The 143,313-nt window shown below is 45.4% G+C and overlaps 3 protein-coding genes and 1 long non-coding RNA gene across 5 annotated transcripts; 1 reads left to right on the forward strand and 3 right to left on the reverse strand.

Annotated features, from left to right (window-relative positions):
* Positions 1-11,936: 11,936 nt before the first annotated feature.
* On the reverse strand, positions 11,937-16,741 carry LOC144332182 (uncharacterized). Its single transcript, XR_013399989.1, has 3 exons — positions 16,543-16,741; positions 14,036-14,530; positions 11,937-13,685 (listed from the first exon to the last, which is right to left on the reverse strand). It is a non-coding gene; the product is annotated as an uncharacterized LOC144332182 (long non-coding RNA).
* Positions 16,225-26,887, forward strand: ALX3 (ALX homeobox 3). Its single transcript, XM_001099295.5, has 4 exons — positions 16,225-16,606; positions 22,000-22,316; positions 25,286-25,414; positions 25,807-26,887. The coding sequence occupies exons 1-4, from the start codon at positions 16,330-16,332 to the stop codon at positions 26,113-26,115; spliced, it is 1,032 nt and encodes a 343-aa protein (XP_001099295.2). The 5' UTR covers positions 16,225-16,329; the 3' UTR covers positions 26,116-26,887.
* A 5,330-nt stretch (positions 26,888-32,217) lies between these two features.
* Positions 32,218-53,020, reverse strand: STRIP1 (striatin interacting protein 1). The gene is made up of 21 exons (XM_001099082.5): positions 52,827-53,020; positions 49,390-49,459; positions 48,464-48,538; positions 47,913-48,047; positions 47,704-47,824; positions 46,493-46,561; positions 45,233-45,339; positions 45,014-45,141; positions 43,602-43,784; positions 43,016-43,233; positions 41,949-42,014; positions 41,776-41,839; positions 39,803-39,874; positions 39,247-39,321; positions 38,994-39,091; positions 37,604-37,730; positions 37,286-37,386; positions 36,445-36,511; positions 35,795-35,899; positions 34,968-35,172; positions 32,218-33,202 (listed from the first exon to the last, which is right to left on the reverse strand). Exons 1-21 carry the CDS (start codon positions 53,004-53,006, stop codon positions 32,955-32,957), a joined length of 2,514 nt encoding a protein of 837 aa, XP_001099082.4. The 5' UTR covers positions 53,007-53,020; the 3' UTR covers positions 32,218-32,954.
* An 11,230-nt stretch (positions 53,021-64,250) lies between these two features.
* AHCYL1 (adenosylhomocysteinase like 1) lies at positions 64,251-105,305 on the reverse strand. 2 transcript variants are annotated; one of them, XM_015146895.3, is made up of 17 exons: positions 84,992-85,493; positions 79,267-79,378; positions 77,044-77,187; positions 75,936-76,036; positions 75,397-75,499; positions 73,474-73,568; positions 72,801-72,907; positions 71,863-71,979; positions 71,582-71,645; positions 70,729-70,817; positions 70,294-70,364; positions 69,843-69,937; positions 69,660-69,758; positions 69,189-69,257; positions 68,682-68,760; positions 67,436-67,556; positions 64,251-66,309 (listed from the first exon to the last, which is right to left on the reverse strand). In XM_015146895.3, the coding sequence occupies exons 2-17, from the start codon at positions 79,355-79,357 to the stop codon at positions 66,303-66,305; spliced, it is 1,452 nt and encodes a 483-aa protein (XP_015002381.1). In that variant the 5' UTR covers positions 79,358-79,378; positions 84,992-85,493; the 3' UTR covers positions 64,251-66,302.
* Positions 105,306-143,313: the final 38,008 nt, after the last annotated feature.

Here is a 143,313-nt window from a genome sequence, read left to right on the forward strand (position 1 = left end):
CTCTCTCTCCTGCATCCTTCACATTCACTCAGGTTTCTGCCTAAGTTCCTGACATACATGTCTCATTTCCCCAGTGGTGTGGATGCTGCACAGCTCCAGGGTGGGAGATGTTTGACTGACTTAGGCATCCATCTCAGTGCCTTCCCACAGTAACGTTCCATAAATGTTTGAGGAAGAAAGAAAGGTCTTCTGATGCTCCTTAGGACGCTGTGTCTCCAGGAGAGCAGCTGGAACCAATTTGACCTACTATGACATTAGCATGAAGTAGTTTATATACAGCAAACTGTCACCAAGCAGAGAGAATGGAAGGGGATCCAGGAAAAGGAAGAGTTGGTGAAAAGAGACATCTAGGGCCCCAGTGGTACCACAGCTGCATGCACAGGATGGGTCTCTGGCCCTGTGAAAGAGTCAAAGTGTGGCTGAGAAAGAGCTGGCAGTAGGGGTGGCGGGAGAGACAAACGCTAGAGGAGGGTCTCATCCTGCAGTACTTGAGCTTGCCGCCCACGCCTGCTTCCCGTGCCTGGCAGGCTGGGACAGAAGGAACTGGTTCCCTTTTTCTCCCCCAGAACATCTGGGGCTGCATCAAACATAACGATCTGGTAGAGAAAATTGTTATAGAAATATGTAACTGTGAGACGTTATCAAAGGCGTTTTTAAAGTCCCCTTCCAACCCCCAGCCGGGTGGAGGGGACTGGAAATTGGAAAACTGGGAGACAATTACAGGACCATCAAAGTGGCCGAAATTCAATACAATCTTCAGGTTTAAGTATGGCTAGCAGACCCCTGCCCCAGCCCAGAAGGCTGCAAACTCACTGTTTAAAAACCAAATCAACAGCATCATCAGATCCAGGTCTGGAGCAAACAAACGGCGCCCACAAAGGCTTCCCCGGATTTTCCTCGCACTGGGGAAACCTGAGAAGCAAGGCCCTGGGGAGGTGCCTGGTCTTGGGGAGGCTCCCAGCTTCCAAGGCTTCTATCCTTTCCTCCCTCCCCGTAGTCTGGGCTGGGGTTCTTTATCTCTTCATCTGTCTTGATGCATTTCTTCTCCCACATCTTTTTGTACCTTCTCTTTCTCCATTTGTCTCTTCTCCTGTCCTCTTTTTCTAACAGTATTCCATCTTTCTGTCCTTTTTCTGTGTACTGTTTCCCTCTCAGAATCTTATTTTGTGAATTTCCATCCTTTTTGTGTATTTTAGCATTGTATCTGTCTTTATATTTTGTATTCTTTCTCTGTCAGCAATAACCGTTTTTCCTTGGCCTCTTTTCTGCCCTTTTTCTGCTTGTGAATTTCCTGCAATTTCAGACTGTGGAAGTGGTGAAGCTCCTCTTCAGCTGATTTATTTACCAATAGGAGTCCTGGGTATTTTTCCCAGGTGTCCACCCATCTAGGGACCCTTCTCCCAAGGTCCATCACCAAGAACTGTCCATTGCCTCGTTATAACTGTGCCAGCACATGCAGGCACGGAAAATAGACATAGCTCTGCAGGCATGGAAATTTGTCAGGAAGGGTGGAATTCTACAGGACATAAAACTGATAACACGCAGAAAAAGTCCACAATTTACAATTCTTTTTTTATGTGGGATGAAAGAGAATATAATTTTGCTACTAAAAAAATTCTCCACGTTAATCCTCAAGATGTGAGGTTTTATCTCCACTCACATTTCTTATGGCCATAACCTTGAAGGCTCTGTTAGACTGCAGGTTTACAATTTAGAGAGCCCACTCGCACATCTCACTGGAAACCCAGAGGAGTTTCATTCCGTCCTGCAAAAGTTGTCGGTGATCACGCGAGGTTAGAAGAAATCTCCATTTCGAGTCATTCGCCTTGAAGAATCATTTTGAGAAAAGAAAGGGAACCACCACGTATGTTTCATCAGAATGGACTCGAGAAAACGAAAGCACACGCAGGCCCCGCGCCGCACGAGCCCTAGGAGGGCGCGGGAACCCGACGGAATGCGGAACGTCGCTGCTCTTGCAGCTCCCTACGGCTGGCGGCTGCGACCATCGTGGGCCGGGAGTTGTGCCGGCGGGTTCCGGGGGGCCCCCACGGCATCCGTCGTCTTGTCCTGCCGCCCATCGGACAGTCTGTCTGTCTTTCGTGGCCCCGCGCGCCCGCGCTCCCGGCTCGTGCGTTTCTTTTGCTTGCTGCCTCCGGCTCGGCTCCCGGCAGGCCTGGTCGCGCGACGGGCACCCAGCGGTTTGCTATCAATTATCCAGGCCCCAAGTTCAAGGGCACTGCGTGCATTTCCCTTGCGTGCGCCCGGGTCCAACTCAGGCCGCAGACTGCGGTGCTCCAGCCTTTGGACCCGGCTGGAGAGAAGAGCGCGGTGAGCGGCCGCGAGCTGGACTCCTGGGGCTCCACGAGCCCCGAGGCCCCCCAGCGATCCGGGAAGAAACCAAACGCCTGTTCCCTTTGATCTGGTTTTATAGAGACTTGAGGTTGACATTAAACTTCGCATGCTTACCAGCTATTTTGATCTTTTATTCGCATTTTGGGAAGGAGTCACCAGCGCGGCGAACAATCCCTGCGGGCTGGCAAGGGTGCGCAGAGGGACTCGGGCATGGGGATCAGCGCCCGGCCACGCGAGGGTGCGGGGGCGACGCAGGACGCACCCCCTTCCCCATATCCACACTCAAGTCCCGCTCTCCCCACATACCTCTTTCTGCTTCCCCTACACGGGCCCCAGACCTCTCCGCAAAGAGTGCGCGGGAGGCCGGTGCAAGGTCGCGGCGTGACGGGGAGACTAGGGAGCCCGGAGGCACAGGGTGCGAAGCGGAGAGGAGCTGGCAGCCGCCGCCGCCACAGCCGCCGCTTCTGGGCCTCCCCTCCGCAGTCCCCGCACCCACGCCGAGACTCAATTACTTTCAGGTGTGGACCACTTAATAAAATAAATCTTCCGGGGCAGGAGGCAAGTTTTTAGGGGCCAAACTCAAAGCAGCCGGTTTCTAATGAATAAAGAGGGGCTTCCCTAAAAATAGACGGTTTTGGCGGAGGGGAACCTAGGTTGGGGAACGGGGAGTGTCTCTTCCTGAGGTGATACTGTCACTGGCTGGGTGGGGAGGCCCGGAGAGACTTTCTTTCTGTCGCTTTCCGACTCTCCTTGTCTCTGTCTCCAGCCATCTCTGTTCTGGAGTACATCAGAATGGAATCAACCGTTTTTGCATCGAATCACCATTAAACCAGCCAGATCCTCTCCAAGCGGAGACCCAGTGAAACTGTAAAGCTCTGTCTTTCCCTCACCTCTTTCTCTTTGTTTCTCCTTCTCCTCCATCATCCATTGCCCAACATTCTCTTCATCTGAGGTTTCCAAACCCGGCTTTGCAGTACTCCAGGGAGCCTCTAATTTTCTCTGGGGCTTTGGGAAATGCTCAAAATGAAATAAACTTTAATTGACTTTAATTATTTAACTGCAAGTTATAGACCCCTGATTGGGCAGGGGAAGTAGAGAGGATGTTGGTGAATCAAACAAACTATCCCAGGGTGTCACAGCTCCCTGGAGGTGAGGAATGCTGGCTTCAGCATTTCGGGGCTCAGGAAAAGAAAACCAAGTTCCCAGGAGAGTGGGGATCTAATTTATTAAGATTTGGAGTCAAGGAAGGCTCTCACTGACAAGAGGGACTGGCGACTCTGTCCTACCCTGGGCTTTCTCCCACACCCCCTTGCTAACCATCTCCATTCCAGTTTTTGGAGGATGAAGGGAGTGGGTTTCTTCCTTCCCACCACATATAAAAATCCTTCAGTAAGGTCCAGTTACACTGGACAAAGCAAACTGCTTCCTTCTCCGTTTGCTAGAAAATTCAGACCACGACACAACTTTTGTATGAATTTCTCAGGAATCAGAACTGATGTAAACACAGTCTATTATGGTTCTGCTCTTTTTTAGAAGAGTTACTCACCCCAAAGTCTCAGAGGGCTCCTCATGCCTCCTCACACAGCCAGGTCTAGGAAGCTGGTGGAGGGCAACTCACTCTGATGCAGCATCTGACAAGGGCCCACAAGTTTCCTGTGCAGAAAACAAATCTGCCCCATTAAAGTGTTAATCTGTTGGGGAAAAGACTGATGCAATATTGGAAACATGCTGGGCCCACTGTGAGAGCCGGAAGAAGAGGCAGATCTTCCCAGGAAGGCAGCAAAGGCCAGTGGGCGAAACTATTCCTGCCACATCCACCCTCACTTGGCCTGATAAATTAAGGGAGGGATTATTGACCAAAACATCTGCACAGAGCAAGACTATGGTGCTACTGATGTCATTACAGGGAGAGCATCTGGGGACAGATAGGAGAAGATGGTACCACTGTCTTGGGGAGCAGCCAGGGAAGCATGACTTGTCCACCTGAGCTTGAGGCCAGACTGGAAAGGGACCGTGTAGCTACCAAGTCCACTAAAGAGCCTGAACTTTAATGGAAAATAATTCCACAGTTTGGGTCCCAGCGACACTACTGATCTAAGTAGCTGATTAACAAATGGAAAATATATAAACCACACAACAATTGCCTCTAAGAAAAAATGTATTAAAATCCCCCCAAGTTATTTGCAAAATAAATAGCTGAGACCATATGGGTGAAGGGGAAAGCGGCTGTATCCTAACTAGCTGTGTGCTCTTGGCAAAAGTTCCCTTCTAGGCCTCTGTTCCCTCATTTCTAAGTGAAGATGGCAAACTAGATCAGCGGCTCTCAAACTTTAGAGTACATTAAGATCACCTGGAAGCAACTTGTGACAACAAGGATTGTTGGGCCCCACCCCAGGGGTTCCTGATTTAGTAGCTCTGGGGTAGGGCCCAACAATTCGCTTTTTTTTTTTTTTGAGAAGGAGTCTCGCTCTGTCACCCAGGCTGGTGTGCAGTGGCAAGATTTCTGCTCACTGCAACCTCCACCTCCTAGGTTCAAGCGATTCTCCTGCCTCAGCTTCCTGAGTAGCTGGGATTACAGGTGCCTGCCACCATGCCTGGCTCATTTTTATACCTTTAGTAGAGACGGGGTTTCAACATGTTGCCCAGGCTGGTCTATGAACTCCTGACCCCAAGTGATCCACCCACCTTGGCCTTCCAAAGTGCTGAGGTTACAGGTGTGAGCCACCTCACCTGGCCACAATTTGCCTTCCTAACAAGTTCCTAGCTGTTGCTTCTGCTGCTGGCCTGAGGCCTATACTTTGAGAACCTTTGGACTCGATGATGTTTAAGCTCCCATCCAGAACTAACATTTTGTTCTATCCCATGCTCCTCTATTTCCCCTACACCCCCTGGAGTGTTTAGAGCCAAATATGAGAGGACCGATGTTTTTACACCCAAGCTTGTGCCCCCTGTCATCAATGCAGAATAAATCTTTCAGCTGCCCCACAGAGACTGGTCACCCTGCCCACTGAGGGATTCTTGACCTCTCAGGGCAGATATTCCAATTTGACCTCCTCCTTCAGCTGGCTGACTACAGCGCCCAAATCCTCCAACAGTGGCTAATGCTGGTTTTCTTTTATGCTAAGCGTAGCTGGGCCTAATCCTAGCTAAATCCCAGGCAGGCCTGGTGTGTAAAGGGCTGCCTTCAGAAGGGTTGGCAACAGCCCAGGGTACATCTCCGGGCCCCTCAACATGGCCTAGTATCTGCCAAACACTTGCCCCAACACACACAAACACACATGTGCACACACACATGTTCGCATACACACACATGCACACAAACTTCCCCACATACAGAGCACTCAGTTGTCAAGAAAACTAGTTTTACTTTGATGTACCTCTTGCCGCACATTTGTTTCAGCTCCTCTCCTGCAGCCACAGTTTTATTTATCTTCTTGGCATGGGTTCTTAGGATACTTCCATTCAGACAACAGCAAAACCACTCAGCTCCACTGTTTTATGAAGTTTATCAAACAGCAAAATATCCAGCATCTTTGTCCAACGAATCTGGTGTGAATGTGCCCACAGAGCTGCTTTTCCCCAGACGTCCCAGGGACTGTGTGTGGTTACAAATAACCTCCCCTGTGAGGACCCTGCACGATCCAGAGCTTGCCTGCTTCTTACTGCAAGGGGCCCCCAAAGCAGATGTAGGGCTTCAAGTCATCTCCCAAATAGGGAGACACAGACACAGATACTCCACGCATGTACATGCTCTGTTTGCACCCCACTAACAGAGCCCCCCTCTCCCACAGCAGGCTCGCCTCCGTCTACACCTCCACTCAACTGGCCTGGCATAGGGCTGTCCCAAAGACAGGAGCCACTTCTAAAATCATCAATGGGCAAAGCCAGTGGCTCACACCTGGGTGGCGGATCACTGGAGGTCAGGAGTTCAAGACCAGCCTGGGCAACATAGTGAAACCCTGTCTCTACTAAAAATACAAAAATTAGGCCGGGCGTGGTGGCTCAAGCCTGTAATCCCAGCACTTTGGGAGGCCGAGACGGGTGGATCACGAGGTCAGGAGATCGAGACCATCCTGGTGAACATGGTGAAACCCTGTTTCTACTAAAAAAAATACAAAAAACTAGCCAGGGCGAGGTGGCGGTCACCTGTAGTCCAAGCTACTCGGGAGGCTGAGGCAGGAGAATGGCGTGAACCCGGGAGGCGGAGCTTGCAGTGAGCTGAGATCGCGCCACTGCGCTCCAGCCTGGGCGACAGAGCGAGACTCCGTCTCAAAAAAAAAAAAAAAAATACAAAAATTAGCCAGGTGTGGTGGCACACATCTGTAATCCCAGCTACTTGGGAGGCTGAGGCATGAGAATTGCTTGAACCTGGGAGGCAGAGGTTGCAGTGAGCTGAGATTGTACCACTGCACTCCGGCCTGGGTAACAGAGCAAGACTCTGTTTTGAAATAGAATAGAATAGAATAGAATAGAATAGAATAGAATAGAATAGAATAGAATAGAATAGAATAATTATCACTGCTTCAATCCTAAAGTTTGGGACCTACGTGGAGAGAGCCACCGCCCCACCCCGTTAAAGCGTCCACGTGTTTCATAGCTTCCACAGGAAGAGTCAAGCAGCCACAGGCCTGGTCTTTCCCTTACTCCTCATCTCCCTTTTCTTCGTGCCAACATCCTGCTTGCTTCCCAGCAATCATCCCAATCCCAGGGGTGGGCTCTCTCTCTCTAACCCCATTTGGGGCCTCTCAGCCTAGGCTGGGGGTGGCTCATGCTCTCTGAGGGACAGGAGAGCCAGCAGCCTGGCCCACTCTCATTTAGTACTTAGTATGCCCAGTGCTGTCCCAATCACAGGATTCCTGAGCCTGGAAAGTCTACTCTGAGCCCTCTACCCTCTGCTCCTTTAAAGAGATCCCCAAAGTCCAGAGAGTAGCCTGGGGCTTTGTAGATGCCCTGAGTTTTCAGTTCACAATACTGGATGAAGAACTTCTTCCTGCATAGAAATCTGGCTGAGAGGTTCATGATGTCCGCTGGAGACATGCTATCCCTTCCACTGATGCCAGTGTGGGGCCTCTGTGGCCCCTATTCTCTGGGCTGCTGGTCACCCACACACATGCCCCCATCCCACCCGGATCTGGCAATAAGTCTGGTCATTACTTCCCTCTAATACCTCTTCCCTCCAGGCATCCCTCTCCATTCTCTTGACCACATATCTGTGCAGGCCTTTGTCACCACACATCTGAACCAATCCCTTACCTGCTGAGTGTTTCCCCTTCTCTGCCACACCTTGGGCAAGTTACTTACCCTCTCTGTGCCTCAGTTTTCTCATCTGTAAAATGGAGAAAATGGTACCTCCCTCCTAAGGAGTTTAAAATTAAATAAAATAATGTACTTAAAGGGCCTGGCCCCTGGTAAGTGTTCAACAAATATAAATTATCATTTACTGTCATTATTCTGGTCAAGCTACCAAAATTATCTTCCCAAAGCACAGCTCTCATTCTCCTGCTACATAACAACAGCAGCAGTAATAACACTCACACTTATCGAACACTTACTACAGGTCAGGCCCTGCCCCATGTGCTTTTCAACACTCTTCAATGGCTCCTCCTTGCCCAAAAGAAAGTTGGCTGCATTTTCTGCACCTGCCACATTTTCGTCTCACCCTGTCTGTCTGTCTCTGCTGCTGTCATCTCTGCTACTCCTTCACAGAACCCCCAGCTAGAGGCACCAAGCTCCCTGTGCTGACGCCCCAGGCCACTTCCCAGGGTCAGCACCGGCCTGCCTCTCCATCTGTCCCCACTGTCCTGGCCCTTGGCGTTTTCTCAGGCTGCAGCTCGCAGACCTCTGAGGATTCTTTGCGAGGGGGAATGGCCCTTTCCCTTGGTCCCAAAGGTCATACAGCTGGGACTCCAGCGATTGGTACTAACATGCTCATGACCACACAATGGTTTCCTTCTCTACCTGAAAGTGACCTGGGAGTACTCTAGCCCCTTCCTGCTCACATTTGCCCCTCAGCAAGGGCAGGCCGTCTCATGCTTATTAAATGTCTTGTATTTCTGGGTAATTGTTCATAGGTCCAAATCTTGCTTCCCCAGGAGAAAAAAAAATGTAGTAAGAAGGATCCACCTAGGCTGTGGAATGGAGGCACCTTTTTAGCCCCTTCATTCTGCTGAGCACAGTCTCTGCCCCACTGAATGCTCAGATCTCCTGAATGGCAGGAGGAAAGGAAGGCACAGTCCTTGTCCATCTGAGATGGCTCAAGGCAGCATGGGACTCTGGCAAAGGTGCAAGTCTACTAGGCCACCTGCCTGAGGTCCCTCCTGGTTCAGTCATTTAGGAGGAGTATGACACTTTGGACAGTTTGCTTAATTTCCTGAGTTCTGTATCCTCATCTGTAAAATTGAAATAATAATAGCTACCTCCTAACATAATTATATGAAATTTTAAAATGAGAGTGACCAGTTCAGACCTAACTTATGGTGGGCTCTCAACAACATCTCCCTTCCCTGTCATTCAGTTCAAGGTCTAAGGCCAGGGTTCCCTTTGGTGAGCTAACAGCAGAGCAAATACGGAATCCTAATGCACTTCTCATAGCTCTCCTCTGAAAAGCACAGAGAAAAGGTAAGTAGGTTTTCCTTCCTCTTCCCAGATGAACTGAAAGACCTGAAGCACCCCTGAGGTCAGCTCTCAGTACTGAGGGAGCCCTCCAGGAGTTTGCCTGCTATGACAGCCGAACAGCCACAGCATAGAGAAAGCCAGGACACACCTTGGTCCAATTCCAGGGTCTCCCCAGTCTTTCTCAGGATAGGCAACATGACTGTCATTGCCCAGTAATTATTTGTGACAGTTGTGAACCTTTGACTCCTCTTAACCCATCAAGATAGCTACTCCTGACCCAATAATTAGCATTAGAACCTTGCCTTTGAAGTCAGGCCACTTGGATTTGAATCCCAGCAGCACTTATCCGTGGTGGGATACGGGGGAGTTTCTGAACCAGTAGTCGGCCTCCAGGATGACCTTCAAGGGGCCTCACCTTGTATAATCCTCTCTCTCGTGCTAAAGTAGAGCCAGCCAGTGTGACCAGCAGACTACGGCAGCAGTACTGGTGAGTGAGTCAAGGCCAGGCCATAAACAGCACTGCAGCTTCCACTTTGCTCTCTTGGGCCATTTGCTGTGGGGCAAGCCAGCTACCAGGTGGTGGGGACACTCAGTCAGCCCTGGGGAGAGACTCACGTGGAGAAGGATGGAGGCCTCCAGTCAACAGCCTACACCAACTTGCCAACCATGTGAGCAAGCCACCTTGGAAACAGGTCCTCCAAGCCCAGTCAAGCCTGCAGAATCCTGTAGCCCAGCCAAGATTTAACTTGCCGTCCTAAGAGACCTCAAGCCAGAACCACTCAGCCAAGCTGCTCCTGAATCTCTGACCCACAGTCACTGCCTATTGTTGTTTTAATCACTGTGTTTTGGGTGATTTGTTATGCAGCATTAGACAACTAACACGCAGTCCAATCTCAGTTTCTTCATCTGTAAAATGAGAATATGAACACCAACTTTATAACACTGTAAAGATTAGATGAGATGGTGTTTTCCTGGCACATGGTAAGTGTTCTGTAAATAGTAGATTTTATCATTATTACCTACCCTCTACCTCTCCTTCCCTGGAGACTCCAGAGGAGTCTGGAAGCTGGGCAGAGGCCCTTCTACCCTCTTATCTTGTTTTTCTTTCAGTTCCTTGTAAAGTTCAGGCCCAATCTCCCTCCTCTCTCTTCCTCCAGTGTAGGAGCAGACCCTGGGCTGGGGTAGATGCTTCTGTATGACATGATGAGGAGCTCCTTCCAGAACTCTGAAGTGGGTTTCACTCACATTTTTCAGGGTGTTCAGTGGTGTGTGTTTGCATTTCCTTTGAAAGGCTCCAAATGTGATAATTACATACTTATTAGCTCTGTAAAATAACAAATCTGGAATCTGCACTCTGGAACCAATGGATTTCCTGGTGAAATGAGTTCAAGGGGTGCCCTAGCCAGCATTCCCTGTAAGAGTCAAAATATGGCTACAAAAGGCCTCACAGACTGCACCGCCCTGCCCACGTCACTCATCTCTGCCCTATCCATTCAATTCTCCACCTTGTGACTCCCAGCAAACAAACGTGCTTTCTGTTGTTCTTCCTGGAGGTGTTCTTGTTTTTGTATTTTCTTAATGTATCCTGCTGGTGTGGGTCCTGGGTCCCCCCTTTAGAGTAGGGGTGCTTCCCTGGGCCTGGGGCTTCCTCCGTATCTCCCACTAGTGAGTCGGTACTTCAAGCTGTGCTTGGCAGACACTGCAGACCCAATGTCTATAGTGCCATTCTCCCCACCCCGGAGTTTAGTCTCTAGATTCTTGTGGACTTTGTCTCTCTTTTCCCACCCCAACCTCTCTTCTTTCTCCAGGCTCCAGGAATATTCAACAAATTGAGTTCCCTGAGCTTGGCTTCCTCGCTTTCACTCTTGGGCCATTGTCTCTGGAATGCCCTCTCTCTCTGCCCCTTAGTACTCCTCCACCCAGGCACCCCCCACTCAACTTTCCAGATTCCCAGATTCAAACTTAAAGCATTCCATGACCAGCTGCCTCCAGCCCAAAGCTGGGACAGCTGCCCTTCTCCTAGCTCCCAGGCCCCCTGTGCTCTCCCACCCTCAGCACAGTCACACTCCATGGCGTAAATGCCTGTTGCTTTGTGTCTTTCTTCTGTTATCTGGAAAAGCCCTGGGAGTAAGTGGTGCTCTCTCAGGATCTGTTCTCACTGTGCGACCCCACTATCTGGCACATGGCAGGCAGTCAATAAATGCTTGGTGAATAAAGGAATGCACAAAAATTAATCAAACTGTTAAAATTGCCAAAAAGTCTAACCTAAAACAGAAGGGTCTGTTTTATATCAAGAAATAGTTCATCAAAAACTCCTCTACAAAACTGGGCGTGCTGGCTCATACCTGTTAACCCAGCACTTTGGAAGGCTGAGGCAGGTGGATCACCTGAGGTCAGGAGTTCGTGACCAGCCTGGACAACATGGTGAAACCCTGTCTTTACTAAAAATACAAAATTAGCAGGGTGTGGTAACACATGCCTGTAATCCCAGCTACTCAGGAGGCTGAGGCAGGATAACTGCTTAAATCCAGGAGGCAGAGGTTACAGTGACCCAAGGTTGTGCCACTGCACTCCAGCCCGGGCAACAGAGCGAGACTCCATCTCAAAAAAAAAAAAAAAAAACTCTTTTACAAAATGACTTCTCTATGGTCCATGCCAGCACTCGCCACAGAATCTATTCACCTTCACACAAAGGCAACAGGTCAAACTCAGGTCTACCACAGAAGAGACACAGCTCCACCTCTCTGGCCCCTCCCTCCATTACAACCCAATCTCAGTGAGCTGGGCAGAGAGAATGAGCAGAAAACCATAGGTTCAGTGGTGAATTCAGGCTCAAGAAACATGTGTATCATTCCTATCACATTCATTCCCACAAAGCTGGAGTACAGAACCATTTCTTCCCATTTTCGCATAAGAACCTGTAGCACAGAGAGGTTAAGTGTCTTTCCCAATGAATCAGATCACATCAATGAAAGAGAAAAAACTTCCCAGAAATTTTACTCCAAAGCAGACTTCAGCCTGGGTTGTTAGAATCACAGCCAAGGAGTCTGGGTGTCTACAACACAAAGTTTTTTTCTTTTCTTTTCCTTTCCGTCCCCTCCCCTCCCTTCCCCTCCCCTCCTCTCACTTCCCCTCCCCTCCCCTCTTCTCTCCTCCCGTCCTCTGTCCTCTCTTCTCTCCTCTCTTCTCCTCCTCTCCTCTCCGCTCTCGCTCTCCCTCTTGCTCTCTCACTCTCTCTCATCATGGGTGAGCAGGAAGCACCAGACCCACAGGTTTATTTACCATTCCTCAGCCTGACCTTCCAGGAAGAATGTCACTAATGAGAAACAATCTTCTTGGGTTCCCAAACCCAGAATTTTTATATGAATCAATTTAGGATTTCAGTATCTAAACAGGACAAACATAATACCAACTGTCTTTCCTTTGAAGGAAAAAAAAAGCAACTGAGTTTTCCCTGTCGGAAAGAAGTTTTGTATATGTCAAGCAAATCTCAGATCTGAGGTTACCTCTTTCTCATCGTGCGGATCCCTTCTGGAAATCCACTGGGGGGGAAAGGAGCGCATTGTCCTTCCTGTGGTGCAGGCTGAGGGAAGTAGAGAATGAAAGGGAATGTGGTGCCGTGGCTGATGTTTCTCTAAATGAAGAATTGACCTTACAGTTGAGGCCCAGAGCCAGAAACTCTTCTCACAAGACCAGATTCTACTCTAATTCACATCCAAATGATGATTTTCTTCAATGTGGATGAGACACTTCCATTCCAGCAAAGTGTAAGCACTGTGAAGGCAGGGATCACATGTCGTGTGTACCACTGTATCCTGGTACCAGCAAATGGGGATCACATGGTAGGCTCTCCTATTAAATGAATGAATTAAACATTCAGCCAGTGTAAAACAGCTAGTAAGTATCATTTCCATTTAAAAGATAGCTCTTCTCAGCAGATGGAGAGGGGTTTTGTTCAGTTTTTTCATTATAGGGCCTGGAATTATCTGGATCTTGCCATCCACTCATCTCTTACTCCACGGACAATTTTTCAGTAACAAATGCTGTTATAATTCAATTGGTTATTGAACAGCATGAATGGTGAACTCACAAATTATCTTGAAATTCTGCCCCACACCTGGCTGTGTTGGTCATAAACCTCTCAAGTGTTAAGCACTCTGTTTCACTTGGTCTCAGCTTAGCAGAAACCACCCTCCACCTACTGTACCAGCGGCCGAAGCTAGGCATGTGAGTCTCGACAGATGTCATCTGCTGATCGTGAAAGCAGCAGTGCAGTGTCCTCAGGCCACTCTGGCCTCAGCCTTCCTTTCCGGAAGGAGTCCCAGCTTTCTCCTTGGGAAAATGAGGGTGCACAGTGGAAGATTTCAGCTTCGTTAACTAAAGAAGGACTGAGGAGTCATGCGGAGTGGGGGACCGTGGATCTGAGTATAAATTCTGGTTCTGGCACAAACTGGCACAAAAGAGCCAAGAAACCCCATTTGTGCCTGAACAAATGGCTCCCTCCTGGCCTCAGGCTCTTTCTCTAGAAAACAGGGTGCCTATTTCATTGAGCTGTGAGGATTAAATAAAGCAATCTTAGACAGGCATGGTGGCACATGCCTGTAATCCCAGCTATTTGGAAGGCTGAGGCAGGAGAATCGCTTGAACCTGGGAGGCGGAAGTTGCAGTGAGCTGCGATCATGGCCACTGTGCTCCAGCCTGGGCAACTGAGACTCCATCTAAAAAAATAAAATAAAATAAAAATTAATAAAACAATGTATGTAGAATACATGAGCTAGCACCTAGCACACTGTAGATATATGTGTTAGCTGTTGTTTTTACCTATAATATGAGGGCCTTTGTGGCACTCCATGATCTCCCAGCCTCCCTAAGAAGGAAAATTTATTAACTCTGAGATTGCTGTTTTTGAGTTGCTATGCACCTGCTCCATCAAACTCTTTCCAGACCACACAGAGATAGATAAAAGTTTGCATAAATGGCTTAAAAGACAGTGGAAAAGTCTCCTCCTAGTGTGCTGATTTGTGTGGTTCTGGAAGAAAACTCTCCCAGGAGGGGCAACTCCACTTACCCACAAAACTCCCATGTAGTCTAGGGTTTTCTCTCTCTTCAGTTTAATTGGTAACACCATCCCAGCATGGAAATTGGCTCTGTTCAGAGAGTGGGAGCATGTCAAGAGAAACTTCTGGGCTTGAAAGTGGATGCAGGTCCTTGCATCTCTCTGCTCAGCTCCAGCCTTAGGCCCATTCAGTCTGAAGTCAGAAGCCTTCTACCTAATCAGTGATGGAATCCACTGGAGATGGTAATCATCCACCATCTGTTAAATTAATATAGTGCATCAAAACACGAATGTGTTGCAAATATCCTACTTCCATGTGTGGCCCACCTTTATGATGAGAAAACTGAGGCTCAGCAAGGTTGTCATGGGAGGCAAAGACTCAGCCTTTGATTCAGGCTGCCTTGTTTAAATTGTTGGTGACATTTTCCTGGGTGATATTTGCATCCTCCACAGTAAACTGCTTGATAACTCTGTTGAATAGAATAGGTATCCTGAATTGACTTCCTCCTAGAAAGTCAACAATATCCAATTTCACAGGTACAGGCAAGAGAGAGAGAGAGAGAGAAAAAAAAAAAAAAAGATATCCAATCAACAACTATTGAAAAACCTTATTAATGGGCAAAGGTGATCGATTGAAATTGGTTGCCCAGAGCTGGATCCACTAGATCCTGGAGAAAGGATCCCTCTGGTGAGGCCAGAAGGGAAGCTTAATTTCAAGTCAAACCTCCCTCTTGACTAGAAATACCAGCCCCAGGTGCTCCCATCTCTCTGGCCAGTCTGCATTCCGTGATTAGGGGCCCTAATGGCCATAATGCCTCCAATGTGGTGTTGAAACCAATAAGGCTTCAGAGAAGTTATGGTATGTTTAATAACGGCTTAATGACTCCTTGTGAGATGCAAGGCTTCTGGTTCCTGTTTGGTCTTGATTTACAGCCCAACTCTGGCTGAGGAGCCAAGAAACCCCTTCTAAGCCCCCAGCGGAAGAGGGAGGTGTTCACACCAGGACTCTTGGATTCCTTTAAAAATTGAGAATTCAAATGAAATACAAATGATGTTGACTCTCCACCTCTCTTGCTAGTCTCGGGGGCATTGAAAATAAAAACAGTTTAACCCAGCCCTACAGGCTCCTCAATCCATGGGAAGCGAGCAGGGTCCTCGGCTCCTTGGGTGTTTCTCCCCAGATCTTAGGTAGGGTGGTGGTTATTTCTCTTTTCCAAAATTCTAAGCTACTGCTCTAATCCTGTTTCCTTTTGGCTGGGGAGGCTCAACTCTTAGAAGATGCAGTTCTACTCTCACCCCTTCTGAATCGTCAGGCCTGAGGGAGCACAGCCCTGAGGCCTGCAGACAGTCTCTCCAGTGGATCCCCAGACACTTGGGTCATCTGCCCATTGAAAGGCATTCACTCCAAGCTGCTGCCAGAGGAAACACCAGCCCTTCTGCTCATCCTCCACCTGTTCCAAAGGCTGCCCCCGCAGGACACTGGTCAGTCCTGAGCTGCCGGTGGGAGTCTCCTGTCTGCTCTGGCCCTGCCTCTACTTCTGAAACACACCTCAAATACATAGAAAGACCCAGAGTTGTTTGGGCCCGACCTCCACAGTCAGATGAGGACACTCATGATTGGCTCAAGGACCCATAGCTAATGAACGATAGTGTCCAGGCCCAAGCTCCCCAGCACCCCATTCCCAGCTTAGATCTGCTCCCACACAACACTCCCAATAGCTCCTTTCACTGTGAGAAACAAGAGATCTCTAAGGGAGGTGTTTTTTTGCTGAGGCAACATTTTGTCCAGCTCCCAGTGGAGACCTAGGTAAAATTGCAGCCTAAGGCCTGCCTGCCTGCCTGCCCAGGCCCTCATCCCAGGCTGATGTCCGGAGTCCAGGCCTAAAAGTGTTTGGGGGGGATGCCCACACGGCCTCACCCCTCTAGGGGCAAGAGCCTCTAGGCTGGATATCAGGACCACGGGTGTGCTCTGAGCAAAAGACTCACCTGGATGGGTAGACAAAGGGATTCCGCCCTAGAGAGGAGGCTGCTTCATCCTCTCCAGAGCTGCCTGGGACTGGGCTCTGGGTGAATGGGGGGAGGGGGTTCCCGGGCTCCGAGGGGTTAACCCGCACCGGGCCACACGTGACGTGGATGGTTCCAGCATTAAGTCAGAGGCGCGGCCCCCTCGCCTGCCCCCCGCCCCCCGCGGCGCGCGCCGCTCCCGGGGGCTCCGCGCCCCCGCGCCCAGGTCCCTCCCCCTTGGCGGGCGCTCACAGGCCGCGCGGGCAACGCGAGCCCCGGAGGCCTGTGTACCCTGAGCCGGCATGGACCCCGAGCACTGCGCGCCTTTCCGCGTGGGGCCTGCACCCGGCCCCTATGTGGCCTCGGGGGACGAGCCTCTGGGCCCGCAGGGAACCCCAGCCGCTGCGCCTCACCTGCACCCCGCGCCGCCCCGCGGCCCGCTGCTGACCCGCTTTCCGGCCTGCGGGACCCTGGAGCCCTACCTCCCAGAGCCGGCCAAGCCGCCCGCCAAGTACCTGCAGGACCTTGGGCTCGGCCCGGCGCTCAACGGCGGCCACTTCTACGAGGGCTCCGCGGAAGGTAACGCGCGGCGAGGGGCGTAGCGCGCAGCCCGACCCTCTCTCCTTCTTCCTTACCCGGGCCCACCCGGGCCTTCCTGCTTATCTCTCCCGCTCGCCTATTTCTCAACTTTTTGCCTCTCTCGCCTTTCGCCACGGCTCCCACGGAAGCCGAGTTGGCGCTGGCCCGGGTCAGGCAAAGGCCAGGGCGGGGCGGGAGGCTGAACCACCGTTCCTCGGCGGCGGGAATGGGAGGCGGGAGGTCGAGGGAAGGTGCAGTGGCGACGGCCCGGGGTCCAGTCGGGGCCGGAAAGCAGCCGGACCTGGGAAGGAGAGAGCATGCTTTGCCGAAGTTGGACTGGAACTGCCACCTACCCCGAAGCCCAGACCGGGCCGAGGGCTGTGGAGCCACACTGAGACCTGACGAAGAAGCGCGGCTTTTGTGTCGGGCGCCCTTTGAGGGCCCTGAGGCTGGGCCTCGACCTAGAGTGGCCAAATCGGGGTAGGCTGGGGACTGAGGCCTGGCCTTGGCCCACCTCTCCTCCCCGGGCCTATTCTTCACAGGAAGGGTGCTGCCTGTGCGCTAGACTGGCACAGTTTGGCCGCGACTGGTTGTGCAATGCCAGGGCTGTCCTCAAGACGGAATAACTATTCTTATTTCTCATACTAAGCTGGCCTCCCTGCCGTTATGCACGATGATAGCCGCCCTTCTGGCAGTCTTGGCTTCCCTGCACTGGATCATCACCGCTGGGCAGTCAGGAGCAGCTCTGGGCAACCTAACCCCCAGGCGCCGCGGGCTCCCGGGCCGGTGCCCTGTGCTAAGGCCGGCCGAACTGCGCCGGCACCCGAGAATGCGCCTGAAGGCAGGGGCCTGGCAGGCTGATGGGCAGCTCTGCCACCGTCCGCCGCACCCTGTGACCTGTAAGGCGTCTCGACGCCCAAACCGCACCTACCTTATCTGCGCTGCCATATCCCGCAGCCTAGGCCCAGAGCTGGATCCTCCAAGATCCGCCTCAACCCCCTGCCGCCGCCCGGCTGGCGCCTCGCGGGCCTCCACGGAGTGGCCGGGCATCTCCAGCTTTCGCCCAGCCGGGGCGGTGGGAATGTGTCGGGGAGGGCGGGGAGGTGTGTGGGGGTCAACGGAGGAAATGAAGGAGTCCGCGGAGTTTCGTGTCTGTGCCCTTTGAAAGAGGCTCTCCTGATAAAAACCACAGTTGGGACTTAATGAGAAGCAGTTGGCCTGGCTCCTCTGATCCCAGCCAGACTGCAGCGGCCGCGCAGCGCGGTGAGCACCGCCAGGAACAGGTACCCGGCCTGGCTCAGCGCTCCGTGTCGGGCAGGAGCCACCCCCACCGGGTCCGCGTCCCTGTTAGGCGCCCCGCACCCGGCACCGACCGCTCGGGCTCCCGTACCACACCGGTGCCGCGCGAACTGCAGAGAGCGCTGGTGGGGAACGAGCGGCCGGGAGGAACCCAGCACCCTGGGATCCGACGGCAAGGGTGTCCTTGACAACGAAATACCGAGAAAGAAAACCAAAGAAAGCGAACAACAACCAAGAAAAGGGGAAGAGAAATTGAACAAAACAACGGAGAGCGCGGCGGGAACGAGAGGGTAAATGGCAGTGGGCGAGCTGGGATGAACTGAAATGAATAAATGAGGAACGAACGAAGAAAAAAAGCAGGAGCAAGATCGAACGAAACGGATAACTAGAGAAGGGTAAAAGGACAAAGAGGGAGGGAGCAGACCAAACAAAAAGGAGCATGTTTAAAGCGTGGAATATATCAAAATGAGAACAAGGGGGATAAGAAAATTAACGATTTCAGTTGAGCGGAGGACAGGCCAGACGAAAGGTAGGTAGGCAGGCAGGTGCGAGCAGAGCCTGGTAGAGATCCTGGCGGCCGCTCGCCTGTGGCGCTCCGGCCGGTGTTGGACGGGTGGCCAGCGTCCCTGCGGCAGAGCGGACCTCCGCGCAGCGCGGCGCGGTGGAGCCTGGCTGCTTGGGGACAATCAGCCCCCAGGGCCGCGCAGCCTACTCTGTGGGAAGTGGCGGGCGAAGAGGGAACCCGCCTTATTTCTCCGTTTTTAAAATAACCGGCTCGGAGTGTTTCCAGTCCATACGAGTGAGCGTGCAGCTGCGTCCCATCTGCGGCGCGATCTTTCACGAGGCTGGGCGGTTGCGCGCCCCAGAGCCTGGCGCACCTCGCCCCTCTCCCGCCCGCCGCCCGCCGCCCGCGCAGCCCCAGGCCTCCCTTTGCTGAGAACGCCCAGCCCTGCTCTGAACCCAGGCTGCGTACTGGCGCTGCCAGCTACTCTTGCGCCCTCCGCGCTTGGCTAGTCTGTCCCGGAGTTTGGCTCTGACGTCGAAACACGCCCTCGGCAAGCGACTCCTACTAGAGTTTTGCCCGCTGCCGCTGAGGCCCTCAGCCGGATGACCCGGCCGACCGCCGTCGTCGAGGAGGGAGTCCCAAGTTCTTAGACCCGGGCTGAGGCTTCTGGGCCAAGGCTGAGAACCCCCAAGAAGGGAACCGAGGCCTCACCGGGGTCCTGCCCCCGGCTTTTATGTCCACGCTGGCTTTGAGTCTTCGGCGGGAGCTGCAGGAGCCTGGGCCTCAGTGAGCTCTGCAGGTCGCGTAGCGACCCCACAGTGGCCGGAGGAAACAGTGCGGCGTGGAACAAGGCTGCGGCGAAATGTGAAAGCTGAGGCTGGTCCCGCTGCCTCAATGGATGCCTTCCGTGGGGACAGTGGAGCACTCAGGCCTGCTGCGGCCCTGCTTCCTGGCTGCACAGTGGCTTAGAAGCAGCTGCTGGTAGGGGCTCTGGCACTCCTCCGGGTGAGGGGTGCTCAGGGTGCGGCAGGCCTGAGAGCTGGGTCAGGGACAGAAAGCTCCTTTACTACGTTAAAATGCTCCTGGCTTTCACGCCCAACAGCTGCTGCTGTGGTCCTGCGGCAGGCAGGAGACGCCCCAGCGCTCAGTCTCAGGCTGTCTCCAACATGTAGTACCCCACCTTAACCACCCAGTGTCTGGATCAGGTGCAGTGACTCCTCTGCACAGCCCATACACACCTCATATGTGCCCCATCCTCAGCAGAGCAGCCCTCTCTCCTTTACAAGCTTAGGTTCAAGCTGCTGGCTGCTATTCCTGGCCTGTCTTTCCTGGCTTCCGCCTTCCATTTATCCCAGTTCTATCCCTTTCCTCTTCTGGGCCTTGCTCCTCAGGAGGCTGCTCTGTATTCTCTGAGGAGTGTTCCTCTCTTCCAAAGTGGGGGGATGCCACCCTCCCTCTTTTGTCCTCCAGGTAGATGAAGGAGATTTCAGGGCAATGACAATGAGGGAGAGAGCAGTTCTGTGGTCCCCTGAGAGGGCTGTAGACTGGGAAGGCGTGGGAGTTGGGTAAAGGTCAGCAGGCTTGGCCTCTTCCTTGGGGAAGCTGTTCTGAGAAGTCCTACTGCACTTTCATCCCTTGTCCCTGGCAGCTTGGTGGCTCAAGGTCAGGAACACAAGTCCCAGGGCCCCAGATCTGGTCACTTCCTCTGGGCAGGTCCTATTGAGACCCAAGAGGCAGAAGAGCAAGCCCCAGGGCTTTGGAGGGCCTCTGCTGGGATGTCAGTACTCTTGAACCCCAGCCTTGACCCTCAGCCCTGAGCTACCCTCACCCCTTTTCTGCCTGGAGTCCAGCACAGCCTCCCTACGAACCCAAGACACCAAGACTCTTCCTTCTCAGGCTGAACATTTCCATGGCCTGCTGTGTGTTTGTGTGTGGTGGTGGTGGCGGCGGGGATGGGGGGCAGATTTCCCATTCCAGTGTCCCTAGTCTTCCTGATCATTTTCAAATATTTTGTTCAACTTCTGTGAGTCTTCCTTCCTAAGCTTCTATCAAATGGAACTGCCCCTAAACCGGAAATGTGCTGGCCGAAGAATGGAAGTCAGGGGACTGGAACACCTGAGTTGTGAAGGATGGGCTACCTGTGTACAGGCTGGGCATGGTCTAAGGCTAGGTAGCCCTGCCTGACTCTCCCAGTCCTCCAGGACCTCCAGGACACACACTGGAGCTTATTTCATGGCCTGGGTAGTCCTGGAAAGTAACTGACCACCTTCCAGCTGAGGGGCACCCTGCCTGATTTGTCCTTCGCAGTGCAGACAGGGACTCATCAGACCCAGATCCTGAGAGGCCCATTCCTCCAGTCCCATCCTCCCCCAACCACAGCTGTGATCCCAACACCAAGTCCTGGGAAGAAACTGCCTCTTGTGCCAGCTAGCTGGGTCTCCTCAGGGCCAGGCCTCCACTGGAGATGGGCCCAGAGCCAGGCAAGAGGCTGTGTGAGTCAGTGGGGCGTCTTTGTGGCGTCTCAGCTGCCATCCCAGTGGACTGTTGAGGAGGGATTTCATGGGGACGCTGCTAGGGGTCCTCGCCAGAGGGAGAGGGCGTGGGCAATCAGGGTGACCTATTTTTCACCATGCTTCGTCGGTCGATCTGCCGTGGTGAGGCTCCGCCAAGTTTCTGGAGTGAGGGTTAGCACGTCAGAGTGGGGCTGCTGGAAACTGTTCCAGTCTGCAATCAAGTCCTTCCCTGCCTATTAAACACAGGCAATGCGGGAGCAGTCAGAAACTCCTGAGGAAGGAGGGGGTGGGCAATGATGGGAATGATGGGGACAGGGGGCTGTGCCCTGTTGTGACACTGGTCCCCAACTCTCCTTCTTTGAGCACAGCCTATCTCAGCTCTGCTTCTCTATAGATGGAGCTTAAGTCCTTGCCCAGACACCACAATTTTAGGAGGAATGGAGAGAGGCAATCCCTCTGGAAACTTCTTTGTCCCATCATGCCCTTCTTACACCAGAGCTGGGGAATTTGATATTAACCTGAGACCGGGGGTTCAGAGAATAAAGTTCAGCCAGACCAGCCAAAGGTGGTCTGAGCACCCACGTCCACTGCCTGCCTGGCTCTGGGAGCAGTGGTGTGGGCATAAGGGCCTGGGAACCAAGGCCTGCAGAGTTAGGAACAAGGAAGCACTTTCTGGCAGGAGTGGGAGATGTCAACCATCCCATCCTCACCCTGCCCTCTGCCCCCATGCTTGGCCTTCCCAGGGTGGTGGTCCTGCTGCGGCGCCAGTCCTCTCCCGTCCCTATGGAACGCACTACCACAGAGCACTTCCCCGAAATGAACCCCACTCTGGCCCCAGCAGATCCGCCCAGACCACAGAGCACATAGTTCCCCAGGGCCCCCTCCCCAGCTGGAGGCTCAGCAGGCAGGCCTCTAAATGCCAGGCTCCCATGGAGGGTGGCCGCCTGGGAGGACGGGAAGGGAAAGGAAGGGGGAGGCGGAGACTGAGGCGTCAATGTTCTTCCCCCTCCCTCCATTCCAACCCACAAAAGCCCCTGGTTCAGTTGCCATCCTCCTTTCTGTGTTCTCCATTGCAGCTGAGGAGAAGGCCTCCAAAGCTGCCAGCTTCCCCCAGCTGCCCTTGGACTGCCGAGGGGGCCCCAGAGACGGGCCCTCTAACTTGCAAGGCTCCCCAGGCCCCTGCCTGGCCAGCCTGCGTCTTCCTCTTTCCCCGGGACTCTCTGACTCCATGGAGTTGGCCAAGAACAAGAGCAAGAAGCGCCGTAACCGCACGACCTTCAGCACGTTCCAGCTGGAGGAGCTGGAGAAGGTCTTCCAGAAAACCCACTATCCTGATGTGTACGCCCGGGAGCAGCTGGCTCTGCGCACAGACCTGACCGAGGCCCGGGTACAGGTGAGGGCGCTGCGGGGATGGGGCTTTCTGGCTGCCTCTACCACACAGTGACCAGACCCTGGAAGGGCTGGGAGAGGTGGGCACTGGTGCCTCCCAGAGCTACCTTTCCCAGGGGCCTGCCTCAGCCTTCCCCTCCTGGCTCACCCTCACGTCCAGCTCTGCTGCAGCCACAGGCTCTTCTGGCCCAAACTGAGGCTTCTGCTTGGGTGTAAGGGCGATGGCCTCTGGGAGCCATCACCTGTGTGGGAGTCCTAACTCTGCCACTTACTGGAGGTGATTTGGGGTATGTTAATGAATCTCTCAGTCTGTTTCCCAGTTCAGGAAAAGGGAATGATGGGACTGGCTGCGTAGGGACTACCTTGAGGATCACAGGGATGGCCACATTTTGGAAGCGGTGAAGTGCTGAATACACATCAGGGCTGCTCCTGAGGTGGCTGCCTAGAATGGGAGGTCTCAGCCTCCTGTCGGGAGGTCTCAGGGTCAGTGATTCTCAAAGTCATCAGGAGCCACCGACTTTGGGTCCCTGCCAGCGCTCAGACCCTGGCTGGGAAAGGCTGACTGGGAGCCCTTCCCCACCCTAACAAACTCCCCCATGGAGACTAGGCGCCAGGGCTTCCCAGAGGGGCTGTGGCCAGTTTTACATGAGGGGAGCCCAGCCTGTGGGTGGGTAAATGCTGAGAAGGGAGGAAGGCAAGGGAAGCCCACATCCAAGCATGTTGGAAGTGTCAAAGCACATGAAGGTGGCAGGCAGGCTGGGGATGGGGAAGGAGTTTCAATAAAAGTCTGGCCCAAGAGGAAGATGGCCATTCACTGGCTTGCATTGAACCGGCTCAGTCATAGCAGGCTTCCCGATGCCAAGCAGGAGGCACTGGGAGGGGTGGGTTGGAGTTCTGGGGAAAGGTGAGGAGGTGACCTCTTAGGCAGAGGAGTCTCTCTCCCACCATGGAGGAGACTTAGCAGGAACGAAGCTCATGCTATCTTACCCTGCATGGGGCCCTTCCAGATACTCTGTGAAGGCACTAGGGCAGGAGACAGTCCTGGCAGGATATGGGGACTGGCAGGCCAGTCTATAAAGAGGCCAGGTGCTGTCATCTAACAGAGAAGGCCCTACAGCTGCATCCAACAAGATGAGAGAGACTTGGGCTATTTCCCCTTCTCTGCTGAGTCCTCCTGCCTCCCTGCTCCTCCCAGGTGGCAGCCAAAACAGACTTCCAAGACTGTCCCCCAAGACCCCCAGGGGCTGAGTCATCAGGGCAAAAGGCCCAGCATTCAAGGCAACCCCACATGATATAAGCCATGGGAATGGACCATGGAGTTACCTCAGCGGGCCTCCAGGGTGTGGTCTAACCAGCTCTTCCTGAAGCAAGTGTTTGTGGGAGGTGGAGAGCACTTCCTCTGCTCCTCTCCTAGGCCTTTTCAACCTGAGAGGGTGCAGGAGTAGCCACAAGGCCCTCAGCCCTAGTCTAGAAGCTCCCTGAAGGACGGAGACCCTAGAGTAGGAATGTTTTCTCTGGCAGGAGCATGAAACCCACCCATACACCCTGCCCCATGGAAAGGAAGAATGAGACTACACACCAGACAATGCAGAGGGCAGGTCCAGAGCCCAGGGGAGAATGGGTGGTGACAGAAAAGTGAGTCCCAATAGCCAGATTCACTGGCTCCAGGCTCCCTCATCCTCCCACAGGGAAGGGAGAGCAGAGAAAGGAAATCCAGGCAGCTGGGCAGGTGGGGGTGGCCTTTTGCTGCCCTTGCTGCAGGCCTGCTCTGTTATCTTGGCAACCTGGGAGCTAGGAGGATGGGGTATGCACAGCCCCTTCACTGTTGGTGCCTTACCTGCCTGCATGAGTAGGAATGACCACAGGGGCAGGGAGCCTGAGAGGCTGGGGTGGGATTTCTCATCCCAGCTGGGGTAGACGGATTACTGACACACACACACAGAGCTTCTGTTGTGACTCCCAGCTAGATATCCCTGGAAAGCAGGGGTTGTTTTTGTTTGGCTGGTTTTATTTTGACATTGTTAAATTTAGCTTAGAGGCTGACACATGAATGTTGATTAAATGATAGAAATACAAAACATATATACCAATACACTTAAATGTAACAGTCACAGCACATATACCAAACAACAAATTCATCACAGATATGTACACAGATGTGCACAACACACAGATGTGCCACCCTTATCTGCCAAGGGCTCACAAATAAATGGGAGAAACAGATTCCAAAACAGATCATGGTAATGGAATGGGGTGAGTACAAAGAAAGGTCCAGGGTATTTTGGAAGTCCTGTGGAGGATGCCCAGCATGGATGTATATGTTGAGGGGATGAGTAGTCCAGGAAGAGAAAACCTAAGCAAAAGATGGAAGGAGCAAGATAGCAGTGTGTTTTGGAAGAGCTGGGTGGGAGCTTGGGAGGCAACGGGAAAGAATCTAATGTGTTTGCCTGGGAGGACATGAGGCTGTGCAGAGAGGCAGGGGCCTTATTAAGAAGCTATGCTCTGGACCAAGGTCTCCGGGGAATCACTGAGGGTTTAAACAGGACCATGACCTGAACAGAAATGTCTAAGATTCCTTGGATGCTATGAGGTGGGTAGCTTGGAAAAGGAGATGAGGCAGGGAGACTAGAAACCCAAAACATGTGCACAGTATACCCAGGAAGTACCTAGGGCCCCTGAGGCCCACAGACGCCCCCACAACACCCTTACTAGACACCAGGCTGGAGGACCAGAGTGACTCGACCTAGAGAGTGGTAGCTGGAGGCCCATGGGGCCAATTAACCCGCTTTGGGTTTGGGCCTCTCCCAGGCTTCCTCCCAGGCTTCCCTGGCCTGGATAACAGTGTGGATTAACAGTTGAGATCCTCCATCCTGGAGCCTGCTCCCCATCCCACAAGAGGACACAACCATCAACTATCCCTAGCAGGCTCCTCTCCTCAAGGCTGCCCTATCACCCCCACCAACCTGCCCCCAGGTCTGGTTCCAGAACCGCAGAGCCAAGTGGCGGAAGCGCGAGCGTTATGGGAAGATGCAGGAGGGGCGGAACCCCTTCACCGCTGCCTGTGACATCTCTGTGCTGCCCCGCACTGACAGCCACCCTCAGGTAAGACCCCAGCCCTACCTGAGCCAGGGCCTGGCAGGGTCACCAAAAAGAATATGAGCTCTGGCCTGAAGAGACCTGGAGAGCGTCAGGGTTCTGTATGACGGTGGGTATACCACTTCACTCTTCCTCTGCAAACCGGGGCTCTTGCCTGTCTCCTGAATGACGCATGCGGAACACAAAGGAATCACAGAAGAAAATTTCATTTTGAGAACAGTGGCAGGAGCCTCCTGAGATGCCACTGCCAGTATTGGGGGTGGGAGGGGGTAGATCTGAGCCAAGTGGAGGTTTCCTGGAAAGTTTCTGGGGCCCCAAGGACAAAGAGAAAGCCCCCGGGTAAGGAAGTGAGCTCCTGAGGCTGCCGGCTCATGGGCCTTCTTTCCCTCTCTTTTCAGCTGCAGAACTCCCTGTGGGCCAGTCCAGGATCCGGGAGCCCTGGGGGCCCCTGCCTTGTGTCTCCAGAGGGCATCCCCTCCCCATGCATGTCTCCATATTCCCACCCCCATGGGAGTGTGACTGGCTTCGTGGGGGTGCCAGCCTCCTCTGTGGCTCACCCTGGCATCTACTCCATCCACGGCTTTCCCCCCACCCTGGGGGGCCACAGCTTTGAGCCCTCCTCAGAGGGTGACTATAAGTCTCCAAGCCTCGTCTCACTCAGGGTAAAGCCCAAGGAGCCACCTGGCCTTCTGAACTGGACCACGTGATCGGTAGCATGGACCTGCAGAATGAGCTGCCCACCTCCTTTTCCATTCCCAGCCGCTCCCAGCCCACCCCTGCCTGGACACCAGGGAGGAAGGACCTCTGCCTCCAAGCCCCAGATGGTTCTGGAGGCCTGTGGGAACAGCTGGCACTGTCAGCCCCGAGCAGGGAACACGTTACAGGGTCTTTTCTCTTAGAATAAGGTGGGGCTGCCTTGGAGAAGGGGCTTCAAAGCAGCCAGGACTCTTCCTACCACAAACTGAGTCCCCTCACCTGAACTCTGGGCTGCAGGCAGGGAGACACTGCCCTGCTGACTCCAGACTTTGTCCAAGTCTGTTGTCATCTCTCCAGCTAAGACAGCTTACTTGGCTTATCGTTCAGGGAACCCAGGAAAATGGGAGGAGAACGCAGAGTGGACTAGGGGAGCTCTTCATGATGAGATGGAAACCAAAATGGAGTCTCCCATGATTGGGTAGAGTCAGCCCTGCTTCCCCTCCCCACCAGCAGGGGGCGCGCTGGCATCTGACACTAAGGAGGGCGTGAACGCCAAAGTCAGCATAGACTAAGGCACACTGGCTCCTCAGCTCCAGCCACCTTCACTCCTGCCCTGTGCCTGCACTCCCAGCATGCCATGCAGTCATCTTCCCCTCCAAGGGGGCAGAAATTCCACCAGAAATCATCACATATTTGGAATCTCTTCCATGGGACCAGCCCAGAGCTATGCCATGGAAATGATACTGGATGTTGGTCAGAATAAAATAGATTTCCACAGACTGAGATCCTGATCCCCATTTTTGTAAAGACACGTTTTAAAAAAAGAAAGAAAAGGGAAAGAGAGAGAGAAAAAAAAAATGCTGCCCAGCATTCTAATAAAGGTGGTGGTGTTTTTTATACCAGGTGACTGTCTATCCCCAGGGCTGGACACTGGTTGCTTTGGGGCTGGTCTATGTCCAGGATGCAGGCTGGGCCAGGACCTCTGAGGGGCCAGCAAGGAAGGGGAAGGTGGTCCTGCAGCAGAGGCCTCAAGGCCGATGCATGCCAGGCCGGGCCCTGTCACCTGCCTAGGGTCTCTGTGGCTTTGGCTGTGCTGGGAGGCAGGGAGAAAAGCTCAGTTCTAGGACTGGGTGCATGTGGCAGGGAAAACTGAGGGTGGGAAGGGTAGCAAAAAAGCTGAAATAACTTTGTGGCTAAACTGACAACAGACGGGAGGTAGAATGGAAGAAAGGGGTGCCCACTGAGGTTCTGTGCTCCCCATGGGCTGGGACCCCAGGGTGGTGGGAGTGGGGTGGCTTCCTTCCAGATGCCCCAGGAACATGTCTGAGCTGTGGCGCAGAGACAAAAGCCAGAACTCTTTCTTGTAGTTTCAGAGTATTACCCATTCTATCCTTCATCCCCACTTTCTGCCTTATCTCTGAAGCCTGGAAGGCAGGAAAAAGGTCTGGCCCTCCCACCCTCCCAGTAAACACAACCACATTGCTCAGAATTCAGCCTCTGCCAGCAGCCCAGCCACCCCCACCCCACGCCTCATCTTTCAGGCACAGAGAAACCCAAGCCCACAAAGACACATCAGGGCTGAGCTGATTCCAGAGGAGGGGGTGAGTCCCCCACCAGATCAGATTTCCCAGCCAAGACAGTCGCGTGTATCCCCAGAGGAGTCTGTCTTCCCTCCCTTCCTTCCCCTTCCCTCTATACAAGGGTCTGACTTTTGGTGATTTCTTTCCTCTCGGTCCTGACGCGGGCTCTGAGGTCCACAGGTGTGAGCCCTGTATCCGGAGGGGATCCAGCAGAAAGAGGAGAGTCAGGGTAGGAAGGAGTGACATCCCTGGCTGCCGCTGATGGACAGAATCTCTTTCACCTGGCCAGGCAGTAATGAAATTGGGGCTCAAGCCCACCATTCTGACTTCAGGGCTCACACCGCTGTATGAGAAGTTTCTTCATCCAAGGAGTGATCAGCAAAGTTTTGGACCTTCTTCCCCACAAAGTCAGATGTAGAAAGAGTAGTTTGTTCTACAAACATTTTGAGTACCAACTCAGCCTGGCAATGTGCTGGGTGCCAGAGAGAGCGATGGTTGTGGAAAAATATCATTTTTTCCCTCAAGAGGGCTTAGAAAGATGAAAGGAGGGAAGAGGAAAGGATCTGTGATAAACCCAGACAAAGAAACCAAAAGTGGGAGACAGGAGAAAAAATAAAGGTGAGCCAGAGGTCAATGAAGCAAGAAGAGTGGGAGAAGCTGGCAGAGGCTGGCAGAGGCCAGGAGGGGACCCATGGTGGGATGGGGGGCTCCTAGGGGAGGGTACAGGGAGGCCAGAGACTGGCTACTGGCTCTCATCCAGGGGCATCTGCCCACAGCTCATATTTTTCTGTCCAGTGACAGCTAAATGAAGAGAAAGCTAACTTTACAACCGCCCACTTCACACATAATGAATATGAATGGGCATCCCGGAGCCTGTTCCGTGGGATTGTCTGTAAGGTGACAGGTCCTCCTACTGACTGGGCCATCCCAGCCAGCCTGTCCCCTGGCTGGGGCATGCAGCCCTTCCACCTGCTTCTCATTAGCTGTGTCCCTCCTCCTCCCACACACCCCTAAGACACAGCCCCCATCTCCAGATACCCCTGTCCCCAGCCTCACTCCAGAGGTAACCTCAGACCTCCGCCCAGGCCAGTGGTTCCTCAAGGCCAAGCCTGTGCTCTGGCCACTCTTTCTGGGAAGGGAAAGGGGAAATGGCCCCTCCTGAAATCCCAGCTCCTTTTGCTGAGGCTCTTGTCTCCCCCAGAGAAGATGCCAGAGCCCTAAATCTTGGTCCTGGCAGGAACATGGACACCAGGTCAGGACTAGAGGGCCACAGCCAGGGGGCCCATCAGTCCAGTCTGCCCACCTCAGTCAGCAGCTGGAAATGCTTCTCCTACGAGGCATTCAATCCTCCTTCCGCACCTCTCCCATTTACACTTCAACCTGAATTACAATCCCAAAGTGCAGACCCTCTGCAGCTCCAGACAGGAAGAGTCTAGCATGGCCAGGAACTGGGAAGACCCTAACATTTCCTTTATCCAGCAGAGGAAAGACATACCTTGCCCCTGCCCCAGTCTCCTCCTCAGGCTCATCCCAGCCATTTTCACCTGGAAGGTGGTAAGCATCAAGCGTTAGCTGTCAGAGCCCTCGATACTGATGCTGGAGCCCCCTTCCTTCCCACTCAGCGACTGCCAGCTCCCCCAGCAATCTCTCCTCCAATAGTAAGAGGCTGGGACCAGTGGGACCTGAGGTAAGCCCTTCAGACGTCTGTTACCTATCATGCTATTGCTTTTACTTGCTCTTATGACTGTGTCTCCATCAACTGTGAGCTCGAGAGAAGTGAGAGAGTGTGGTATCCTAGTCACCTGGATATCCAGGGCATCAACCACAGGGCCTGGCCCCAACAGGCCTTCAAGGTGTGATGGCAGGTTGCTGGACGAGAAGCTGACTCTTCTGAGACACCTCTGGATTCAGAGCAGCAAGCTAGGTCCAGGAGCTTTAAGGAGGCCTAAGACATGGTTCTGGTCCTTGAAGGGGATTTCTGTCTTCTACGGACACAGGAAATGGGTGCAAATTCATAGAACATTAGAGTTGGAGGGGCCATTGCCAAGACTAAGAACTGCTACCATTTATTGTCATCCCTTGTCAGCCAGACCTGTAGGTTCATTTCCATGATCTTACTCAGTCCACGCAATAGGGCTATTATTAAACCAATTTTTACAGATGAGCCAACTGAGACTTGGAACGTGACTAGCTCAAGGTCCCTCAGTGAATAAATGTCAGAGCCCGAACTGAAAGTCAGGGCTGTCTCACTTCCAAAGGGTGCTCCTGAGGCTGACTGTGCTAAGTGCCGAATGAATGTAACAGCTATTCTCCTCTGAGAAGTCAGCTCATCCAGGACAGACAAGAAGCCAGCTTTCTGGGAAATGAGCCTAACAGGTCTGGATAGGGCAGCCAACACAAGAGTCCTCTGGGACCCAGAAGAGAAAGAAATTTAGGCTCAGGCTGAAAAGAAAAAAGACAGCAGCAACAGCCAAGTTACCCTGAGGAGGGCATATTCAAGGAACACCAGAGGCTAGCCCAAGGCTAAGCTTGGGTGGTCCAGTTAGGACCTAAAGCAATGGACATTTACCATGAATCTTTCATGCCAGGGATGATGCTAGAGCAAATAGAAGTATTGGCTGTGGTAAATAAATGAGCAAATGAATGCACTGGTGGTAAGTACTGGTGGTAAGTGCTGGGGTATGACAATGACTAATAGCAAAGGGTGTGAGGAAGTGAAAAAAATGCATGTGCTGACAGAGGCCTGGATTTGAATCCTGGCTCTTGCCTTTATATGACTTTGGGCAAGTTCTTTATCCTTTCTGTGCCACAGTTTTCTCCTGTGCAAAATAGGGATTAAAATGGCATGTATCTTTCAAGATATTACAAGGAATATATAAGATATTATACATCAAGTGGTTAGAATGCTGGCTGGCACATAGTAAGTACTCAGTATTTACTGGCTTTGTAGAAAATAAGGCTTTGAGAAGCATCTAATATTGTGCCTGGTACCTACTTGGCAACCCATAAGTGGTAACTCTTATGATTAATAAGGGACAGTTCCTATCCTTACAGTGATACTGCCTCAGGGTAGTCTGTCTCTCAGTGGATTGAAGAGTGGACCCTGAGTCTGCTTAGCAATAAACAATATTTTATGTAATTCAATCATTTACAAAGGGTCTTCATGTACTCTGCCTACTTCATGACCCAGATGAGATTTAAAAAGCCACAAAAACTGGGTGGCTCCAAAAGACATTTCTGTACAAAGTCCTGAGTTCAAATGGCCAACCTGCCACTAACATGCTCTGTGACTGTGAGAAGCCCCTTCCTCTCTCTGGGCTGGCTCCTGGGCCTACAGCTGAAGGGATTCACCTGCCCAGGCTTCACGGCCCTTGCAGTTTTGATAGTCCTGCATTCTGTTTTGCAGGTCAGAGGAGAGACAGGCCTTGACCATGCAGGTTCAGTGACTCAGGCTTCATGGGACAGTACCAATGTGAAAAATCCATCTCTCCCTAATTGAAATCTCAAGATACATATTTCCTACCAGTCCTGGCAAGAAATAGCAGAAAATCCATCATCCACACATAAACTGTCAATTCCCTTGTCCTGTACAAGTTACTTTGGGGCAAAGGGCCCATCAGTCACAGATGGGACTTCCCATCTCACAGACTGTGTGACCACCAGGAGTACACTGCTGCCTTCCACCCCTGCTGTCCCTAACCATGCTGGCACATCAAAAGGCCTGTCTGAGGCTCAGCAGGTCCCAGGTCAGGCAGGCACTGAACACAAGACCCAACGAAGGGGAGATTCTCCCCAGAACATGTTTCCTTTACAAGTCAAGACCCTTCAAGACTTAAGAACCTATAAAACAACTGCGTACAGGTAAAATAAGAGCTTCCAGGAATTCTAAAAAGGGAACACTCCTTTTACCAGCATCAAAACGGTAATATCTTCTCAGGCAGACGCAACCAGGGGTCTGGAGGCCAGAGTGTAGGCGCCAGGTGTCCACTGACACCCACTTCAAAGATTTTCCTTGCTTTTTTCTCAGCCACAGGGGGCTCCTAGCTCCTGGCAACATTGTTTCCCACCATGAACCTGACTCCTGATAGTCTGCTTCCTACGCTCTGAGTACTGAAGTTTCCGCTCAGTCCCAACCACCTGCCCCAGGGAGGACCTAGAGCAGCTGACCCCCTTGCTTTGACCTAGCCCCTCCCTCTCTAGCACTGACACTGGTTTGGCTGAGGCCAGCTCAGTGATGTGATCCAGAGAAACCTGGGGCTCCTACTGAAATTACAGCAAACCCAGGGGTGCAGGACAATGTCTCAGTAAAGTAACCTTGATAGTGCCCTGGAGTTGGGTGAGAGTAATCCCAGATTACTGTGGGGTTAATTTACACTGGATAAATGCCAACTCCCTCTTCTCTTCCCCCAGGATGGGAAAGGCAGGCAGCTTGGCAAGACAAGCAGTGACCAGCAATGCTAGCAGAAAAAAACACTTTCTAGACCTGGAGGAGACATGTAGAGGCCATATTTCCCGTAGACAAGCCAACGGGAATGATTTTTGCTTATTTTTAATGTAAACAGAATACACAAACACATTAAAAACCCCAACATGACACAGGAGAATACACACAGAATTATATATAGGTATTTACAGGCCCTCCAAAGCCAAAAGGAAAAATGGCCCCTCTGGTTAAGGGAAGCTTCTCTTCCTACCTTGTCCCTGTCCAAAATCAAAGTGTGGAGGCAGCTGCAGGAGCCTCTGCAATTACTTCTGCATATAACATAGCAGGAGGCTGGAATAACAACAGAAACCCCCCACCCCCACCCCAGAGCACAACCAAGACACCGTTGTATTTTTTTTTGGCCCTGGCCCTAATCCTAAACTCTCCTCCTTTGCAAGCTGACAAAGCAAGGATTTGTGTGTCTCAGGAGGCATCAGCATGACCCCTGAAATTTAGATGTGCTGTGGAGGGGTTCCCATCCCATTCCAGCTTTCCCAGCCTTGGGCTGATTGTGAAATGAGCCAAAACCAACCATGTCCAAGAGAGGAGGGTGAGAGAAATAAAGGAAGAATGGATCCCAGGCAGAGATGACTGCTTCTGAGCTGGACCCTGGGAACCAATAGGAGGTAAAGCTGGGCTCATCCAAACCCAGGACAGACTGCAGAAGACACAGTGGGGCTGTGCTGCCACCTGGTGGGGAATGGGAGCGCTGCAGCCATGAACTAGGACAGTCCTGCAGGTACCTTGAGATCCTCCTTTCTCTGTTTCAGTCCCCTAACCAACAGCCTTACTGCAGCAGCTCTTCCCAGGAAATGGGCTTGGAGAAGACCTCCCTTTCTAACCAGAGGTCATAGTTCATCTGAAAGTCCTCAGGGAGGTCCACCCGTTGGCCCAGGACACTCTGCAGGCAGTTGTCCACTGGCAGGAAGTCGGGGTTGCTGTGGGCCCGGTCATAGCGCCGGGCGTTGAAGCGTTCAATGTTGGCACGGAGGGCACACTCCTCTGCCTGGAAGTCCCAAGGCCGGGCATCAAGATCTGAGACAAAGCAGGAAGAACACAGTTAGGAGCCACGCCCTGTAGCAGCTCCCCATGGACTCACTGCAGCTCAGGGGCCTGGCCAGGAATATTGAGTGTCAACTAGGAGCAGGATACCTCCGAGCTCTAGGAATTCCTTCCTAGATCCAAAGGAGAGTCAAGTACAAGCAGAAAAGACAGAAGTACCGACAAAGAGGCTTATACTGTAGAGATTATGTAGACCCAGAGAGGGAGAGCCATGTGTACAACACATTTCTCTCAAAGTGGCAACCTCCCTAGCTCTCTGGGGTCAGAGGGAGGAACCTGGAAATCCTCTCATTTGCTCATTCTCTCTCAACTCCCTGACCAGGTACCGTGTGCCACCGTGGGCCTGCACACATTCACAAGGCACTGAGAGTACAGACACAGTCATTTAGCCATGGTGGTATACTCCAGAAACGCAACAATGTGGCAACACACCCACACAGAGCAGCCCAGGCAGGCAGGGGAGACCCTGCGGGTGGAGGAAGAGCGTCTGCAGAGGCCTAGCAGTGGTAACCACACAGCTATGTTAGGGCACTAAGCACTCCTTGTGCCTGGAGCTCTGGGTATGATGGAGGCTGGACTGACAGCAGGTAACGAGGTTGAAAAGGAAGCTGGGTCAGATTACAGAGGAGGATAATGAAAAAGGACGAGGGAGCCTCATGCTTGAGTCTGAATCTAATTCTAAGGGAAACAGGAAGCTAATGAAGGATTTTACTCAGGGAGGTAACAGCACAGAAGCTGCATGTTGAAAAGATTCACTAGGGTGCCGGGCGCAGTGGCTCATGCCTGTAATCCCAACACTTTGGGAGGCCAAGGCAGGTGGATCCCTTGAACCCAGGAGTTCAAGAACCACCTGAGAAGGATAGGCACAGTGGCTCACGCCTGTGATCCCAGCACTTTGGGAGGCCGAGGCGGGTGGATCACTTGAGGCCAGGAACTCGAGACCAGCCTGGCTAACATGGTGAAACCCCATCTCTACAAAAAATACAAAAATTAGCTGGACATGGTGGAGTCCAGCTGTAGTCCCAGCTAGTTGGGAGGCTGAGGGGGGAGAATTGCTTAAACTTGGGGGGCGGAGGTTGCAGTGAGCTGAGACCGTGCCAGTGCAAACCAGCCTGGGTGACAGAATCTCTGTCTCAAAAAAAAAAAAAGAAACAAAAAAACACCCTAGGAAACATGGTGAAACCCTGTCTCTACAAAAAAGATACAATTAGGTGGGCACAGTGGAATGTGCCTGTGGTCCAGCTACTCGGGAGACTAAGGAGGCAGATGTTATGGTGAGCCAAGACCACACTCCAGCCTGGGCCAACACAGCCCCATCTTTGAAACAGGCCCCATCTTTGAAAAAAATTAAAGTAAAAAAGGATCACTAGGGAAATCTAAGACACTGATGGAGGGGAAGGAACTAGAGGCAGGGAAGCCAGTCAAGAGCTGTAAAAGTTTGGGTGGCCAAAATGGGGATGAAAAGAGGGGACATAGTGTTATGACAATTTCTAGAAAAGGAATGACTTGGAGGTACAGGGAGAGATGGGGATGATCGCAGATGCCAAGCCTGGGTAGCTTCTCAAAGTCCTTCCTAGAGTGCCCATCCTGATGCTACAAAAGCAGAAGCTGGGCTCCTTTCTGTTCCTTGGTGGGAAGCTCAGGGCAGAGAAGCACCTGAGCACCACGGGCAGGGAGTGGAAGATGTCACCTTGCCCGACACACTCCCACCCAAATGTGACTGAGTGCAGAGCCTCACCGTTGCCGTATGCCCAGTCGTCATTGAGCCGATGCCGCACCTTCTGGTAGATGGCAGACATGGTCTTCATGTTGCTCTTTCGCCACTGCCGCCCCAAGTATTTGGTCTGTACCTTGAGCAGCTTCAGCACGTAGAGCTGCATCATGGCTTGTTTCACCTTTAGGGCCCGCTTCAAGATGGGGGCTGACTTGAACACCACCAGCATCTGGGAAGGCAAACAAGCAAGCAGCCCAAGCTGAAGACAGAAATAAATGCATACAGCCCTGGTCACGCTGCTGCTTAACCCTTTGGAAGTTAAGGTGACAAACCTTCCCAGTTTCCCTTGGACTGAAGCGTTTCCTAATACATTGGACTTCAAATGCTAAAACCAGTAGAGTTCCAGGCAAACCAGGATGGTTGGTCACCCTAAGGGTCACTTTGGAATCTGAAGAAAGCTATGGATTCTTTCCAGAAACATTCCTGTGTACATGTACACATAAGTTACCAGAGGATTCAAGGACCTCCCCACCCCAAAGGCATCCACAGACCCAGAGTTAAGGAAGATTCTCAGAACCCTGGTTATGTAACCAATCAAGATTAAGATGACATGGAAAAAGCTCTTCTATAAGTGTAGATTTGTTTTAGTGCATGACTGGGCCTCTTCCAGCTTCCAGTTCAACTCATCAAACTCATCAAGGAACTGGGAACTGGCCCATAAAATGCAAGGATATGGCTACAGCAAAGTTAAGTGAGAAGGCACAGTGAGCCCCACCCTAGGGACTCCCTGCTCCCAGCACTCTTCTTTGAGCTCCAAGTTCCAAGCCTGCTGAATGCACTGACTCACTTACCATTGTCCTTGAATGCTTCCACTTTGTCAGCTTGTTCAAGATCCGAAGCAGATTGATACAAGAAAAGAGGTTCCTCCAGCAAAACTGGTTACTGTCACCTGCTTCCTGCAGGGTAAACCCAGGAACAATCAGCCCTCACGGCTACAGTGTGTGCAGCAGTTTCCAAAAGTCCCTCACACATGATCTTAGAAGAGCCGGGTCTTCAGGCCTCTACCAGGAACCCCCTGCTCTCAGAGCAGCCCCAGGACTCCGTCCCAGAAACTGGCAGGGACTAGGGGAAGAGGGAGGCTCCCCAGACTTTTCCTGAAGGAAACATGAACCGTGATACTGGGAGCTGCAGCCTTGGGCTGCCCTAGGGCTCCTATTGCTGAGTCCAGTGTTGAGGGAGAGAAGCCCTCTACGAGGTGAGCTCTGGATCAGCAGCCCCTGAAGATCACACTCCCTGACAAATCCCTAAATCCAAATCTCTCTGCTCTGCAAGAGCCCTCCTCCTGGCCCTTTTGTACACTTACAGTGCTCTAAAAGCCGGGCACTCCACAGTGACTTCGCCTGTGGGAGACACCTCTATTCCTGTGGTGTTGGGGTAGGCAGGCTCTCTACTCACTAACCCGGGTGCCAAAGGGACAGCCGAGGAGAGCCCAGCCACTCACCAGACTCTCCGCAGTCAGCTCTGGCAGCTCATGCACCACGCAGTGAGGGTAATCCAGGACAGAAATGCTGCAGAGGGGAGAGGATCCAGGTGCCCACCATGAGCAAAGGCCCAGGGCCTAGTGGAGCAGCCATGCCTGAGCCAGTTCCCAGCCTTCCTCCCTCACTTGTTGGAGCAGAAGTAGGAATCTACCTGGTCTGTCCCACCCGTTTCCCCAGCTATAAGACGAGGAAATATCTGCTACAAGGGAACTTGTAAGGCACTCCTGTAGCCAGAGGCCAGCCGGTTGATCTTGTAAGGGGCAGAGACCCTCACAGCTTCCCCCATAGCCATCAGTGCGGGGCTGGGGAGGAGACTGCTCAGGGCAACTAATTGATGCCAAGCCTTTCTGGAGACAGGGTCTGGCCAGCGCCCTGTGGTATATCACACTGACGAGCAAGTAATGTCAACTATAGCTGGCACCAGGCCAACAGCAGGGGCTAAGAGTCAGCAGACAGGGCATTACAGGGCACATGGCCGAGCCCCTTAGAGAGAGCAAGCAGCCCATGGTCTCCTCAAAAAAAAAAAGTACAAAAGGGACAGGGAAGAAAGTACTAGATCCCGGGATGAAAACCCTCCTGCCCAGGTACAGGCCAAGGCACCTGGGGCGCGACTAGCTCGACTCAGATTTGACACACTGGGCTCTCCACAGGCAGGGGCCATGTCTCATTTATCTTTGTGTCCTGATGCCTTGCAGAGCGCTGGCTCGTAGATGCTGGAAAAATGGAGGCAGTGGGAAATACCAGCTGGGAACTCTGCTGTCTGACCATACCCGCCCCTTCACGGTCCCTGGCCCTCGTCACCTGTTCTTGGCGGTGATGTAGGACATGATGTTTTGATTGAAGAACTTTAGGATCAAAGGAATGCAGTTGGCAAACACCAGGTGCTGGGCCATGTATTCAAACTGAAGCCAACAGGGGAAGAAAAAAAAAAGGCGTGGCCCTTGGGACCTTGCCTTCTTTCCTCCAGGGATGAAAGGCCTTGGCTGGAGGGCCATGTCTTAGAACATTCATGCAGAGTTCAAGCGGGTCAAAGGCCAAGGCCCCCGTTCTTGTGGGCTGGAGGAGCAGTAGTGCCTGAGGCCCCAGACCACAGGACAGGAGGGAAAGCCCTGCGGGTACCTGGTAGACATGGTTCAACTTAAAGTGCTTGAGCAGCAGCAGCAGGACAGCAGAAATGGCCTTAACAATGACCTCTTTGTGGCGGTTTACGTCCACCCCCAGCTTCATGCTCTGCAACACTGTGGTGCTGGAAACATAATTGCCTGGGTAAGCCACCAGCATGTGCAGTACCTCCTTTCTAGGTGCCCACAGAAAAGATGGACTCCTGAGCCTCCCTGGGCAAAGACTCCCACCTCCCCACTCACCCCATGGACATCTCAGAAGTCAGCCCAGGGCTCCCCCATCCACCTCCCAAGCAATGTAGCCTGGCACAATTTATTCCTTCCCCATGATGCCCTCAAATACATTCTTAGTCTGCTTCTCTGCCTTTCCTCTAAAAATGAACTTCTTCTCCTTTCCAAGATCTCCCCTAAGCTCCCCTAAGCTGCCGTATTAACCTGAGTTCTCCAAAATGTGTTCTGTGGAATACCAGGATATTGGCAAATTTCATGTCATGGAAAAAAGGGTTTTGGAGTCAGATAAATTTAGGAAGCACTGAGTTACATCAGTTTCTTAATTCAGGACTTCTCACTGTACATCTTTATAAAAGGAATTCCTCCTTATAAGAGAAATCCATGAATCAAATATATAGTATGACTCTAGAACCTTTTTTTCAAGGATCATCACATGATGGCCTAGTGTTCTGTGATTCTCCCTCTGGTATTAGCCAATTCCTGCCTCCTCCTTCACCTGGCCATCACTGCCATACTTCAGGGCCACAGCCACCCAGGAGCTGGACTCAGGGCTGGCGGCCCAGGCAGGCAGGAGATCAGGTCAAGGTCCAGGTCCTTCTCAAAGTAGAACATGATCTCAATCTGTACTCTCACATGAAAAACGAGTACAGGGCCCAGCGCAGAAGAGCTCTGAAGAATCTCACTCTATCACCCTGAGCCATTTGCCAGCATTCTGCGCGTCCGCTTACTGGCGAAAAGGGACGTCTCTATACCTGGCACAGGTTCAGCTATTGCTGGCAAGCTGTCTACAAGCTAACCCTCCTTATCCTGGTGTCCCGATCACAGCTGGAGAGGGCGGCTTTGGAGAGGGCGGCTTCGGGGCAATGTCCAGGGTGGCCCCATTCATTTTACAGAGGAGGAAATTACTTTCCCCAATTCACTCAGGAGTTCGCTCAGTGGCAGAGTCTACACTAGAATCCAGGCCAACAGGACCAAGCCATCTCCCTAACCAGTGAAACTCTTTAATCTAGTAGTTTCCTTTTTTTTTGAGTCAAAAATACCTACATTTAACCTGTAGAGAAGCTGGGCCAATAACAACCAACCTGACAAGAGGAAAACGTTTGCCCTTCTCCATCTATCTTCTGCCCCACCTGCTCCATTCACAGAACGATACTCACGGCATCTCTTCAGGCAAGACATCCGCTAGGATGTTGATTGAGTCTGTTTTAGCTTTTGAGGTGGGTGCTGCAGCCAACAGGATCTTCAGGAGGGCAATCTGGGAAGAGTAGACCATTCAGACACAGGTCTGAGAGCCCAGGGCCAAAATTAAGCTCTGAGCAGTCCTTCTGTTGGTCCACAGGTGGCAGGAGGAGGGCAGGGCCCACTCTAAGGCCACTGTAGTGGGAGGGTCCCACTGTAAGCGCCACTCACCATATACTGAGGCAGGCTGGGGAGCAAGCCTTGGTAGAGGGTTTCTGCAGGGACTTGCTCAACTTCTTCTTCTCCCTTTTAACATAATGGGTACAAGCATAAAACCCCAGCCCAGAATACAATCTCCTGAGCCAGCTTGCTAGCTGGCTGGAGGAAAACCTGTAGACGGTGATGTACATAATGATGTTAATGATAACAGCAAACCCTGAACACAATGTGCCAAGCATTTTACTTGTAATAACTCAGTTCATTCTTATTATAATAACCCTATAAAGGTATTATTATTCCTATTTCACACACAAGGAAATAAAGCGTAGAGACACCCAGTAACTGGCTTAAGTTGTCATCCACAAAGTGGTAGATCCAGGCATAAGAGGCAGGTTCCTGACTCAGTCTGTATTCTTAACCCTGCACTAGACCTGTGTCACCCTCTGCACTGGGAGGTGGACTGGGAGTTCTTTGAGGGCAGGGCCTGGGGCAACCTTGTGGTCTAATCCCAGCACAATGCCTGGGAAGAGCTGGGGATCCTGGTGGCTGAAGAGGACCTCCAACTTACCCCTGAGAGAGGGGAGCGGAGGTACTCCTCCTCCATCTGCGCCTGGACCTCTGCAATCGACGTGTACTTGTGCTGGAGGGAGAGATGGGAAAAGAAGGGCTGGGGAGAACATTCTCTGGCCAAACTCCCTGCACTCTAGCAAAAGCCCCACACATTTGTCTTCAAACAGTCTTCTGAAAGAGGATAAGTCACCACAAAAATCCCTAACTAAAATCCCAAACCCAAACATTTTTCTTTTTCTTTTCTTTTTTTTTTTTTTTTTTTTGAGATAGAGTCTTCCTCTATTGCCCAGACTGGACTGCAGTGGCATGATCTTGGCTCACTGTAACCTCCGCCTCCCAGGTTCAAGCAATTCTCCTGCCCCAGCCTCCCAAATAGCTGGGACTACAGGCGTGCACCACCATGCCCGGCTAATTTTTGTATTTTTAGTAGAGATGGGGTTTTGCCATGTTGATGAGGCTGGTCTTGAACTCCTGACCTTAGGTGATCCACCCACCTTGGCCTCTCAAAGTGCTGGGATTGTAGGCATGAGCCACCATGCCTGGCCCCAAAATATTTTTCTAAATGGGCCCCTTCCTCTTGCAACTAGAGTAGGAAGCCCACAGTAGATTAAAAAAAAAGTAAATTAAAGGAGGGAAACAGGCTTTCAGATAGCTACAGTGACAGGAGGAAAAACTGAAAGCAAAATCAAATACTCAAAATGCCTAGCCTGCAGAGAGACCACTTAGTACTACCAATTCCAAAAATATATTTCAAAACATATCAACAGTTTCACTCCAGACAGCTGTTAGGGGAGATGCCTCTTCCCCACTCTTTTTTTTTTTTTTTTTTGAGACGGAGTCTTGCTCTGTTGCCCAGGCTGAAGTGCAGTGGCTAGATCTCGGCTCACTGCAAGCTCTGCCTCCCGGGTTTATGCCATTCTCCTGCCTCAGCCTCCCATGTAGCTGGGACTACAGGTGCCTTCCACCTTGCCCGGCTAGTTTTTTTGTATTTTTTAGGAGAGACGGGGTTTCACCGTGTTAGCCAGGATGGTCTCGATCTCCTGACCTCGTGATCTGCCGTCTCGGCCTCCCAAAGTGCTGGGATTACAGGCTTGAGGCACCACGCTCGACCTTCTTCCCCACTCTTAATGTTCTCTCCTATGTGGAGGAACAGAGGTTTGCCAAACACCCCTCATCTCTCTCTGCCCCATCCAGACACTCACTGCTCCCTTCTCTGATCAGAGAGTATGGGAGGGGACACAGGGCAGCCTTGGCTCCACCCTTCTCTTTTCCCTTTAGAACCTGTCTGCCTGCTGAGAGTCTGTGCTCTCTTCTCCTGCCCGCACTGCCTGGGACTGGTAGGTATCTCTGCCTAATTCTGAAACAATGTATTAGGACACTACTGCTGCGTTCTTAAGCCTCATTCTCCACAGCTCTATGAGCTATAAAGTTGGCATTACAATCTCCATCTGCCTACTCCTCTATTTCAACTGCCTGAGAACGTGGGCAAGGAAAAGGAGGGTTATTTATTGAGCTCTGTAGAATTCCAACAACTGTCAAGTAATATAATCCTTTTTTTTTTTTTTTTTTTAAAGAATCCAGGTCTCACTCTGTGGCCCAGGCTAGAGTGCAGGAGCATGATCATAGCTCACTGTAGCCTTGATCTCCTGTGCTCAAACAGTCCTCCTGCATCAGCCTCTTCAGTAGCTGGGACTACAGGCGTATGCCTTGGTGCCCAGTGGTCAGGTAATACAATCTTTAAAGACTTTCCAGTCAGTCCCAAACAAAAGCTCAGCTAAAACAAGTAAAACTTATAATAAAACAAGCAAAACTTATGAAAGACTGTTTGCAAGGTTATTCCAAAGTCCACCCTGGCCTCTATCCCAGGTTCTTGCAGGCAGACAACAGTCTTAAAAGGCTTCTCCCTACAGGCTGGTTTCACTTTACTCACTTCGGACCAAACAAGCCAAATGCTCACCCAAAGCCACTCACCTGTTTCAGAGTCTTGATGCTTTCGTGGATTGGCCTGGGCAGCCCCACCACTGTGTTCGTGTCACTGGAGAATAAAGAAGGCCCTGTGTTGAGCCTCGACATTAATTCACCTGGGATCCCAAACACCAAAGGCTGGGAGAGCTAACAGCAAAATGAACTTGGCTTCTACTCACCTGCCTAGTGTGTAACCTATAAATTTGCTGCGGCTGGACTCGAGGAACATCTCAATATCTTTCTCTCTGCCACATCCCCCCAAAAAAGAGAGAGAAAAAGGTTTTTAGCAAATGCTATTTCAAAGTGTTACAGTTAACAAAAACATAGAGCATCCAGAAACTGTGAAGCCAGGAGAAGAAAAAGTCTCCCACAACTGTTTTTCTCTTTCAAAAAAGGGAAAAAATAGAAATTTTCAGAGTATTTTAATGTTTCTTATAATTTTGCTGGATCAATAACCTGGAAATATATTACATGTTAACTAGTTTATTCATAAAATTAAAGAGATACATTAAACTTAAAAACATACTTTATTCACATAGTATGAACAAGTTTGTCAACAGACTTTCTTAAATACTAAAACTTTGTTAAACAATTAAAGCTACAGGCTACTGATTTTTCATGTAGGTCACATTTTCCTATCCCAAACAATCAGCATACCTTGCATTTTCTGATGATCTGTTTTGCATTCCCTTCACAGATCACTGAAAACTGAGGCTTTACCTGGATCAAGAAAGTGACTTCTATATCCTCTCACATGTTCATCTATTTCTTAAGTTGCTGCCTATCAAACAGACACCATTTATATATCTCCAGGTACCTTCCCATCCATCGATGTACCCACATATATCTCAAACATTTTCATTATGGCTCTAAAGAAACTCTTCCTTAATCTATCATTTTTCCCTTAAAAATCATATACAGCCCCGGGAGGGGTGGGGACATGTTTGCTTAAATGCTTTTGTTTTTATTTGTTTCCTATCCCCCTTCACTAGCACGTCTAACCAAGAGCTAACTCCAATTACTGACTCAGTAGCCACATGGGGGCCATGTTGTGTGAGACCAGCAAGGCTAGCCTCCCTGAGACCCTCAGGACAGCACCAGGCGCTTTAAGAGAGCCTCATCCCAGAGCCACGGTCAGCCTGCCCTGCAGAGGACCACACACGGTGACGCAGGCCAGGCGGCAGGCCTGAGGGTGTGAGGGCTCTGGCCTCAGGAGCTATGAGTGCTCTGGAGGTCTGAGACTCACCTGACCTTGGGAGCCCAGGGGAGCCCTTTGGGGCAGGTCAGCCTGTCAGTCTGTGGGTGCTGTAGTGGGGGAGGCATCACTTCATCTCGTTCCAGGGGGAACGTCTCCCCCTCCAGACTGTTGTCATCATCATTCTCCTCTTCCTCTTCTCGAGAGTCATCAGCCTTGTAGGGATCCCGCTCGTTGAAGGCATCTAGGTTGTCCTGCTTTATCAGAGCCTGAAACCAGGGAAGCGAGATGAGACAAGAGCCAATTGAGGATGCAGACTAGGGAAGTGCGGCTGGAGGAGACACAGCGCACAGGGGTGTCAGGTAGAGGCAGGAACAGTGGAAAAACCAGAGGGGGAGTCAAGACGGGGGCCAAACCATCAAGTACTTCTTGCTCCAGTCCCTCAAAAGCACCACGTGCTGAGCACCCACCATAAACTGGACCAGAGCTGGGGACAAAGTGTCCTTGCCGTGGAGGCATGATTCTGACTGGTTGATCAGAGATCATTTCCAGCAGCCCTGCTCCTCCAAGGACTGTGCTGCTGCAAGCATACACCTTGAGGGCCCTCAGGAGTCACAGGGACCTCTGTCACCCTCACCTTGTGCTCTCGGCGGCCCCGTTTCTGCTGCTGCTCAATCAAGTCTGAAGCAGATGCTGGTGGAGAGGCTGCCCTCATGTTGCGAATCACTTTGATGCTGTCCTCAGGAAGTGGGGGGAGGCCCAGGATGCTGCGCTTCTCAGCCTTCATGCTCTGCAGCTCCTCAAAGCCGCCCAGCGTGCACTGCATTACAGACAGGGAAGCAGAGCCAGAGTCAACGTGTCCACAGGGCTGGTCCCTGACCATTGTGTTGGGCTCAGAAGCACCCATCACATCATGACCCACGTCTTTATAGAGACCCAGGCAACCCCTGAACAACGGACTGAAGCCACTCCCGAGGAGAATTCTGCGACATCCGCAAGGGAAAGGAGAAAAAGGAACAAGGAAAGAGTAGAGATGCAGGCTGACTGACCCTAGTGCAGATACACTAACTCTGCACCTATGACATACTCTTCATTTAAAAAGCAAAGAGCCTAACCCTGCAAGTCCCTAGAAAAGTTGGTGAGACTCATGTTTCACGAGTTGTACATGCGAGTCTTTCCAAGTCAAACTGGAAATACAGTTGGTTGCTCAAATTTAAAAGAAAAAAAAAGCTTCATCTAAACATCTCCCAAGAAACAGAAACCCCAGCACCATGCAGCAATTTTAGATTGCTTAGTTTTGCTGTTTCTGAGCAGTTCAGCTTTCCTCTCTGGCCTTAGCAAGGCTTTGGGAAGAACAGGATGTGTGGCCAAGATAAAAATGCGTCAATGACTCAAGAAATCCTACACTTACTGAGCCCTAGCTCCAGAGCTGACCCATTCTGAAAGGAAGGATGAGCCCCAGTGTAACAGAGGCCCAACCCACCTCCACTGCCTCCCCCATGCCACTCCTCCTGGGAAGGCCTCCTGGTATGGCCTGGCTGCTAACAATGCTCCAAAGCCCAGTGTGCTGGACGGCCCACGCTGGCACCCAGTCCCTCCCTACCTAGACACAGAGTCGGGTTGACACCATACCCTGAAGAAAATGGAGGCTGGCTCAGGGCTCACGCTTGCCCCTTCAAGTGACATCCTACCAGGGCCCCAATTACACCAGCTTTAACTTTGCCTTAAATCCCTTTACAAACTCCAGGTCCAGAGCCGCTTGCTGAGAGGCAGCTTGTCTGGGGGAGAGCTGTTCTATGACAGAAAACATCTTCCAGGAGTCAGGGAGCCAACAGTCTGTTCTGACTCAAGGCCTATGTCCTCATTGGCTACAAAGGGACAATAGTGGCACTTACTTTGTCATCTCCTTTTAGCACTTTTTAAATAATTTTTTTTTTTACCAAAGCAGTTTTATAGTCACATAATTCAATATTCAAAAGGATATTCAAGGAACAGTCTCCTTACTGCCCATCCCCTAGCACCTGAGTTCTCCTCCAAGTAGGTGCTCACCAATACTGTCTTCCAGAGCAGCAAGAGAACTTTCTTCATGGGGAAGTGAGGGGCGTGACCACTGCAAAATTTGGTCACCATCCCAAACAGCATGATGGCAAACGGCTCACTGTTGTACAGCGGGGAGCCTGGAGGTGACACAAAGGTATCAGGACCCTCCCAAAGCCTTCCGCCTCAGCTTCCAGGCAGGGCCTCTAGAGAGGATCCCCAGGGTCCTACCCAGTTCGGCTCTGAAGGTCTGCCGCATGGTCCTCCACTCAGCCTTGTCACCCTCACACTCCTGGTGAACGGTCTCCACTATCAGGTACATGATGTTGAGCAGGACCCTGAGGACAAGAGCCAGCTCACAATGAAGTAGGGCGGTGGGGGGGTCGAAGGAGCACCCTAGTGTCTAACAAAGTGCTTACACAAAGCAGGGGCTTAATATTAATAAATGGTGGCCGGGCGCGGTGGCTCAAGCCTGTAGTCCCAGCACTTTGGGAGGCCGAGACGGGCGGATCACGAGGTCAGGAGATCGAGACCATCCTGGCTAACACGGTGAAACCCCGTCTCTACTAAGAAATACAAAAATCTAGCCGGGCGAGGTGGCACGCGCCTGTAGTCCCAGCTACTCGGGAGGCTGAGGCCGGAGAATGGGGTGAACCCGGGAGGCGGAGCTTGCAGTGAGCTGAGATCCGGCCACTGCACTCCAGCCTGGGCTACAGAGCGAGACTCCGTCTCAAAAAAAAAAAAAAAAAAAAAAAAAAATATTAATAAATGGTAGCTGAATAAATGAATATGAACAAGAATGGCCAAAAGCATTTACCGCCCTAAGCTTCCTGAAAAGAAAAGCACCAGAGATGGTAGTGAGCTATAGGGTCAAAGCAGAACGGGGTCACAGCGAGAACAAAAACAGGGTTTTTGATGAGGAAGTGGAAAGCAGGAGCTGAGAGGTGACACCCAGGGATCCTAACACCTAGGAGGGAACACTACAACCACCTAGTCTAAAAACTTCCAAATTCATAAAAAGAGCCAGATTTCAACCTTCAAAAACTGAAGGGTGATCTTGGTGTTCAGCAGTTGCTGTGAGCTCCTGGGCAGCTATGAAACATTAGGAAGCTGTCGGGTCTAACCCAGTGAAGATGAGGATCAAGCTGTGTACACAAGGTGGCGGGAGCCCTGGGAACATTATCAAGTGTTTCACCCAAATACAAAACACCCACAACTGGGTCCTGAGTAACAGTGTGAGTAGGAGGCCCACACTTAGCTGTGGCTCTAAGTCACCTGACCCTGGATTGCCTTTGGGAGTCTCAACCCAGAGCCCCACCTAGGATGAGCCCTCAGCAGTTCCTACTAAGCATTCACAGTGGGCCCATCAAACGTGCAGATGACGTGTACAGAAGCACACACAGCAAGGACACCCACAGCCAGCCTCCCACACCCTGCTCTGATCTCATCTCTGACTAACGCTCGGAAGCCCAGGCTTGCTGCTCGCCTCACCTGAGGTCTGTGCTGTCAGCCAGGGAGATGGCGGGCTTCCTCACAGCACTGCTGCAGGCGGCACTGTTGCTGCAGGAGATTTTGAGAGTCAGCATCTTCCTCCAAGAAGGAAGATAAGTGATGTCCCTGACAAGTACTGACCAATGGGGACACAAAATCCTGTGATACATGCTTGGACTGCACAAGAAGCCACAGGATACGATGGCTAAGAACCCAGGCCATGGCTGGGCACGGTGGCTCACGCCTGTAATCCCAACACCATTTGGGAAGCCGAGGCGGGTGGATCACCTGAGGTCAAGAGTTTGAGACCAGCCTGGCCAACATGGCGAAACCCCATCTCTACTAAAAATACAAAAATTAGCCGGGTGTGGTGGCGGGCACCTGTAATCCCAGCTACTCAGGAGGCCGAGGCCGGAGAATTGCTTGAATTGCTTGAAGCCAGGAGGTGGAGGTTGCAGTGAGCCAAGTTCGCGCCATTGCACTCCAGCCTGGGCAACAGAACAAGACTCTCAGAAAAAACCCCAAAAAACAAAAAACAAAAGACAAACAAGCAAAAAAAACCCAGTCGTGCACTGGACTGCCACAGTTTGAATCCTGGCTCTAACTGTGCCTTAGTTTCCTCATCTGTAAAATGGGGATGATAGCAGTACCTATATCCTTAACATGAATTAGCACCTGTAATATCCTGAGAACAATGCCCGGGACACATAGGCACTCAGTGAGTGGTCTTAGCTATTATCATTGATGGCGTTATCCTTAGATGAGCAGCAGCTGACCTGTCCACTGGACAAAGGTGACACAGGCAAGGCCAGGCACTGGTTGAGCCCATGTGTCAGTCTTGTGCCTGGCCTCCTGCCAAGCGGGGAACTGCAGGGCGAACACAGCAGAGTCTACAGGTTCAAAAGAGAGCTCAAAGTGAGGAGTCTCCTTCTGAGGAGCAGCCCCGCAAAGCCGGGGTAGGGCCTATCCTGTCTGGTGTAAAAATTCTGGCATCAGGGAGCTGCAGGGACCTGTCATTAGTCTCCATTAATCTTCAAGGTGTAAGTGACCAACTCCATTATTCAACCCAGGTGGTCAGAATACAGCCTGGGACCAGACTTTCTGCCCCATGTGGCCCATTTAACCCTCTCAAAGCCAGTTAGTTCTGCAAGCTGTGTCCCCCTTCCCACCCCAGCCTCCCCTTCCCTACTCAGCCTCTCAAAAATGCTCACTCTATTTCCATGTTCAGAAGCTCCACCAGAGCATTGAACGTGCCCACCTCCAGGAGGAGAAAGATGTTGTAGCGCATCCAGGACTGCACCTCTGCCTCCGAGCTGCACTCCCCAAACGTGCCTGCAACACAGGGTTCAGTTCACTGAGCCCCTCCCTGCATCTGAGTGGGCAGAGGTGCTAGGGAATCCTGGGGAGGTCCACTCAATACCTTGAGCAACATAGAGAATTGCTCGAGCCACCTTAAGTCTCTTCTCCCTGGCAGTGACTTCCAAGCCATCCAGGAGCCTCATGGCATGGGTCCGGTGCTGGTTGGTGTCCAGCTCAGTCCACTTCTTGTCTGTCACTGCAGGGCAAGAAACCAGTTACACCTGAGCCTAGAAAAATATTCACAATGGCATGGACCCATGTTAACTCACCAATTTCAGGACTGCCATAGGACCAGAAAGACAAGTTACCCCCTATGTAAGTGGTAAGATCATACTGCTGCCCTATGAATTTGATTTCCAAACTGAAACGCTGGTATTTTGGGCGCAATTTTAATCACATGAATTTTTTTTTCTCCCCCAATCTGCACATTCTGAAAAGCCCCCAAGGATGTGCCACAAGCCCACTCTACATGTATCTGGCTTTGAACCATCAGGGTTCAGCAGGCTTCTCAGGCCGTTCAAGGATGACTCAGGTCATTCAGATGCCTAAAAGAAACCTGCAGCTCTCATCATGCAGGGCAAAGGAAGCAAGAAGTGGGGGAAATCATCTCACCATGGATCCGGAAGTCCTCCTCAAAGCATTTTCGATTCATCAGGAATTCTGGCCCTTCCGTGTAGCTGTAAAGCTCTGTTGGAACAAAGTCTCATCACCATTGGTTCCATGTCTGCATTGCACACCAAGTCTCACATGTGCAGAGAAGGCAAGGCATTTGCTTCCACTCTCAACTCTGGCCCTGAGTCATAGTGACTCCTGGAATAAGCTCTCTAATTATGAAGGGGATCTTAGTTCTCTAATGTGCACAATAGAGAGAACCAGAGTGCCAGAATGCCATCTGGACACTTCCTGTCCGATGTGCATCCATCCCACCATGCCATGCCAGGGCTGACGGCCACCTGGGATGCGCCTCTCAAGTGGCTGCTACCTCTTGAGCAGGACATGTATTACAGAGGCTGGAGAAGCAGCTTACACCGACCTCGCATTACATGAGAGTGGCAGTGGCAGCAGCAGATGGGCACAGATGCAGGCATCCCTCATGACCCATTGCTGGAGGAGAGACCACTATCAGGGTCACAGTGGATAGCCAAGGAACATCACTGTCTCACAATGGGACTGGGCTCTAGTCAGCTTCATAAAAGTAAAGGACAACACAAAGTTATAAGATACACAAGGCTTGAATCAAATAACTAACGTGTCATATATATACATATATACATACACATATACATATACACACATACATATATACACACATATACATATATACACACATATATGCATATATACACATATATACGTATACATATATGCACTATATTTACATATATACACATATACACATATATATACACATACATATATCTATCTGATAGAACTAACTAGGGAAAGCAATGAAGCCCTAAATGATATTCATTCTTAATTTTCTTAAAGACCAATAAGGAAAAAACTACCCCCAAATAACACAAAGGTCCCTGCCTTACCCGAGAGCTCTGCAGCCCACTTGTCTGTGTCAGCATACTCAAACTCCAGGTCTGGTGACTCCGAATAGCCCTGCTGACAAGAGGAGAGAGCTTTAGGAAAAAGGATCATGCTGTTTGTCAAAGAAACACATGCTTCGAGATGCTGTTGTTACAGGACACCAGTGCCTCCACTTTTCTGATGTTTTTTCACATTTTGTTTCCTAAAACCTCTCAGAGTATCCTATACCTCTCCTTCAGAGCACTTATCATAACTTATCATTATAGGATGTGTTTAGTGTCTGCCTTTCCACAAGACTGCAAGTTCCCTGAGAACAAGAACATCATCCATTTAGCTTACCAATGATTTCACAAGGTCCAGCATAGTATTTGGCATGAATAAGTGAATGAATGAATGGTTTATACTCACATATTTGTTAAATGAACAAATACAAGGTTTCTATGTATTTTGTGCAGTAAATGACCATTCCATGTGATGCTAAGATTCCAGAAGTCTTAACTTCTTTCTGGCTAGTGAGCTGTCAACAGCTCAGGACAAAAATGAGTATTGAAACCCTCAGCTTTCCCCGCCTTTGTCTCAAATTTCAGTGAGAACTGACAAAGAAGGCCACCGCCAAACAGATCAACTTCCCTCCCACATATAAGAGAGAATGTGACAAAGACAGTCTTTTTCCTGTTGGAAATAGGTGATTACTGAGAACACACCATCTTGGAAGGCTTGTACTGGGAAGAGAGAAGTGAGAAACAAATAGGTAAAGTCCTTAGGTTTAATTACAATCTACCTGGGAAGACAAAGACCAGCCACAAAATGACATACCCACAAATGGCCAGACGAGGTGGCTCACGCCTGTAATTCTAGCACTTTGGGAGGCTGAGGTGGGCGGGTCATTTGAGGTCAGGAGTTTGAAACCAGCCTGGCCAACATGGTAAAACCCCATCTCTAATAAAAACATAAAAATTAGCCAGGCATGGTGGGTCGTGCCTGTAGTCCCAGCTACTGGGGAGGCTAAGGCAGGAGAATCGCTTGAGCCCCATAGGTAGAGGTTGCAGTGAGCCAAGATCACGCCACTACACTCCAGCTTGGGAGACAGAGGGAGATTCTGTCTCAAAACAAAACAAAGCAAAACAAAAAACATACCCACAAACAAGAACTCCACATTGTGTTCAGAGACAACACAGTGTACACTTTGACAAGTTATTGAGCTTCAGTTTCTTCACTCATTGAATGGCAATGATGAAAATCTACTCTGAAGATTTTTAAGGACTAATCAAAATTATGTAGTACACAGTGAGCTCTCATCAAATGTCAGCCTCCCTCTCCTCCAGGCATTCACTGATCAGGCTCCCAAACTACCGATTTCGGCTATGACTAAAGAAAGATCACGGCATCAGCCTCTCTTTTTTTTTTTTTTTTTTTTTGAGACGGAGTCTCGCTCTGTCGCCCAGGCTGGAGTGCAGTGGCCGGATCTCAGCTCACTGCAAGCTGCGCCTCCCGGGTTTAGGCCATTCTCCTGCCTTAGCCTCCTGAGTAGCTGGGACTACAGGTGCCCGCCACCACGCCCGGCTAGTTTTTTGTATTTTTTTAGTAGAGACGGGGTTTCACTGTGTTAGCCAGGATGGTCTCGATCTCCTGACCTCGTGATCCGCCCGTCTCGGCCCCCCAAAGTGCTGGGATTACAGGCTTGAGCCACCGCGCCCGGCAGCCTCTCTAAAGAAATGGATTTAGACAGGTCTCTGCTTAAATGTGTCTATTTGACTGGTCTTTCATGTAATCAGTCTATGTGGAAATTTTTTTTTTTTTGAGACGGGGAGAGTTTCAGTCTTGTCACCTAGGCTAGAGTGCAATGGTGCAATCTCGGCTCACTGCAAACCTCCGCCTCCTAAGTTCAAGCAATTCTCCTGTCTCAGGCTCCTGCCACCACGCCTGGGTAATTTTTGTACTTTTAGTAGAGATGGGGTTTCACCACATTGGCCAGGCTGGTCTGGAACTCCTGACCTCAGGTGATCCGCCCGCCTCGGCCTCCCCAAGTGCTGGGATTACAGGCCTGAGCCACTGGACCCGTCCGCTATGTGGAAATTAAAGGGTAAAAAGAGAAATTAAAAATTCGTCAAAGGGTATTTATTTGACCATTCATAGCTACTCAGACAAATTTTAAACCATTTTTCAAAATAACTCCTCTCATGATGAAGGTAGGTTCACCCCCCTCCACTTTTGTAAACTTCCACACTTGAAAAACTGAGTAGTTACCACTGATGTCCATCATCCCACCATGCAAGGGCTCCTAAAAGGTCAGTGTCATTGTTTTTTCAAAGAATTCACTCCAAGCTCAAATTACGTCTACTTCGGGCTTGCCAACTGTTGACATGTTTTCTCAGGGGTTTAGGCTTGCTAACAAAAAATAAAAGCTTCTGAGGAACTGATTTCACAGGTCTAAAGATAGTATCATCGCTCTTCGGTATGAATTGGTACATTATGGTTGGACAATGAGGAATTCCCTCTCATTAACTTGGCTGATCAGGTTGGCTGCTGATCAATCTAGGAGATGGCATAGTAAGTGCTCTGGGAACCTGCTGATTAAGAAGCCCTAAAACGCCGTGACATGAGTATCTTCATTCATGAATTCTGCAAAGGGAGGTAGTGGGAGGAATTCTTTAACTTGGGGTGAGGTTACTAGTCAGCTACAGACTATGCCATCTCCAGAACGGCAGGAACGGCTCACTGGCGAGACGAATGAATGCTGGGTCCTAACGAATGCTTAAAATGTCTATTTCTCATCTTTAACAGTTCAGTAGCAGGCGCACTGGGCACAACACCCACCACAGGCACTGTCAACCCCACGGCCTGATCTGGCTCAGGTCAGAACAGGGCATGTTTCCTCCTCCTACTCTCGGAACCTACGGCAGCGCAATACTCTCAGTGATAATTAGCTCGGTCCGGCTCTAACTGCCTTCTAGATCCTCGCCGGTACCTTTCCTGCCCACAAGCGCCTTCCTCTGTACGCGGCAGGACCCAGGAGCTGGCGCCCGCGTGCCAGGGGCAGAGGCCCGAGATGATTAGGTTGGGGACGCGGCCGCCCAGCGCCCTGGAGTGCACCCAGACCCCCGACTCCTCGGCCCCGAGCTGGCGCGAAGGCGGCTTCCCCAGGGGCTGGGGCCTCGAGGCCACGCCCACAGCCGGGGCCCAAGGGAGCAAACCAGCAGTTGCCGGCTCCCGGAAGGTCTCCCGGGCGGCGGAGCTCTAGCAAGGACCCCAGCTTCATGCCCTCGACCCCAGGAGCTGCGAGCCTCGCTTCCTGCTCCTTTCGCTGTATACTGACAGTTCTCGGCCGGGCTCTACCGAGCCCTCTGGGAAGCCCAACCTGGTCCCGACAGTGGCTTCGGGCCCGGGACCCCCGACGCCGCCCGCCCGGGTGCGAGCCTCGCCCCCCGAAGCTCCTGACCTCCGAGTCTTTGCGCTGGTTGCGGTTGAACTCCCGGGCTTTGCCCCCAGGAAGGAGGCCCGCGCCGGCCCGCGGTGCCCCGGGTGGTGGCTGTGCGGTTGCCGGCGGCGGAGGTGGCGGAGGCTGGGGCTGCTTGTTGTTCACGATCAGCGGGCCCGGACCGCCGGCTGCCGGCTCCATCTTGGCTGCTCCACACCCCCAGGTTGACTCGGGGACAACCGCCGTGATGCAAGTCTCGCGTGATTTTCTCGAGAAAATTTCCCTGGCCGCCATATTAAGTGTGGCGGCCAGTGTCAGAAGCCATCTTGGCTGACCAACACCTCGCGATATTCTGTCTGCAGCCCTTCCGTTGTTGATCTTTTTAGTTTTCCTCCTAACTTTCAGTTTCAGTTTAGAAGTAATTTTATCTGTGAGGCTTCCCTGAGCTTCTTCGGTTTAGTTACCCCTCCTTCCTCTAAATTGCTTTGCACTTATCACTGATAGCCTTGTTCAAGGCTTAGGCGGAATTTTGTAATGAACAAAATGGATAGGATGCTAGTTCACAGAGTTGCAGTTGTGACAAGTGCTAATCATTCAACAAACATTTGATAAATGTCTCCTGTGCACCAAGCAGTGGGATAAAATGAGGAACAAGTGTCTGCAGTCATGGTACATAACAGTGCTTGGTGAGTCAGACAAACAATAGACAAATGCAGAGAAATAAATGCTGAAAAGTGTTAAAGGAAAATTTGTTCACGGCACTAATTAAAGATGGTAAGGCAGACTTTGTGTAAGAGAGCCCATGGTGATAGTTACAGGGACCACTACAACCAGACCTTGCAGTGAAGAAGAGGAATTAGACTCAACTCTGACTCCAACAAGAAACAGTGGAGATTTATAACCAAAGAGCAGGATGAGGGTCAGTGGATGGAAAACTGTCATGCCCGACCGTGTGAAGAGACCACCAAACAGGCTTTGTCTGAGCAACATGGCTGTTTATTTCACCTGGGTGCAGGCGGGCTGAGTCTGAAAAGAGAGTCATCGAAGGGAGATAAGGGTGGGGCCGTTTTACAGGATTTGGGTAGGTAAAGGAAAATTGCAGTCAAAGGGGGGTTCTCTGGCGGGCAGGAGTGGGAGTCAAAAGGTGCTCAGTGGGGGAGCTTTTTGAGCCAGGATGAGCCAGGCACAAGATAATGTCATCGCTCAAGGCAAGGACCGGCCATTTTCACTTCTTTTGGGGTGGAATGTCATCAGTTAAGGCGGGGCAGGGCCTTTTTCACGTTTTTTGTGATTCTTCAGTTACTTCAGGCCATCTGGGCGTATATGTGCAAGTCACAGGGGATGCGATGGCTTGGCTTGGGCTCAGAGGCCTGACAAAAACTACTAAGAGAAACATCAAGGATAAGAAGTTTCTTGCTAAACTGACCTAACAGGATTATTGCTGAAAGCAGGACAGGGTGCTAAGATGTTGAGGGTGGTCAGATACCGAGTGCTATGGTTTGACTGTGTCCCCCAAATTCCATACGTTGGAAACTCAATCCTAAAGTTCATATATTGATAGTATTTGGAGGTGGAGCCTTGACGGGGTAACTAGGATTAGATAAAATCATCAGGGTAGGGCCCCTGTGATGGGACTGGTGGCTTTGTAAGAAGAAGACGAGTGATCTGAGCTGGCACACATGCTCTTGCTCTCTCATCGTGAGAGGCTGTCTACCATGCAGTTTAAGAAAGCCCTCACCAGAAGCAACCCCTCGACTTTAGGCTCCCCAGACTCCAGAACTGCAAAAAATAACTTTCCTTCCTTTATAAATTACCCTCTTTGGTATTGTTATAGCAACAAAAAATGGACTAGGACGCCAAGAGTGGAGAGTTCTTGCACAAACTGGATTCAACAAGGACAGAAAGGGAAGCCCAAAGGGTTAGGCCTAGTCAGGCAGAGGACTAACAGGAGCCTGACTAGAGTTTTGGCCAAAGAAGAGAATCTTTGTTAGAAGAAACAAAAATTAAGAGGTTAAAAGGTGGCAGTGGGGCGGGGGACGGGTTGGTGGAAGCGGAGAATGTGGCTATAATACAAGCATGCTGCCCAGGGAAGGCCTGAGGGTGTGATTTTAGAAGAGTTCTGAAAGAAGTGAGGAGAAGCCCTGCAAAGTTCCAGGAAGGGCACACAGACAGAGGAAACGGCTAAATGCAAAAGCCCTGATGTTAAGAGTGTCTGGAATTGAGTGAGCCAAGGGAGGGATAGTAGTTGATGAGAGCCATATAATGATAATGCAGGGACCAGAAGAATGCAGGGCCTTGAAGGTAGTGGGAAGGAGTTTGAATTTTATTCTAAGTGAAATGGAAAACCATTCGAGGGTGTTAACCACGGAGATGTTATGGTGTGATGTTTACAAGTTCAATCTGGCTGCTTTTGGAGAAGGGATTGGAGAGTTGCAAGAGTGGATAAGGCAAGACAAGTTAGGGGACCATGTAGATGGAGATGATGGTACTTGCACCAGAGTGGAGCGTTGGGTTGATATTTCTATTTTGTGTAGGTAGGGGGACAGGATTTGCTGGAATCTGATCAGCTGGGTGGGGGGAATAAACAATGACCCCCTAGATCTAGGTTTGGGCAACTGAGTGGATGGCTGTATCACTTTAATAAATAAGTAAGCCCAAGAGTAAGAAAAACAGGTTTAGAGGAAAGATCAAGACTTCAGTTTTGGACACATCAAGTTCGAGATACTCATCAGACATCTTAGAAGTGTTGTGTGATAATAGCTCTTACCATTATCTGTTGTTATACTGTGAAATCCTTAAAGGCATTTTATCTATCTTTGTCTCTCCAGCTTTACATATTGCCTGCTCTACACCCCAGGCTCAAGTCCAGAAAGTCCCTGTGATACAACTCTCCAGGGATTTCCCCTGAGGTCCAACCTAGTAGGTGCTTAAAAAGTCTCTGTTGTAAATTAATAAATAATCCAAAACTACCACACTGCTATTTCCTCCTATCTATCTTCCTGTGCCTATCATAAGCTGTGTCACCTGGGGAAAAACATGTTTCAGCTAAATTTAGAACAGGGAAGGTTTTGGTTCAATAATTCCACTTCTAGTAATAGATTCTAAGGAAATAATCAGATTTAAATAAAGATAGGTGTACAATAATATTCCAGGCAATGGTGTTTTCAATAGTGTAAAGCTGCGATTAACCTAATTTGAGAAATAGCCAATAAGAAAATGGTTAACTTTGAGAGGCCAGGCACATGGCTCACGCCTGTAAGCTCAGCACTTTGAGAAGTTGAAGTGGGAGGATCGTTTGAGCCCAGGAATTTGAGACCAGCCTGGGCAACAGAGCGAGACCCTATCTGTACCCTACCCCCCGCCAAAAAAAAAAATCAAATTTAAAAATTTTTGAAAAAGAAATGGCTAACTAATGGAATGGGGCATGCATAAGACAGAGTATACAGATCTGGAAGGAAAAAGAATCCCAAATGTGAAGGAGCAGAAGCACAGCTGGAGAGCTCACTACTCCAACTTGCTAGGAAACTTTGAGAGAAGCACAACCCAGTAGAGAGTAGAAGTTGTAAAGTGTCTTCATGCATTTCTCTTTTTTCCTTCCCCATCTGTAAAATGAGAATAATCCCACTTGCCTTTTTGTCGGAGGTGTGTGAACCAGGGCAACTCCATCTTGAATAGGGGCTGGGTAAAACGAGGCTGAGAGCTACTGGGCTGCATTCCCAGGAGATTAGGGCATTCTTAGTCACAGGATGAGATAGAGGTCAGCACAAGATACACGTCATAAAGATCCTGCTGATAAAACAGTTTGCAGTAAAGAAGCCGGCCCAAACCCACCAAAATCAACATGGCGATGAGAGTGACAGCTAGTCCTCCTCGCTTTTACACTCCCACCAGCACCATGACAGTTTACAAATGCCATGGCAACACCAGGAAGTTATCCCAGATGGTCTACAAAGGGGAGGCATGAATAACCCACCCCTTGTTTAGCATATAATCAAGAAATAAGCATAAAAATGGGCAACCAGCAGCCCTCGGGGCTGCTCTGCCTATGGAGCAGCCATTCTTTTATACTTTGACTTTCATAATAAACTTGCTTTCACATTACGCTATGGACTCCCTGAATTCTTTCTTGTGAGAGATCTAAGAGCCCTCTCTTGGGGTCTGGATTGAGACTCTTTCCTGTAACATTTTGAGCCATGGTGGCAGGCGCCTGAAATCCCAGCTACTCAGGAGGCTGAGGCAGGAAAATAGCTTGAACCTGGGAGGCAGAGGCTGCAGTGAGCCGAGACTGCACCACTGCACTCCAACCTGGGTGACAGAGGAAGACTGTGCCTCCAAAAAAAAAAAAGAAAAGAAAAAAGAAAACTATAAAGCATTATTTGTTTTTGTTTGTTTGTTTTAATAAAGGAGAATTATTACCAAGAGGTGATAACCAAGGTGAGAAGCCCTTCCTTCACCACGAGCAGTCATTGTTCAAGAGACTGGAGGAAGAAATTTCATATTTGAGCCATTCTAGTATTGCAGGAGCTGCAGGAATATAGTGGCTGCTCCAGGTGGGCTCTGTAGAAGGAAATTGGCATGTATTCTGTGCCTACAGCGTGTCAGGTACTCGGTAACATGTTTCACATTCATTGATACCTAAGTATATGCTGGGAGGCAGAGTGAGCCTGTTTCTAGCAATTTCCATCCTAGCCCTGGACAATACATTGCTAGTCACTGAAATGCTCAATATTAAAGTAATCTATATAGCATATAAAACATTTATGGGTCTGGTCTTACCCTCTAGTTACTGTGTCACATGGAGTTCTCTCCATTAATGGCTATCAGAAGAGGATAATATTAATAATGTTTTGGTTAATTAATAAGGCAAATAACTAATAGTTAATTCTGTCTTCCAAAGGGACCAGCCAGCTTCACTCTGTCTCAGGTCAGATTAATTTATAACATCTCAGCTTTCTTACATACAACATGAATTAGTCAAAAGACTACGTCAAGGCTGGTCATGGTAGCTTATGCCTGTAATCATAGCACTTTGGTAGGCCAAAGTGGAAAGATCACTTGAGATCATGAGTTTAAGACCAGCCTGGGCAACATAGCGAGACCTGATCTCTACAAAAAAATTATAAAATTAGAGGCATTGTGGTGTGCCTGTCATCCCAGCTGCTCAGGAGTCTGAGGTGAGAGAATCGCTTGAGACCAGGAGTTCTGGGCTGCAATGAGGTATGATCCTGCCATTGCACTCCAGCCTGGGAGAAAGAGCAAGACCCTGTCTCTAAACTGAAAACTAAAAAAAAGATTAAGTCAAAGTATTATGTAATATACTGTGTCTTTATCTATTTCCTAAACACCTGGGAAATTCTCAATTTCAAAATATAGGGGTTTCAGAGAAAGAATTTCAGACCTGTATTTTATTATCCTTTCTTGGCAGGAGACCCTGACAACCAGATCACATGAGCAACGCGCCATCTGGTGGTTGCAGTGGAGAACCACGCCACAAGACAGCAGGGAAGAAAGGCCTGGATCCAAGACAAGTACCCTCAGGGCCACAACCCAGAACAATTCCTTCTGGAGGACATTATAAAATGTCTTCAAAGTCCGGGCGGGGTGGCTTACGCCTGAAATCTCAGCACTTTGGGAGATCGAGGCGGGCGATCACGAGGTCAGGAGATCGAGACCATCCTGGCTAACACAGTGAAACCCTGTCTCTACTAAAAATACAAAAAAAAAAAAAAAAAAAAAAATTGCCAGGGGTAGTGGTGCGTGCCTGTGGTCCCAGCTACTCCGGGGGCTGAGGCAGGTGAATCGCTTGAACCTGGGAGGCGGAGGTTGCAGTGAGTCGAGATTGCACCACTGCACTCCAGCTTGGGCAACAGAGTGAGACTTCTCAAAAAATAAATAAACAAATAAATGAAATAAAATGTCTTCAAGGGCTGCCTGTGTGGACAGATGAGATGTTACTTCAGCTTAATAAGTTACTATTCAATGTATTAACGTAACAAAAACATGACTTAAGCTTTTTGAAGTTCAGCTTATAGGCCAGGCGCGGTGGCTCGCACCTGTAATCCCAGCACTTTGGGAAGTCAAGGTGGGTAGATCACTTGAGGTCAGGAGTTCAAGATCATCCTGGCCGAGATGGTGAAACCCCATCTTTACGTAAAATACAAAATCTTACGCGGGAGTGGTGGTACACGCCTGTAGTTCCAGCTACTCAGGAGGCTGAGATGGGAGCATCGCTTGAACCTAAGAAGCAGAGGTTGCAGTGAGCCGAGATCATGCCACTGCACTCCAGCCTGGACAACAGAGTGAGACTCCGTCTCAAAAGAAAAAAAAGTAAAAAAAAGTTCAGCTTATAAATCTTATTGTAAAAACCTAGCAAATATTAATGACTTCTAAGGGATTTTGAATATCCCACTTAAAAACTTAAATTCCTTTAAACCTTTTCAAATATGTTTATACATTTAATATATTAAGTTGCCTTTTGTCAATGGGCACAAAATACAAACAAAATAAAAGCAAACAAAATACTATTCTTTCTTTTCCTTCTTTCCTTCTTTCTTTCCTTCCTTTTTTTTTTTTTTTTTCAATTTGAGACAGTTTTCGCTCTTGTCGCCCATGCTGGAGTGCAGTGGCACAATCTTGGCTCACTGCGACCTCCGCCTCCCGGGTTCAAGCGATTTTCCTGACTCAGCCTCCCAAGTAGCTGGGATTACAGGCGCATGCCACCACACTCAACTAATTTTTTGTGTTTTTAGTAGAATCGGGGTTTCACCATGTTAGCCAGGCTGATCTCGAACTCCTGACCTCAGGTGATCCACCCACCTCGGCCTCCCAAAGTGCTGGGGTTACAGGCGTGAGCCACACGCCTGGCCAAAATACTATTCTTAAAAGTTCTGATACTGTGTACTTGTATGTTTCCAATACATAGTATAAATTTCCAATACTGTATGTAAAATTGGTTGCAACTTAAAATTGCAAGTTTAAATTGATTACTCAAGTACATATTTCTAAATTGCAATAACAATTACCTTCCCAAGCACTATCTGAGTTGCTTTATCAGTTTGTAACATTTCCTAATCCTAAAGTGAATCCTGGCCAGGATGCAGGTGAATTTAGCATCTGCAACCTAGACTGGAAAACTCTTTGTTCGATATCCTTTTCTTTCATGTTTATTCTCTGTTTCTGCTCTCACACAGAGATCCCTCTTCTTACCTAACAGATTGCAAATCAAATGCTTTCTGTTACATCTTTACCTTTATACCTAACACAACTTTTATACCTGGGATCAGAAAACTTTCTGTAAAGGGCCAGATAGTAAGCATTTTGGGTTTTGTAAGACATTTGTTTGCACCTATTCAGCTTTACCACTGTGGCACGAAAGTAGCCATAGACATTTCATAAATGAATGAGTGTGGCTATGTATTAAAGTTCCATTTATGGACACTAAAATTTGAATCTTATATAATTTTCAAATGTCACAAAATATTAGTGATTTTTTTCAACTGTGTAAAAATGTAAAAACCATTCTTAGCTTGTGAACTACACAAACACAAGCAGTAGGCCAGTTTGGCTGCTGGGAGAGCTATAGTTTTGCCAACCATTGCCCTAACCCAGTGTTTCATACCCATTAGCAGAGAAGTACAGCTGTTAATTCTTCTTTTACATTCTTTCAAAATTTACAAATTTCTCTAGAAATGTCCTGAATTCAGAAGTTATTTGGTGGGGAAGACTTTGTTCAGTATCCATAACCCAGGAACACTCTGGAGTAGTTTCTTGCAACCCCACTCGTCACTCGTCACTTTTTTTTTTTTTTTTTTGAGACAGGGTCTCACTCTTCTACCCAGGCTGGAGTGCAGCGGCGTGATCAGGGTTACACTGCAGCCTTGACTTCCTGGGCTCAAGCAATCTTCCCACCTCAGCCCTCAAAGTTGTTGGGACTACAAGTGTGCACCACCACATCCAGGTAATTTTTTAAATGAGTCTCACTAATGTTGCGTAGGCTGGTCTCCGACTCCTGAGCTCAAGCAATCCTCCCACCCTGGCCTCGCAACGTGCTGGGATTACAGGAGAAAGCCACTCCGGTTTCTTGTCGAACCCTCTGGTCTGTGTATTACTTTAGTGGTGACATATTGTCAGTGAAATATTTTTTTTGTATAGGCATGTAAAATGCTGTTTTTCTGTTGATTTTATTTTCCTTTACTAATCCAAAAGCCTTCACCTTTATTTTTGGTCTAAGATGTCCCTAAATAGAGCACAATTGATTTTTAAAGTTTTCTCGATCAAGCTGGTCGGATTTTGTGATCTTCAAATTCTCATTGAACAAAATTTTAACTTTGAAATAAACAAACAAAAAAGTAGCAAGTATATTACAAATAATTTTTTCCAGACCCATCCGAAAGTGAATTGTTGACTTGATAACCCATCACTTCTAATACTTTAGTGTTGATTTCCTACAAACAAGCATTCTGTATAACCACAGATCAGCCATTAACATTTGGAAATTAACAGATATTACTATTGCCTCATCCTCCAAGCTCTTTCAAGTTTTACCAGTTGTTCCTATAAAGTCCTTTATATCTTTATATAGCAAAATGAACAAGTTCAGGATAGCATTTGGTTGTTGTATTAGTCTCCTGAAGTTCTTTAGTCATTCGTTGACTTTGATACCTTAGAAGAGCCAGTCCTTTTGTAAAATGTCCTTCAATATGGATTTTTCATATAAGGGATGCTGTATTCTTCTCAATGCAACCTATCAAGTGGCAAAGATCTAGATTTGTCCCATTACTGAGGTTCATTTCTTTCCATTGATTAAGGTGGTCTGCCAGACTTCACTACTGTGAAGCTACTCTTTTCCCCATTATTGTATTTAAGAAATACTTTACGGAAGGCTGCTTTGAAAGTATATATGGGCTGGGCACGGTGGCTCACACCTGTAATCCCAGCACTTTGGGAGGCCGAGGCGGGTGGATCACATGAGGTCAGGAGTTGAAGACCAGCCTGGCCAACATGGTGAAACCCCATCTCTACTAAAAATACAAAAATTAGCCGGGTGTGGTGGTGGGAGTCTGTAATCCCAGCTACTCGGGAGGCTGAGGCACAAGAATCACTTGAATCCGGAAGGCAGAGATTGCAGTGAGCCAAGATCACGCCATTGCATTTCACCCTGGGCAACAAGAGTGAGCCTCCATCTCAAAAATAAATAGAATAAAAGAAAATATGTACATATACCATTCCTCATTAAATTTCTATTTACTTATTCAGTCATTCATTTCTATTAGCAGAGAGTCATAGTTTTCTATTTTGTTACAATGCGTTACAAGTCATTACTATTCTGATGCTCAGATTGTCTCAGATTTACCCCATGTAAATCCCTTAAAGCTGGCTTATGTATTCTTTTTTAAGCCCTTCCTTGCTTTCTGGCTTATCTTGTACGTTTTTTGCTCTGCCATGAAATCAGTCATTTCTCCAGTGAGTCCTGGCTCCTTTCAGTGGAGAATGTAGTGCCTAGACAGATTTCAAAGGATGCCTTGGAGAGTTTTGAGTTCCAGGCACAGAACTGCCACAGGGGCAGGGCTACTGCGGAGTTCCCACTAGGGCAATGCCTAGTGGAGCTATGGAAGCAAGGTGACCTCAAGAACCCAGAACAAACTCCAGCCTGGGAGAGCTGCAGACATGAGACTCCAACCTGAGAGTTGTCACATGGGCTGCACCAAGCAAAGCTTTTGGAGCCCAAACCCCACCCCAGTGTGTCCAGAGGTAGGGCATGGAGTCAGATTATTCTGAAGCTGTAAGATTTAACATGTGACCTGTTGGATTTTAGATTCGACTGGAATCTGTTACTCCTTTTTTCTTTCCTATTTCTCCCTTTTGGAATAAGAATGTTCCCTATGCCTACCCCACCATTGTATTTTGGAAGTACCTAACTCATTTGATTTTACAGGTTCACAGAGGATGAACTGTATCTTTTTTTTTAAGATGGAGTTTTGCTCTGTTGCCCAGGCTGGAGTGCAGCGGTACTATCTCAGCTCACTCACTGCAAACTCTGACTCCCAGTTTCAAGTGATGCTCCTGTCTCAGCCCCTGAGTAGCTAGGAGTATGGGCACCCACCACCAGGCCCGGCTAATTTTTGTATTTTTAGTAGAGACAGGGTTTGGCCATGTTGGCCAGGCTGGTCTTGAACTCCTGACCTCAGGTGATCCACCCGCTTCAGCCTCCCCAAGTGCTGGGATTACAGGTGTGAGCCACCATGTCTGGCCTTGGATGAATTATATCTTGAGTCTCACCTGTATCTGATTTGAATGAGACTCTAGACTTCTGAGTTGGTGCTGGAATGTGTTAAGACTTTAAAGGGTATTGAGATGGATTGAATGTATTTTGCATATAAGGAGGACATGAATTTGGGAGGCCAGGGATGGAATGCTGTGATCTGAATGTGTCCCTCAAAATTCATCTGTTGAAGCTTAATTGCCAATGTGATAGTATCAAGACGTAGGGCCTTTAGGAGCTTTGTCCTCATGAATGGGTTGAATGACCTTAAAAAAGGACTGGAGGGAAATAGGTAGGTCCTTTTTGCCCTTCTACTTTCTGCTATATTAGGATGCATAAGAGGCACCATCTTGGAAGCAGGGAGCAGCCCTCTTCAGACACCAAATCTGCCAACGACTTGACCTTGGACTTCCCAGCCTCCAAAACTGTGAGAATATCAATTTCTGTTCTTTATAAATTACTTAGTCTCAGGATTTGGCTGGAGCAGCAGAAACTGACTAAGACAAATACTTTGTTATATCAGAAGACACTAGCCAGTAATCCCAGTACTTTGGGAGGCAGAGGCAGGAGGATCACTTGAGCCCAGGAGTTTGAGATCAGCCTGGACTTCATGATGAAACTCCATCCTTACCAAAAATACAAAAAAATTAGCTGAGACTGTGGTCCCAGCTACTTGGGAGGTTGAGGTGGGAGGATCACTTGAGCCCGGGAGGCAGAAGTTGCAGTGAGCTGAGATCAAGCCACTGTACTCCAAGCTGGGTGACAGAGTGAGACCTTGTCTCAAAAAAAAAAAAAAACAAAAACAAAAAAAAACAAAAACCCAGACACTGAGACCACTTCAGAAATGGATACAGGTGTAGGAGGAGGCTGAAGCTTACGTAACTTTGGGGGCATTCTTTAGAAATTAGGTCTTAGAAGGAACTATGCAAATGAGGAGCCCTGAGGCTGAAGCAGCAAGTCTGCTTCCTGAAGGAAGTTAGGAGTAAAAGTACCCAGGCCCGGTGCTTGGCACAGAGCAGGCATAGAAAACTTCAGATATTACTGAAGAATCCTGTATCCAGCCTCTACATATTAGGCCCTCAACACATCTCTATTAAATGCTGCTGACCTATAACTTGTCACACCCTAGAAAACAGGTTCTGATGAAGTTTTGCTGTTCAACAAAGAATGACACAGACTGCCAATAAGGTCTTATCATTTTAATCGATTTTAATGATTATTGCTCATCTGCAAGGATTAATATTGCATTCATTAAAAATCATTCAATACAAAATGAACTTGTTCCTCCCAAGTTGCTCTCCACATGCTCCCTCTGATGCCAGACTTTTTTTTTTTTTTACAGTGTCCTTTGTTACATGGCTTGACAGAGACACAGCCCTTACCTATTATTCCTATGGACACAGTAATAGATATGGGATCGGGGGCAGGCCAGAGGGCAGGTGAATGTGGGTCCCTTCCCTCCAGCAGGGCTGATGTGATGGACACACTGTTGGCCAGGTTACCTCCCCTAACAGATGTGGTGTTCTGATTGGCTGGTTAAGTGCCTGAGGAAAATGGGCCTTAACTGTTAACATCTACAGAGAAGCAAGCATGGTCACACTGGCAAGGGGTGAGAAGGGACTGGGTGGGAGAAAATGGGAGAGAAAAGGGAAAAAAGTTTTGGCAAGACAATTGTCCCCTGCTAAGAAGCTGCAGGGTGAAAGCTTTCCTTTCTTCTATTTTTGTTTTTAATGTCTGTCTCTCTGATCAGTGGAAAAGTGAATATTTCTAGTATCTAGCACTAATGTATGACCCAACTTTGAAGGATCACAAGCTAGAACAAGTTGAGGATTTAAAATCCTGGATAATTATAAACTTAAAGCTCATGAGCATAAAGCTCATTTGACCATGCAGAAATGCTGGGAAGCAGGGTGCATGGCATGGGAATATATCTCCCTGATCTTTGAGAGAGCCTCTCTGGAGATTCTTTCAGAGCATGAGCCAGGATGTACTGACTACTTTCTTCCCACATCAACTGCCCTTTAAGATTTCAGTTCATAAACTTTTTGTGGTATGTAGCAATCAAAAGTCGCATTACTTCTGTAAAACTAACATTATATAGGGTGTATAATCCCAGACAAATTATATGCAGCTAGGTATTTCTTGCCCTGGCCCAATTTATCATTTCTCCTCCTGCCCACACCTACCTCCCTTTAAATATTTTAGGTTGCAGAAGCACAGCTGACCAGAAATTTGCTCTTAAAGATAAATCCTAAAGATAGAACTCAGTGCTTTATACTGAGCAATGGCTCAAGAAATTTGCCTTCAGCACAAGCTGTATGGGACAGAGCTGATAGAATTTGCTGTTATGGCTCCAGTTCACTGATGCTATAAACTATAGGCTAGAAACAGAGGGACTTAAAAGGGCTTGAGACTAGCACTTCTCTAGACTCAGCACCCTTAGCTCCAAAGGTTCGAAAGAGAAATTGGTAACAACTAACCACTCAAGTAGTTCCTCAGCATTAACACTAAAAATTCTCCTTAATTTTTCTGTGTTTTTTTTTTTTGGACAACAGAAATAAATCCTAGAGGACAAAATTAAACTCAATAGAGTCTAGTTAAAAACTAGAAAAATGAGAAAGTCTGGTGGGAGTAGAGGAAGGGCTGTACTATAAATCCAAGTGGGCCTCCTGGTCTTAACAAGCAACGCTCATTATACACATCTCTGAACCAGACATACCACCTTCACACAGGAAACAGGGCTTGGAACTTCTAAGGGAAATTAACATGCACCACCTACACCTAACCTACCTGCCGGGTAGGTACCATCCCTGCTTCTCTGAAGAAGTGAAAGAGCACTGATTTCAGCAGCTAAGAAATGGGCTCTTTTAAGGCGATTTAGACATTGCAGATTGTTCCACAGAGAAGGTACCTTAGCATTTCCTGTTAATAAGGTACCTAATTAAGACTAAAGTCCCCAGAAATGGTAAAGAAAGAATCACCTTTCTGGGATGGGAGAGTAAAATCCTTCTTTAGTGACTAGGGTGAGGAACCCTGAACTTCTATTTCATCTAAAGAGCCATGAAGCAAGTTCCTGTGTGGTCTGCAGAACTTGGATAATGAGATGAAAAAACAAGAATGAAATTATAGGAAAGAAATCAAGAGGAAAGGAATAAGAAGAAAATAAAAGTTATCTTAAAAAATATTTCTTTTAGAGTGTGTGGGTCATGTGGACTGGTCCTTGGTAATATGGTCCATTAGTATCTGTAAAGAGAGAGAGATTGGTTAACACTTATGTCTTCCATATGAGAGTTCCAAGAGAACAATCAGAAACAGAGCACCTTCTCCAGGGCCCCTCCCCAGCCTGGGTGGGATCCCTGCAGTCATTCTCCAGGGCACCATTCTCCCTTGTTCTTCCACAGGGTCTCTAGCAATGCCATTTCTGGTGTTACCACCTGTTCCCAGGAATGAGTCAGTGTTTTTCTTTTTCTTTTTTTTTTTTTTTGAGACGGAGTCTCGCTTTGTCGCCCAGGCTGGAGTGCAGTGGCCGGATCTCAGCTCACTGCAAGTTCCGCCTCCCGGGTTTACACCATTCTCCTGCCTCAGCCTCCTCTGTAGCTGGGACTACAGGCGCCCGCCACCTCGCCCGGCTAGTTTTTTGTATTTTTTAGTAGAGACGGGGTTTCACCGTGTTAGCCAGGATGGTCTTGATCTCCTGACCTCGTGATCCGCCCGTCTCGGCCTCCCAAAGTGCTGGGATTACAGGCTTGAGCCACCGCGCCCGGCCGAGTCAGTGTTTTTCAACCCTGACTAAACATTACAATAATCTGGGGAGGTTTTACAAAATAATGTTTTGTAAATTTGGTCCCATCGCAGACCAAATATATCAGAATCTCTTGGGGTGAGGCCCAGGCTCCAAAATTTCAAAAAAAACCCCAAACTCCCTTACATCTACGACAATTTCTCTATCTACCTTGTTAACTGGTTTTTTTTTGTTTTGTTTTGTTTTTTAAGACAGAGTCTCACTCCATCACCCAGGCTGGAGTGCAGTGGTGTGATCCTGGCTCACTGCAACCTCTGCCTCCCGGGTTCAAGTGATTCTTGTGCCTCAGCTACCTGAGTAACTGGGATTACAGGTGCCTGCCACCATGCCCGGCTAAGAGATAGGGCTTCACCATGTTGGCCAGGGTGGTCTTGAACTCCTGACCTCGTGATCCACCCGCCTAGACCTCTCAAAGTGCTGGGATTACAGGTGTGAGCCACCGTGCCTGGCCTGGAACAGATTTCTTGTACTCTGGTACAACATTTGATCTTTATGTCAGAAACAGGCTAGCCTGCTTGGTTTAATACTGGGAAAAAGAGCTTTTCACTTGCTTCTCCCCAGGTTTACCTGTAATAATTAGGTTTGAATGGCCCATTTTTGTTGAGTCCCAGATATTTTGCTTGGTCATCTGTCAGCTCTGTAAGGTGGGCATCAAATGATGGCAGGTGCAAGCTGGCAACGTATTCATCTAGGAAGAGCAAAGTGGCAGGAGAGCACACTCCTTTTCAAAATGTCTCTCAGGTTATAATTTCCCATTTTCATTTGAAGCTTTTTTAAGAAAGCAGACAAGGGATGGAATAACTCTAAAAGAATCCACAACTTGAAATATTTGCTTAATAAAAAAAAACCTCAAGGCTGCCTTTCTGGGCAGGGTGCTTCTCTCAGCACATCTCAAGTGAGTTCAGAAAAGCCACTTACCAGGGTAACAAAAGGGAGTGGGCTTTTACCTCTCTATCCTTCTGTGACAAAGCAGGGGCCTTCCCTGCAGTGGCCAACATGTCACATGCTACTCCTACCTTCCTGCAGCAACCTCCTTAACTAGATTAAATTATAGTCAAATTAGCAATCAAAGTGGACACCAGTAAGCTAGGAAGAGCCTGTGTCAATAACACTTATTTAGGATAAGATCCATGGATCTTAGGATCAAATCTTAGGATCATGAATTTCCAAGGTAGTTGGCACAAAATTATTACTTTTCCATAGATAAGCTTCCCTTTTATAATTATACACTTAAAAAAAAAAAAAAAGTCTGAAGTAAGCTATTGGAGGAGAGGACAGCAAGAAGTATTTTAGCGTTAAGAAGTAAGGGATTTGGCCTAGCCAAGGAGATATGGGAGATGGGTACCACCATGCAGAAAGGTAAAGGACTACAGATGATGTATTATGTCACTTTAACACAGCATGGGTTGCTTACAAGAGATTGGATAGTTTGCATATCCTCACAGATAATGGACAATAAAACCTGTGTTTCTTTCATTTTGGTCCAAGGCTGTATGTACTCAGCTGCACTAGGAAGTTTACTGAACTTAATAAGGCTACTTAGAGTAAGAACATCTACCCTAAACCATTGTGTTAAGCACTGTTACTCATTAGCTGGGATTCTCACACAATTCTACAATGTATGTAGTATTATTCTCATTTTACCAATCAAGAAACTGAGGATCATGGAGATTAGAACTTGTCCTGAGGTCAAACAACCAGTAAGCACAAGAACAGGAATTGGAACTCTGACTCTAAATCCAATGCCTTTCATGGCAGTCATTTTACCAAACTATGCAGCTGTCTGCATAGGATTCCACTGTTTTTCACTCACCCATTTTCTTAGGAAGCAAGTATACATCCTGCTTGTATCGTCCCTCAGGTGCATTATAGAGTTCTATCAGTGCCAAAGCCTAAGGTGGGAAAAGAAGACCAGAAAACATAAAAATAATTGTTAGACAGGTACATAAAAATAAAACCAGGTTTAATAGCATTTGGGTAAGTACTACAGTGATCTACCATAGTGACAGCACCTAAGACTTTGCCTATACTAAAGGGCAGCACACATCCTAAGAGGATTTGTTGTTTTTGTTTAGTTCCTGACAAAAGAACAACTCAAATAAAACTAAGCTGGAACATTATATTCTCAACTAAACAGCCAATTCAACAAATACTGACTAGTGACTCTTTTCTGTACTTGAGAATACCTAAGTCTCAACAATTTATTACATAAAAAAAGAATAGGATGATGAGAACATAGTACAGTACACCCTCACTGGAACTGATCTACGCCCAGTTCCACAAATTGCGGTGCAATGTAAGCAGGCATTTTGCCACATACCTGTGTTGTGGCTGTGATGGACAGAACAAAGGTGGGAACTGTGGAGCAGCTCAAATTGAGTAGACGACCCTGGAAAGGTAAGAGAGAGCCCTGGGATGAGCTCTGTCTCAGATTCCAATGGCATACAAGTCAAGCCAAAGCGGAAGAAGACTTTACACCCCTCTAGACTCAGCTGGAAGAGGAAGAATTACAGTTCCAGATCAGGACTCTAGGCTTTTTCCTATTTTCTGCAAATCCATCTGAGTCTGAAAGGTTAAAGAATCAGCTGTGGTTAGGAAATAGTGTTACTTAGTAATGAGATTTTTTTTAAGTGGTTTTATTTTGGGGACCAGATAATTTGTGAAATATCTCTCTCTCCAAAGATAAAATTCAGGGAAACACAGGCCCAATATTTGTTCCCCCCCGCCACCCCCACCATGGATCTAACTACTCTGCTTGTGCTGCTCTGCCAGAGTCCTTTTCTGTGTGTACCTCTGCCAGGAGGACAACTCGTTTGCCATCTGGCCAGATGACATGGTCCACCTGAGAACGTACTCGCTCCCACGTCAGCTCTGGAGTGCGGAGGCTGGTCTGAAAGGAAGAAAGCACAGTTGACTATCGTTATTAATGAAAGGTAGTAGAGAAATGCCTAGCAACAAATGAGAGGAGCCTTACCACATCGATTTCCGTATTGGAATGGCCCATATTGCATACGATACAACTGTTTTTCATGCGATCCAAGTGCTCCCGTGTCACTACATTCTTATTTCCTAAAAGTAAAGATGAGTGGCTAAGGAAAGAGATGCTGGACAACAAAGGTACTGGTTGGCTTTCTGGTAGAACATAGGAGACAGGAGGCTTGCTGGCATTAAAGGACATGTACACATTCTGAGAGAAGACATGCATAACCACTCCTTAGGCTACCTGGTCTTCAGATCAAGCAGTATAAAAAGTCACCAGGGAAAGAAGTTTTTTACTCTGGAAAACATGTTAAGGTTCTGACAGCTTATTCTAGTTCTGAGATCTTTATACTGAACAGAGGTCTCACCTCCTTTGTATGAAAGTCACTAAGACTACTTTCAAGATTTAGCCTCTGAATAAACACCCCTCTATGCAAGTTATTTACCTGTGCAAGTTATTACGACATCAACTTGCCGGATGACTTCATTTAGCTTTACCACCCTGAACCCATCCATGCTAGAAGAAAAGAAAGGAACATTATGAGTAAAGCAAGAAGGCAGTGGGAGGGAAGATGGTCATGAAATGAGACAAGATCCCCTTCTAAAGTTGGATCCAGTGCCACCTCACAGGAATGGTGAGTGATAAGCTGTGCTAAACTATATACACTGGCCTCTTCAGAGTCCCTAAGACTCCATCCAGGAAGGAAAACTGCCAAGAGGCTCTAAGAGAGCCCTAGGGTTAGAATGAGAAGAACAGAGCAGTCCTAGCCTTCTCTTCCCCTAGGTGATTTCTGCAAAAATGATTAATATACTCAATTATGAACTCTCAGTAACATAAAGTACCTAGGGTGAATCTAATAGTATTATCAGTCTGTTCTTACCAAGCCTGCAGAGCACAGATGGGGTCGATTTCGGTAATGTAGACAATTGCTCCAAGAGCTTTGAGAGCAGCACAGCAGCCCTTGCCTACCTGCAGAAGAAAAGAACGGTCAAGTCATTAGGTTCATTACATCATGGATATTTCGGATAGGTAGGTTATTTGTGAGACAGGAATTAACCTTCATGAAACAGCCCGTCATCTGATGAGCAACTGCACAGATGCTCCAATCCCAAGCAGAACAGAAACAGATCCAGATTACGTGGTGAACCTCAGTTAGAGAGGTAATTTAGCAGACATGTCATAGGAAGGACTGGGCTTTGCACAGCAGTTTTCATTAGGTAAACAAGACTAAGCAAAAGCAACTTACTCTAAGCAACCTCTAATTTCTTATTCTCTTACTTGACAAGAATCTACTCAAGGATAGCTTCGTAGCTCAGGAACTTCTGTGGGTCATTGCTGAAGACAACAAAATCTGTGACCTATTCCAGTTTGGAGATATTCAACTGTATGCCATTTCAGATTCCACCCTTAATTCTACTGCAAGTCACTTGTGGGGGCTAAAATGCTACACATTCATTTGAATTAAGTCTCATTAAAGGTTATTGTTATAATTGGGGAAAATGATACTGGTATCTATACCACAAAACAAAATGGTAAAATCTGAAAACTCAATTCATTTTGTATGTTTCTGTTCATAAATCTGAATAAAAGACTTTTGCTATTGTTTGAGATACATTATCTAAAAAAATTTAAACCTTGTATCAGTGACTCTAGATTGACAGCATAAGCCTCCTTCACCAACTATTTCTAGTAAGTACACAAAAAGAAAGAGACACTGAGACCCAGCTATTTACCTCACCATAGCCACACACCACCACTTGTTTCCCACCAAACATCACATCTGTGGTCCTCTTCAGGCTGTGGAAACAGACAAGGACTCAACTCAAATGTTAACAGCTCAAACTCAGTTCCTCTTCACAGTTAAAAGTGTGGGCCAATGCCCTTGAGAATATCAATTGGAAGCTGGCAGAGCTCAGTATGAAATGGTCCCTCTAATAAACTTTTAAAGCCAAAGGAAGACCAGGGGACAAGACCAGAGCCCCTAGAAATTTGAATATATATACATTCAACCTACCCATCCAAAATGGATTCTCGGCAGCAGTACAAGTTATCAAACTTCTGTTTGGTAACAGAATCATTGACGTTCATGGCCGGAACACAGAGCTTCCCAGCTTTGGAGAGCTGATATAGCCTAAAGGGAGAAGAGGTCACAAAAACAAACAAAAACCAAGTTAGCTGGCACAACATAATATGTGGCAAAATCTGCCTAATTCTCTTCAAGTTCCATGCTGCCCTTCCCAGTCTCATTTATTGCCCAAGGATATTAGAAAACATGATTATTTCCTTGTCATCCCTCCACACTTCTTTTCATTTTCTTCTCCCTTTACCCCTTTTTTGGAAGAAAAAAAAAGCCTTTCAATTGAAGAAATGTACTTCTCTTCCCTTTATAGGGCATGTTATTTCCTTTGATCAGCAGTTTTCAATAGAAATCCATGCCTACTTCTGATAAACAAAGACTATCAATGATTCTGATATGGTTCCATGTGTGTGTGTGTGTGAGAGAGAGTAAGCATGTGCAATGTGCCCCCAAGAAACACTCTTTCAGATATCTTTTCAGTATTCCGACAAGCCAAGAATATTTTGCCCAGTTTTACTTTTTGTAGTGTTAACATGTAGTTTTACAATAGGATTGTTTTTCATATTTCAAATATAAAATGATAATACAATATTGAATACAGTTTTTCAAGATACACTTATTCCCTACCCGCCCCTCAACACTAGTTGAGAATCACTCAGTGGAGTAAATGGGAGAGAAAAATGTATGAACTAGAACCTGAAATAACTTCCTTCTAGGATCAACTTGATTTTTCAAAAGTAAAAACTCAGAAGTTTTATCTAATGAAGATATTCCCATTTAGTTATAAGTCTGAAACACAGTCCTAAAGCCTAAGAGAGACCAGAAGAGTTTGCTGAGGCAAGGACACAAGGGGCAGCTACTCCAGAATCTGTTACCTGTGAACACCAGTCACGCTCTCTTCCACAATGCCTCGGATCTTCTTAAACACGTTTGGATACTTCTTATAAACCCAGTGGGTTAAGTCTCCCCCATCATCCAGGATCTATAGAACAGCCAGAAGACTTCTATGGGCATTCAGGCTGCTAGGGCTGGGGGGAACTTTGAACCCACTTTCTGTACTAGTAAGAGAGCCCTGTATGTTTTGGAAGAGCACTCCTCAGAGCTCCTTAGAGCAGGCTTAGATAGTGGAAATACAGTCAAATTTGTTGGTGTAAAATGGTTAAAAGGATTCCTAGGTTTGTTTTAGGCTACAGTGATGAGTATTAAGCTAATCACAGACTCATTTTTAGTCTAGAGTCTTGAAATATATAGGCCCTTTGAATATAAAAGGAGAACTGGGGCAGAAGGAAAGAAAGCAGAATCCTACTCCAAAGAAGCACCACTATTTCGTTCTGGTGTGTCTGAGCCATGTGTTCAGCTAGTCTTACCCTTCCCCCACCTTTCCATTCAGTACTCAGACCCATTCTGAATAGGTATCAAGCTAAACACTTTAGCAACAAAGTCAGTGCATAAGACCAAACATCCAAAACATATTTAGGGAACCATGCTTTGAGGGAAAAAAAGGAAATAAATCTATTGTCAAAGTGTAGGATGTATATGCATTATTACCATGTTGGCCTGCCACCCATCCATGTTCACACAGCGGTCAATACACCACCAGAAGTCATCTTCTGACTCGCCCTTCCAAGCGAACACTGCAACTCCTGTAGAGACAGAAATGAATCAGCTGCCCGCCTCCTTTGAGGAATGTCCTGTACCAAATCACTCTCTGAGATCCATGTGAAGAGAAAAAGGCAAAAGAAACAATTTCAGAAAGGAAAATATTTAGAGCCAAAAGTCAAAGAATCACTTTTGCTTCAGAAATTAATTATGTTAAGAATTAAGGAATTTTTGTTTTAAAAGTATTTTGGAACCTTAAAGTGTTCCTTTCTTTGGGCTAATTTTATACTGAGAAGGAGATAAAATGAAGTGGGAATTAATATAAAGCTGTTAACTGGAGCATTATTGATATTAGTAAACATCTTGAAACAATCTAAATGTTCACCATTAGGAAAATAGTGAAGTAAAATCACATAGCCATATGAATGAGTATTACAAATGATGCTGTCAAACTTTTCAGTGACATGGAAAACTACATCTGAAAATATTATATTTAGGTTATAAAACTGTATACATATTAGAATTTATTTCATCCATGTAAAGTAGAAAAAAGGAAAAGGAAAAAAATTCATCAAATACTCTATGTAGTGGGATTGTAGGTTTTTTGGGAACTTCCTAAATTTTTTGCAGTAAACACTTATCAGAAAAGAATAAACAAAAAACCCCAAAAGTATTATAAAGTTACTTTCTGAGGTTCTTAGAAAGATGAGAGGTCTGGCTGGGTGCAGTCTCACGCCTGTAATCCCAGCACTTTGGGAGGCCAAGGCAGGCAGATCAAACATCCAGGCTGGTCAGGAGTTCGAGACTAGCCTGGCCAACATGGTGAAACCCCATCTCTACTACAAATACAAAAATTAGCTGGGTGTGGTGGCGTGCATCTGCAATCCCAGCTACTCAGGAGGCTGAGGCACGATAATCACTTGAATCCAGGAGGCAGGGGTTGCAGTTAGCCGAGACTGCACCATTGCACTCCAGCCTGGGCAACAGAGTAAGGCTCCATCTTGATAAAGAGAAAGAGAAAGAGAAAGAAAGAGAAAGAGAAAGAGAAGAGAAGGGAAGAGAGAAAGATGAGAGGTCCTCAAAGAAACTTCATGGTGATTTTCTTCTGAACATTTGAATAATAAAAATTATTATTATTATTGTTATTAATTTTTGAGATGGAGTTTCACTCTGTCGCCCAGGCTGCAGTGCAGTGGCATGATCTCGGATCACTGCAGTCTCTGCCTCCCGGGTTCAAGTGATTCTCCTACCTCAGCCTCCGGAGTAGCTGAAATTACAGGCGCACACCACCACTCCCGGCTAACTTTTGTATTTTTAGTAGAGGTGGGGTTTTACCATGTTGGCCAGGCTGGTCTTGAACTCCTGGCCTCAAGTGATCTGCCCGCCTCGGCCTCCCAAAGTGCTGGGATTATAGGCATGGGCCACCAGGCCTGGCCTGAATAATAAAAAATTATTTTGTTTAATTAAACTCATGAATAGCTCATATATTTTCAATGCCATACTGAATACCAAATTATTTAATGCACTATCAATATAAAAGGCACTTCCTACTTGTGCTCTCTCACAAAACTGATAGCACGTATATAGTTTAACATTCTTCCTCGTTCAACTAACACCAGAACTGTGCATGTCCCCATGCCATTAGATTATTTTCAAAGGTCATTTTTAATGACTACATAATATTCCATCATGGATATACATCTTAATTTTATTATCCACATTCTTCCTGTTGAGGTTTTCACCATCCCCAATTTTACAGCCTCTAGACATATATGACATTGTAATGACAATTTTGATACATAAAAGTTATATGTTTGGATAACTATTTTGGGGCAAATTTGGTAAAAAAAAAAAAAAAAATACTGAACTTACCAGCTTCAGCCAGTGCTGCAGCTACTTCATTCTGAGTTGAGTAGATGTTACAAGCAGACCAGCGGCACTGAGCCCCCAGAGCACAGAGTGTCTCAATCAACACCTGTGTAGAGGTATAGGAAGACAGGGTGAGGAAGAGAAGGGCCACCCAGGAATGGAGAGCAAGCCTCAGCAAGATAACAATACCTATCAACTCTGCACCAACAGGCGCTACACTGGGAAGTTAGAAAGGGGTGTACTCCAGCGAGGTGGTGCACTGGTGTTTAACTTTACATAAAACGTAGGTTTCTAAAAGTCTTAATAACATTTTATAACAATCATATGTTTGCAAATCTAGACTTTCCTAGGTCAAGTTTGCTGAAAGTGGGTTTACACATACAAAAAACCCCCAGAAAACCCCACTATTGTGTAGCAGGGAGATCCTACTAATAGTTAGCATTTGGAGGTTGGTGAGTTAGGAAGGAAAAGTGAAACAAAAAAAAACATTGATTTCTTTCTTCCCCTTATCAGAAGTCCCTCTTTTCTTCCAACAAACTCACCGCTGTCTGGGCTGTGATGTGTGTACAGCCCACTATTTTAGCACCAGCCAAGGGCTTCTCCCCCTGAGCACGTTTCCTGAGTGAAATCAGAGCAGACATGTCTGTGAAAGAACAGAGGATTTGAGCTAGGTCTGCACTAGCAGTATCATCAGTTCCTGCCCCAGGGCTGGTCTGGATCTGTTGAGATACGGTGAGATGAGACAGAAAAACTTTAAGCCTATTTTCATGATGACTGGCAGCTTCAACAGCACAGTAATAGTGGAGAGCGGTCATGCAACCACTTGGAGTTTCTCTCTTCCTCTACTGCTTCAGCTTTATACACAGAGGACTGAACAGAGAATGAAGTAAATCCTTAAAACTGATCAAAATGAAGGGTAAATCTCATCATTCATTTGGGAAGAGAGGAAAGTAGTTAAGGCACTGGCTAACAGATCCCTATATATAAAATCATCAGACCAGAAAGACTGTACCCTCAGCTGAAATCACTAACTTCTGTTTTTCTATGCTGTCTTACCGTATCCTGTCAGTCTGTTTGGTTTCTCTATTCTCTTTCAGTAAAGAACATGCCTTCAATGTGTAAACAACACAAGAGTAAAGAGGACCTTACTGGGAGTGGTTGGGGTAGGGAAACCAAGATTCAACTGTTTGTCAGTCACTTTTACTCTGCTCCAGCAGAGGGTGCTCAGGACCAAACAAGACGCTAGGTCACCACATCCTTAGCTTAAAACCCTTCCTCATCAGCTGTCTCTGGGCAATCTGGGTCTCTGGCATTGGCAGCTATAGTAAGATCCCATATAACCAACTACCAAGTAGTGATCTAGGACTTGCCAATTCTGCCATGTAGATCTTTGAATACGGTGGTGGGGTGGGGCGGGGAGGAAAACAGAAACTACTCTGTGTGTCATCACCACATGCTGAGAACAGAAGGAAGAGAGAACAAGAATCCTGAGACTCAAGTTCCATAGAGAGAGAAGTGTGTATCCGGAAGTCCATAATACTTTCTTCCCAGTATACTTTCAAGTCAGCTTTCAAGTCTTAAGTTGTTTGTGGATTCTGATGGCCAACAAGAGGGTCGTTTCTCGTCCCCTAAACCACTCCCTTTCTTTACCTTGCTCTGCAATCTCAATCTCCCGGCGTCCAAATTCGGCCTGCTTGATGTTCTTCACACAGAAATTGCTGCTGCCCTTGGAGTTGGTTTGCTGCTTCTCTCGGGGAGAAACCTCATCATCAGAGCTATCTGTGTAAGATGCAGCTAGAGCCAGGAAAGAAAAAAACAAGGATAGAAAAACCTCAGTGGCCCCAACTCTACAGAGTGCAGTCCCCAAGGGACTTTCATTTAAGTCAAGGGAACACTCTTAATTGGAGTTACCTTTTATAACCCTCTCACTTCTGCTCCTCTAGGCTCTAATTGGTGGTATGAATGAAAATGTTGTGGATGCTTCCGTGTTGCAGCTCTTTCACCCACCCTAACAATATTATGCCATTAGTGCCTGTGATAAGGGACTACTGATTCTAAACCTGTACCAGCTATAGTAATCCCAGATAATAGAGGTACCTGGTCCCATCTGGATTGGAACTAGACCTGGCAAAAACAGAAGAACAATTTAGGGCAGATAAGGAACGGTATTTCTGTAGATTACTGGTTCTCAAATTCAAGCATCTGTCAGGATCACATGGAAGGTTTGTTAAAACATATATTGCTAGACCCCATGGCCAGTTTCCCATTTGGCAGGTATGGGGTGGCACCTAAGAAGTAGTATTTCTAACAAGTTACCAGGTGTTGCTGATGCTGCTAGTCAGAGGACCATGCTTTAAGAACCATGGATATAGACAAAAGTGATTAGATAGTCTTACAAGGGATTTTACACTAAGTTGTGCTCAAGGAATAGAGAAAGAAATAAATGGCACAAAAGGCAAGCAGCTCTGGTTCTATTGATAGCCCTGGGAAAGTCTGTCAAAATGACCAACTTAAAAAGCGGTTTCACATAAAAGCCAAAAATACCACTTATCCGACAGATATGCATGAGGATATACAACAATCATTCCTTACCTCTCAAATCACTTTTTTCCTCTCTGAATTGAGTATTTTCCTCATCACAGTTTCTAGTATATCTGGACTCTCTCATGGACTGACTTCTATGTACAGGTCCTCCTCCGGTCCAGCTAACACAAATACTACTAAAGCTTATCTTCCCCACGATGACAATTTAACCATATCACTAAGCTTTTTAAAAGGCTCTAATACATTTCTGTAACATGGCCATCAAGATCTTTGAAGACTTTTTAAAAGCCTTCTTCAGTCGTTTTATCGTTCTTCCTCTCTTCCTCTCATAACTCAATTTTTCACAATTAATTTTTCTTCTTTCTTGGCTACAATTAGCCTGCTTGTCACACACCACTTTTTATCTGTCACTCCAAGATGACATATAATGGCTTTTCATTTATGTTAATCCTTAATGTAAGTAATACAATGTAAAAGGTATTCTGGCAAAGGACAATGAATGGTTTTTGGTACAAATATCTCTGCTGACATTAATAGCAATCTGTAACCTCTTAATCGTTTAACAATGAGTCTTCACTTAAACAACAACAAAGTTGTATTGGATGCCCCGTTAGATGTCCCTAATGTTTTCTCCTACATTCAGCTGCCAAGATTCTATATTCTTTTCCATGCTAATTTTCTAATACATACTCTGTAGTTGGGAAGGACACAATACGAAACAGAAAAAGACTTTATTTATAGAGAGTTAAGACAGGAGGAGAGAACTACAAAGAAACAGAGCTGGAGTCACATTATAGTAGTCTGAATCTTTCCTACTCCAGAGGCTAACAGGGAGGATATTTCAACAGAAGGAATAACCCAATAAATAAAAGAAGCCTAGATATTAATTTTCTTGTTACAATCTAAGCAGTCTTGGGGACAAGAAAGAAAGAGATAGGTGGCAGGATATATTTCATACAAAGAAATCGTGCTTCAAAATGCACTTCTTTTTTAAGGCCAATTCTGTCAGCCAAAATAGCATTGATTTCTTCCCTTTGAAATGCGGGTGGATCAATGTGGGAATGGGAACTAGCCCAGTCCTACCAACTGGCCACTGGCCACAGACCACACACATAGACAGCCAGGGGGAAGAAAGTCTCGAGTCAACAGAAGCTTCCCCAGCTACTAGCCTGACTGCAGAACATTCCCAGTGCCCAGCCACTAACTAACAGTTTTCAGCACAAAGGTGGGTAGTCATAACATGAGGTATTTTCAGATTGCTAAGTGAACAACACTGGTAGCAAACAGGGAAGAGACATTAGAGAGGACATAGAGTTCATTCACACCTACCTGAACTGTAGCTGTCAGTGGAGGACTGTGAAATCGAGCGAGACAAAGATCTTCGGCCAGTTTTGGTGGGGAATTTGGTGAACTCCTGCATGTCATCAGCAAACTGGATTTGCTATATAAAAGGAAAACAAACAGTTGAAAACTTGTACGGAAAATCAGTGAAATGTTTTCTTTTTGTAAGGTTATACATTGCCTTTCCTAAAAGCCAGTGTTGTCACATGGCTCCTACTAAGCCAGCAACTTTCCCACCAGAAATGGGGGAAGGCTGAGGCTCCCAAAACGTCAATCACTGTCTCCTCCCAATTGTTTCTGCAGGATTTGGGAGGAGGGGCTAAGGTTAAGACCTAACTTCTTTTAGTATTTGTCCAATTTTACAAATCTTTCTCACATTCCATCAAGTTTTTTTTCCCTCTTATAACCCTGACAGATTAAACTCTTTACCCTTCTTCCCAAATCTTTCAGAAAACAGAATCTCATAGTGCTACTGGGGTTTTTGGTTTTTGTTTTCATAATATTCTCTTGTAGCACATTCCTAAAGTTGGCGATGGTCTTGCTTTCTGAAAGAATTATAAAGAGATGACTAGAAATGGTGATGGGCATTAGGGTGCCAATACTCAGAGCCCAACCATATGTCTATACTTCACAAAGCCAATGTAGTATCTCCAGAACCTTCTATCCTAGTAAAAATTTAAAATACCAGAATATAATTATAAAGATAAATTGAAAAACCCACACACACTATAGTAAAATCTAACTCATTAGGACTAATTTGAAGGAAGGAGAAAATAATGACTTGGTAAACTTTGCATTAAAAACTTCCTTAAATGGGCCAGGCGCAGTGGATCACGCCTGTAATCCCAGCACTTTGGGAGGTCAAGGCGGGTAGATCACGAGGTCAGGAGATGGAGACCAGCCTGGCCAAGATGGTGAATCCCCTTCTCTACTAAAAATACAAAAATTAGCTGGGATTGGTGGCAGGCACCTGTAATCCCAGCTACTTGGGAGGCTGAGGCAGGGAACTGCTTGAACCCGGGAGGCGGTGGTTGCAGTAAGCTGAGATCGTGCCACTGCACTCCAGCCTGGGTGACAGAGCAAGACTCCATCTCAAACAACAACGACAACAACAACAAAAACAAACAAACAAACTTCCTTAAATGAAGTCAGAACTAGATAATTCTTTGAAGAATACTTGGAAAACTGGATCTAATCAATAGCAAATAGCTTGCAATTGATATTATTTATAGATTTATAAAGTGTGTAACACTTTTATTACATGGTTTAAACCTTCCTGAACTCCTGTTTAAACTCTGATAAACCCTTTCTTCAAAATAAAATAAACTTCACCATCCTGAAATAAGCAGGATGGTTTGAGAATGTGAACTGAGATTCTGTCCACAATCCAACTAAATCTGAAAAGGTTCCCATAGAGAATCCATTAAGCTAAGTCTTTGGCAAATACTCTGGAAGTGTAAATGACTACAGATTAAAATCTTCTCTGTATAATACTGGCAACATGGGTATAGCCACTTTAAATTAAAGCCAGGAACAGTAAACTACTCGTTAGTTACAGCTACAAAAGCTTCACCTCCTCTTTCACAAGTACCCTTCAGCTAGGGGAGCACCAGATTGCAGTGTAGGAATCAGGTTTAAGTGGGCAGCCTAGGCATAAGCAGCTAATATAAACAAATTGGAAACGGAATTAGCAGGACTCCACAGGTAATAAGGCAGTAATTAAGGGAACACAGGTTTGTGTTTGCAACTTTCTATCTAGCATGGTTCACAGCGAGAATGAAAGCAGAGACCAGCCATGTAGTAACAGCCATGGATACTATCAGTAGTAGGCCTAAGATAAAACCCTGAGGGTACTTCTATTTAAAACTTATCCTAGTTCAGTATCCAGCTGGGCAAATTTTTTTCTTTAGCCTACTCTGTGAAATAAGGAGGTGAGAGAGGACAGATCCTGTTTAATTAAATCTAAGGACAGATCCTAAAGGCATGGAAGGGAATGAGCTACCTATGCTGGCACTTAGCCCAGGGTCTTAAACATATGGGAAGGCATTCAATGAATATCTGTAGAAGGAGTGATCCTTTCAAAATCCTTTCTTATGTTTCCACACAATTAGGATTCAAAAAAGGAAAGGAAGAAAAAAATACTTTCTTGTGTAAAAATCAATCAAGTTTCAAAGATAAATAAAAAAGTAAATAAAGACTCAAGTCAAACCACATATACTGCACCGGAGCTAAACAAATATCTTTATACATCCAAAGCTGCTTTTTTAGTTTAGGTGCTAAAATTTTAACGATAAATAGCTTAAACATCAAAAGCACAACTATCTTTCAAAAAAAAAAAAAAAATACTCATTGAGGTGGCCACAGGTCAGCATTTGCCCTTCTAGATAGGATTCCTCACTGCATGTTCACATGATTTCTGCTGTCAGCAAAGCTAGTTTCACTGAAGAAATTAATCCAGGACCAAGGTAATGACTTCCAATTCAATATGCTGTTATTTTGGTGATGGCAAAAAATACAGTCACGAGACCATCAAACCCTCTTAACACTCTCCAGAGGCAGCCCTTCCTCCACCAGCCTCCCTGCTGCCGGCATAATGCAGACTATTCTATTCGGAAGCTGCTCTCCCCTCTGCTGATTCCTTCCTCTGTTTGCCTTTTTTCAAAGGGTTCTGGGCATGTTCCCAGATGCCAGGTACATGAAGGGTGACGGTGGGGGAGGGAACTGCAATAACGCTTGCAGTTTTTTAGATAGAGAGGTGGCTGTGGCAAGAGAGAAATGTTTTTCTTCAGCAACTTAAAAACTGAATAATCATAATTTCCCCTTATATTAATACAGCTCATCAGTAGCCTAAAGCTAAGCAAAATCTTTCCCATCTAAAAATACTCGACTGTATTGCAAGCAGCTTAGCAGCTTACTAACCAGTGCAGTGCCCCTACCTCCCCATCTCTCAAATAATGAATATGGTCCATATTTGAAGTGGGTAGAATGTTAACTCAAGCCATGGCAAGGATGAATGGGTTGCGTATTCTTGCAGCTGTTTGACATTCTCACCACTTATAAGGTGTCCCAGCAAGGTCTTCTCTTCCACCCCAAATTACATGCTGAAGAGAATCTGTGTTAAAATTGATGCTGTGGAATACATTTGCTCTGCCAGTTTCCTCCAGACCTGTTAGCTCCACTGGTTATCTTCACAGCTAGTAGCTCTGTCTTCTCTTGGTGAACTACCTCCTGGAGCACTGTTCACCCTCACACTGTAAATATAAACACTGCTGCCAAAAGCAACTTTTGGATATCACAAGTTTTCTCTCCAGATCTCAACAACAGCCTTCTGACTGGGTTGGACTCACTGCATTTAAGGCAAATATGATAATCTGGGTAAGACGAAAAGACTACAAAGTTGTTCTGTTTCTATTAATTCCTATCATCATAATTTCTTCCAAACATTAAATCTTTTTTTTTTTTTTTTTTTTTGAGACAGAGTCTTGCTCTGTCGCCCAGGCTGGAGCGCAGTGGCCGGATCTCGGCTCACTGCAAGCTCCGCCTCCCGGGTTTACGCCATTCTCCTGCCTCAGCCTCCCGAGTAGCTGGGACTACAGGCGCCCGCCACCTCGCCCGGCTAGTTTTTTGTATTTTTTAGTAGAGACGGGGTTTCACTGTGTTAGCCAGGATGGTCTCGATCTCCTGACCTCATGATCCGCCCGTCTCGGCCTCCCAAAGTGCTGGGATTACAGGCTTGAGCCACCGCGCCCGGCCCCAAACATTAAATCTTAATTGCTGTGCTTTCATCTTTCTTCAAATCTACCATCTACAAGGAATACTACACCTAAAAAAAAAGTAGGATTGGGAAGAGAAGGAATGGAAAGGAAATACAGTGGTTGAAACGCAGAAAGTATCTTTAAGTAAAAAGTCTTATGTTAAAGAACGATGTTATGCTTGAGTACTCACCACCTCATAAACAGCCTTACCCACAACTGAACAAGCACACCAGTGTTCCATTCTTACACTAAGAGCATATTTATGAAAGGCTAGAAGGTCAGATTGACCCATTCTTCAAATAGCACACCCAAATACAGAAGTCTACTTGCTGCGTCTTAAAAACCCAATTAAATATCAGGCCAGTTTAACATGCTATTTAAAGCACCTCTTCAAATAGCTTAGCAGGTACAATGGTTGACTTTCTTCCATCTGATACTGAGAATGGTAAAGAAAAGCTCTACCAAACGAATAATTTGGGGTATATCCACTACCTAGTGGGAAGTCTGCTGACAAAGTGAGCTGAAAGAATTGTGCAGACCTTACCAAGAAAAGGGTAGCAGACACAATCCAAAAAAGTTACACACCTCAAGAGAAGAAAAATTGTATGCTATTCATTTAGTTGATCCTAATTGATATATATTTTTTACCATTAGAAGCTGAGTTTACTTTCACAAACACACATCCTATATTCTTAGAAGTTAAAGAGCCCAGCTACACTCCCTCCCAGGGCCCACCCAGTTTTGCCTGCTATCTCCTGAATGAGAAAGAATTAACAGCTACCAGAATTCCACCACAACATTTTAGCCAAGAAATGGTGATCAGGCAGGATAATATCGGTGGTGCATTATATTCTTTAATCATCACATTTGCTAGGCACCAACTAAGTATCCAGTGCTACTCCAGGAAAGTTCTATGTAAGGAAACATGGTCCCTTAAAATCTGTAGACATGTTTTGACCCACAGTATAGTAACATAAGTGGCTTTGGCATGGAATTTCACTGCTCCATGAGGAACATGCCAGATATTATAGTCTTCATAGCCTTATCTGGATATTGTTTAACCTAGGTTTAACTTAGACATCTTGTCAAATTTGTTATTTTAAATGCCAATCTAATAGCTTTTAATTTCCTCAGAAAGGTTTCTTCCTAAGGGTAAAGAACTAGATTCAAAGATAAACAGCAATTACTAGGAAAACAAATCATTAAGAAAGTGCAACGTAGAAGTAAGCAAAGCAGTCTTTCTTACTGCAGAGAATTATTTGAAGGGCTAGTATCCCTCTTTTGGTACACTACTGATTCTCTGGGACATTCCTAAATTTATATATTCTGTCCCATTGTCTCTCCTAGCATATTGTGTGTAGAGATTTTTCTGTTTAGAAATTATGGTCAGCATATTTCTTAGCAACTGAGCAAAAAAAAAAAAAGTAACAATAAAAAACTAGAAATTTTAACAAGTTCATCATTACTAAGCATAGTGTGTTAGAACACTTTTCAAGATTCCTACATCTTTTCTAATCCCTCTTTCACACATATTTTCTGGTTAAATTATTCTTTCTTCTACAGATTCTACCCTCACCCACTTCTTTTTCAGAGGAAAGGAAGAGGATATGGCAGACAGCCAAAACAGGTGTAACACCTTTACTTCCTTACTCTCTCTCTCTTTTTAAAGAGACAGGGTCTCACTATGTTTGCCAGGCTGGCTGCAAACTGCTGGGCTCAAACAATCTTCTCACCTCCTGAGCAGCTGGGACTATAGGCCCATACCACCCTGCCCAGTTTTTCTTGATATTTACCAGTCTGATTCCCATTTCAGATGAACCCAAAGAAACAGTTATCAATAAAAACCCACTCCTTGGTACAAGAAATACACACGTCTGAATACCTTTCACCTCAAGTAAAAAAAAGTTTCCCCAAGAAAGGAATTCCCTTCCCAACACAATGCCCCCAGACACACCCACCGAAAAACAACTTATCTCAAGGGCATCAGTCTCAGGCCAGAGTTGAATCCACAGCCACCTCCAGTCACTTCTTCCATTCCCTCGTGCAGAAACCAGTCTTCTGAGACTCAGCAGGTTTTGGCTGCTCCCTGCTCTCCTTCCCTGTCTCAAGTTTCTTAAATTCTCAGTCTCCCCAGATGGGGCCTGAGTTTCTGGGGGGAGAGGGAGGGCAGGCTGACTAATCTCAGCACATATCTTCCCCCCCAACTCCCGCCTCTGTGTCTCAACAGTAACAGGATATAACACACACACAGCTAGAATCGAATTCCACAGTCAGAAGCAATACTCCTTTCAAAGTAGGACTCAACTAGATCTTCTGTCAATGCTGGCGGCAAGAAGAGGTGAGGCAATACCAGGTTCCAAACTGCTGAGTCACTTAAAAGGTAAGGAATATACAGCTTGAAAAGCTCTGCCAAAGAGTAGTTTGACCCTTGTGAGCTACTCCCCTCTCTTCCTATAAGACAAAACACTTCACTATTATCTCCCAAAGTGCTCCAGTCAATATGCAGGATCGAGGCCTGCGACTGTCAACTAGAAGTAAAAGTAAGAGGTTAAAAAAAAAGGCAATAAGTAGGACTGAAAAGGGCTTCCCAATCTTTTGACCACAATTTGCAAAAGAATGTAACACACATCTAGACTGTTTCAATACCTATTTAGCTATCTACTACCTACCCAGTTGCCTGACCTGTCCATATTTCTCTTTTCCTCAGTCCCACCACCAATAGTATATAAACACATGCCAGTCATCTCTGTTTCTCCCGACATTGAATTATAATCAATTCTAGGTTTTAAAAAAACTCAGTACAGGTGACTGAAGAAATCCTGGTTCCTGGAACATATTCACTACTTTAGTGATAACACTAAAGTCTCCTCTCCCACCTGCTACCCTCCATCCTCACTTGCTAGCACCACTGTTGTACTTTCTGTTACTTTTCCAACTTTATTACAATCATTTTCAGCATGCAAAAAATGTAAAAGCATAGTATAATAAACACCTGTACTCTCCACCTAGAATGAATCTTTCCATTTTCCGTAATAGGTTTTTTTCTCTGTATATATACACACATACACATGCATACTTTCACATGGTCCTGTAAAAATAAAGGTTGCAAACATGAACATTACCAATAAATTGTTCTGAATGTATCTTCTAAGAATAAGAATATCCTCCTACAGAACCATGATGACATATCACACTTAATATTAACAATTATTCTATATCATCATATATCCAGACTGTCCAGATTATATTCAAATTTCCCTAATTTTCTCAAGAATATTTTTTATATCCCAACAGTCTCCTCAACCCTGCCAACCCAGCATGGATTCAAGGTTCATTAAATGCAGTTGGTTGTTAGGTTCTGTTAGCCTCTGCTAATCTAGAACAGTCTCTCCAATGTCCCCCAGCCCCTTGTGATACTGGCTTTTCTTTGAGGAACCCAGATTAATTGTCTCATAAAATCACTCATGTTTTGAATTTTTCAGAGGGTTTCCTTCCTACAAACTGGAAGTTCAGTTCTGAGGTTTTATTAGAAAAAGGTTAAAATTTCCTGGATTATGTAGTATATTTCACCTAGCATCATTATTAGGAGGCACATGTCAGGTTGTTCCACTATTAGCAATGCTAAGATTGAGTCCTCGTTAAAGTGAGACCATCAGATCTCTCCTTTGAAAGGTACATTTTCTCTTTTGCAAGTAAAAGTTAATTTGTAGGGCGATACTTTTTTTCAACATGTTAATATCCTATTCCCTAATGACTTTACCATCTGTTAATAATCCTTGCCTGAACCAATTATATTGGGAAGGTTATAGAATCACAACTTGTATTTTTCTATCAATCCTTTCACATTAGCTGGCATTCTTTTGCAAAGAAAACTCTTCTCCATTTGTCATTCAGATTTTTATGTATTTAACAGATTACACTTAATTACACATTAATTGCACTGAATACTCATATTGTCTCAAATTGGGCCAGTGGGAGCCTCCTTCAAGCTGGCTCTTCTGTCCTTTTGACATGATTCCATTACAGTCCTTCCACTCGTTTTGACAAAAGAAGATATACCAGGCTCACCTTATTCTTCCTCTTCTCCAAACTCGGATTCAACCATTTCTCTCAGGAGCCTTTCTTTTAGGAGGGGGTAGTATTTAGAAGCTAGTATCTGGAGTAAGAGGTGTGATAATTGCTATTAGAGATGCCTCTACGCCTAGGTTCTTTTGGTAGAGAGAAAAATCAATCCTTTTACTTATGAGTTCATATTGATATTTCTACTTCAGATTCAATATTACTTTTTAAAACAAGTTTTACTATTTGTATGTCATCTCTAATAAATGTTTACTTATTTGATTTATTCTATAATGCATATAGTTTCAAAATGACAAGACTAATTATATTATGCACCAAAATTTACTGAGTGAAGTGTCAAGGTTTCATCGAAGTTCTTTTCGTCCTCAGAATATATTTCATAAAGATGTATAGTCAAAGTACTATTTTCTGGGTGACTGAGTAATCAATTTGATATATTAGCTTTGGATTTTATATTTTACTTGGGTTCATTCCTTTTTGTTTGTAAGCAACTTAAAGGTTTCCTTTTTTCTCTTTGATTTTGACATATAAAACATTTACATGTCTCAAAACTTTAAAAGGTATACTCAGAGAAGTTTCACTGCTATTCCTAGCCCCGATACTCTGCGTGTCCCTCCCCATTTTCACTGGTTTCTGGTTTATCTTTTTTATGTTTCTTTTTAGGAGTGTGGGAAGCAAATACATATTATTTTCCCTCCCTTAGTCAAAAGGTAGCATGATAATATAGTCTGCACCTTGTTTTTTTCACTTGGGAATCATTTTGTATTGGTTCATAGGGTATAAGAACCAACTAGTATAGGCTCAGGGAAAGAAAAAGCTGTCAAGGCGGGGTGCGGTGGCTCATGCCTGTAATCCCAGTACTTTGGGAGGTCGACGGGGGGTGGATCACCTAACGTCAGGAGTTTGAGACCAGCCTGACCAATATGGTGAAACCACGTCTCTACTAAAATTACAAAAATCAGCCGGGCATGGTGGCACGTGCCTGTAGTCTCAGTTACTCGGGAGGCTGAGGCAGGAGAATCACTTGAACCTGGGAGGTGGAGGTTGCAGTGAGCCAAGATCACACCACTGCATTCCAGCCTAGGCGACACAGCGAGGCTGTCTCAAAAAAAAAAAAAAAAAAAATTAAATTTTGTATAGGAAAATATCAACAAATTTTGTCAATATGTATCACTGCTAGAATATCACTGATCTAAATAGTTTACAAACCATTTTTGTTGAACTTTTGGCATACAAATAACAAGCATCACTGGTACCACCACCTGACAGCACTAGATGAAGATTTTTACTTAAAGTTGATTGGGGCCGGGCGCAGTGGCTCAAGCCTGTAATCCCAGCACTTTGGGAGGCCGAGGCGGGCGGATCACAAGGTCAGGAGATCGAGACCACAGTGAAACCCCGTCTCTACTAAAAATACAAAAAATTAGCCGGGCGCGGTGGCGGGCACCTGTAGTCCCAGCTACTCAGGAGGTTGAGGCAGGAGAATGGCGGGAACCCGGGAGGCGGAGCTTGCAGTGAGCCGAGATCGCGCCACTGCACTCCAGCCTGGGCAACAGCATGAGACACCGTCTCAAAAAAAAAAAAAAATAAAAAATAAAGTTGATTGGACAGGAAGTTTGAAATCCACACTTACTAGTAGGGTGGACACCAAGATCTTGAATGCCTAGATTTATATGACTTTAAGTGCTTTGCCTCAATACCTGTGGCTTACAATTTATAGAGGATTTGCATTTTTAAAACATTCCAGAATCCTTTGAATGTTGCATCTATGCTTCACAAATGAGAAAACAACAGGGGTTGGGGTTAAGTGATTTGCTTAAGGCAATTTGCTACCAACACTGAGATTTAAAAAGCAAAAAGCAAAAAAACAAAACAAAACAAAAAAAACCCACCCACAAGCCCAGTTCTATTTTCCTTCTTTTGGAATAGGCTGGGGAAACGGCAGCTTTCCCCTTTATTTCCAAGGGGTCAGGTTACCTTGGAATGGTCTACTTTTGCACTATAAGCTTTCTGAGCTTATAATACCAGATAAACATTTGTAAGCATTGGTAAAGGAAAATAATTCTTTCTGTTCCAAAAATCTTTACTAATTTTCAGAAAAGTAAAATGATGCAAAGAAATGTAATGTTTTTAAGTTGCCAACGAATTGCCATTGAGAAGTACTGCTCCATAGACCTAGAAAGGGTGGGGAGAGTCCAGTAAAAGCAGAGCCCAAACACTGTGGTAACAAAATGTTTCATTCTAGAATATACTTCCATTGTCTTTTGGGAATGGAGTAAGGGGGAGAACGTATGGGCAATCTAATCTTGACTACTTTTCTAGGACAAAAGAAATTAATTCAGAAGTCCCTATTTGTATCATTTCCACCAGTGTTTAAGCAAAAATTTTAGTTTAGTATAGTTAAATTGACCACTGATTTTTTCTTTTTCCTCTTTTGGTCACTGGGGAAATTCGCTGGTTATTTCATGAGAAGTTACCATATTCTAAAACATGCAACAGAGAATATACTTTAAATGTGCTTTTTGAAGGGGTTTATCCTGTGCTGAATGGTGCTGGAGGACTACTTCTTTCACACATCTACACTTAGCACAATCAGAGAATTTCTTTTAAACTAAAAACATTCCATTAGGTTCCTTTCTCATCTGTAGTGTGCCACTCAAAAAGCACCCTTTCCAAGTCACTTCACATCTTATGTCTAAAAGATCTAGCAAAGTTGAATTCTACCAACAGAAAAAGAGTTATATTTGGCCAGGTGCAGTGGCTCACACTTATAAACCAAGCACTTTGGGAGGCTGAGGAGGGAGGACCCCTTGAGCCCAGGAATTTGAGACCAGCCCTGGCAACATTGTGAGCCCTTGGCTCTACAACAAATAAAAAAAATTAGCGGGGAATGGTGGTGCGCACTTGTAGTCCCAGCTACTTGGGAGGCTGAGGTGGAAGAATCACTTGAGCCTGGGAGGTCGAGGCTGCAGTGAGCTGTGACTGTGCCAGTGTACAGAGCAAGACCCTGTCTCAAAAAAAAAAAAAAAAGTTATATTAAATTTGAAGACCTCGGGTTAAAAAAAAAAAAATTACCATTGATGTATTTCCACTTTCTGGTACCACCTTTGTGACTACTATGACTAACAAAAGTTCTTGTAAGGCTATTATTTTTATTGAAGTATTCTGGATTTAAGTAACATGATATGTGATTACTGAATCTTGGTTTCAAAGTTATGGTAGGTATTTATTTAAAGTAATCAATTAAATAATCTCACTTTTATGTGCAATCTAAAAAAGCCAAACTCATAGAAGCAAAAAGCAGAAGGTTCTTACCAGGAGTCAGGAAGGTGGAAGAAATGAGGAAATGTTGGTTAAAGGGTACAGTATGGAGTTATAAGATAAATAAGTTCTGGAGAGTTAATGAACAGCACAGTGACTACAGTTAACAATAACATATTGTATACCAGAAATTTGCTAAGAGTAGATCCTAAGTATTCTCATCACATACAACACACACATACACACAAAGTAACTATGAGGTGATGGATATATTAGCTAGCTTGACTGTGGTAATAATTTCACAATGTATACATCAAAATATCACACTGTACACCTTGAATACTTTTTTTTTTAAGAGACAGAGTCTTGCTGTCACCCCGACTAGAGTAAAGTGGCAGGATCATAGCTCACTGCAACCAACTTCTGGGCTCAAGCAATCCTCCGGCCTCAGCCTCCTGAGTGGCTAGGATAACAGTCATGTGCCACCATGCCCAGTTGATTTTTTTTTTCCTTTTTTGTAAAAGATGGGGATTTCATTATGTTGCCCCGGGTGGTCTTGAACTCTTGGCCTTGAGCAATCTTCCCACCTCAACCTCCCAAAGACGTGAGCCACTGCTCCTGGCCCAAATACATACAGTTTTCACTTGTCAATTATACTTTAATAAGGTTGAAAAAAATATCCAATACTCAATGAATAGAGAAAAATTTTCACTTAAGAATTTTTATGGCCAGGCTCGGTGGCCCACACCTGTAATCCTAGCACTTTGGGAGGCCAAGGTGGGTGGATCACCTGAGGTCAGAAGTTTGAGACCAGCCTGGCCAACATGGCAAAACCTCGTCTGTACTAAAAATACAAAAATCAGCCAGGAGTGGTGGTGGGCACCTGTAATCCCAGCTACTCAGGAGGCTGAGGCAAGAGAATCGCTTGAACCCAGGGGATGGAGGTGGTAGTGAGCTGAGATCACGCCACTGCATTCTAGCCTGGGGAAAAGAGTGAAACTCGGTTTCAAAAAAACAATAATTTTTATTTATTTTTATTTTTTAGAGACAGGGTCTCCCTGTGTTACCCAGGCTGGCCTCAAACTCCTGGGCTCAGAGGATCCTCCTGCTTTGGCCTCCCCAAGTGCTAGCATTACAGGCATGAGCCACCACACCTGGCCCAAGAATAAGAATTTTTAATTATAATTTTTAAGAATAATTTTTCTGAAAACCGAGTAGCAAGTTTTAACTATATAACTTCACAAGCTGAATACAACTGCAAAACAGACCCAGTCCCAGGAAGTGAGGTGTGAAATTCTTTTGGTTATTTTAAAGGGGTTCTTTAAAAAAAAAAAAAAAAAAAAAGATAATTGGTATGTGATTATATTATCTAGCTTAGGCAGCCTCAGCTTTAATGCACCACTGAGCAAACAATGAGATGTCTTTATGTGAGTAGCTGGCTGGAAGGTTTCATAGCAGAACTGTTTTTCCATATGCTGGAGAGCAGTTATAACTGGAACCATCTAGAGCCTCCTCACTCCTCTGGGGAGGACTGTGGGCTCTGTTCTCCAATGAGATGAGTTTATACAAGTTTAGCCTGAACACAGCCCTTATTCAGCTACCTTTCAGTGTGCATATGGAAAGTCTCCCTTAGGTATCCCTGTAAAGATCAACCTAAAGTAAAAAGGTCTTGGCCTATGGTTATATTAAAGATCAGATTTCAGGGAGGTAAAGGTGGAACTGGCACAGGACTCTGTGCTCCAACCTCTAAATCTGGCTATCTTCCTACATAATTCTCTCTCCCAGTGTCCCATTTCATTCATGTTTCTGCAGTACGTGTTACACACTGCACCAACCCTCAGGCATGGTTTGGCCATTCTTTCAAGTTTAATACCAACTTTTCCAGCAACAAAGATAGATTAACATTGGTATAAATCAGGCAAACCCTTATCTGCCCTCCTCTTTATCCCGGGTCCTATTTGGTAACAAAGCAACAGTGACAGACCCCTCCAAGACCAAAAAGGAGTATTTTTCTGTATGTAAGTCTCAGATCGGCTCACTATGGCTTAAGGAGAAAGCTACTCTCCTGGCTACTGGCTCACCAGCTTAGTCGACTGCCTGAGTTCTGCCCTCCTTTTCTTCCTGTCATCTTTCTCTAATCTTTACTCTTTGGCTATTTCATCAGCCCCTCAACCAACTCCTGTCACTTTCTGTGTTTTTGAAGCCAGAATTTCACTAAAATGTCCTCTTCTTGTGATCTTTATAACTTTACTATCACTGTCAGTCTAGGAATTCATAATATAAATTAGCACATTAGGGAAATTCTTATTCTGACCTGACTTTTAATCTATTGAACGCCAGAAGCCCAGCCAACCAGAAACTAGGGTTAACAGTGAGAACAGAGTCAGAATCATTCTTAGCATTTCACATAAAACACAGACTCTTTAGCTTAGAGAAGGCTTAGCCATTCCCTGTTTTTCTAGTGATATCCTTGAGTTGTTTACACACTGCTCTGGCTGTACAGATCAAGAAACTACAACCCAGTCTGGCTAGGAGATAATGGTTCCAAACACCCAATTCAGGGCCTGGTTTTATCCCAATCACCACATCCTCAATTCTAGACAAGTCTTCTAGGTTCTTAGCACTGGGTCCATGGATGGGCTTCAGGCTGCCAATTTCCTCTTATATGGTCCTGTGCTGTGCAATAAAGGTTGGTCAATGATGGACCACATATACAGTGGTGGTTCCACAGAATATGATAGAGCTGAAAAATTCCTATTGCCTGGTGACACTGTAGTGCAGCGCATTACTCACATGTTTGTGGTAATGCTGGTGTAACAAACCTACTGTGCTGTCAGTCATTTAAAGTCTCTATGATGTTTGCACAACAAAATCACCTAAGGACACAGCTTACAGAATGTATCCCCCTTGTTAAGTGACACATGACTATGTGCATTTTGCTGGAATATGTACACATCTCTCAGAGGGTTCCAAACCCCAAATGGTTAAGAACCACTACACTGGACTTAAATGATCCAAATAATAACCTCACAAGAATGTCAGCTCTACAGAGTATGAATCTCTGTTTTGTTCACTGATGTGCCCTAAGTGCCTAGCACAGGTCCAGGGACACTGCATCCTGAGCAGACAGGGCTACATGATTTCTGGTCATGGTTTACTCCGAATACTTGCAGAAAAAGAGCAACAGTAGACTATTTTCAGGACCTTTCACACAAGGGAGGACCAATATTTCTCCTTGTGATCAGAATCATCCAGGAAAGGTGGTAGCTGCATTACCATCTTTTTTTTCTTTTTTGAGACATAGTCTTGCTCTGTTGCCCAGGCTGGAGCGTAGTCACGCCATCTCGGCTCACTGCAACCTCCTCCGCCCTATGGATTCAAGTGATTCTCCTGCCTCAGCCTCCTGAGTAGCTGGGCCTACAGGCACCCGCCACCACACCCGGCTAATTTTTGTATTTTTAGTAGAGATGGGGTTTTGCCATGTTGGCCAGGCTGGTCTCGAACCCTGATATGAAGTGATCTGCCTGCCTTGGCCTCCCAAAGTGTTGGGATTGCAGGCATGAGCCACCGTGCCTGGCCCATTAGCATCTGAATATTACATTTCCTAACAGTGTTGGCCAGTCTTGCTAGATAATCTAAAAGAATAGTTCTAAATCTGGGAGCTTTCAAGTTTATCTGGTGAAGCTGTTTCAAAATGTCAATCGATTCTCCATCTGCTCTCTTACTCTCAGCTCCTCCCCCATTCTGATTACACAGCTCTAGATTTTTTTTTTTTTTTTTTTTTTTTTTTGAGACGGAGTCTCGCTGTGTCGCCCAGGCTGGAGTACAGTGGCCGGATCTCAGCTCACCGCAAGCCCCACCTCCCGGGTTTACGCCATTCTCCTGCCTCAGCCTCCCGAGTAGCTGGGACTACAGGCGCCCGCCACCTCGCCCGGCTAGTTTTTTGTATTTTTTAGTAGAGACGGGGTTTCACCGTGTTAGCCAGGATGGTCTCGATCTCCTGACCTCGTGATCCGCCCGTCTCGGCCTCCCAAAGTGCTGGGATTACAGGCTTGAGCCACCGCGCCCGGCCCACAGCTCTAGTTTAGAACCAGGTAATGAGTTACTGCAAAAAGCTCCCCATGTGACTGATACCTTCTTCTCCTTCTACAGAATGAGAAGTGCTGATCTAAGAAATAATCTAAGCAGGATCAGAAAAGGAAACACAAGCACACTGAGTTTACCAGGCTCTTGACAAAGCAACTTCCAACACAGGGAACAAATGCATTAGATATGCCTTGTTCAGAAAGAAAACAAATAAGGCGAAGGAAGTAGAGAATCTACCTTTAATACCAACTCCATCTGTTAGGAACAGACAATCCATCAGAGGGATCCACAGGGGTTAGGAGAATACGACAAAGAGACTGTCTGAGGAAGACAGAGACTGTATTTTTATTACGGTTTGGTCCAAATTCAGTAAAAATTGGCAAAGTGCTCTCATTCCAAACATGCCCAGCGCTCAGCTAATCCCCTCACTGTGGAATAAGAATGTACAGAATTATGAACCCCCTACTCCCCAAATAGGAGGGGCTCCACCTTCTGAACACAAGGGCCAAAACTAATCTCATCAGCCATCCCCTCCTAATTATAAACTACGTAGAGAAATAAGGTGCTTAACAAAGGTGTTCTCCTTCTAAACTTTATGATCTGTAAACTCACTTTATCCCACTTCCACTGAAAACCCAGCCTTTCCCAACCTCAGTTCATTCTTGATTGGTGAACAAGAACAGAAACTATCCCCAGAATAGTGTTTCTCTCTGTAAAATCTTGGGGAAGGGGTGCAATAAGGTCAGCCCCTCCAAGATGCATTTTCCTTGGACTTACAATACATCTTATTACACTGAGAACACCATGTTCCCAACCAGCTTGGTCTCTTTTCTGTTACAAACCTGAAGTAAACAGATTCTACAGCAGCTACAAGTCTGTTACCAAGGCCACTGTATTATCAATATAATTAACATTCACAATTCATCTAGTCCAGCATGACAAGCCAGCTGGGCTACTTCTCACAAATGAACACTGGGAATCTTCATGTCTTGCTTGCTAAGAAATCTGGTGCTCAGAAGCTGGGCACCGAACCCTCAAGTATTGAATTAGAAGTGGGATACCACCTGGCCACCCACAGGAAACTGAATTAGTTACCGAAGCACCTATTTCAACTTCCAAAATAGCAAAATTCGCCGGGCGCAGTGGCTCACGTCTGTAATCCCAACACTTTGGGAGGCTGAGGGTGGTGGATCACCTGAGGTCAGGAGTTCAAGACCACCCTGACCAACATGGTGAAATCCCATCTCTACAAAACACACACACGCGCGCACACACACACACACACACACACACATACACACAATTAGGTGTGGTGGCACATGCCTGTAATCCCAGCTACCTGGGAGGCTGAGGCAGGAGAATCTGTTGAACACGGGAGGCAGAGATTGCAGTGAGCCGAGATCGTGCCATCACACTCCAGCCTGGGCGACAAGAGCGAAAATCCATCTCAAACAAACAAACAACACAAAATAGCAAAATTCTGAAGGTCTCCCTTTCCCCTGAATCTTGCCTAAGTTACACACTTGAAGTGAAACAGAACAGACAAAATTTAGTGCCAACTACAGCCTGAGCTTCTGGCTAGGACAAGCATTGGCCTGGTTCCCAGAAGACTGTAATTCTAAAGAAGGTGTGTTTCAAAGAGAGAAGGGCATGTATAGCTTTTGAGCATCAAACGCAGCCTTTGGCTCAGAAGGGGAAGCCAGGGTTGCAGAGTAAGAACCAGAAGTTTGCTCATCACTGCCGGGCAGAGCTATTGTTTATTACTTTCAGAGTTCCAATGTACTTTTCAAAATCAAACTATTCAACTCATCACAAATCCCCAAACCTCAAACACCCTATGTGAAAACCTCCCTGTTCTTTAAATCAAGAGCATGTATAAACCAGGATACCAGTTTCAACTTTGGGCAGTGTCCCTAATGCTAAGGGCTTAAAAGTTGTTTCAATGGTGAGAAATTCAAGTCACCTTCCCCGTTATTGTCTAAGGATATCCCTATGCCCACTGCCACTGGGCTAAGAAGCTGGAGGCATATATTCAGATGTCTTCTCCCTGACCTCCTATTTCTGGCATTATAAAGGGATATATTAAGTTGGAAATTCTCATCAATTTCTCACCTGCAGTTCTCGGTACTTCCTTACACCTATGTGAGAGGGCTCTAAGAGTTAGAAAAATCACCCCAGCCAACTGAAAGGGAAAGTGAGTCAAAGCCACCACACGAGTCCAACTTACTTTCTCCTAGGAATGATTATCTCACATTATTTTATTCAATAAACATTTATTGACAGTATTATCTGTCAGGTACTATATACATATATGTGAGATATGGTCTTTGCCCTCAACATGTTCCATCTAGAAAAGTCAAATGACGAGTAAGATTCAAATATCATCAGGTCAGTCCTTAAGATATAAGTTTGAGAAGTACTACATTGAAATCAAACTTATTTTTGAGAGACACAGAGAAGAAAATTATTTTGCTTAGTTTTGATAATCTACTATGTGAGCTCCTATTTCAAACACTCCTATGGAATCAGCTCTGAAGCTTCAGGGGCATCCGCATTTCATATGAAGAGCGGTAGAGTTAAGGTAATACCAAAAAAATCCCCGAAGTGGTCGAAATGCTGGTTCCAATGTGTGTAAGTTCCTGAGCTGAACTCTCAAGGCACTTTTAATGAGTCTTCTGGGAAGCTGAGGAGCATCCCAAAGAGGCAGCTGACAACGCCAACAACCTCAGCTTTGTTCCAAGCCATAAGGACAAACTGCAGGCTGGAAACTTAATCTCTTAGTAGTTTGTGGACTTGTAATGAAAAGAGATAGTGTGGCTTGGAGGCCTGGCCTTCTATATCAGGGCTTTAAAACCCAGGATCCATGAGTTTCAGAAGTCCCATAAATCCTCTAACAGGGTATGCAAATTCCTGTGCTCCTGAATTTTCCTGAGGAAAGAACCAGGATTTTCATTAAATTCTTAAAAGGACCTCTGACTCAAAGATTAAGAACCATTGTTCTACGGTCTCTAATCCAGTGATTCTCAAGAGCATTCCCTCAAATAGGCAAAAAAGAAGCATATTCTAATTCTCTATCTTCTACACAAATCTGTCTACTTATTGACCTCTCTTCTAAAATTAGAAACAAAGACGGGGATGTGCATTTTGAAAATTCAAGGTGAATCTCTTTTCTACATCTCCAAAATAAAGCTAACAGTCATGAGAACCTGAAGTCTTTTCCTTAAAGTCTTTGAGGAAGGAGAAGGGGTGGGTCTGGTCAAAGAGGGCAGATCAGAATCTCTGTCCTATTAACTTTTTTTTGAGACGGAGTCTCACTCTATCGCCAGGCTGGAGTGCAGTGGTGCGATCTTGGCTCACTGCAACCTCCGCCTCCCAGGTTCAAGCGATTCTCCTGCCTCAGCCTCCTGGGTAGCTGGGACTACAGGTGTGTGCCACCACACCCAGGTAATTTGTTTTGTGTTTTTAGTAGAGATGGGGTTTCACCAGGCTGGCCAGGATGGTCTTGATTTCCTGACCTCATGATCCACCCGCCTCGGCCTCCCAAAGTGCTGGGATTACAGGCATGAGCCATCGTGCCCGGCCTGTCCTATTAACTTTTATGATAGGTCTCTCTCTCTCTCTCTCTCTCTCTTTTTCCCCCTGATTTTTGGAACCACAAAGGAAACAGGTCATGGCCCAAAAACTCTGACGTGAGGTCAAGCCAGTCCTGGGGGAAAAGGGATGAAGTACTTCCCATTATGCACATGGAAACCTATGTCCCAAAGGTTCACCTTAATACAAGTAGTAAGTACTAGAAGAGTTGGAGCCATTTATTAAAAACAGAACTTCCACAATCCTCTCATTGCTCAAAACTCATTCAGGAGGTCTAAGTGAATGAAAGATGGTTACACTTATCTCCTCCAGCCTCCTGCCCCTTTACTCTGTCACTCACAGATTTACCATCTAGCTCACACTGAGCCACGCATTATTGTGGATCAGCACAGTAGTATTTTCCTTGGCACACAGGCTCAGAGGGATTCCACTAATGCCATCGTACACTCACAGGTTCCGGAGAAAAGAGAAAAACATGTCAACAACAGGGTGTGCTCTTGCTGGGCAGTTCCTCAAACTGTGAAGAAGTAAGCCTGAGGCAGGTCCAAGATGAACAGCATGGAACAGAGAGCAGTCTCAGACCCCTCCTGTTTAATACGCCTCATTTCCATCACACAACTGAGTACAGGCTGTCCACTTTAAAACAAGTGAACTGGCTAGGGCTGGTAGGGGAGAACATGTTAAGCCCATTAAGCCCCACAGGTTAAGTACACAGGCACATTAGCGGAGGCATTGGGGCTTTTATGGTAAGAAAGCAGGAGCATGCTTGGAGAGTCTTGTACCTGTGGTTCTCAAACGCACTTTCCCAATCTCTACCCCAGGATTCCAAATACTACCTTTCACCAGTAGTTTATTAAACTTTTTACTTTGTGTCCCATTTGGGTAGTAAATGATTAAGTCGCCCAGTGTACACTGCTAAGCAGTATCAATCATTATCTACATTCTGAGAGTAAGGCACCAGGCTAAATCCTTTAGAAAAATTAAACAGAGATAGAAACAAAAATGAAACCAGCCTGAGTCTCTCAATAAAGGCATGGATGCTCTACTCTAGTTCTATGAGTGGCATGCAGCAAAGGCCACACATTTCTGCAGGAGAAAATCAGTTATACACAATTAGGAGCAAGCTGTTAAGAGCAAAAAAAAATAGTACCTGCAGGGATGTGGGGCGGGGTGCTGGAGTACATATCTAAAATGATAAAGTCACAGTTCAGCAGTCTTTGGAATTATTTAATGTAATTCAAGGATTCTAGTTTGGGAAAACCCCTAAACACCTGCAGTGTAAGGAAATAAACTCCTGGACTGAGACTGGCCCACTGTCTGACAAATACCCACATTCTATGAGTGCATTATGTATTATGGGGGACGAATGGGGGAATGGTAAGGTAGAGGACATCTCAACTCCACCAAAAGCTCTAAGATTTCTGTCTACATACCCCGCCCCCATAATCAACAAAATGTTTTGGGGTTCAGTAGCTGTAAGCTCTATATAAAATAACATTTTTGTCAGAAAAAAAATTTTCCTATTGAAAAGACATTCCAATAAAAACTTCTTTGTTTTGGTTTTTTAACATTTCAAAATTAGGCTCTCATTTGCACTATTGTGTTGCATCATCCAGAGAGTTATAAATATAGGGTGGCCACATAAACCAGGGTAACTTTCAGAGTTGCGGAGGCACTCATTGGACTGCATGCTAGGATAGCACGTATAAACCAGAATTGCACCAGGCAAACCAGAATATATGGTCACTCTAGGTACAAAATAAGCCACTAATTAATATTTACTAAATGCTAATCCTCTCAACCATCTATAGAGGTAGCACTATCATTGTTCCCCATTTTATAGATGAGAAAAGGACGCTCACTTGTTGAATGTCCCACAACTAGTAGATGGTAGAGACTAAAGGTAAAACTGACTCCAAAAATCAAGTGCCTAACTTACGTTGTACTACTACTCACAGTTTTAGGAACAGAAACGGGAAGTTAAAGGGGTCTCATGTAACAGCCAAGCAACAGTGGGACAAAAGAACTACTTGAGTGAGTCAAGGAATATATGGAATCAGAAGAGGAAAGGCAACTGCAATTCTGTGTGAATTTTTATTAACTGCTTACTACACAACAGGCACTGATAGTATTGACAATAATCAAAAGGAAAATTTGTGGTAAGAATTTGTCTTCAATTTGGGATTCTCAGATGAAAAAACTCTGGTCTATGCACACAGGTTGTCCTTCACGCATGATAGGAATGCATCTGATGCACCTTATTAGCATGTGTTCTGAGTTACTACTCAGTTCTGAATTATAATAAAATGTGTCCAGTATAATCAGGGTTGACATTCTTTCTAAAAATGCAATACTCAGATTCCCAAACTTGAGAAACAGGTAGGTATAAATGATTCTCCTTTACTCGCCAGTTCCTTTAAAACAACCCCAAGAGGGCATTAAAGTGCTTATTTACAGATCATTAACTACTTGGAGTGGCAGAGTACACTTGCTAGGAGTCACAGGCAACTAAAGACCTGCATGTTTCCATGTATCAAATAGCTTTTATAGACAACTTTCCAAGAATACCATATTGAGGGTGGGCATGGTGGCTCATGCCTGTAATCCCAGCACTTCGGGAGGCCGAGGTGGGAAATCGCTTGAGCCCAGGAGTTCGAGACAAGCCTGGGCAACACAGGGATTTCCCCATCTCTATAAAAAATAAAAATACATTTTAAAAAAGAATATTATATTGGGTAAAACACTCTGGATCCAAATGACACACTCCTGATAAAAGAAAAGGTGTATCTTTGTAACCTTGGCAGCAAAAGATCTAGACAACTACTGATCTAGAAATCTTCTAACAGATTTCTTTCTGTTACAAGCTAAGTGTCTAAAGGAACTTAGAACTAAGTAATCTGGAAACTAGAGTGTAACTAACTAAACCAAACAAGAAAAAGAGAGGTAATCAATATCTGTGGAGAAATCTTAAAAAGAGGATCTTCTTATACCCCAACTCCTGTTTCAAAGACTGCTACTAAAACAGCAGCCACTCTAAAGAGAATCAAGAGATACTAATGATGTGAAGATAGGAAATGCCAACCTATGAAATCTTCTTTCAGTGATTCTGACAAGTCCTGGTGTAAATTCTATACAATTGCACCAAAAATTAACCATAAGATAACTCTTATGAGAAAACGAGAAACCCGGATTTTATCAGGTTAACAGCCAAGCTGTACCCACTGGGGCTCTACTTGATGTGCTTCCTAAGTCTCAGCTGACCCTTTTGATGAATTAGTGCCACATAGCTTCATTCAAATAAAGAATATCCTATAAACAAAAGTAGTTTCTTTTGTGCTCTTCTCCTTCCCCACATTTTGCTGGTGGGTCTGACTGCACAGATCCTAGGTCAAAATGTTTAATGGATCACTCTGGAGAGTGCCCTTAATGTTCAGAAGTTCAGAGAACAGCAAACGTTCTGATAGGCCTTCCAGAGAAACATGCTTATTGTAAGAGCTCTCCAACAAGTTGGAGATTTGGGTTTATATTATGAAAAAAGAATAAACTTGACACAGTGTCAATTTCTAAAGGTCCAAGGACAGTTATCACTCCTGTTACACAAAGTAGCAGAAAAAGAGGCATAAATAACCAGGGGTTATGGGGAACTACATTACTTACTTGGTTTGACTGATAACTGCCAACATTAAACAAGGATCTTCTTCAGTTGTGGTACACTTAACTCTTACAACTGAAGGATTCCTTTTCTTACCTCAAATTTTCCTAGCCATACCATCTGAAATCACCAGTGACAGTCGTGAACAAGCCTTGCAATGTGAATTATACTACAGCTATTAAGATAGTCCCGTGAAAAATTCTTTTAGAACTCTGTGTCAGGAAAAGTTGTCCTCTTGAGGAACTGACATGTATTATTTCCCATGCCTGCTAAGGAGACTGTAACTATGATTCTTTTTATCCTCTGGTTGCTAAAAGTTTAAAGTTGCATGTGATCGACCTCATCAACTATCTTAGCCCTCGAGGTTAACAATATTTTTTTCATTCTTTCTATAGTTTTTACTTCCTCTTATATCACATATAGGTTCTGTGTTATAAGCCACTTCAAATACCCATTGAAGAATATAAATATATAAATAAGACTTTTAAAAAATTACACTTGCTATCTTAACTCCCCAACATGCCCCTATCTCCACCTGTTCCAAAAAATAGGCATGTATTTGGCAGATGAGATGGAGGTACAAAAGCTAATTAATTTGCTCAAGGTCATACCCCTTTAGTTGACTTCTCGACACCCAGATATCTGAAATCTTCAATCAAACCAACAAGTCCTATTTTGTTCACAGCAGTGTGACAGACCTTGGCATACAAAACTGAGTAAGTCATGATTATAGTTGAAGAATCTAGATATTTATACTTTTAATTGATGGACATCCACTCTATCTCAAACAAAGCAAACAAAATGAATAAAAACTGACTCTATCTCAAACAAAGCAAACAAAATGCATAAAAGCTGACCAGAAAGTGACACTGGGATCTGATCTAATTGAGGATCATCAAGGTCACCCTGAAGTAACCTATATTCTCTGGTATCAAGAACATCCTCAATTCCTGAGGCCGGCCTCAGGGCTTCAGAATAATCCAAGGATTACTGGTCTAGAGCCAGGGTAGAATTCTCATAGGTGAAGGACTGCACCATTTGAAGAGGTCTTTTTCTACACCATCAAGTACCACGCCAAGTTACTTTTTTCCCTCTTACTTTTCCCATGCTTTCTCACATTATCAACACATGGCAGAGGTACAAAAGTGACTTAAGTCATAATGTTCAGCACTTCTGAAAAACAGACTAGGACTTGCTATGTGACCTTGACTAGTCCTCAACTGATCCATTAACTAAATAAATGTCTTTTATCATCACTAGGGAAAGGGTAATTAGTCATCATAAAACACTTTATTACAAAGTACTACGTAAATGCTGAACAATAAAACCCAGAAAGATTAATAAGGAACACGGTGGGGCACATTTACTGGCAAATGGAAACTTAAAACGGGGTCTTCCCACATTCCTGGCAAAGCCTGCTTCTTTTAGCTAATGCAATGTAAGTCTAAAATCATCAGCACTTGGCCTGACAATAATACACATTAGTAATATTCCTCCTGGGAAGAAGAGGGGAAAAGGGATAGTTATTCCTGGTAGGTAGCTATATGGACATCTCAGTTACTAGTTAGCCAGGTGGGCAATTAATATTTGAGTACCTACTATATGCTGGGTACAACGCTAGGCACACTGGATACAAAGGTGAACAAGAATTCCTGCCTTAATGAGTTTTTACAATCTACAATATAGACTTTGTCTTATCAACAGAGGTACTTTCAAGAATAGAGATTTACTAACATAAAGGCAAGTAAGAGCAAAGATGTCAGAGTCTAGGAAATTCAGGTATTAGGGCTTTTCCATTCTTTCCTCTAACTCACCTAAGGTCCCACTCTCAATCATTCTGCTTATAAGGACTGACTGTTTCTCCAAAGAATAGTGCAGATTGCAAAGGGTCATTGTCCCAACAAAGCAGTCAACTGAACTGACAGCACTAAAGTTAATCAGATGCCTCAGAGTCAAGGGATCTTCCACAACCTTTTAAAGAATTAAATTCTTAATTTTGTGAAAAAACAGAATGAAAGCACACAATGGCGACTTGTCTTTTTAATCCTGCATTTGATTTCTGGAGTGGCAGGTTAATTCACTTAAAAAAAAAAAAAAAAAGCCATCTCTCCCACTTAAGACAGCTTAACTAGTTGAAGCCTCAAGGACTTAACTATTCCTGCAGCCCTTGCTTTGTTCAGCCCTGCATCCTATTAAACACTGCATACAGGCAGACACAGCTTTGTAACACTCCGTCTTTATAGAGAAGGGAGACATTTATCTGGGTTCTCACTGGCTTCAGGAAGGTCACCTCTTCGTAAAGGTTCTCTGATCTACTGCTAACTGGGTGCCAGGTGTATGGATAATCAAGATGTGGCTGGCAGTAAATGATCAGAAAGCAATAAGGATCCCAATTCCACCACTCAGAGAGCTAGTGAGACTAACATCTTCAAAGGTTGCCATTTATGAGAGAATTCTAAGGGTGTCCTTTGAGCTCAACCCACAGCACAATAGATCAAACTTGTTCTGCCTCAAAAGTACAGTCAAGAGTGAGCAATCTTTCCTTACCACCCACCACTCCAACCCACCCAAGCTCCTTTCTCCAGGGATGCCTAAGTAATCTATTCACATGACTCTAGGATCCACCTGTATCCATGACAGTGTCTGCTGTCACCACCCTCCAAATGTCAATTTCTTACATATTTCGGAGTAACTGGAAGGCTGTAGAAAGTGAAAATCACAGATTTTCAATTTCATGTTACTCTCATTGCTTTCACCTGTATATCAGAGCTAGCTTCACGCATTCTTTTCTCTTGCCTCCCAGCTATCACGCAGTTGTTGGATAAACCGACCACTGCTCCCAAAGATCTGACGGAAGTTCTGCCAGATTTACCCACTCAAATGAAAGGAGATTTTCTGTACACCCCATGCCCCCGGACCGGTCACAGGGTCAACTGAGTTGGTTCACCCCCTCCCACTCTCGTCTTCGAGGACCTTCATCTAGGAAAAGTCAGTCGCAAATTTAAGGCCTGGCCCTGTCGGGTTTCAAAACGATCCCGGAGGACTTGGGCCGAGGGACAAAGGAAAGCGAGGTCAGAGGCGGCCTTTTCAACCCGGGATAGGCCTGGGGCCGCATAGCCGTCACCCCCTACATCACCTCCGCCGTCCCCAGTCACCCCAACCCCAGCCCCAGAAGTCCCAAACTAGCCAGAGCCCGGGCTTGCTCGCGTCCCTTCCGCGAGGCCGGAGCCCGAGCCCCCGCCGCCACCCAGAGCCCCCGCACCTTCTTGGGCGCCTTGGTGACGGTGGCCATGAAGGAGTACTTCTCGGCGTCCTCGATCTCCTTGGCCTGCTTCAGCTCCTCCCCGACCCCGGGCAGCGGCATCGCGTCAGGCATCGACATCCCCCGGCCGGCCCGGCCCGCGGCTGACCCGCCGCCCCCGCCTCTTTCCCCCTCAGGCGCCCGCCCGCCTGCCCGCGCGGCGCCCTCCGACACGCGATCGCCCACCCTCCCGCCGGGCCCTGCGTCGAGCTGCGTTGGCTTCTGAGGTGCTGTGGCCCACGCCTCGTCTGTTCAGCAGCTCAAGGCAGCCGGACAGCGACGGCGGCCACAAGAGAACCAGAAGCAGCAGCTCCGAGCTCCGACCTGCCCGCGCCGCCACCTCCGCTGTACGCAAACACGCACGCAAAGCGAGGGTAGAGGGTGGTGACGCCACGTCAAGTACTGGCAGCTCCCGGGAGGGGGAAGAGGCGGGGAGAAACGGCACTCTGTCGTGACGTCACCACGCTGGGCTGGGCCACAGAAGCCGCTCCTTCTCTCCCGCTCGAGAGCGAAGTTCCCAGAGTGAGCAGGACTCTTTGTGCCACCAGGTGGCACCATCAGCCCTGGGAGGAGCGCGTGGTTCATGCAACGACGCTGCGAAACGGAGGGTCTTTGGGCTGCGGGGTTCCTGGCGAGGCCTCAGCGGCGCATAAAAAGGGTATTTGGGAGCAAAGACCAGAGCCCAACACGACACATCCTACAACCATTCCTAGGAAAAGTCCGGGGCTTGAGACAACTCACTCACTCACTGCCCCAGCCCCAGGCCGTTTGTATTAAAGCTCCTTCCCAAGGGGCAGTGCCTGCCTCTTTGACTTCATAGGGGGCAGAACTGACTCAGAGTAGTCTGGTTTCTGCACAACCCTTTGTGACTTCCTCCACCATCATCTCCGACTGGGCCTTGCCTGTTTACAAAACCCTCATTGGAATAGGGCTGATGGCTATGAGGGTGGAGACCAGGAGAGCTGATGGAGAAGTCCCCAGCCAGAATGGCTTTCCGGTCCTTGCTCCACCAAAGCATTAGACTCTTACAGCTCTCAGTGGGCATCCAGGACATTCATGGACCGTTCACACCCTTTTACGGGGCCTACTATGTGCAGTGCCTGTGCTAAGGCCCTGCTGGCAAAAGGGCATGTGACGCATTTTATGTTTTGCAAGGCTTAGTTCAGCTGGAGAGGCAAAGCCTGCCTGTAACCTAATGTCAGCTGAGGTAGCTTGTCCTTTGAGATTCAAATGACATTGGCTCTAATTACCATGTCCTGTGGAAAGTCCAGTGCCCTCCCCGGGATTTCTGTGAATTACTGGGAGGACTTGGATTTTCATGGTCACCTCTGGTTCTACTTTTTTGTTGTTGCTGTTGTTGTTGTTTTGCCTTGTTTGGCATTTTATTCACTATTCTGATCTTGTGACTGTTTCTGTAGCTCCTGGGGTCAATTCTGCTGCTTCTTCTTTCAACCCCCACCCCATGCTAAACAAATACAAAATAAGGCTGTAACATGTAGTAAAACTTTTCATAAAGGTTTGTGGGTCACAGGGGAGAGATTACATCACAGAGCAAACAATTTAAGATCACATTTCTGAAATGTTCTGAAAAGTTATTTTGGCTGTCTCACCACCCAGGGATTTCTCAATGGCCACAAGATCCCACTACGCTCCCTAGCCCATTGCCATCTAATCTAGCTTCCTCCTGTTCCTCCCTTCCCATCCCTGCACCTCATCCTTCCTTCCTTGATGGACTCTGGGAAGCCAGATTCTCCTCTGCTGTGCTGAGCAATTCTAGTCTTTCCAGTGTCCTTTCCCTAAATTCCTCCCCAGGACCACTTTTTTTTTTTTTTTTTTTTTTCTCTCTCTGTTGCCCAAGCTAGAGTGCTCTCGGCTCACTGCAACCTCCGCCTGCCGGGTTCAAGCAATTCTCCTGCCTCGGCCTCCTGAGCTGGGACTACAGACGTGCACCACCATGCCCAGCTAATTTTTGTATTTTTAGTAGAGACAGGGTTTAGTAGAGACAGACCATCTCGGCCAGGCTGGTCTCGAATCCTGACCTCGTGATCAACCCGCCTCGGCCTCCCAAAGTGCTGGGATTACAGGCGTGAGCCACTGCACCTGGCCAGGACCACCTTTTAACATCCAGAAAACTCCCAGGTTTTTAACAGGGCATACCCATTCAAGAAGGAAGTTTGGGTTTGAAATGACATTTTCCCCACTGATTAATGTTCAGGGCTGGGGAGAGTGTGAAATATTCACCTCTAGGGCCCTAAAAGTCTTAGTCAGGGAATCCTGTGTTCCAGCCACCTAGCCTCATGAGACTGTCTGTTTGAAAAGGGCTGTAGAAGTGCCTGGAAGAATACACTCTTTGCAGATCTTGCTCTTGAACTATTTGAATTCTTTCATCTGCTCACTTTTTTGAGCACTCAGACTTCCCTGTCAGGGATATCGCTGTAGCAGAACGGGAACAGAAATGGAGACCAGAATACCAGGTTCATCCATGAGGGTGCCAGACTGGCATCTTTCAGCTAGGGGTCGGGAACCACACCTGGTGCACTGAGGACTCTTTGGACATAAGGCTCACAGTGTCTTTCATCCTTATGGGTTTGCCCGAACTGTTGGCAGAGCCCAGGGATCAGAGATGCCTGCCCAAAGACCCGAGGCAGAGCCCATTGGAACTAGGGATGAAATCTCAAGTCCCTGTAACAGAAAAACGTGTGACTTAAGATGAACTTTTTTTTTTTTTTTTTAAAGAGAAGTATCAGGGCATCTGCCTTTTGGATTTGATTTTTAGAACTCACTTTGGGCCGGGTGCGGTGGCTCAAGCCTGTAATCCCAGCACTTTGGGAGGCCGAGACGGGCGGATCACGAGGTCAGGAGATCGAGACCATCCTGGCTAATCTGGTGAAACCCCGTCTCTACTAAAAAAATACAAAAAACTAGCCAAGCAAGGTGGCAGGTACCTGTAGTCCCAGCTACTCGGGAGGCTGAGGCAGGAGAATGGCGTGAACCCGGGAGGCGGAGCTTGCAGTGAGCTGAGATCTGGCCACTGCATTCCAGCCTAGGCGACAGAGCAAGACTCCGTCTCAAAAAAAAAAAAAAAAAAAAGAACTCACTTTGTCTAAACATGTCTCTCAGTCCCCCAGTTCTGCTGTGCATTTAAGCATCCAGACTGTGAGCTTCCTGGAGATTGAAGTTCAGTCTTTCCTTTGCTCCTCCTGGACCAGGTCTGACCTAGCACCAGGCTCACAGTGTTGTCTGCTATTGCTGCTGCCACCGAGGATGACAGACAGGGCCAGGCCTAGAGCATGCAGTACCTTAGCAGTCTGGGCTAAGAAGGAGATCAGCAGGTCAGACTTCACTCACCTGAGTGGCTGGCCTGAGGGGGAGATTGATGAGCTGATGTAGGAGAGTCCGGGGGCTCAAACTGGAAAGGGGAAGGGCAGCGCCCCCTACCCTGGTGGAAAGCATTAGGCCTATGTGGTTCAAGTGAGGCCAGGGGCCCGGGACATTCTTGGAAACCAGCCACTGCAGGGGGCATGGGTGGCTGCCATCCCTTCCATCACGTGTGTGCTGGAGATCAAAGAGCTCACCTAGCCGGGGAGTGTGACAACATAATATCCATGAGAATCATTGCACCCTGTCCCCCACCCCCAAAGCCAATCCTCAGATAGCCTCACATGGCACAGCTAAGGCGGTTACTTCTCATGAATGCCAAGAGATGACTTGTCTTCAGCCTACCCACCCACCTGACTCAGCACCTCTACTGGCAAGCTCACTGCCCTGAACAGCACAGTCCACACACAGGTGAGAGACCCCTCTACGGGGCAGTTGGAGAAGAGCAGGGACCCAAAGACAGATGCACCTGCTGTGTGTGGTGGTGGGAAGTCTCCAAGGGCCTGGAGACCAGCGAGGACCCTTGCTAGAAAGGAGTGGCCTAAGGGCAGTGGTGAATTGGGAGCTGCTGTCACCAGAAATGTAGTGGCATTGGACTACCACACATGGGCTTGGTCTGGTTAATCAGATTCACTCTTTGTCCACTCCCAAATTTATGTTCCACATTCAGTCATTTGTTCTCTTATTTACAAAATATATACTGAATGCCGAAGAAGTGCCAGCAGCAGGGCTAGATGTTGGTCGGGACTACAGAGACAAATAAGCTGAGGTGCTGATCTCTAAGTGGGGACAGGTGATGGGGGTGGGGTGCAGTGGAGGGCAAAGCAATGACACACAGGGAGATGCTGCCGGAGCTGAGTCTTGACAGATAAGCAGCTGGGCAAGGGAGGGAAGATTCTCCATGCTGAAGAAACAGCCTCAGAATAGGCATGGTGATGGAAACAGTTTGGCATATTACGGGAACTGTAAATATCGCCATGTGGGTGGGGTACAGGGTGCAAAGCAGGGTGAAGTGAGCACTGAAGCCAGGGCCAGATCCTGCAGGGCCTGTTAAGCCCTGGGCGGGTGGTGGTGATGTCTGCCATGCTGGGGAGCACAGGAGGAGAAGCAGATGTGGCTAGAGGGGTGGAGGGGGTGCTGCTGAGAGGAGTCAGCTTGGGACATATTGAGTTTGATATGTCTATGGAGGGCACTGTCCCTGAGTCTCAGGGGAGCCCAGGTTGGCACCTTTTGGAACTGCCTGCTCCCTACCAGTCAGGCTCCCCACCAGGGGGAGGCTGTGCTCCTCCTGAAGGCCTTTCACTTCCTGTCGGCCAGGCCAAATGTTAGCTCTCTGGAATGAAAATGCAGAAAAACTGCAGAGATCTTGGGTGACAATGGAAGTCCGGAAGAAGGTGAAGAGGGCAGTGGCTCTGCCTCTAGCTCTCCAGCATGGGCAAACCCTCCAACTCCAGCCTTCTTTCTGTCCCAGAATTGCTACCTTGCACAGCTCTAGGAGGCACCACTGACATTGTAATTGTTGTGAAAGGTGCCCTGGAGCACCACTTCAGGTTGGTCACCTACCTTGCTGGCCCTGAGGGACTCCCAGAGGCTGGGCTCCTGGTTGTGTCTCTGTGGCTGTGGATGCTGGTACTCAGGCTTCCTGGCTCCTACTTCCCACCGAGTTCCCTCCCTCCCTACCCTCAGCCTCTTCTCCTTCCCCTTCTCCAGTTCCAGTGGGGAAACATTCCTCCTTCTCTGTCTCCCCCTCTGCTTATTATTATCATATCTATTGGGATCATTTACTCTTTATTATCATTTTGAACATTATAGGAAAGAAAAACCCGCGAAGATTTTTTAAAAATCTCTTTTCATCTTGTTAAGTTCACTCCTAGTTTTTAGCAATTTGCAGAAACTCATTTTTACATACCTGTGATTGGTAGGTTCATGTCCTTTTGTATACTGCTTTGATCAAATTACAATATTTCAAAAACACATGACCCATACAGAGAACATCGACATACTTGTTATTATTGCCCATGTTTCCCAAGCATTCTGTCTTACTGCTTTATGAGTTTGTTTAACTGTTTTCCTATTGTTGGGTATTTGAGTTGCTTCCAACTAGTGCAATATAATGGAATGGAGGGAGGTGGTTTCGGAGTGGGTGTGGGGATGGCTTTCAAGCAAAACAGGAGAAGATGGGTCACAGCACCAGGTCCTGCCAGAGAAAGGAAGCAAAAATGTAAGTAGTGGGGCCAGTTGTACTGACTGTAAACAAGGACCAGGATAAGGAGGCACCTTTTGACCCTAGAGGATCTGAGGTCCTGTGTCTGGAACTCGTGATAGCTGACTCATGGCAAGGCTGCATGGTGTGAGGAAGCAGGAAAACTGGGCAGAGATGTGGGCTCAGATCTTTACTCTGCTACTAACTCGGTCCCTGGCATCCTGGACCTTTTTTGACCTCTTCTTCCTCATGCAAGACAGGTTGATAGCTCTCCATCTGGGACTTGTGATGACCTAATCCAGTGTGATCATAAATATGCAAGAGCTTTGAACAAGTTGCAAATATTGTGCAAATGTAAGGTACTAAGATGTGGGTCCGGGCTAACCATGGAGGGCAAAGGAGCTATTGTTGAGAATTTGGAATTCTCTCTTTTCTCCGCTTCCCAGAACGACAGGAATAAGCAGAAACGCGTCTGCTGCAGGAAAGGATTGTCATTGCTGGTTCTGAGTACTTGTTGACATGTGGATTGTGTTTCCTCAAAAGGGAGGGCTGACACTGCCCCAGCCACGAGCAATTGCTGCTTTCCTGGCCCAACCTGGCCCCGGGGTCTGGCTGTGTGACCAGCAGCCCCTTGGAACTTCCTCACATGCTTTTTATCTAGGTTGGACCAGAGATCCTGATGTATCTTTCTTCAGTTCCCAGAGCTGCCACACGTTAAAGTTCAGACTGAGAAGGCATCCACCAATTGTAAACAATGTTCAAGAAGTCTGTTCTGATGACTCTTTGTGCTACTTTGTATGTTTTTTTCCTGCTCTTAAGTGCCTATATGGGAGGGGGGAGGATGGAGGTGGGGATGGTGAGGAGTTTACCAAAAAAGCAGAAATTGTGAAACTGGCCTTGGACTTCAGCCTCTGCCTAGTCAGTTATTTATTGAGCATCAGCTCTGTCCCTGGAGCTGTGCTGAGCATTAAGGATCCCACAGTAAACAAGACAGACACAGTTCCTGTCCTCATGGGGTTTAGAGTCCATAGCAAAACTTTGTCAGAAAATCGAGGTTCCCCGTACTGAGAGGGCACACCCCCTCTTTGCTGTCTCCATGTGCCCCATCCCAAGCAGTCTTCCAGGTGTGTGGCGTGCTTCCTCTCCCTGCCTCTGAGGCTGTGTCTAGCCCCATGCTAGAGAAGGAAGAGCAGTCTCTCTCCTGAGTTCAGAGAGGCTGACCCACCCTTGAAGTAGCCCCGAGTCTTTTGGAAGCTTCTGGGACACTGCTTCCCTGGCAGATGGGCTCCCCCAGGACAATGGTGAGTGGACTAGTGAGATGTAAGTGTCAGCTTCTGGGACAAGGGGGCGACTGCCTGTTTTTGCCTCTGCCAGGCCTGCCTCTCTACCCACAACCTGCAACCTGCCTCTAGTACTGGAAACAGTCCTGGAATCGCAGAGACACAGGTGGCCAGGATGGTTCAATATCCTGGTGGGTATTCCTTCAGGATGCCTGCTGGGGGCTAGCAGAGGATTTGTCTTGACTGGAAAGGTGCTGGGGCTGATGGCGTGGAACAGACAGAAGCTGCCATCTCCCAAAGCTCACGTGCTCAGGGTCTTGCCCCTTTGCCCTGAAGGGCCTGGCCTGTGGCTGGTTTGGTGGAGCCAGAGGAGAGTGGTCGGCTGCTGGTGGTGTGGAGGCTGCTGCGGGGTGGGAGCCTGCCTTCCTCACCCTCTCTGGTGTGCAGGGCGGGCCCCATTGCATCACCCTTGGATTCTCTGCTCCTGGTTTTGCAGCCAACTGGGCCCCTGGAGGAGGGACTCTCCCTGTTTTTCAACAAACCATTAACCATTTCACCCTCTCAAACCCTCCCTGCAGCCGACCTGGATTCCCAAGGCTGCTCCTCATGCCTGTCAAACCTCCCTTCTGCTGCACGATTCCAGGAGCTCTGCCTGGGCAGCCTTTTAAGGGTTGAAGGCTCCACATGCACAACACAAGCCTGGCCTCTTCCCCGGGGAAAGAGTTAAGCTTCGTCCTCCACACCCTCAGTATTTGTCCCATTCTGCAGCAGTGAGGACAGAGCTCTTCAGCCTCCAGCATGAGCTCATGCCACTTCCACACTTCCACAGAATTCCAACGGAGGGTCAACACAATGTTTAGACCAACGGCAAGAATGGATCTCATGCCAGAGACCAGGAGCTTGGACCTTGGCTTCTCCACAAAGGCCCTTCAGCCATTTCCTGCAGACCTGCTTGGCCCTTTGACCTCTTTATAGGGGCTCAGGGAAGGAGTGGGTGACGTGAGGGCCTGGAAGGGCTCAAGGGACTGATGGAAGAGAGTTGCAAGTACACAGTGTTTCCCTGTTTCTTTCGGGCTAGATGAGACATCAAGGGGTGGGGGTGGAGAAGCCGTTCTAGTCAGTGAAGCCCAGGCCACATTCCCGCTCAGGTCTTTTATCTCCCAACCCCAACATTCCCTTCATCGCCCCACCCATTCCAGGGCCTGAAATAGCCCGAAACTTCATCCAAGCCTAGGCCCAGGTCCCAATTTTAGTTCCACAAACATTTGGCTGCTCCACAGCTTGCAGGATCCTGAGCTGGGTCCTGTGGGGGATGCAGAGATGAATGAGGCCCAGCCCCTGCCTTCAGGGAGCTTGCAAAATGTGTTCAGATGACTGCAGTCAGAGGCGGAAGACGCCCATGGAAAAAGAAAGAAAGACGCTCCCCGTGGAGGGAATGGGGCAGGCTTGTGAAGGAGAGTTGGTTTTGTTGAATCTTAGAGGATGACTAGGATTTCAAGAGGTGAACATGAGGGACGCTGACTTTAGATGGAGGGAACAGCAAGAGCAGGAATATGGAGGTGTGAAATGCAGGGTATGCTCTGGAACATGGCCAGCAATGTGGTTTGACTGGAGCACATGGGAGAATGTGGAGCCGCTTACAGTTTCCGTGGATGCATGAGTCTGTCTAGATTCCCTACAGGCTGAGGACTCCCAAGTGCCAATGACCCATAGATTCCCAGAGCTTTACAGAGCGGCCTATTTGTTAATCCTCTGTTTAGGAGCAAAAAGGTGAGAAACTTGCTCAGAGCTGTAAAGCACATTAGTGACAGAGCAAGGACCGGACCCAGGTTCTCCCACCCCTATCTGTTTTGGCTCAGTTCACGTCCCTTAATCCAGGGGGTTTTATCTATGGAGTTGGCTGACGCAACAGACCCTGCCATTCCTTAGGGGTCCAAGGTGATGTATGAAATGAACAACCAGTGATCATGGATGAACACATGAATGCTCCTCATGGTGTTGCATATTTGCGTATTAATGAGGAAGGAATAGTTTCATGACACTGGATGAGAAAGACATGCCAGTGTTCTTTATTTTCCCACATTTATTTAAATCTGGTCCCAAATCCCATCCACAGTGTGTGAGAAGTCTGATATCATTCTTAGGGCTTCCTCTCTTGGCTCATTGGATTTTACAAAAAATAAAACAAAATGAAAACCCCCAAATAAACAAAGACTTTGTTCTTTGCAGGACTGGGGCAGCTGGTTGGGATTCCGTGGGGCTCGCCACTGCTAATGGCTGCCCCTCAGGCTGTATGCGGGTCCTCCCTGTCTGTGGGCACTGCTTCTCCAGGCAGGCTGGGGAGCTGCCCACTCACAGTGGTCTCTCCTAGCAGCAAGCTACTTAGTGGACTTTATTCCAGCCTCCTCACCCCCAGCTCTACCTCAGGTTGTGCCATCCCCAGGGTGGAGGGAGGAGTTCCAGTTGGATCTCAACTGTTGCCACTTGTGGACACTCGTGATCTCCTACCGTCTTTCCTGGTGCTGGAAGTCAGTGTCCACAGGTAAGGCTACTCTGCTTTTCAATGGAAAAACCACCTTCCAACCTCTTCTACATCCTGGACTTGAAGCCCTGGCTGCCCCCTTGGGAGGATGTGGAGAAAATGCTTCACATTCTTTTCTGAAGAGTCTGCAGCCAAGAAAGCCAGATATGGCTGATTTCTCAATCACGTTATTCTGCCACACTAAATGTTCAATTAATCGCCATGTTACACTTACAACAGCAAAAGAAAAGTTCAGCAGTAAGTGACTAATAATACTGTACAGTCATAGAAGGCTGTACTGTGTAGCCTGGCAGAAGGATATTTAATGACATGGAAAGTTGTTCATGATAATATTGGTAGCTGAAAGAAAGCAATTTTGAAAACAGCATCATGGTGTGACCCAATTTTTTGGTAAACACGAAATTAAATATTTATATAAAGAAAAAATAACTGAAAGGTAAACACCAAAATGCGTATTTCCTCTATGTGGTAAGATTATAGATCATTTTTATTTTCTCATTTTTGCTTGTCTTCCTTTTTCAAAAATTCTGCAATGAGTGTGTATTATCTTATGTTACTGAATAATTCAAATTAAATTTAAATGTAATTTTTTTTTTTTCCTGAGACAGTTTTGCTCTGTGGCCCAGGCTGGAGTGCAGAGGCACAATCATAGCTCCCTGCAGCCTCAAGCTCCCAGGCTCAATTGGTCCTCCCACCTCAGCCTCCCACGGAGCTGGGACTACAGGTGTGTGCCACCACACCCAGCTAATTTTTTTTTTTTTTTTTTTTTTAGTAAAGACATGGTCTCACTATGTTGTCCAGGCTAGTCTTAAACTCCTGGGCTCAAACAGTTCTCCTGCCTCAGCCTCCCAAAGTGTTGGGATTACAGGCATGAGCCACCATGCCTGGCCTAAAATAATTTTTTTAACCTACAAAAGTAAAACATACTCATTGTAAAAAATCTAAACAAACAGGTGTACGTACAACAAAAGTGAAAACCCCCCTCTCTCTACTGACTCCCACACTCCAGGTGTAGAGTGGGCTGACCTCACCTCCACATCATATTTTCAAATGTGGCTTTTAAGATTGTACATATGGTACTATTCGTATTACTTGGCAAACCCTCCTGTGATAGTTTCCTAGTGAAATCAAGATAACAATGATACCCACCCTATTAGGATATTTATCAGAATTAAATTAGTTAATACATGTAAAGCTCTTAGAGCAGTATCTGGCATATAAAAAGCACCACATGAGTTTTAACTATTTTAACTTACTTATTAATCATTTATTTCCCACTCTACTTCATTAGCATCCCTCCACATTAGGACTATATACATTTAATATGTAGGACAAATTAAAAATAGTTTTTTAAAAAGATGGAACAAGATAAATGAATAACTAACTTCTTGTCTATTCTTCCCAGCACCAGGAGAGGGACTGCCTGGTGGAAATTTCCCGCTTTGTCTGCTTTCACATGTCCTAGTCGATGACCTGAGATGGCCTTTATCTGAACAACCATGGGCCTCAGGTGGGCAGTCTCCTCAGCCAAATGCTGTGCGTTGTTAGAGGCCTGGGTTACCTGACCTATATGTACTTTTCTGGAGGAAAAGGAAACAGAAATACCCTCAGCTCCTTGGAATCTACATAGTTGTGAAATGCACAGAGGTCTTGTCTTAGTTTACCCAGTTGGTAGATTTTGTTCCACTTTGGCTGTGGCTATGAAATAGAAGAAGAAAAAGCCATCAGGTTGGCCGTGCAGCTGTAGGAAACTGTAAACATTTGTTGCATCAGTCACTGAAAATGTGTCAGCAGGAAAAACCCATTTTAACAATTATGATAAGACAGCGAGATTCTACAAGTCAGTTATCACCGAGAATAACATGACTATCATCTGTATTTGAAATTCAGGAGCAAAACATAGTCATATTCAATTCATAGACCAACAAATGCTACCAGGAAGTGTCTTTTATGGGGTGTTTGCAGAATCCTTGTCATTTCTTAAGTTCCATCCTTTAAAAATAAAGCATTGGTACATGAACAGGATATCATTGTACCAAGACCAGAAAAAAATCAGAAAACTACAGACCAATATCTCTCATGAACATAGACACAAAAGGATTTCTACACCATGCTCATGTGGGGTTTATCTAGGGAATGCAAGCCTTGTTCCATATTTGAAAATGAAAAAAAAAATCAATGTAATCCCCATATTTGCCATTTAAAGAAAAAAGCCATTGCAACTGATGCATAAAAACCATTTGACAAAATGACATCTCTTTATGATAAAAATAAGAGGCATACAGTTTGGACAAGAAGAAATAAAACCATCTCTATTCACATATCACATAATTGTATATGTAGAAAAGCTTGAATAATTCATGCAAACACACACACACATATTGTATAATTAATAAGTGAGTTTGACAAGGTTGCAGGACATAAGGTCAACAAATACAAATCAATTATATGTCTATATACTAAAAACAAAAATTGAAAACCAAATTCAACAAAACCAATGCCATTTCCAATAATTAAAAAATGAAATATTCAGATGTAAATATCCTAAAACATGTACAGGACTTTTGTGCTGAAAACTATAAAATATTGATGAAAGAAATCAAAGATGATCTAAATAAATGGAGAGATAAACCATGTTCAGGGATCAGAAAACTCAATCGAGTATACATTCAATTCTCTGCAAATTGATAAATAAATTTAACTCAATTCTAATCAAAACCCTGGCAGATTTTTGGTAGGCATAGACAAGCTGATTCCAAAGTTTATACAGAAAGGAAAAGGAAATAGAATAGCTAGAAAAATTTTGAAAAAGAATAACAAAGTGGATGAATCACACTACCTGATTTTAAGACTTACCACAAAGCTACAGTAATCAAAACATTGTGGTATTGGAAGCAGAAGAGATACATACATTAACGAAACAGAATAAAGAATCTAGAAATAGACACACACAAAGATGGTCAATTGATGTTTTACAAAGGTGCAAAGGCAGTTCCCTGGAGAAAGGATAATCTTTTCAACAAATTGTGTTGGAACAGATGGATATCTGTATGCAGAAAAACCTCAACCTAAACCTCACACTATACAAAAATCAATTCAGAATGGATCACAGATTTAAAACATAAAACTATAAAACTTTCAGGAGAAAATGTTAATGACCTGGAAGTACGCATAAAGACCTAAGACATGACAAGAAAAGCATGATCTATAAAATAAAAATATGGGTATATTGGACTTCATCAAAGTTAAGAAAAAACTTCTGTAAAATACACGATAAAGGGGTATGAAAAACAAGCTACAGACTGTGAGAAAATATTTGCAAATCAGGTTTTTAAAAGGACTTGAATACAGAATATATAAAGAATTCTCAAAACTTTGCACAAGAAATCAAACAACCCACAAAAAAATGAGTAAAAGACACTTTACCAAAGATGATATATAAAGCAAATAAGGATGTTCAACATCCTTAGTCATTAGGAACATGCAAATGAAACCCTTAATAAGATGCATGACACACATCAGAATAGTGACAATAAAAGTATTGACAATACAAAGTGCTGATGAGAAGACTCTCCTACAATGGAACTCTCATACACTGCTGGTGGAAATGCAAAATGGTACAGCCATTTTGCATTTTGTTCAACACAATTTGTTGAAAAGATTATCCTTTCTCCAGTGAATTGCCTTTGCACCTTTGTAAAACATCAATTGGCCATCTTTGTGTGTGTCTATATCTAGTTCTAGGGCAACTAAACAGTTGCCCTAGAAAAATAAAAATTTGTGTCCACACAAACACCCATACAAGAATATTTATAGCAGCTGTACACATGATTGCCCAAAATGGATAATCTAAATATTTTTAAACAAGTACGTGGATAAACAAACTGCAGTTCATCCGCACAATAGATTAAAAAGGAGTAAACTGTTGATACATGAAACAACTTTGATGAATCTAAGGCATGCTGAGTGAAAGAGACCAGTCTTTCAAGGGTTACATACTGCATGGTTCCATTTATATGACATTCTTCAGTAATGGAGAACAGATCAGTGGTTGGCAGTGGTTAGACATAGGGAAAAAGTGTAATTACAAAAAGACAGAATGAGGAAGTTTGGGGTGATGGAACTGTTCTGTGTCCCGATTATGGTGGTGGTTGCACCAACCTATACATATGTTAAAATTTTCAAGTCTACACACATCCATGCCAATTTAATATTATGTTAAAATTTTTAAAATTAGATGATTTTTTAGAGCAGTTTTAGGTTCATAGCAAAATTGAACAGGAGGTACGGGGATTTTTCATATATCCACTGTTCTCACACATGCACAGCCTCCCCCACCATGAACATCCCTCACCAGGGTAGTATATTTGTTCCAATCAACAAACCTACATTAGCACATCATTATCACCCAAAGTCCATAGTTTGCATCAGGGTTCACTCTTGGTGTGAACATTCTACAGGTTTTCACAAATGTATAATGACACAGATCCACCATGACAGTATTGTACAGCATATTTTCACTGCCCTTAAAATCTGTGCTTTGCCAGTTCATTACTCCCAGCCCCTTGACTCCTGGCAACCACTGATCTTTTTACTGTTTCCATAGTTTTGCCTTTTCCACTATATTATATAGTTGGAATCAGATAGCAGATGACTTTTTCAGATTGACTTCTTTTATTTAGTAATATGTATTTAAGTTTCCTTCATATCTTTTCATGGCTTGATATCTCATTTCTTTTTAGCACTGAATAATATTCCATTTTCTGGATGTACCACAATTTATCCATTCACCTACTGAAGGACATCTTGGCATCCACGTTTTGGCAACTGTTAATAAAGGTGCTATAAACATCCATGTGTAGGCTTTTGTGTGGAAGTAACTTTTCAACTCCTTTGCGTAAATATCAAGGAGCCGGACTGCAGAATTATATAGTAAGAGTATGTTTACCTTTGCATCTGCTTCTGGTGGGGGCCTCGAGCTGCTTCCATTCACAGCAGGAAGGGAAGTGGAGCTGGCATGTGCAGAGATCACATGATGAGGGAACAGAAGCAAGGGTGTTGTGGAAAGTGCCAGGTTCTTTTTAACAACCACCAATCTGTCTTCCAAAGTGTCTGTACAAATGTACATTCCCATCAGCAATGAATGAGCGTTCCTCTTGCTCTACATCCTCAGTCACACCTGGTGTTGTCTATTTTCTGGATTTTGGCCATTCTAATAGATGTATAGCGGTATCTCTTTGTTGTCTTGGTTTCAATTTCCCTCATGACATGTAATGTTGAACATCTTTTTACATGCTTACTTGCCATCTGTATATCTTCTTTGGTAAAGTGACTGTACAGGTCTTTTGCCTATTTTTTAAATAAGGCTGTTTTCTTATTGTTCAGTTTTAAGAGTTCTTTGTATATTTTGAATATGTCTTTTGCAAATATTTTCTCCAGTATGTGGCTTATCTTCCCATTCTTTTAAAAAATTTCATTGCAGTAAAATACATATAACATAAAATTTGTCATCTTACTCATTGTAAGTACACAGCTCAGTTGTATTAAATACGTTCATAATGTTGTGCTACCATCATCACCATCCATCTCCATAACTCTTTTCTTCTTGCAAAATCTGAAACTCCATGCCCATTAAACAATAACTCCTATTTCCCCCTTCCCCAGCCCTTTGCAACCACTAGTCTACTTTCTGTCTCTGTGAGTTCGACCACTCTAAGTATCTCACATAAGTGTAATCGCACAGTATTTATGACTTTAAGACTGGCTTATTTCACTTAGCATAACGTCTTCAAGTTCCATTTATGTTGTAGCATATATCAGGATTTCCCTCCTTTTAAAAACTGGATAATATTCCATTCTACATGTTGCTTATCCATTCGTCTGTTGATGGACACTTGAGTTGTGTTTTAGCCCATTTAGTGCTACTATAAAGGACTACCTGAGCTAGGTAATTTATAAAGAAAAGCAGTTCATTTGGCTCGTGGTTCTGCAGGCTGTGCAAGAAGTATGCCATTGGCATCTGCATCTGGTGGGGGCCTCAAGCTGCTTCCATTCATGGCAGAAGGGGAAGTGGAGCTTGCGTGTGCAGAGATCACATGATGAGAGAACAGAAGCGTGGGTGTGGGGGAAGGTGCCAGACTTTTAAACAATCTTTGCTCTAGTACAGCAAAGTCGTTCATGAGAGATCTACTGCCATGACTAACACTCCTCATTAGGCCCCACCTCCAACATGAGATTAAATTTCAGCCTGAGGTTTGGAGGGCCAAATATGCAAGCAATAGCGTAAGCAAAAACAATAGTTGCTTCCATGTTTTAGCTGTCGTGAATAATGCTGCTATGAACATGGGTGTACAAATACCTCTTCAAGACCCTACTTTTAATTGTTTTGGGAATATATCCAGAATTACTGGATCATGTGGTAATTCTATTTTCAATTTTTTTGAGGAACTCCCATACTGTTTTCTACAGTGACTGTATCATTTTACATTCCTGTCTTCTCGTTTTCTTGAGTTTTTTCACAGAGCAGAAGTTTCTAATTTTAATGAAGTGTAGCTTATTAATATTTCTTTTTCAGGTTGTACTTTCAATGTTGTATCTATAAAGTCATTGCTATACCCAAAGTTGTCTGTATTTTCTCCTATGTTATCATCTAGGAGTTTTGTAGTTTTGTGTTTGTGTAGTTTTGTGTAGTTTTACATTTAGGGCTGTAATCCATTTTGAGTTTTATTTTATTTTATTTTATTTTATTTTATTTTATTTTATTTTATTGTTGAGATGGAGTCTTGCTCTGTCACCAGGCTGGAGTACAGTGGCACAATCTCGGCTCACCACAACCTCCACCTTCCAGGTTCCAGATATTTTCCTGCCTGTGCCTCTCAAGTAGCTGGGACTACCGGTGTGCACCACCATGGCCGGCAAATTTTTGTATTTTTAGTAGAGACTGGGTTTCACCATGTTGGCCAGGCTGGTCTCGAACTCCTGACCTTGTGATCTGCCCACCTCAGTCTACCAAAGTGCTGTGATTACAGGCATGAGCCACCGTGCCTGGCCATCATTTTGAGTTAATTTTTGTAAGAGGTATAAACTCTGTGTCTAGATTCATACTTTCACATGTGGAAATCCAGTTGTTCTGGCACTATTTGTTGAAAAGACTGTCTTTATTGATTGCCTTTGCTCCTTTGTCAAAAATCAGTTGACTATATTTGTGCAAGCCTATTTCTGGACACTCTATTCTGTTCCATTAATTGATTTGTTTATCCCTTCACCAGTAGCACATTGTCTTGACTAGCTATGTAGTAAATCTTGATATCAGGTAATGTTGGTCCTCCAACTTTGTTTTTCTCCTTCAACATTGTATTGGCTATACTCGGTCTTTTGCCTTTCTATATCAACTTTGGAATCTGTTTATCAATATTCACAAAATAATTTGTTGAAATTTTGATTGGGATTATGTTGAATCTACAGATTGAGTTAGGAATAACATATCTTGACAATATTGTCTCTTTCAATCTGTGAACTTGGAATATCTCTCCACTTATTTAGTTCTTTGATTTCTTTCGTTGAAGTTTTGTAGTTTGCCTCATATTTATCCTGTACATATTTTGTTATATTTATATCTAAGTATTTCATTTTTAGAGATGCAAACGTAAATAGTATTGTGTTTTTAATTTCAAATTCTGTTTGTTTATTGCTGGTATATAGGAAAGTGGTTGACTTTTATATATTAACATTGTATCCTGCAACCTTGCTATAATTACTTATTGTTCCAGGAGATTTTTGTTGATTCTTTCAGATTTTCTACATAGACAATTACGTCATCTGCAAACAAAGACAGTTTTATTTCTTCCTTCCCAATCCGAATATGTTTTCTTTCCTTTTCTAGTCTTATTTCATTAGCTAGGACTTCCAGTACAATGTTCAAAAGGAATGGTTAGCGGGGACATTCTTGCCTTGTTCTGATTTTATTGGAAGACTTTCAGTTTTTTACCCTTAAGTATGGTGTTAGCTGTAGGGCTTTTGCAAATGTTCTTTATCAAGTTGAGGATTTCCCTTCTATTGCTAGTTTGCTGACAGTTTTCATCGTGAATAGGTATTGGATTTTGTCAAATGCTTTTTCTGTATCTATTGATATGATTGTATGATTTTTTTCTTTAGCCTGTTGATGAGATGTATCACATTAATTGATTTTTGAATGTTAAATCAGCCTTGCATACCTGGGATATGACCTATTTGGTCATGGTGTATACTTTTTGTTTTTTTTTAAGAGACACAATCTTGCTCTGTCACCCAGGCTGAAGTGTAGTGGCTTGCTCATAGCTCACTACATCCTTGAACTCCTGGGATCAAGCAATCCTTCTGCCTCAGCCTCCCAAGTAGCTGGGACTACAGGCATTTGCCACCATATCTAGCTAATTTTTTATTTTTTGTAAGGACAGTATCTCACCATATTGCCCAGGCTGGTCTCAAACTCCTGGGCTCAAGCAGTTCTCCTACTGGCCTCCCAAAGCACTGGGATTACACTACTATGTAATCCCATGAGCTACCATGCCTGGCCTGTATAATTCTTTTTGTACATTATTGGATTTCATTTGCTAGTATTCTGTTGAGGATTTTTGCATATATGTTCATGAGAGATATTGGTCTGTAGTTTTCTTTTCTATAATGTCTTTGTCTGATTTTGGTATCAGAGTAATTCTGGCTTCATAGAATGAGTTAGAAAATATTCTCTCTGCTTCTATCTTTTGGGAGAGATTATAAAGAAATGGCATAATTTCTTCCTTAAATGTTTGGTAGAATTCACCAGTGAATCCATCTGAGCATGGTACTTTTTGCTCTGGAAGGTCATTAATTATTGATTCAATTTCTTTCATAGATATAAGCCTATTTAGATTGTCTATTTGTGTGTGTGTGAGTTTTGGCAGATTGTGTCTTTCAAGTAATTGGTTCATTTAATATAGGTTATCAAATTTGTGGGCATACAGTCACTCACATATTTAGTTATTATCCTTTTTTTCTTTTTTTTTTTTTTTGAGATGGAGTCTTGCTCTGTCGCCCAGGCTGGAGTGCAGTGGTGTGATCTCCACTCACTGCAAGCTCCGCCTCCCGGGTTCATGCCATTCTCCTGCTTCAGCCTCCTGTGTAGCTGGGACTACAGGCGCCCACCACTGCGCCCGGCTAATTTTTTGTATTTTTTAGTAGAGACGGGGTTTCACCGTGTTAGCCAGGGTGTTCTCGATCTCCTGACCTTGTGATCCGCCCGTCTTGGCCTCCCAAAGTGTATTCATTATCCTTTTAGTGTCCATGAAATTTGTAGTGATGCCCCCTCTTTCATTTCTAATTTACTAATTTGTGTCTTCTCTCTTTTTTTTCTAAGTTAGCCTGGCTAGAGGCTTGTCAATTTTATAGGTCTCTTCAAACAACCAGTTTTTTTTGTTTCATTGACTTTATCTATTGATTTCTTGTTTTGAATTTTATTGATTTTGTCTCTAATTTTTATTATTTCTTTTCTTTTGCTTACTTTGTATATAATTTGGTCTTCTTTTTCTGGTTTCCCTAGGTAGAAGCTTCGATTATTTATTGTTTTAGTCCGTTTGGGATGCTATAACAAAATACCAGAGACCGTGGCTTAAACAACAGACATTTGTTTCTCACAGTTTTGGAGGCTGGGAAGTTTGAGATCAGGGTGTCAGCATAATTGTGTTCTGGTGAGGGTTCTTTTCATGTCTTGCAGAGGGCTGCCTTCTTGCTGTGTCTTCACATGGTAGAGAAAGGAAGTTCTGGTGCTTCTTCCTCTTCTTTATAAGGGCACAGATCTCATCATGGGGGCTCCACCTTCATGACCTTATCTAAATCTAATTATTTTCCAAAGGTCCCACCTCCTAATACCATCACATTCAAGGTTAGAGCTTTAACATATGAATTTCAGGGAGACACAAACATTCAGTACACAACAATTATTAATTTTAAATCTTTGTTCTTTTCTAATGTATGCATTCAATGCTACAACTTTCCCTCTAAGTGCTGCTTTCACTGCATCCCACAAATTGTGATAAGTTGTATTTTCATTTTCATTTACTTCAAAATATTTTAAAAAGTCTCTTGAGATTTGTGTTTTCCATCCATGTGTTGTGTAGAAGTGTTTTATGTCCCAAGTATTTTGGGGCTTTTCAGCTATCTTTCTGTGATAGATTTCTAGTTTAGTTCCATTGTCATCTGAGGGCAGACATGGTGTGATTTCTATTCATTTAAATTTGTTCAGGTGTATTTTATGGCCCAGAATGTGATCATCTTGGTGGATGTTCCGCGTGAGCTTCAGAAGAATGTGTTTTCTGCTGTTGTTGGATGAAGTCGTCTATAGATGTTAATTATATCCACTTGATTAATGGTGCTATTGAGTTCAATTATGTCCTTACTGATTTTCTGCCTGTTGGATTTGTCCATTTCTGATGGAGGAGCGTTGAAGTCTCCAACTATAATAGTGGTTTCTTCTATTTATCCTTGCTATTCTATCTATTTTTGGCTCACATATTTCGAAGCTCTGTTTTTAGGTGCACACACATTAAGAATTGTCCCGTAGGCCGGGCGCGGTGGCTCAAGCCTGTAATCCCAGCACTTTGGGAGGCCGAGACGGGCGGATCACGAGGTCAGGAGATTGAGACCATCCTGGCTAACACGCTGAAACCCCGTCTCTACTAAAAAATACAAAAAATTAGCTGGGCGCGGTGGCGGGCGCCTGTAGTCCCAGCTACTCGGGAGGCTGAAGCAGGAGAATGGCGTGAACCCGGGAGGTGGAGCTTGCAGTGAGCTGAGATCTGGCCACTGCACTCAAGCCTGGGCGACAGAGCGAGACTCCGTCTCAAAAAAAAAAAAAAATTGTCCTGTCTTCTTAGAGAATTAACCCCTTTATCATTATCTAATGCCTCTCTTTACCCTTGATAACTTTCCTGCTCTGAAGTCTGCACCTAAAATTAATATAGTTTCTCACACTCCCTTTTGATTAGAACTAACATAGTGTGCCTTTCTCCATAATTTACTTTTAATCTGTATGTTTATATTAAAAGTGGGTTTCTTGTATACAACATATAGTTGGGTTTTTAAAAATCTACTCTGACAATCTGTCTTTTCATTGGCATATTAGACCATTGATTTTTAAAATTATTATTGATACATTTGGATTAATATCTACCATAGTTATTACTGTTTTCTATTCATTATCCTTATTCTTTGTTCCTATTTTTGTCTTCTATTCTTTTTCTGCCTTTTGTGGCTTTAATTTAGCATTTTGTATTATTCCATTTTCTGTCCTTTCTTAGCATATTAATTAATATATACTTTTTAAAAAATGTTTTTTAATGGTTGCCCTAGAATTTGCAATATGTGTTTACAATTAATCCAAGTCTACTTTCAAATAACACTATACCACTTCAGGGATATGGAAAGTACCTTACAATAACAAAATATTCTTAATTCCTCCCTCCCATCCTTTTAATCATTCGTTTTACTTAATACATAAACATACATAAGCATATATAGACACACACACAAGTATCCATAATATAATTACTTTGAGCAAACTATTGTTAGATCAATTAAGTATAAGAAAAATAAGTTTTGTTTTACCTTCACTTATTTCTTGTCTGATACTCTTCTTTATATAGAACAGTTTCTGACCTATATCATTTTCCTTGTCTCTGAAAAAACTGTCTTAGCATTTCTTTCAAGGCAGGCAACAAATTCTCTCAGTTTTTGTTTGTCTGAGTAATTATTTCTCTTTCGCTTTTGAAGGATAATTTCACAGAATTCTAGGTTGGTGCTTTTTTTTTCTCTCTTAATGTTTCAAATATTTCACTCTCCTCTCTCTTGCTTGCATGGTTTCCGAAAATTCTAATGTAATTTTTTCCTTTGCTCCTCTACAGGTAATGGGATTTCCTCCACTAGCTGGCTTCTCTATCTTTGATTTTCTGCGGTTTGAATATAATATGACTAGGTGTGGGGCTTTGTTTTTGTTTTTGGCATTTATTCTGCTTGGTGTTCTCTGAGCTTCCTGGATCTGAGGTTTGGTTAACTGATATTGATTTGGGGAAATTCTCAGTCATTATTGCTTCAAGTATTTCTTCTGTTCCTTTCTCTTTTTCTCCTCCTTTCGATATTCCCATTATGCTTATGTTACACCTTTTGTAGTTGTCCCACAGTTCTTGAAATTCTCTTCCTTTTTTTTTTTTTTCAGTCTCTTTTCTCTTTGGAATTTTCTATTGCCATATCCTCAATCTGAGAGATTCCTCAGCTATGCTAGTCTGCTAATGAGCCCATCAAAGGCATTCTTCATTTTTGTTACAGTGTTTTTTATCTTTAGCATTATTAAAATTCTTTCTTAGAATCTCCATCCCTCTGTTTACCCGTTTGTTCTTGTATGTCGTCTACTATTTCCATTAGAGGCCTTAATATACTAATCACAGTTGTTTTAAAATCCTGGTCTGATAATTCCAACATCCATGCTATACCTGAGCTTGCTTATAATGCTTGCTCTGTCTTTTTAAACTATGTTTTTTGCCATTTGTATGTCTTGCACTTTTTTTGTTGAACCCCAGATACAATGTACTGGGTAAAAGAAACTCTGATAAACAGTCCTTAGTGGTGTGGAGTTAAGACGTAGTGGGAGGATGAGCATTTTATATAATGAGGTCTCAGTTTTTTAGTAAGCCTGTGCCCCTGGGCTGTAAACTTCACAGTGCTTCTCAATATCCACCTCAACCACCAGTGTGGGACAGGATGGCTGCAGTGGGCTGGAGTTGGGTATTTCCCTTCCGCCCAGTTGGTTTTAGGCTCTGATAAAACCCCATTCGGTTAGGCTCTGGTAAAATAGTTTCCCTTGAAGGCAGACCTTGTTCAGAAGAACAGAACGCTCTGGCATATTTCAAAATGGTTACTTTTCTCCAGAAGTATAAAGGGATTTTTCTGTAGTACTCTCTGTGAGAACCTGGTAGCGCTCCTGGAGCTAAACCTCACAAAAAACTTGTGGGGCCTCCCTCTGACTGGGACCCCCTGGAATTTTTATTTCTCAGACTTGTCCACATGGAGCCTCTAGCAATTTATCAATTACAGTTTAAGTTGTTGTACCCTAATACTGGTTCCCGCAGAAGTTTCTGCTCATGGGTTTCTGCCTTGGTTAAGTTGTAATTCTCTGTATCTGTCTCTAATTTTAGAGGCAGTGATTTGTCCCGTGACCTCACTTCTCTGAAGGATCTAAGAAGAGCTGTTGATTTTTCAGTTGTTCTTAAAATGTTTTTAAATAAAAGAATAACGAAAGGAGTATAAGGAATAAGAAAATTTTTCCAAATGTTTGCAAGATATCTCCACATGGTTATCATCAACATATCAAATTCAACGTATTCACAATCCCTTTAATTGACTTTCCCTCTTATGTTCTGGATTTTCAGTCTGGTGCCACCTTTCTGTTGGTCACTCATGCTTGAAACCTTGGGTCATTTTTGACCATTCTCTCTATCTAAAGTTTTACCAATTGCCATGTCATGTGTGCTATGCATTTGTAACTTAGTTGTACATCCATTTTCTTGTCTTTTTCCCCCCGCGTTCCCCTAGTCCATCACCACTTGTCAGAACTTTTGAAACTGCTTCCTAATACTTCCCTGCCTTAAGAGTCAACTTTGGTGTCAGATCAACCTGAGATTAAATCCTAGCTCTGCCACATGTAGTTCTTTGATCTTTGGTATAAAATACTTAACCTCTTTGAACCTTGGGCAGTGCTATAGGTTCAATATTGGTCCCCTCCAAAACTCATGTTGAAATTTAACCCCCACTGTGGCAGTATTGAGAGGTAGGGCCTTTAAGAGGTGATTGGATCTTGAGGGCAGAACTGTCAGGTGCATGGGGCCTGCACATAGTTGCCTACAACTCCTCTGCCCCCTTCATTTCACCTACTTTTTTTTTTTTTTTTTTTGGTAGAGTCTTACTCTGTCGCCCAGGCTGGAGTGCAGTGGTGTGATTTTGGCTCACTGCAACCTCCACCTTCTGGGTTCAAGTGATTCTCCTGCCTCAGCCTACCAAGTAGCTGGGATTACAGGAGCCTGCCACTATGCCCGGCTGATTTTTGTATCTTTAGTAGAGATGGGGTTTCGTCATGTTGGCCAGGCTGGTCTCGAACTCCTGACCTCCAGTGATCCACCCGTCTTGGCCTCCCAAAGTGCCGGGATTACAGGTGTGAGCCACTGTGCCTGGCCATTTCACCAACTTTGTGAACTTTTCTTCTCCATTTCCCCTGATCTGTTTGCCAGAGGGGTGGGACTGGAAACAGAACAGCTGTGGCTGCTTTGTCTCTCCCCTCCATGGTGTACTTATGGCCTGAGTGGTGACTCACAGGAACCTGGCCACCTAGGTACTATGCACCTTCTTAACCTTTGAACTGGAACTGCTGGCTCACACAGGGTTTTGAACAGCTGCAGCAAAAATCGTACAGAAAAGCTGGATTCCTTTGCCTTATGTGGAAACAGCAAGGCTCCTCTGCCAGGTGCTCACCACTGGTCCTGGCAGAAGTGGCTGCTGCTGAGAGTGACCTTCCAAATCCTTGGTGTAACTCGGCACTACAGGCTCTTAAATAAAAACCCTTTAGACACAGGAAAAAAAAAAATCAAACATTTGATGTGAGCAGTGCCCTCATTTGTGGATTAATTCATTCATGGATTAATGGATTAAATAGTTAATTAATTAATTAGCATGCTCAGCCTCTCACCATGGGGTGCCCTGCACTACCTGGGGACTCCCCACCAGCAAGAAGACTCGCCAGATGCAGCCCCTCAGCCTGGGATTTCTTAGCTTCCATCACTGTAAGAAATAAACTTTAGAAGTTAGTCAGTTTCAGGTATTCTGTTATAAGCAATAGCAAACAGACCAATACAGACATCATCTATAAAACTGAGGTAATAATAATACTCAATTTACAGGATGATTGTGAGGGTTGGAATACATTATGGGCCAGACACCGAGTCTTAAATGCATTAACTATTACTTTCATTAAATGAGAAAATGTATGCAAAGAGTTTGGCATGGTGCTGGGTGCATAGTAGCTACTCAATCATTGCTGGCTACTTTATATAGTTATTCTTCAACCCAGTCCAATTTAGGAACTGCTGGCAAATTAATTTGCCTAATAAGCATTTTTTATTATGTTTATCACTTGCTCAAAATCTTCTTTGGCTCCCTCTTGCCTATTTCAGTAAGTCCAAACTCCATGCCACGCATTCAAAGCTCTACTTATCAGTTCCCTCCTACCTTTCAGATTTTATCACCTGAATTTGACTATTCAGTGTATCCCATACATCCTCCTGGTTTTCCCTCCACTTTAGCTTTGTTCAAACTCATCTCTCTCCCCGGAATGCCCTTCTTGTCCCATTTTGCTCAGTAAATATTTGCTGAGCAAATAGCAAAAGCTGTCCAAGGGAAGCCAGCTCTTATTCATGCTATATGTCCCTCCTGTGGTGGGAACACACAGGGCAGATTATGTTTATTACCAGCAGGACTCTCAGTAGGGGACGCATATATGCAACTGAGAGGTTTTAAAGAAGTCACCCCTGCTCTACAACCCCTCCACCCCTCCTGAATACTGATGCTACATAATACTGATGCCAAGACGTGATATTGCTAAATTCCTCTTGTTTAATTAGCCTCTCAATTCAGGGCATATTTATCAAATACCTACAAAGTGCTCTGCAACTTGTCTGAAACTGTGCGGGTCAGAGCACATTTAAGAGCATCTGGCTGGAAGTGAGAAGACTTGAAAAACATTGGCAAACAATGCATGTGAATTCAGAGTTGGGTTCTAAATTTTGTAATGCTGAAGACAAGTCTTTGACCAGGATGAGCCTGTGCACTAGAGCAAAGGTCAAAAGAGGTTATGGCCAGTTGAAACTTTGAAAGGGCCCTTCCTGGGGTGCATCTCCTTGTCCCACATGCTTTAAGAATGTATGGTATGCTAAGACAAACATCTGATGTAGGCTGGTGAAATGCAAACCAATAGTCTGTATTCATGTGATAAGCCAGGCCCAGGGCAGTCTCCCAAAAGGCAGCTTTCTTAAAATCACTGGTAACTTTCTGCTTCTAAACATATGGGTGCAGGGAGAGAGTTTTTTCCCCCAAGGACCAGCTCCCACACCCAATGTAGTCCATTGGTTCAGCACAAGCTCAGTTGTTTAAGATGCTAAGACATCTTTAACAACAGGAGCAGTAAGCACAGGGAGATGACAAACAGACGTATTTCTGAGTTTACTCAGTGTCTTAGCCCAGCTTAACTCACTATCTAGGCTTTTGGCAGGTCTCTAACCTGGATTCCCAGAATATTCTCAGCTCCCAGATTATTCAGAATAAGATAATAAAAGTTAAAATTGGAGCATGTGCTTTGAAATCAAATGAATTTGGGTTTGAACCCAGCTCAACCACTTACTAGCTCTGTGACCTTGAAACTCAAAGATGTTCTCTGAGGTTTGGTTTCCTTGTTTTGACAATTGGGGTGATACCACTGATGTTAGGATTTATTGTGAGGATTAATGAAATGATGTGTTTGGAGTGTAGGCTCAGTATTTGATGGTCAGCATCACCATAACAATGACTGGAGGTCCCCCACACTCCATTCCACACCCAAACTATCTCCTCCAAAGCTACCCAAATTCTGTTTTATTTTATTTTATTTTATTTTATTTTATTTTATTTTATTTTTTAAGACAGAGTCTCCTGTTGCCTAGGCTGGTGTGCAATGGCACCATCTCGGTTCACTGCAACCTTCACCTCCCAGGTACAAGCGATTCTCTTGCCTCAGTCTCCTGAGTAGCTGGGACTACTACCACTCCCTGCTAATTTTTTTTTTTTGTATTTTTAGTAGAGACGGAGTCTCGCCATGTTGGCCAGGCTGGTCTCCAACTCCTGACCTCAAGTGATCCACCTGCCTCGGCCTCCCAAAGTGCTGGGATTATAGGCATGAGCCACCGCACCCGGCCCTAAATTCTAAATTTAACAGCTCTCTTTGGTCTGTATTCCTCCTACACCTCTTAATAACAATAAGTGTAAATATTAATATTAGCCAAGCACAGCTATAACCTACTACATGCCCATGCCTGTGGTGGACGCTTCCAAGCGTTATCTCCAATCCTATTTCCAGTTTACAGTGCAGGAAACGGAAGCTCAGAGAAGGTAAGTGACTTGCCCAAAGTAAGTGGCAGAGCTGGAATTAGAACCCAGGCCTTCTCTCTCCAAAGCACATGCTCTTTCTACTTGGTCACATTTTCTCCTTTGCAAAGAGAAGTCCATTTTTCTGGAGGCAAAGACCAGATACTCTGGCTTCCCCTTAACAACTTTCAGACCTTTTCTAATTGTTTGCCTCTGTAACTGTAATTAATTCATTTATTCACCCCACAAATGTTTACAGTGTATATCAGGTGGTAGGGATATAAAAATGATTAAGACAGTCATCTTCAGAGTTCACACTTTGATGGGGAAGACAGACACATAAATGGGTAAGTGAGAAAGCCAGTGATTAGATGAAAGGGCACAGTGGGACCCCAGAGTCCAGGTGGGGTTGGACGAAGAAATGATGGCATCAGAAGAATCTTTCAAAGGACTTGGGTTGATTCATTGTCCTGCTCTTTATTTCATTCATTTCAGAAATGTGTTTTAAGCAACTGTTCTGTTTCAGGCTCTAGGCTAAGCCCTGGGATTAAATGTAGGCATGGCTTCCTTCCGTCTGGCCAGGAGGGATGGACTGTAAATAATTAAATGACATTAAAATTGTCTTGGGGTTATGCCAGAAGGATGTACAAGTTAAATAGGTCAATGGAGTGGGGGTTGGGTGCACAAATAAATGGTTAATTCTCTAGGGCAAGGGTTGTTTCGAAGGTCCAATTTCTTTTAAACATGTTTTTTCTTTTTCCTATTCATTCCTGTCTTACTGGTTTTTTTGTTTGTTTGTTTGGTTGGTTTTTTTTTTTTTTCATTTTAAATACCTTTGAGGATATCCCACAGACCATGCCAAGTAAAAATAGCACATCTAAAACTACATTTATATTTTACAACATTCTCCAGGGAAAGAAGCTTTAATTCAAACCACAATACGTCATGACTGGGCGATGTCTCCACAACTATCAACATCTTGGTGAAATGAAGGAGATGAAACTTTGGCCATAGTATTACAAAATGAATTATTAATTATGTTTTAACTCTGTTATTTGACCACTATTGTCCTCTATAGAGTGGACAATAGTGCAGGACAGAGTGCAGCTCTACAATTTTGTGACTTTCCCCCCATAAATCATTTCTTAGACCTAGTAAACTTCAGACTAGGTCTGATTCAGGTAGGTGAAAGCATGCTCAATAAGAAGTCTTCAGAAATAAGTATGTTTAATATATGATAAAGGTGGCCTTTTACATCAGGGACAATGTGTGGCCATTTGGAAAAGATAAAATTATATCTATAATATAGGCTTTTATACCAAAATAAAGTCCAGATGGATCAGAGATATTTAAATTTTGACAAATGAAATTCCAGAAGCACAAGAATATAGAAGTTTTTTTGGTTTTGTTTGCTTGTTAGTTTTTTCATAATCTCAGTGGTGGAAAAGGCTGAAGCCATAATATAAAGAATTGATAAATTCAGTCAGATAAAAATCAAACATTTCTGCATGGTCAAAAAAAATCACATAAATGATTAAAGTCAAATAACAAACTTGGGGGCGGGTGAGGATATCTAAAAATTATAATACAGCAAAACAATAATTATACATATTATTATAAGTATATTTTATTATATTTGTATCTATGTCTATAACTATTATTCCCTCCAGAATTGCTCACATCTACCTGCCTCTCCAGGGCCTCAGTGGCTTGCTCCATAGGGTGCCCTGAACACTTCCCTCTCTACCTTCTCCCCAGCAACACTGCCTGTCTCATCTCCCCTCAGGATGAAGGCTGGGCAAGGGCCACAGTTGCACAGGTACCCAAATCTGGAAGATATGATGCTCTCCTCCTTTGGTCTCAGGCGGGACATAGGACCTGGCTTTCCCATCATCTGTGCTAGGTAAGGCAACCCAGAAGTGCAGGATAGTTAACGCTCTGTGTCAAAAGAGGATCTATGAGAGGCTGCAGATAGGAGGACAGATAAAATCCTCTCATTCCCATTCCCACCATGCTTCACTCCTGACAACTGAGCAACTTAACTGAGCAACTGTCTGTATCCTCATGAAGCTATGGTCAGCCTGATAATGTATCATGTTATGTTTGCTTTCTCTCCTTTTTGTCCTCCCTTCCGTTTTTCCCTTCATGCATTCTGCTCTGGGCTTGCACTCCCTCAGTAAAGCATTACCATGTGAGCTTTGCTTCAGGCTCTGTTTCATAGGGGATTCTGAGCCAAGACCATATATAAAGAACTATTATAAAACAATGTGAAAAAGACCAACAATCCAATAGAAAAGCAGGCAGGTCTAAATAGTTTACCAAAAAGCAACTCTAAAAGCAAATAATCATGTAAATTACTCTTAAAAAATGTGAAGAGATGTTCAATCTCACTCATAACATAAAATACAAAACAAAATTGTAGTGATATTTACTTTTTTAGCTATCAAATGGAATATTTTGTAACGTGCTGTGTCAGCAAGGGATGGAAAAATAGACTCTCTTATTGCTGGTGGAAATATACATTGCTATAACTTCTATGGAAGATAATTTAAAAATAGAAAAAAATACACATACTTTTTAGTCCAGCAATTTTATGCTCATTTTTGTTTGTAAAAAGATTGGAGATAATCTAGCAACCACCGACTAGAGACTGGGTCTGCAAATTATGATACAGCCATAAATGGACACTTTTTAAAAAGAAAGAGGGCTTTTAAAAATGGACTGATATGACCTTGTCTCTACCAAAAATACAAAAAATTAGCCAAGCATGGTGGCGGGCGCCTGTAGTCCCAGCTACTCGGAGGCTGAGGCAGGAGAATGGCGTGAACCCAGAAGGCAGAGCTTGCAGTGAGCCGAGATCGCGCCACTGCACTCCAGCCTGGGTGACAGAGCGAGACTCCGTCTCAAAAAAAAAAAAATTGGACCGATATGTAAAGACCTGCAATTTATATTAAGTAAAAATATGTCTAGAAACATACATAGTAAACTGGTAACAGTGGTTGCCTCTAAGGTTGGGCACTTACTTAAAATCTTTTGTACCTTTGGAATTTTGTACCATGTGTATTATCTATTTTTTCCTAATCAGCTTTATAGAGCAATAATTTATGTATAGTTAAACCACATCCATTTAAAATTTACAATGCAATGACTTTTGAAAATTATACACTTGTGAGGCTGGGCACAGTGGCTCACACCTGTAATCCCAGCACTTTAGGAGGCTGAGGCAGGCAGATCTCGAGGTCAGGAAATTGAGACCGTCCTGGCCAACATGGTGAAACTCTGTCTCTACTAAAAAAACAAAAATTAGCTAGGCACGGTGGTGCGTGCCTGTAATCCCAACTACTCAGGAGGCTGAGGCAGGAGAATCGCTTGAACCAGGGAGCTGGAGGTTGCAGTGAGCCGAGATTGCACCACAGCAGTCTAGCCTGGTGCCAGAGCAAGACTCCGTCTCAAAAAAAAAGAAAGAAAGAAAGAAAAGAAAGAAAGAAAGAAAGAAAGAAAGAAAGAAAGAAAGAAAGAAAGAAAGAAAGAAAGAGAGAAAGAAAATTATACACTTGTGAAACCAGCTCCACAATCAAGACACAGAACATTAACGTTTCCCCAAAAGATGCCTCATGCCCTTTGCCATCCGTCATCTCTCCTCCCTGGCCCCAGGTAACCACTGATCTGCTTTCTGTCATTAGAGATTAGTTTGCATTTTATATCAAAGGAATCACACAGTATATACTCTTTTGTATCTGACTTCTGCATTCTGCATAATGATTTCGAGATTTATTAGTGTTGTTATGTGTATCAATAGTTCATTCCTGAATAGCATTCTATTGAATGGATATACCCCATTTTGTTTATCCAGTCTACTGTTGATGAACATTTGGATTGTTTACAGATTTGGACTACATGAATAAACCTGTTAACGATCATTTTGGTTTGTTTGTTCCTGAGACAGAGTCTTGCTTTGCCACCCAGGCTGGAGTGCAGTGGCACAATCTCAGCTCACTGCAACCTCCACCTCCTGGGTTCAAGCAATTCTTCTGCCTCAGCCTCCCGCGTAGCTGGGATTACAGATGCCTGGCTAATTTTTGTATTTTTGGTAGAGATGGGGTTTCACCATGTTGGTCAGGCTGGTCTCAAACTCCTGACCTCAAGTGATCCTCCTGCCTCTGCCTCCCAAAGTGCTGGGATTACAGGCGTGAGCCACCACGCCCTGCCCAGCCATTGTTACGAACATTTGTGTATAATGTTCCATTTGAGTGGAAATATGTTTTTATTTATTTTGGGTAAATACTGAGTGGAACAGCTAGATAGTATGGTAGGTATATGTTAACTGTTAAAGAAATGCCAGGTTTTCAAAGTGATTTTATCATTTTCCATTTCTACCATAAGAATTCAAGTTGTACTCATCCTTGCCAGTACTTGGTGTTGTTGGGTCTTTTTAATTTTTATATTGAGTGTGTAGTGGTGTATTCACTATTTTAAAAGAAATATTTAAAATAAAACATAAATAAATAGGTCATTGCTTATAGCCTCTCCCTCCAAGTCTTAAATAATGCTATGAAAAAGCTGAATGTTGAAATTTTGAGAAGGAAGGTGTCTAAGTTTTTTTCTATTGCTATGTAGCAACTGACCCCAAAGTTAGTAGCTTAACACAGCATACATTTATTATCTCACAGTCTCTGCGGGTCAGGAGTCCAGGCATGGCTCTGCTGAGTGTTCTGCTCAGTGTCTCACAAGGTGGCAATCAAGATTTCTGCCAGGCTGCATTCTTTTATGGAGCTCGGGTCCTCTTCCAGCTCACATGGCTGTTAGCGGAATTCAGTTCCTGTGGTTGTAGGACTGGGCCCCTGTTTTTTTTTGACTGTCATCTTGGGCCTGCTCTCAACTTCTAGAGGTCACCCACACTTCCTGGCATATGACTTTTTCACAGGCTGTCACAACATGGCCTCTTACTTCTTCAAGGCCAGCACAAGAACCTCTCTCTAGTCCTCTAAGACAGAATTTCATGTAATGTAGCAACATAATGTAAGTCTCGCATAATGTAAAGTGTAATGTATACTGTAACATGAGAGTCTATCCCAGTCTTTGCCATTTTTCTTGTATAATGTATACATTTTTTACATTCTTATATACATTCTTGTATAATGTATAAATTTTTCTTGCATAATGCCATTTTTCTTGTATAATGTAACATGAGAGTCTATCTCACTGTCTTTGCCATTTTTCTATTGCTCAGAGGAGGGTCACAGTTTCCACCCAATGACTCACTAGGGGGTCATCCTAGAATCTGTCCTACATAGGCAGCATAACGTGTCAAACTTGGGCAGTGGTTCTGTTTTGTGTATACCTAAGAATTGCCTGGGGGCCTGTTAGTAGATAGATTCCTGGGACCTATCTCCAGAATTTCTGACTCAGTGAGTCTGAGGTGGGGCCCATAGATCTGTTTAGTTAGACAGCAGTTAATTTCTCAGATGCATCTGAGGTAGGTGGTCCCCAGGCCATAGCTACACAAACACCACCATGGAAGCTACTTCAGGAACTCGGAGAAGGGCACACTTGTATCTGAACCTCTCCTTTTCCTATAATCTAATGAGATTGACCGATTCTATCTTTTTTCTTGAAGATCAAAGAAGAGGACTGCGTTCTATTTATCAGCAGATTCCTATAGAGGCAAAGAGCACAGCCAGAGACAAAGAAGTCACCTGAAAAAACTTTCGGTAAAAATAATCTACTAGGACATTATCAAAAGGCAAGGTTAATGAATCAAAGTAAAAACAACTGGTAATATGACATTTAATAAAGTTTAAATTACGGTTCTACCACTTACGAGATATAAAACACGGACAAGTAACCAACATCCCTGAGCTTCGAAGTCTACAAAATGAAGATAATAGCTACTTCCCACATTTGTTACCCCATATAAATGGGACAATGTAGGCAGAAAATATGCCTGACATTCAAATATCTGTCAAATCCCATCTGAAAAACCGGAACCTCAGAAAGGATTCCAGACTGTCAAAATATAACCACAAAGATTGGAATTGGTACTTCTGTTCCTCTTCAAGACGAGTTGAAGAAATCAAGAAGGTCAAGAATGATGAAATAAAGATAAATACCAGGACCAATTAAAGATCTTACAAGTATATCACTTATACATCCAGAAGATAACTCCCTATAAGGAGAAAATAAGTTTAAAGACTGAGTTAAAAAAGAAATGTAACTATTAATTATCTATAAGAAAAATAATTAAGCCAGGCAGGGTGGCTCACGCCTGTAATCCCAGCACTTTTGGAGGCTGAGGTGGGCAGATCACAAGGTCAGGAGTTTGAGACCAGCCTGGCCAACATAGTGAAACCCTGTCTCTACTAAAAATACAAAAAAAAATTAGCTGGGCATGGTGGCGCACGCCTGTAGTCCCAGCTACTCAGGAGGCTGAGGCAGGAGCAGGAGAATAGCTTCAAGTCGAGAGGCGGAGGAGGTTGCAGTGAGCCAAGATTGCGCCCCTGTACTCCAGCCTGGGAGACAAAGCAAGACTCCTTCTCAAAAAACGAAACAAACAAACAAACAAAAACAAAAAAAAAAACAAAAAAAAAAGAAAAAAAAGGAAAAGAAAAATCACAAATCACAAGATTTTTTTTTTTTTTTTTTTTTTTTTGAGACGAGTCTCACTCTGTCACCCAGGCTGGAGTACAATGGTGTGATCTTGGCTCACTGCAACCTCTGCCTCCCAGGTTCAAGTGATTCTCTTGCCTCAGCCTCCGAAGTAACTGGGATTACAGGCGCCTGCCACCACACCTGGCTGATTTTTATATTTTTAGTAGAGACAGGGTTCCACCACATTGGCCAGGCTGGTCTCGAACTCCTGACTTTAGGTGATCCGCCCACCTCATCCTCCCAAAGTGCTGGGATTACAGGCATTAGCCACCGCGCCTGGCCTAAAACCACAAGACTTTTTTTAAAAAAAGACTAAGATGATGGGAGTATCCTAACTTCTCGCCTGATTATATAAAAAAATGGCAGCAAAGGAGATTTTATGATAACAAATATGAAGAATGATAACCTATGTTGAGCAATGAATGTTTAGTAATCCTCAAGTTTTAGGATCTAAATAACGCAATAATAAAGACATGCAAAAAGAGAAAAATGAAAATATAATTGCATTTGGATTCCTTGGCACTTTATTAACTAGCTAATTTTCAAAAGAGAGAAAATAGGGAAAATATTTTTAATATTTGTTGAAAAGTCAGTCAGTAAAGTTTAATATGTATTCCTTATTAAATCTTTGTAATTAGATGCAGAGATTTTTATTCTCAAATAAGAACAAAATGTACTTAATCTGAAGAACCAATGTCATACTTATTGGAGATGCATGAAGCTTGTTTCTCTGGAAAACAGAACAGAAGGTGCACCCATGTGTATTTTTCTCAATATGGTACTAGAAATGCTGACAATAGCTGTTTGGGAAAGGCATAACTAATTAGGGTAGGCCAGGCGCAGTGGCTCACGCCTGTAATCCCAGCACTTTGGGAGGCTGAGGTGGGTGTATCACAAGGTCAGGAGTTCAAGACCAGCCTGGCCAAGGTGAAACCCTGTCTCTACTAAAAATACAAAAAATTAGCCAGGTGTGGTGGTGGGTGCCTGTAATCCCAGCTATTCGGGAGGCTGAGGCAGAGAATGGCTTGAACCCAGGTGGCGGAGGTTACAGTGAGCCACTGCACTCCAGCCTGGGTGACAGAGTGAGACTCCTTCTCGGAAAAAAAAAAAAAAAAACAATTAGGGTAAAAAATACTACTCCAGTTGACGCGATTATTTATCTGAATGTTCCAAGAATAGTATCCCCTAAATTACTATAAATAATAAATGAATTTAGCAAAGATGTGAGCCAAAAGAAACCCACATAGAACAATTGCATTTCTGTCAGTGAAATATAGCTGCATATTAATAAAAACATAAAATTAAAAGGAAGATTCCATTCATAACCATAAACCAAAAATAAATTTGCTTGAGGATGTTCTTTAAGCCACAAGATTTATTCCAAGAAAATTACTAAACGATAGCAGGAAAAGTAAAGGAGGATATGAACAAGTGGCGAGATATACCAGATTATTATTGGAAAAATACATATTAATAAATGTGACAGTGTTTCAAAGTTAATAGATTTCATGCAGTACTAGTTTAAGGCCTTATAAAATAATTACAGAAGCAGAATAATAGATAACAATCTTAGAAAATAAGAAAAGATACAAAAAAAGTAGGGCTTTCACAGGATTTAAAATGTATTACAAAAAGTACATTGATCAAAACTTTCTCAGCACCACAGCCAGGGTGGCCCTGATAAGCTAAGTCAGACCCTGCCTTTCCTTTGTGCAAAACCATCCTAGACTTCTCATCTGCCTCTGAGTAAACACCACAGTCCTTACAATGCACGACCTGGCCCTGCAAGATCTGCTCTCGCCCTTCCATGTCAGGTCACCTCTCCTGTTCTGTCCCTCACTTATTCCACTGCAGTCACCTTGGCCTCTTGCTAGGCCTGAATGCATTAGGCACTTTCCAGCTCACAAAATTTGATGTTCCTTTATACTCGTGCTTCTGTCTGGAATCGTTTTTCTCCCACATATTTGCATACTTCTTCCCTCCCCTCCCTCCTTCAGACTTTGCTAAAACAGCCTCTTCTCAATGAGATCTTCCTTAAGATTCCCAGAGAAAAGTTCAACTTTTCATTCCCATGCCAGGCTCCCTATCACTCGTTCCTATCTTATTTATTATTTATTTATCCATCTATTATCTATTTTTAAATTGTCTCCATCACCACCAGAATGATATAACTCCATGAGGGCAGGGATGTTTGTTTTGTTAACAGCTGTATCCTTGGCACCCAGAATGGTACCTGGCACATAGTAGGTGCTTAACACATATTTGTCAAATGAATGAATGAATGAGATAGAACAGAAATTCCTGTGGCACTGCTATGCTATTTTATAAACTTAATTTACAACAAAGCAGAAGCAACACAACAATGCAGAAAGATTTCACTGCTTGCTAATTGTTTGAGCAATGAAATAATAAAAAGGGAATTTAATATCTTAGAGTAATACATGGCATTATGTATAATAATACAGCCAGGCACAGTGGCTCAGGCCTGTAATCCCAGCTATTTGGGAGGCCTAGGCAGGCAGATTGTTTGAGTTCAGGAGTCCAAGACCAGCCTGGGCAACATAGTAAAACCCCATCTCTACAAAAAAATAAAAGAATTAGGCAGGCATGGTGGCACACACCTGTAACCACAGCTACTCAGGAGACTGAGGTGGAGGGATCACTTGAGCCCATGAGGTCAAGGCTGCAGTGAGGCTGAGATCATGCCACTTCACTTAAGCGTGGGAGACAGAGTGAGACCCTGTCTCAAAAAAATAAAATAATAATAATAATAATAATACATTTCAGATGGATTAGAGTAAAACCTACGCTGGTTTTTTTTGTTTTTTGTTTTGTTTGTTTTGGTTTTTTTTTTTTTTGGTGGGGGGACGGAGTCTCGCTCTGTCACCCAGGCTGGAGTGCAGTGACGTGATCTCGGCTCACTGCAACCTCTGCCTCCCGGGTTCAAGAAATTCTCCTGCCTCAGCCTTCCGAGTAGCTGGGATTACAGACGTGTGCAACGACGCCCTGCTAATTTTTGTATTTTTAATAAAGAGGGGGTTTTATCATGTTGGCCAGGCTGGTGTCGAACTCCCTACCTCAAGCGATCTGCCCACCTCGGCCTCCCAAAGTGCTAGGATGACAGACGTGAGCTACCGCACCCAGCTTAGTATTTTTTTTAAATGGGAAAAATAACATGGTTATCTCATGTTTGAAGGGGTCATAAATGTCTGACTATTGAAGAAATGAAAAAAATGTATTATGGACAAGGTAGAGAAATATAAACATATATTATTTTATTATTTTTTAGACAGGGTTTCACTTTATCCCTCAGGCTGGAGTGTAGTGGCACAATCTTGGCTCACTGCAGCCTTGACCTCCTGGGTTCAAGCGATCCTCCTGTCTCAGCCACAGAAGTAGCTGGGACTAAAGGCACACTCCACCATGCCCAGCGAACTTTTGTATTTTTTTTGTAGAGATGGGGTTTCACCATGTTGGTCAGCCTAGTCTTGAACTCCTGACCTCAAATGATCTGCCCGCCTCAGCCTCCCAAACTGCTGGGATTATAGGTGTGAGCCACTATACCTGGCCAAATACATAAAGATTACTCTGAACTTTACAGTAGCTACTACATACAAGACTACGCTATAGAAATAAAAGATATGTGAAAAAATTAATTATTAAAAGCTTATCCCCAAATAGAAAACAACAGATGGAGAAAATTCTTGGCTGTGTCTGGATTCTACTCTGTAAATTGTCAAAGAAGAGGAATAGTTTCTTCCCCCCAAAAAGGAAGAACAATTATCACATAGAAAAACATACAGCCTTGAAAGCAATAAAGAGAAGACCATTTAAACAACTTTAACATATCATTCTAGAACTATTAGACTAGCAAAAAGCTAATAAAAGTGATAAATCCCATGTTAACAGAACTGTGGGGAAACAAGTACTTATATGTTGCTGGTGATAATATGAACTTGTGCAATCTCTTAAACAATAAAAGGACATGCATCAAAGGCAGCAAAAATGCTCATATCTTTTGGACTATTGACTCTGCTTTTGGAAGCTTATCTACAAGGAAGTAAATAAACCCAAAATTAAGCAAACAGAAAAAAAAATCAATCTGTTTCATCCTGTGTGAAAAAGTGAAACTTTGAAATGACTCAAGTGCCAAATAATAGAGGAAATTCTAAGCAGACTTTCTTGTAATAACACAATGGACAATTAAGAATGAAAATCTGGGGACTTTTTTTTAACATGAAAGAATGCGAATGTTAACACAGCAGTGCTACCACCTGAGATGCTGAAGTATGATTTTTCTGTAATAAAGCCAAGAGAGGTCACCCCTGAGAACAGAATTCTAATCTTTGGAACAGTGCGCTGCCCAGAACTTATTGTCCTAGGTGAAGAATCCTCTTACACAGGGTTATGCCAATCTGCCAGACTGAAAAGTCTAAGAAACTCCCTGGTGAGGCTTGAGGCTTGAAGTAATGATTTCATTTCACTTCATGGACACTATTAACTCGGCCTCAAGGACACACTTGTCCTGCAGTAAGAGGAAGAGAGGAGGGTGCCCAGGCAGGCAGGACTGAAAGGTTCAGCTTCATTAGGAACTGGGTGCCCACAAAGGAGGAAGCTGTAAGCCACACTCGGGGAAACTAGAGAACTTTGCAGGGAGCATTGCACCAGGGAGGAAGTGCCTTCTAAGGCTGCAGGAATGGCAGGCCTTGGGATGGGAAAATTCCAGAGTAAAGGTCCATTGTGAGGGAATTCTGCCTGTGTGAACCCAGAGCCTTCTGTAAATGCCACAGGATGCATGAAAGTTCTAAACAGGACACATGGCAAGACGGAGAGGAGTTACAATTTATTTGTCCAACTCATAATACAGGTAAACAGGAAGATGAGATGTTTTGCCTACCTGCATGGCATGCCAGACTGCCTGACTTTGAATTCTTTTTTTTTTTTTTGAGATGTAGTCTCACTCTGTGACTCAGGCTCAAGTACAGTGGCTTGATCTTGGCTCACTGCAACCTCCATCTCCTGGGTTCCAGCAATTCTCCTGCTTCAGCCTCCTGAGTAGCTGGGATTACGGGTGTGCACCACCATG

Source organism: Macaca mulatta, chromosome 1 (genome assembly GCF_049350105.2).
Source record: "Macaca mulatta isolate MMU2019108-1 chromosome 1, T2T-MMU8v2.0, whole genome shotgun sequence".
Lineage (NCBI taxonomy): Eukaryota > Metazoa > Chordata > Mammalia > Primates > Cercopithecidae > Macaca > Macaca mulatta.

What these genes read in the sequence shown, in the direction of transcription:
- ALX3 (XM_001099295.5), top strand. Translation starts at nt 16,330, where the DNA reads ATGGACCCCGAGCACTGCGCGCCTTTCCGCGTGGGGCCTGCACCCGGC. An exon ending in CTACGAGGGCTCCGCGGAAG is followed by an intron (nt 16,607 to 21,999) that starts GTAACGCGCGGC and finishes TCTCCATTGCAG; the next exon opens with CTGAGGAGAAGGCCTCCAAA. An exon ending in TGACCGAGGCCCGGGTACAG is followed by an intron (nt 22,317 to 25,285) that starts GTGAGGGCGCTG and finishes ACCTGCCCCCAG; the next exon opens with GTCTGGTTCCAGAACCGCAG.
- STRIP1 (XM_001099082.5), bottom strand. Translation starts at nt 53,006, where the DNA reads ATGGAGCCGGCAGCCGGCGGTCCGGGCCCGCTGATCGTGAACAACAAG. An exon ending in GCTGACAGCACAGACCTCAG is followed by an intron (nt 45,340 to 46,492) that starts GTGAGGCGAGCA and finishes TCTTGTCCTCAG; the next exon opens with GGTCCTGCTCAACATCATGT. An exon ending in AGTTGAACCATGTCTACCAG is followed by an intron (nt 37,387 to 37,603) that starts GTACCCGCAGGG and finishes TGTTGGCTTCAG; the next exon opens with TTTGAATACATGGCCCAGCA.
- AHCYL1 (XM_015146895.3), bottom strand. Translation starts at nt 79,357, where the DNA reads ATGCAGGAGTTCACCAAATTCCCCACCAAAACTGGCCGAAGATCTTTG. An exon ending in CGAGAATCCATTTTGGATGG is followed by an intron (nt 71,646 to 71,862) that starts GTAGGTTGAATG and finishes CTGTTTCCACAG; the next exon opens with CCTGAAGAGGACCACAGATG. An exon ending in CCAATACGGAAATCGATGTG is followed by an intron (nt 69,759 to 69,842) that starts GTAAGGCTCCTC and finishes TCTTCCTTTCAG; the next exon opens with ACCAGCCTCCGCACTCCAGA.